Source organism: Crinia signifera, chromosome 3 (genome assembly GCF_055691185.1).
Source record: "Crinia signifera chromosome 3, ASM5569118v1, whole genome shotgun sequence".
Taxonomy (NCBI): Eukaryota; Metazoa; Chordata; class Amphibia; order Anura; family Myobatrachidae; genus Crinia; species Crinia signifera.
Window position 1 is genome coordinate 28,169,859 of NC_139219.1, and position 144,179 is coordinate 28,314,037.

Below are 144,179 nucleotides of genomic sequence, written 5' to 3' on the forward strand. Positions count from 1 at the left end.
TACGGCACAGATGGCGGCACCCCTGGACTGTTACGGCACACATGGCGTCAGGCATGGAATTATACGGCAGACAAATTCCTGCAGTAAAAATAAAAATGTGTATTCTTTTAATTATAAAAAAGAGCAGCACACCTTACTTAGCAACACCCCATGAATTATACAGCACTCTTGGCTCACCCCTGGACTACAGCGCATTTAACAGCCCTTGCAGTAAAAAAAAAAAAACACCTTAATTTTATTTTCATTAAAAAAAAGGGCATCTCCCCTGGTCTGATATGGGACACATGGGGCACCCCTGGAATTATACGGCACACATGCGGGCACCCCAGGACTGATACAGGACACATGGGGGCACCCCTGGACAAATACAGCACACATGTGGGCACCCCTGGATGGATACAGCACACATGTGGGCACCCCTGGACTGATAGTACTGGTAGCCAGTGGAAACAGCAGATTGGAATTATATACTGCAATAAATACTGGTAGCCAGTGGCAACAGACTGGAATTATATACTGCGATAAATACTGGTAGCCAGTGGCAACAGCAGACTAGAATTATATACTGCAATAAATAAAATACTGGTAGCCACTGCCAGTGGCAACAGCAAACTGGAATTATATACTGTGATAGGTACTGATAGCCAGGGGCAACAGCACACTGTAATTATATACTGCAATAGGTACTGGTAGGCACTAGCCAGTGGCAACAGCAGAGAGCAGACTGCAGCAGACACTAGGCAGTGCAGGGCAGGCAGTGGCACTAGCAGCACCAGTGGACTATCACACTGTGACTGACTATACAGGAGCAGACTCAGCAGAGGCCCCAGCACAAAGGAGAGACAGAACACAGCACCAGTCATCCTTGCAATGGTGATGTCTTGATCACTGAGCAGAGACACAGTACACAGCAGCACAGGCCCCAGCAGAGACCACACACAGCAGCAGCACACCCTTCCCTACCCTTCTCCGAGATTGGAGTGAAGATGGCGGCGCGAGGTTGCGGAATTTAAGGGTTCCTTGATCTCGCGAGAATCCGACGCCGGGCGATGACGTTTTGCCCGTGCGCCCGGATTCGAGTCAGGCGGGAAGCGCCGAGCGCTGCTCGTATCCGGGCCCGGATTGATGACGTCCGTGCTGGCTCGGATCTGAGGAATCCGAGCCCGTACATCTCTACTACTAACCCAAAAGCTGAAAAACCTAAAGTGAGCATCTAGAAAGCAATTAAGAAGTCAATCCAACAAGCGCACAGATCATAAAGACAATAAAACAAGAATTGTAAAATCGGATTATTGTGTAATCAAAATACTTTATACAACTGCATATACGGGATTACTGGGGATAGGAATGTTTTTTTGACAATCAACAAGAAAAAGTAATCCGCAAATGAGATCATATTTTAATGACCAGATCAGATGCTGCCATCTTGTGGACTTATTGTAAAACTGCAATTTCATAATAAATTCATTTTGAGGAGACTGATAACATTAAATACTGTACTGAAATTAGAATCAGTAACAACATATGGCTGTGAGGGGAACCTGAGACTTGTAGTTCCTTATGGAGAGTCTTTATTTTATTTCGCCTATACCCACGAGGTATCTGTCATTATATCTCCGCTAATGTACAGTTACCTGATGGGTCAGCAATCCCTTATTATATCATCAGGCTGTGTGTGTTCACAGATCTTCTCTAATAAAATCCCACATGTACGTACGTAAGTAAGTAAGTAAGTGTTTTTCGGGGGGCGTGGCCTATCGGGAAGGGGGCGCCCAGTTTTTCGCCGCTGTGGGGCATGCCAACAAGCTCTATGAGCTGCTGGCAAGCCACCAGCCCCCCTGCCTGCAAGAATAGACGCTGTGCGCATGCGCACAGCGTCTATTCACGGACTACAGGGGGGGACTCCCAACTGCCCCCCCCCCGCCGCCACGGGACACTGCCGGTGGCGGGAGGGACACGGGAATGTCCCAAAATATTGGGACGTTCGCAAGATAAGCGGGACAGTTGGGAGATATGGTTAGGCTCTGGGAGGGGAGGTTATGGTTAGGCTGCTGGAGGGCAGGCTAGGGAACCAGCGATGCCACCGCCAATCAGTGGAGGGGAGAGGAGGAGACCAGCAGCATACATCATCCATAGTAGCGCAGCACCTCCTCACCCCATCCCTCCCCGCCACCTGCTCGTCCCGTTGATCTCCGTCCGCCTGACAGCTCATCTCCACTCCCTCTTTGCGGCCAACGCTGCAGGCTGCGGAGGAGGGAGAGGACAGAGATGCTGTTCTGCTGCCGCAGAGGGGAAGGGGGGGAGTGAAACACACACACACACATAAGAGTAATATAACTTTGATACATATTACAATCAATCATACTATACTTACCTATGAATTCCAACGTTGGCCTGTCCCCTTCTCCAGTAGAAAATCCAATCAGTACCTGTGGAAGGAAATTATACTTACTGAGTCCTCCGGCATAAATCTCGTCCTCTTCGGTCCGTAGTAGCATCCACGGGGTGGGTGTGGATCAGTTGGTCACCAGCAAGTTGTTACAGTCATTAGGTCAACACCATTAGGTCGACATGCATTTAGGTCGACATGAGTCTAGGTCAACATGGGATCGGTGCCTCGCTATGCTCAGCGCTCTATTTTATTCTCAGACCACGCCCTAGCGGATGGTAGGGCATGAAATACCGCCTGTCGGCACATGTTGGCTCAAAAAAAATAGTGAAAAACCCCATGTCGACCTTTTGACCATCAACCTAATGACCCGGTCCACCTAATGCATGTCGACCTAGACTCATGTTGACTTTCCTGCATGTTGACCTAGACACATTTCAACCTAAATGTATGTTGACCTAACGGTGTCGACCTAATGAATGTCTAACAACTTGGTAACCCAAAGACCGTATCCCCACAGGGGTGTAAAATAACAAACCGTACACGTTCCCATGGAGTGTACGAATCGCAAATGGATGTTTACATCTGTGGCTCCTCCCCCAAACTGGGGGATTGGCTGTCCCCCAGCCAATCAGGAGTGGTGGAGATCCGCTCCTGGCTGGAGACTGCCAATCCCCCAGTTCAGGGGAGGAGGCACAAATGTAAACATATGCGATGCTGCCGCTTCGTACGTATTTGGCAGCGACATCTCTTATATATTTGGCTACATCTGTCACTCAAAGTGTGTCTGGAGCTGTAACGCTGGGTTGTGGACTTCCATCTTAATTTATGATTGTCATCACCTGTTTTAAACAGGGTAATTGATAAGAAAGGTGTTTAAGCACAGGTGATGGTAATCCATAAATTAAGAAGAATGTCCAGAAACAGAGCAATGTGTCCCTCCTGGAGAGGGTCATGTTGGGAGGTATGCACCTCCCTCCCTCCCCCCCCCCCCCCCCATTCACACGATTAAATGGCACAATGGCACATGCAAAACACTGACATGGCTATGGTCGACAATGAAAAAGGTTGACAAGATTTATTTTTCACTTTTTCAATGTTTTCATATTCATTCTCATGTGTCGACATGGACACCAATGAAGTGCCACACTTATGTCAACATTTACATGTGTTGACCTTTCTGTGTTGATTTTTTCTTATGGCAATTCGCGGCACCCCCCGCGACCCCCCTCCCGCGATTTGCAGCACACCCCCCGCAATTCGCGGCACCCCCGGTGACTCCCGCGATTCGCGGCCCCACCCCATGACACCCCCCCTCCTGCGATTCGCGGCACCCCGCGACCCCCCCTCCCACGATTCGCGCCAACCCCCCGGGCCCCCCCTCCCGCGGTTCACGGTGCCCCCCACGACCCCCCCACCGCGATTCCCCACCCCTGACCCCCCCTCCTGTCATTGCGGCAACCCCCCGCCCCCGCGACCCACCCTCCCGCGATTCACTGCAACCCCCCGCGCCCCCTCCTCCCACAATTCGCGGCACCCACACACCCCCCCCCGCGACCCCCCCTCCCGCAATTCATGGCATCCGCCCACGACCCCTCCTCCCGTGATTTGCGGACACCCCTCACCTCCTCCCTCCCCCCCACCCCCGCACGCGATTCACGGCAACCCCAGGATTAAATGGCACATGCAAAACACTGGCACGGCTATGGTCGACAATGAAAAAGGTTGCCATGAGTTTTTGAAGATTTATTTTTCTTTTTTTTAATGTTTTCATATTCATTCTCATGTGTCGACATGGACACCGATGAAGTGCCACACTTATGTCAACATTTACATGTGTTGAACTTTCTGTGTTAATTTTTTCTTGTGGCGATTCGCGGCACCCCCCGCGACCTCCCTCCCGCGATTTGCAACACACCCCCCGCAATTCGCGGCACCCCCGGTGACTCCCGCGATTCGCGGCCCCACCCCGTGACACCCCCCCTCCTGCGATTGCGGCACCCCGCGACCCACCCTCCCACGATTCGCGCCAACCCCCCGGGCCCCCCCTCCCGCTGTTCACGGTGCCCCCCACGACCCCCCTACCGCGATTCCCCACCCCTGACCCCCCTCCTGTCATTGCGGCAACCCCCCGTCCCCGCGACCCACCCTCCCGCGATTCATTGCAACCCCCCGCGCCCCTCCCACAATTCGCGGTACCCACACCCCCCCCCCCCCCCCGCGACCCCCCCCCCCTCCTGCAATTCACGGCATCCACCCACGGCAGCACCCCTAAGCCCCTCTTTAGTCCCCCGTATACTCACACACCCCTATCACTACCCAGCTTCCTGCTCTCCTGAACCGTAACTTCCACCACTGGGGAGTCGCTGACGCTGTTTTGCCCACATGCCCCTATCATGCCTCATAGCCCAGCCTCCTGCTCTCATGCACCCGAACTCCCACCCAGTAGGAGGAGACACTGACTAAGGGCCACCATCCTGTACTCCTGTACTGCCACGCTGGACCCTCACCCACTGGCAGAAGCTGCACAGTATCTCCCACCCTCCTCTTTAGTCCCCCTTATGCCCACACACCCCTATCACTACCCAGCCTCCTGTTTTCCTGTGTCGTGACCTCCGTCAGTGGGGAGCCGCTGACTCAAAAACACCCTACTATACTATTGCACACACACACCTAAACAACACGCACACACAGCCCCCCCCCACACCCACAAATGTCACTGTACCATCCACACTACCAATGTACATCTTACTCTGTAACCGCTTTTTAATTAAACAAAACAATACACACCCCCTTCCACATCATATGCTCTCTATTTAACACATTTCACCTATAACTTAAGTTGCAATACAGGCATCTTTCATACAATTCTAACCATCTTTTTCATATACAAATGTTCACAAATTAAGGGGGCGCAGCCCCTTACGACGTTGTGAAGAGCGCCCGTAGGGCGCGATGAATCACCTAGTTGGAAAATACAAATCTTGTAAATATGGGAGATTAGTAAATTTGCCCTATTTACGTGTCATATTTTCCCCGGGATACCGCCGATGCTGGTCGTATCCATTTGTACCCTCGATCAGCCGTATCCAGGATTCTTAGTAAATTTCCCCTATAAACTGTTGTCTCTGCTGCAACGGAACTGCCATGGGTCCAAGTGTTGCTCCTCACCGAGGTATCATAGTTTCTGTTTGTGTCTTTAGATATTTGTTGTCGTTCGTTAACATTTCTTTTGTGTTATGATTATGTGTTGGTATTTGATTTGGAATAGTAGAGGCTGTTTGAATGATCATTGTGAGGGTGTGTGTTCTGGGTACATGGTCTACATTTATATGAATGGGAATGTACATGGAAGTTGTGGTCAATGTTTGCATCCAAGGACCTGCAGTTGATGGTAACTGCTAAGAAATATCAGTGATGTTGTTCTTTCTTCTGTGTTTGCTAAATGTGATGAGCCGATGATTGCTTCTCTAGGGTTCTTATTCATTCTCGACGGCTTCTTCTTCTTGGTTTCGGGGACGTTTGTTTATAAAGTGTTTGTAATTTGTTCCTTATGTCTTCATTCTCTTTATTCTCTGTTCCTAATAATTCTATTGTGTTTATCGGTCACTTTTTAAATCATATTTTATTTCAGTTTCTAGATCTTCTTTTGTGGTTTTATGTTGTTGAAGAAGAAATCTCATTCGAGCTCTTAAGTAGTTTCCAAGCCAAGTTTACCGGGCCACCTCATCGTTTATACATTTCTGGCTCTTTCTGAAATCACAGACTCCTTGGGTCTGATTCAGGTCCCGACACAACTTGAAAATAACGATGGCCGGTTCTTTGCGCATATGCCGGATCCTGCATTGTTGGACACAATACGGCTGCAGATATCAAGTGGGTGAGGCCAGGATCTAGAGGTCTCCTGGCCTCCAGGTCAGAGCTGCAGCGGCCGGCTTGCATGACAACATAGCTGGCCAATGGTGTTGCAGGCATCCGATGTTGTGTCTACTTATACCAGATGCCTTCCGCGGCATTACCATAGCTGTGCGTCGCTGCTGCTTCCATGATGCCCCTCTAACATCATCTGAATCAAGCCCCTTGTTATTAGATTTCTTTGGATTCCTTGGGTGTTGCCAGGTCTCACAACTTTGCTGTTTCTTTGATTCAGTAGTTTTTAAATACTGTTTTATTGTGACTCAAAGTTTGTGTATACAAATATTTGTCTACTTTCCACAAGTCTGTTACATTAGAGTGTTACATTAGAGTGTTGTTTTTGGGGGCCATAGTTTGATTTCTATTACCTCAGTGGTAATAGAATTGTCAGGGCCTGTCCCGCTGTCGAACCCGCGGGCGGCAGTGTCCCGCGGTGTGGGGGGGCTGTTGGGAGTCCCCCCTGTCAGCTGCTAAGCAGCGGGTAATAAACGCTGTGCGCATGCGCACAGCGTCTATTCCCGCAGCCAGGGGGCTGGGGGCATGGCTAGAGGCTCACAGAGCCTCTGGGTCGGATGAGGGGAGTGAACACATAAAAAAAGGTTGATACACCTTAGGTCAGTGGTGGCCAAACCTGTCCTCAAGATCTACCAACAGTTCATGTTTTCCAGGCAACCTGTGGATCTATAGTAGGAATGAATGCAGCAGGTTTTAAAATGTGACAGTTAGTAATGACTACAGCTGTGCAGCAGCTAGGTGATCTGGGAAATGTGACAGTTAGTAATGACTACAGCTGTGCACCAGCTAGGTGATATGGGAAATGTGACAGTAATGACTACAGCTGTGCACCAGCTAGGTAACCTGGAAAACGTGGACCGTTGGTAGATCTCGAGGACCGGTTTGGCCACCCCTGCCTTAGGTCAACACGGTCAAAAGGTCAAAACAAGCAATAGGTTGACATGGGGAAGGTCAACATGAAAATGTCAACATTCCTTTTTCAACAACAAAAAACCAAAACAGGTGGTTTTTCATACTTTACCATCCAAGTGGACATAGAGTTAGATTATAATAGTGTGCTGACCGTAGCGTGGCATTGTGCCCGAAGCATGGCGAGGGGACGCAGTACACTTAGAAGGTGTCTATGTCGACCTACTTCGACACAGACAAAAATGTGAAAAACTCCTATCGACCTTTTTCATATCGACCTATATCTTGTGTCGACCTTTTGACCCTGTTGACCTTTTGACCCTGTTGACCTAAGGCGTGTCGACTGTGACAAGAAATCACATACAGTGAATATAAATGAATTCTGGGTCTTTATTTTGTAGCAGGGAAACAGCATACCAGGTTAACATCTCAGCAAACAAGGTTACAGCATGGCAGGGTTTCCCACAGGTTTCGTAATCAGGGTACACTACAAAGCACCTAATGTAATATTACAGCACCAGCTGCTTTCGTAAGCATTGGGAGCCATGACCTCCTGCCCTGGGCACACTTATAACAGGAAGCCACAGGTGTTGCTAATCAACCAAACCTTGATCACACTAGTTTAGGAAACCTGGACTGGATCAAATTGTCCTGCTGTTCCAAAACCTGGACTGGATCTTCCACCTTACCCTCATGTGGAAATATGCTGTCCCTGCCACACAACCTTTTCTGTTGACCTATGGCCTGTTGACCAATAGGGGTTGACCTATTGACTTATTACTTTCGACCCTATGTCCCATACTCGGGATGAGACTGAGTATTGTTGAAAGCAGTTAAAATAGTTTTATGTAATATGTAAATTAAAGACCCGTCAAAATGACTGCTTCTGCAATGTTCTTTAACTTTGAGCTGTGAAAGTTTTTACAATCCCTTTGAGCTGTGACAGGTTTTACTTTCACTTAGAGCTGTGACAGTTTTTAGCCCACAAACTCTCCACCCCAAGTTTGCAACAGATCAGTGTCCCTGCAAAAATTGCTTTAATTTTCTGTTATGATTTTTTAAGCACACAAAGGAGTAATTTGGTCCGAGTTAGGGCATCTATATTAGTATATGTATGAGTCTGGAGATGTAGAGATGGGGAGGTGTGCAGTATACATGCCGCAGGCGCTAGTACAGTAACCTTGACACTCCAGCTGTTGTTGATCTACAGATTGCTATTTGGCCATGATAAAACTGATGCAAGGCATGCTGGGATGTGTAGTTCAACAGCAGCTGGAATGTCAAGGTTAGCCATCACTGCACTAGTAAGACATTGTGCCTTGGTCAGAGGAGGATGCAGATATAGGAACTGTGCTAGTGTGACGCAATATGAGCAATGGCGTACCGGTTGTGTACGACTTTGCTATCACTTGATCCTGCTTCCGGCATCCATGGGCGTGTCCGGGTGGAGACCTGGGAGGTGGAGTAAAGTCCTCACTAAAAGTGGTGGCACTATGTGTATGTTATGATATCAACATGGGTGTGTTTCAGTATGCAACTGTGATCTCGTTCACAAGTCTTGTGAGGTCTGTTGCACGGTAGTGCACAACGGGAATGTTTAAAATGCCATGGAATTGCAGCTCCACATAAGCGTACACACTCCTCCCAAACTCTCTATGCACCTGTTACATCTGCCCCACCTGCAGCGCAGCATTGCTTTGTCCAGTTGTGGGCTTTTTTTGCTTTGATGACAATCCTGAACCAGGCCTTCAGTGTGGAACTGAACCTTTTCCATTAAATACTCCGAGCTCACAATAAAAGCACAGAGACAAAATTATAACAAATGCCTTTATTTAAGAAACTGGGGTAGAGGCACCAGCGTGATGCCTGTTGTGGGGTGTATACATTGTTCACACTGAAGTATGTACCAAGGAATATTCACAGCAAATAAACACACTTTCATATGAATCACCCTCCACATGGGATAAGGATATCGCCACCCTTCTGTACAGGCAGCGGGGTGTAACAATAACCATATAAGCAAAGCAAAAGTACACAACACCTCCCGCAAGTACACTACTCAATAAGCAAAAATATAAAAAAAAACATATATTCTGCCATGCGTTAGTATTAGTGTCCTGTGCAATAAAAAAAAAAAATTGAAATAAATATAAATTAAAACATTAAAAAAGTAAGAAAAAGTCAATAAGGCACTTTTTAATATATAAGTAAATATATATATAAATATATAGGCTATCCTATATGTAACATTGTAAACTTGGAATAATCTAAATGACGTAACATAGACAGTAAGGGGTAAATGTACTTAAGTGTGAGTTTGTAGCGGTGGGAGATAATGCCCAAAGCATCCAACCAGATTCTACTTGTCATTTATTTAGCACCTTCTAGAGGATAATAGCTCAAATCGGATTGGTTACAAGAGATACAAAGTGCTGGAACTCATATCGCCCAATCAGATGTTTGCTTATTTTTCCATTAGATTGTTGAAGTTGATGGGTTGTTATTGGTCACACTGAGTTCCGGCACTATCATGTCGCTATCAGAGGTGCATCTTATATAATGCCCCCAATTAATCCTGGCTTAGAACATTATTCAGGAGACATCTAGAACCGGCATGTCCAAACTGTGGCCCTCCAGCTGTTGTAAAATTACACATCCCAGCATGCTTTGTCATGGTTTTAGCATTCCCTAATAGCAAAACTGCGGCAAGTCATGATGGGACTTGTAGTGTCACAACAGCTGGAGGACCATTGTTTGGACATGTCTGTCCTAGAACCTTATATACCGATGTTTTGTGGATGACAAGTTGAAACAAAAACCTAAACAGGACACAAAAATAATTTTGCTGTAGACGATATTGTTGGGAGGGGAGTAATCCGTACAAGTAACCGGCATTACATTGGTCGCCAAGGGCGGTGGAACTTGTTTCTGTGCGCTAAACAGGAAAGTGCTGTATAAAAAAAGTTTTTTTTCCACTTGTTAAAGGAAGTACAGTGGAAAGTTGCCAGGTTTTCTTCTGTGTCATAAAATGATTCTACTTCTGCTTTTGAGGGTTAAATTACAGTTCACGTTAGGTATCCAAGTAGGCCCAAAGAAACATTGATCGCGGAAAACGCTATTTTCCCTGATGTTTCTCCAATTTTTTTGTATCCTGTGTATTTACCGCCGACATAGCTCCGCTCTAAAACGGGACCCGCTCTAAAACGGGACTGTTGCTGTCGATTTCACTTTGCCTGCCTGAGGCAGGTGAAACAAAACCCCTGATAAGGTGTGTCATTGGACACATATTGGTCGACGGTCCTGTATGATGTCGATACATTGTCACTGCGTAAGCGATCACAGTTTGTATACCCAGGCACACCCTAGGAACAGTAGCAAGACACCTGCATTTGAGTCCCATAACATGCCACGAACAGCCCCTAACTGGCACTGATTGTGCAGATAAGTCCTCAGTGTGACGTATACTCATGCACGGTGGCAGAAAAGCTTTCCAAGCTGTACATCGCGTACTTCGATGCATGCAGGTGGCTGGTTGCAATGGTCCTGCCTGTATTAATGGACTACTGCTGTTGCATTCTTTACCTGCAGGTGGCACTGTTGCTATGGAAATTGGATATTTCAGTGAATTAGCGTGAATATTATGGACAGTGAATTGCCCAAATCTACGCTGGTCAACAATTTTATTTTGTGGAGGAGCTGCAAGGACAAATCACCAGGAGATCACCCTGAATCGCCATTTCTAGACACGTCTTAAATTTTACAATATTCGAAATACATCATTGGATGTAATAAGCTGCGAATGCAGAAATCACCAGCAAACAGAACAGACAGGAGAAAAAAATGTAATGAATATATCATTATCACTGTGGACAGATTAATAAAAAAATAATAATGAAAGCGCCTTGAGTCCTACTGGAGAAAGAGCGCTATATAAATAAAATTAATATTAGAATTATTATAATATTTTTTTAAAGATTTGCAGAGAATTTGGGCTCTTTTTTTGCGATTTTGTCCTTTCAAACGTGAAGCGAGTCGATTACAATCTGAATTCTGACCAGACTCCCGGGTGCTAACTACGGGACAGTATCCGGATTACCTCTAGGTAGGGCGACAATAGGCACATCATATAGTCAAAATAGATATGATTAACAAGGTCAAAAGAGTCAACACAAGCAATAGGTCAACATAACAACAACCAGCAAAATAAAAGATTGGCGAAAGTTTTTCACAATTTTTTTTAAAAAAATTGTACTTTTTCATACTTTCTATCCACACGGATTCCGACTGACCTCAAGCATAGCCAGGAGACGCTGTGCACTAATTGATGGTCTACACCAGGCATGTCCAAACTATGGCCCTCCGGCTGTTGTGAAACTACAAGTCCCATCATGCCTTGCCACAGTTTTGCTATTAGGGAATGCTAAACCCGTGGCAAGTTTCACAACAGCTGGAGGGCCACAGTTTGGACATGCCTGGTCTACACGCTCAAGTGTCGACATTGATACAAAAAAAACATGAAAAAATTCATGTCGACCTTTCACGTAGTGTAATTTTGCTTATATTGACTTTTTTCCAGTGTCAACCTTGTGCATGTTGACCTTTTTGGTCGACCTATTGACACTGAACATAAAAATAGTTTTTTGATCTGTAACCGTCTGTTTGGAAATGGGTATGAACAGCGACACCTCTCCCCAGCTGCCTGGGTGCGGAGGGATTGGAAGGGTAACCCAAAAACCCAGCAATGGGTAGAAATGGAACAGTTTAGTAACTCCAGTGAATGGGTGAGGATATCCTGTAATCCTACATGGTCATGAATCAGTATGGAAAGGAGACATGAATCCTGATGGAAGCTTACATTTGCTACCATGAATGTTGATCCTGGCATTGCCACTAGGTGGCAGTCAAACACATTACTCTTGTTTTACAGATGTAGGGAAAAAAACATAGATTCCACCAGTAACGGGAGGGCACCCGCTGGGCCAGCTGGATCCGCCACTACCTTGTGGAAGTGGCCACCATTGCATCTGTCTGTTGGATTCTAATGCAGCGGCTGCCACTTAAACATCATATTATATCAGTTGCTGGATTTAGAACTTTTATAAATTATATTATAATTGTAAACTTACATTATATTCTCTCATTTCACTTCTCGGGAGATTTACCAAAGTGTGTATTACTAAATCTTTTCCGGGCGTCACATCCAAGCGTCTTTTTGCGCTAATGTGAATGACGACGCGGCAGCAGGTGCGAAATGGGTGACATTTGGGCAAACTGGGTAGTACATTTTTTTTCACACACTACAGACTGCATTTAACCCTGGCTGCACATTCCCAGATTGTAAGAGCGAATGCTGCAAGGTCCAGCGATGTACTACGCACTGGTGGGCTGCAGAGCTTACAGTCTACTGATGGTGTTGTAAAGGCAAAATGAGATTTATCCCACCACGATCTGTCGCAGGAATTTAAATCTATTTCTACAGCCTGGAGGGTACGTGAAGCTGAGGAAGGCACAGTGTTCCTAGACGTGTAGCTGGGGAGCAGGTTGCCAGCTCCTGAATTCACCATCAATAGCATTTCCCCTCATTCCACTTATGCCTTACACAACACACCCAAAGGGAGATCCAGCTCAGAGTGAGTACTTCTCACAGTGCGTATTCATGATGAAGCCTCTAGCCGTACATTAGGACACAGCGCCACCTACTGGCTGTGCAGAGCCTTATCGCGGGCTAATGGCGAATTAATGGGTCTCATTCACATGTACATTTTACTGGCTGCCTCCGCTGCGCACAGCAGATGCTCTCAGAACAAAGAAACAATAGATAAAATGATAAATTGTTGTAGCAAAGACAACACGTGAGGGGAAAACACAGAGCCGTCTGGGATAAGCCGCTTCCTATATACACAAAAAGCCACCAACAATTCTATATATGTCTTTAAAAAAAAAAAGTCTCTTTTTGTTCTGGCAAAGTCACTATTTACAGAATGTAAGCCCACGGTATCAATATAAAAATAGGTTTTCTGTAGCGGCGCTACGGCGAGAGTGCAGTAACCGCTTGCAGGGACAACGGTGACCTCTGGAAGGGATCTGTAGTGCATTTATGGTGGGTCGGTCAGGGCAGGGTGAAACCGTTAACGGTTGTCGTCCTCACTTGACATCTCTCTGAGGATGTCTATCAAGTTGTCAAGTCCATACAGGTAGCCGTCCTCGCGGTTCCCTTCTACCCACGCCGCTTTGTGGTTTAGGACTTCTCCTTCGGGCAGTGGGGTGGTTTTCCCAAAGTCAATCATCCACACTTTGGCTTGTTCCTTCTTGTCGTGGATAAAGAGCAAGGAGCTGCCAATCACCTACAGAGGGGACACAACACATATTAAATGGCCGAATAGGAAGAACTTTGCTTTAGTAGAGGGGTCAGGGAACTTTTTAACCTTTTACCCCAAAATATATTTAGATACGCCGACGTTACCCCCGTGATTTGAAAGGAAGAAAATCATATCATTGTAATACACACTGTACGCCCCTGAAATTGATGATATATCCTGCTAGTACGGTACACAGCCTGGCAGCCATTGATAATGATGATTACCATGTATGGCTGTGTGTGTGGTACAAAATGTGTACCACACACAGCCATCATCATCATCATCATCATCATCAATGGCTGCCAGGCTGTGTGTGGTATAGCCATTGATAATGTGATGTCCAGGTAACTATTAGTGTCAGTATTACAAGATGATATAGTGACAGCCTGTGCAATGTTTTCCCCTAGACTAGAGATGGGTATACCTAGACAGGAGCCTATAACCAGGCAAAGAAACAGACTGCGCGCTGCCGAGATGGCGCAGCAATTAGTTGACTCAACCGAAAAAGTGTGTGGACTTGGAGGCGGGGCCCGGGGCATCACGCAGGGAAGCGTGTTATACTGCAATGCGTCAGGTCCTTGTACACTACAGTACTGTAACACACACAGCCCGCACTGCACTGCTTCAGGTCCTTGTACGCTACAGTACTGTAACACACACAGCCCGCACTGCACTGCATCAGGTCCTTGTACACTACAGTACTGTAACACACGCAGCCCGCACTGCAATGCATCAGGTCCTTGTACACTACAGTACTGTAACACACACAGCCCACACTGCACTGCGTCAGGTCATTGTATACTACAGTACTGTAACACACACAGCCCACACTGCACTGCGTCAGGTCCTTGTACACTACAGTGCTGTAACACACACTCCGCACTGCACTGCGTCAGGTCCTTGTACACTACAGTACTGTAACACACACAGCCCACACTGCACTGCATCAGGTCCTTGTACACTACAGTACTGTAACACACAGCCCGCATTGCACTGCATCAGGTACTTGTATACTACAGTACTGTAACACACACAGCCCGCACTGCACTGCATCAGGTCCTTGTATATTACAGTACTGTAACACACACACAGCCCGCACTGCATCAGGTCCTTGTACACTACAGTACTGTAACACACACAGCCCACACTGCACTGCATCAGGTACTTGTATACTACAGTACTGTAACACGCACTGCGTCAGGTCCTTGTTCACTACAGTACTGTAACACACACAGCCCACACTGCACTGCATCAGGTCCTTGTACACTACAGTACTGTAACACACACCCCGCACTGCACTGCGTTAGGTCCTTCTACACTACAGTACTGTAACACACACAGCCGGGCATGCATACACAATCTATGTATATATATATATATATATATATATATATATATATATATATATATATATATATATATATATATATATATATATATATATATATATAGATTGTATATGCAATTCAATTCCTGGACGGTCTCACTGCCGAGACACAGCTGGGCATGTAAATAGATTCATATGCATGCCCGGCTTTGTCTCAGCAGTGCGACTGTCCATTACCCCCAGGAATTTCATTTTTACCCCATTTGGGGTAATTTACCCCTGTTCCCTGACCACTGCATTAGTACATACAAGTTTTTATGCGGGTACCAAAATACCATGAAAGTGGACGATTACTGTTCTGAGCCGAGAGGGGTAAATTTGCTAAAGCTTCTAAAACGGAAAAGAGTGACGTTGCCCACAACAACCAATTCGATTTTGCCTTTTTGTTTCTCAATTGAACCCCCCCTCTTTATTAGTTTATTATTAGACTAGATCAAAGTCCATCAAAATGACGGCTTCTGCATTGTACTTTCATTTTGAGCTGTGACAGTTTTCAGCCCCCAATCTCTGTCTTCACAGCTTCCTCTCTCCATATCCAGCAAGTTTTAAAACTACACTCCTCTATGAGGTGAAGTAGTTCTTGTGACCACTAGAGGCCACTTGACAGACCAACTTACTTAACAGAAAGTGACTGCAATTTTTGCAGGGACATAGTTCAAAGTGAAAGTTAAAACTGTCACAGCTCGAAGTGAAAATAAAAACTGTCACGACTCAAAGTGAAAGTACATTGCAGAAGCTGTCATTTTGATGACCTTTTAACTGGTTATCTTATTTAAAAAAAATATATTAACAATTATAAACAGATAATTGGATGTTTTGTTGTACAAAAAATGGGTCATGAAGGAGGATAAAGATATTTTGTTCTGACAGAGCGTAACATTTATCCACTTAGTGTATCAGCCCGACCTCCGGAGGGGGAGATTAGCGCGCCCTGACCGCATGTGTAATGAGCTTAGCAGCCAAACCAGAGAACACTTGGCTCCTGCGTCTGTATGTAAGTATAACCTACTAGAAACACAATAATTATGGCCTCGGGACCTGAACAAACAGATGAACCTTCCTGTGGCAAATCAATGATAACTGTCAGCATCGGAGACTGGAGCAGTGCACCTCGGGCTTCAATACGACCAAGTACAAAAAGCCCAACTTCAATGGTATGAGCAATGGGTACATTTACTAAGGTGAGAGTTTTTAGAACTGTGAGATGTTGCCTATAGCAACGAATCACATTCTAGCTATTATCTTCTAGAAGGTGCTAGATAAATGAGAAGTGGAATCTGATTGGTTGCTAAGAGCAACATCTCACACTTCTAAAAGCTCTCACCTTAGTAAATGTACCCCTTCTATCCTCCAAAGTATGGTCTTTTTGTGGATGCTACAATAGGGACCCATCGTGTGCACAGTTTCCCTGATTACTGAACCACCGCGTGCACGGGTTTTCTGACTAGTGATCCATCGTGTGCACGGTTTATCTGATTAGTGATCCATCGTGTGCACGGTTTATCTGACTAGTGATCCATCGTGTGCACGGTTTATCTGACTAGTGATCCATCGTGTGCACGGTTTATCTGATTAGTGATCCATCGTGTGTACGGTTTATCTGATTAGTGATCCATCGTGTGTATGGTTTCTCTTATTAGTGATCCATCGCGTGTACGGGTTCTCTGATAAGTGATCCATCCTGTGTACGGTGTATCTGATTAGTGATCCATTGTTTGTATGAGTTCTCAGATTAGTGATCCATCGTGCGTACAGTTTATCTGATTAGTGATCCCTCGTGTGCACGGGTTCTCTGATTAGTGATCCATCGTGTGTACGGTTTCGCTCATTAGTGATCCATCGTGTGCACTGTGTCTCTGACTAGTGATCCATTGTGCGTACAATTTATCTGATTAGTGATCCATTGTGTGTACGGTTTCTCTGATTAATAATCCGTCATATGTACAGTTTCTATGATTAGTGATTCATCACGTGTGTGGTTTTTATGATTAGTGACTCATTGTGTCTGTGGTTTCTGTGATTAGTGATCCATTGTGTGTATGGTTTCTCTGATTAGTGATCCATCGTGTGTATGGTTTCTCTGATTCGGGATCCATCCTGCATGCATTGTTCTGTGATTATTGATCCATCATACATACAGTTATCCATCGTATGTGTAGTTTCTGTGATTAGTGATCCAATACTGCGATGCATAATAGTAATGATGACAGTTGGGGAGAGCCAGTCCTCCGTTACATTCTGGTCTGGTTAGTGTGTGTATATTGATCTTCTGCCTTTTATTGGCCCAAATAATAGAGGATAAAAGGCCGTTAATTCGTGTGAAGTACCAGAACTGCTAAGTTTGATTGACAGGAGTGCGAAAATCTTGGTCTAATCCAGGAAAAATTCAAGTGCACGATGGGGCCCCAAAGGGATTTCCCCCGCACCCCTGGGGGCCAGTCTGACCCCGGGTGACTTCAGTTCTACAGAGAGCATGGAGCAAAAGCCAAGTCTCTCCCCATAGCTTTCCCATGACTTCCAAGCAAAGGGAATAATGCAGGATTTCCTTATTGCCTCCCATGCAGGCCTTGTACTCAGCAGGCCGTCCTTCCGGCTAATTTGTACAAACTTCAAAGGACCAAAGAATCTAAAATACAAGTCTATTTTCGGAGCGTTTCAGTCCACTCCCAATAACGCCATATATTTACAGCGGATGAGGCAAAGGGGCTGAGTTATAACTGCAGCTGCGACACGTACACCAGAGACTAATATGGCGGCCTGGATCCATGTGTGTACAGGTTCTCTGATTAGTGATCCATCGTGTGTACAGGTTCTCTGATTAGTGATCCATCGTATGTATGGTTTCTCTGATTAGTGATCCATCGTATGTACGGTTTATCTGATTAGTGATCCATCGTATGTATGGTTTCTCTGATTAGTGATCCATCGTGTGTTCGGTTTATCTGATTAGTGATCCATCGTATGTACGGTTTCTCTGATTAGTGATCCATCGTATGTACGGTTTATCTGATTAGTGATCCATCGTATGTACGGTTTATCTGATTAGTGATCCATCGTGTGTACGGTTTCTATGATTAGTGATCCATCGTGTGTATGGTTTCTCTGATTAGTGATCCATCGTATGTATGGATTCTCTGATTAGTGATCCATCGTGTGTTCGGTTTATATGATTAGTGACCCATCGTATGTATGGATTCTCTGATTAGTGATCCATCGTGTGTATGGTTTCTATGATTGGTAATCCATCATATGTACGGTTTCTCTGATTGGTGATCCATCGTATGTACGGTTTCTCTGATTGGTCATCCATCGTATGTATGGTTTTTCTGATTCCTGGTCCATCGTATGTACGGTTTCTCTGATTGGTAATCCATCATATGTACTGTTTCTCTGATTGGTAATCCATCGTATGTACGGTTTCTCTGATTGGTGGTCCATCGTATGTACGGTTTCTCTGATTGGTCATCCATCGTATGTATGGTTTTTCTGATTGGTAATCCATCGTATGTACGGTTTCTCTGATTGGTGGTCCATCGTATGTACGGTTTCTCTGATTCCTGGTCCATCGTATGTACGGTTTCTCTGATTGGTGGTCCATCGTATGTACGGTTTCTCTGATTCCTGGTCCATCGTATGTACGGTTTCTCTGATTGGTGGTCCATCGTATGTACGGTTTCTCTGATTGGTAATCCATCGTATGTACGGTTTCTCGTATTGGTCATCCATTGTATGTACGGTTTCTCTGATTGGTAATCCATCGTATGTACGGTTTCTCTGATTGGTCATCCATCGTATGTACGGTTTCTCTGATTGGTCATTCATCGTATGTACGGTTTCTCTGATTGGTCATCCATCGTATGTACGGTTTCTCTGATTCCTGGTCCATCGGATGTACGGTTTCTCTGATTGGTCATTCATCGTATGAACGGTTTCTCTGATTGGTAATCCATTGTATGTACGGTTTCTCTGATTGGTGATCCATCGTATGTACGGTTTCTCTGATTGGTAATCCATCGTATGTACGGTTTCTCTGATTGGTAATCCATCGTATGTACGGTTTCTCTGATTGGTAATCCATCGTATGTACGGTTTCTCTGATTGGTAATCCATCGTATGTACAGTTTCTCTGATTAGTGACCAAATATTTCTAAGCTGTTTGACTTCCTTGCTCTGTGCTCCCCTCCCCCTTACCATGGGGGTAATTCAGACCAGATCGCACGGTCACAAATTCTCAGCAGTCAAGGTTCAGTTAAGCCGCCGCCCTGCTAGAGTGAAATCCCACCTTGCAAAGTAATATGATCGCTGTGCAAATGGATGTGTCCGGCCACAAATCTATTTGCAGCTGAGCAAATATGTCCAAAATCCATCGTAACCAGCTCAACATCTCATGATTTGTACAGTGGGCTCCAGTCATTGCAGCCACCGCATAGCCCTGGACTTACTCAAAGGTGTGGTGGATAAAGGCATATAAGGCCTGGAGCTGACGTCACACACAATCTCCTATAACGCTCAGGCAAGCCTAGCGTGCTCCTGGACACGCCCTGTGGTTTCATAGGCACTCCCACTAAGTGGCCAGTTTCCACCCCCAGACGCCTACTTCCTGTCAATCACCTTGCGTACAGTATGGGAATAGAAAAGGTAGCAGGAGTTCATCACAGGACGTCCACGCAAATGCATACTACGGTCTAGTCTATTAATGTGGTTCGGTCAGGTCACAATTATCCTTCATACATACCTCCCAACTTGCAGTGGGACCTTCGTACGCAGCGCTCGTGCGAGGCCACACCCCGTATAGTGCAGATCTGCACTATATAGTCTTGGCTGCCCTCTCTATCTGGCTGCCGATTTGCACTCACACGGGATCACGCATCGGCAGCGCATCGGCCTCGCAAGCCCTAAAAAAAGCATGCGATATGGCTTCCGATGTTGACTATATCGTCAACATCGGAAGCCATATCGGCCCGTGTGTACACACCATAAGGGGAATACCGGCTCTAGATGACCCCTCTGAAAGTTCTCTGAAGGGACAAGAACCGGCCAGGGTCTTGGGAAAACTTCCCACATATTTAGAACACTGGGGAACATTCGTCTTGTGCATGAATGTAAATAAACATTCAGTCGTGGAGAGGATTTTAATTTTCATCAGCTTAAACAATATTTGTTATGCTTGTTGCTAAGCGATCAGCTTTAGGTTTTCCAGAATTTTAGTTACTGTATTTTTAATGTCACTGCATTCCTTAAAGGAGACATCGATGCGGTTTGTCAGGAACCCACTATTATAGGAAACGTGTTCAGGAGAATGACCCACCAACCATTGCCATAGGTCATGGGTCAAATTAAGTCTCTTCTCTAATCCCTGTATCCAATGGCTGCAACTAATGGGTTTCACTTAAATCTTCACAGATGTAGGTATTACACAAACCACCCCTCCCCGTGTTACTCCATGCCAAGCACTGGGTACATGACTCACCTCGTGGGCCATAAAGAAAGAGGACTTCTCCAGCGTCCCACGTATCTCTTCCAGACGGTTCAGGTACAACTGCTGCAAATACAAATTTCAAGAATAAATCATATAAAATGGCTGCAAAACGTCACAAATATAAAAAGGGAAACATAAAACAGTGTAATAGCCACTGTAATGATGCTCTTTCCCGCCAGAAAAGAAAAAGAACAGATTGATGGGGAACCGGTGACTGAGGGAGGGCGGGAAATCTAAAGAAAAGAGGCAGTTCCTATCTAATCATGGAAACAAAATGTCTTCAGATCCACCCTGACCACTCCCCTCTTAATCTGATTGGCTAAACTCCCTAACCTGTTAACGCTCCAACTCCTGTGTGAGGTACAAGCAAACTCCCGCTCCCTAGAAGTTTATATTCGCTTACACTTATCCAAACAGTCGCTCATCAAAACTAGAAAAGCGCCCCCTTAAGTCAAACTATGGCTGTCAACGCAGACCCTGGTGCATGGCAACAAATCGATGCAGTAAATAAACACAAATAATTGATTGATATAAAGGTCACAGGTTACCAGGTGATCTAGGATTAGTGTTAATTGCAATTTAATTACCCACATGGGCTTGTCATTTCAGACTTTAACACCCAGAGCTAATCAATGGGCGTTAAGGTCCGGAATCTTTGAGTTATTGAATTTAAAATGCGTTAACCCATCTATTCTGGGTTAAGTGCCTGTTTCTGTAGGTTTATGTGGTTGCAGATAACCCAATCACCGCAGATTTCTGTTAGAGCTTCCGGTGGGGAGCATGAAATCTGTGTTACATGCAGCCTGGTAATCGCACGGCTAATGAGTCCGGCCGCTAGAACCTGATTTAAGAGGTGGATAGACAGCACATTGGTCTGGACTAGAATGCAAAAAGCGCGATGGAAATGCAGACGCATGATTCAGTCCTACGCCATCGGACCTGCTGACTGCAAGCATTCGTCGTCATAATTATCTGATGTCCCAGCCTGGTCCATGATCTACATGGGACCAGAAGAGGCGCAAGCTTTAGTTATCCGATTGCCAGCAGTGTTTCCGGAGCTCTTTCTCGTGTTGCGTTCCAAACACAACATGTAGGACGTGATGCCTCAGTGACAAAAATGTGGTCAAACCTTCATAAATGCAGCTTTGAGAGGTTTGACTGCATTCCCCATATGCACAGAGCTTAGACCCGATAAGCAACCCCTATAGATGACATTCTGATAGCAGTCTCACCTCAACTATTCCTGGCAGGGATCTAATATGGTCTCTCCATGTCCCCTTAGCAGTCATACACCCAGAAGTCCCCACACCGCAAAGGACAGCCCTTACGGAGAGAGCTGCTTTTGGCCCTTATTCGGTAAAGCTGGTCTTTGCTCTTATCGGGAGAGCTTTCCTTTGCTCTTATCGGGAGTGCTGTCTTTTTGCTCTTATCGGTAGAGCTGTCCTTTGCCCTTATCGGGAGAGCTGTCCTTTGCCCTTATCGGGAGAGCTGCACTTTGCCCTTATGGGTAAAATTGTCTTTTGCTCTTATCAGGAGAACTGTTCTTTGGCCTTATCGGGAGAGCTGTCCTGTGGCCTTGTCTGGAGAGCTGTCCTGTGGCCTTATCGGGAGAGCTGTCCTGTCCTGTGGCCTTGTCTGGAGAGCTGTCCTGTGGCCTTATCTGGAGAGCTGTCCTGTGGCCTTATCGGGAGAGCTGTCCTGTCCTGTGGCCTTATCTGGAGAGCTGTCCTGTGGCCTTATCGGGAGAGCTGTCCTGTGGCCTTATCGAGAGAGCTGTCCTTTGGTCTTATTGGGGGAGCTCTCCTTTTGCCTTTATTGGGAGAGCTCCCTTTTGGCCTTATCGGAAGAGCTGTCCTGTGGCCTTATCGGGAGAGCTGTCCTGTCATGTGGCCTTGTCTGGAGAGCTGTCCTGTGGCCTTATCTGGAGAGCTGTACTGTGGCCTTATCGAGAGAGCTGTCCTTTGGTCTTATTGGGGGAGCTGTCCTTTTGCCTTTATTGGGAGAGCTCCCTTTTGGCCTTATCGGAAGAGCTGTCCTTTGATCTTATCGGAAGACCTGTCAAGTCACTTATATATGAGTGTACGCTCGGGAGGAAGTGGGCGGGCAGCTGACATGCAGTGATATCAGCTGCCCGCCCCCCACACCCGCGTCATCGGGGCATATGCATGAAATGCTGGGCATTCCCATATGTAAATGTCCCCACGCCCCCCACCCGCACACTTGGATGTGGGTGTGTGGCCGCAGGCACCCGGCGTATGCTCATACGCCCACCATCGGATCCTCTGCAAGGGCCTGAATCTTGCTTGCAAGTAAAGTAAACAAGAAAGTTAGTAATTTGTGTCTGGATAAAATCATGTTGCCATGCAAGGGAAGCAAATACATTTAGATTTTTCTGTGCAGGGTAAATACTGGCTGCTTTTGCATGCAGCCCACAGATGTTAGACAGTTGTTGATCTGATGTCATTGTTCTGTATCACCCCATCAGACTTACCAAGATGTTAGAATTTCCTTTTGTAAAATCTCTGAAGGCCTCAATCACCTGCTCCCGGGTTTTCGTCTTTTTAAAGTCTTTATTTACCGTCCCGTCTTCTTTCTGCAAAAAAGAAGAAAAGTAAAATACTTTAAAAATTCCATGACCCCATAGAAGCTTGTACCACTTGCTCATTTATCTGGTCCTGTGACATCATCACGTTTTATGTCATAAACGTCTAATCCCGCCATCGGTTTCGCCAATTCAGCCCTGTTTGTTCAGGTCCGAATTCGGCCTCGTCTCCGATGGTAGGGGTCTGTACATACGCATAGGCGATAATGCGCAAAAGCAAACCCCCTGCAGCGAATGCCTTTGGCGACATTTTCACGCGCTGGGGAGTTCGCTGGCTGCACGCTAGGCTCCGATTGAACACAGCCTGGCGAGCAGTTCTGAATTACCCTCTAAATCCAATAAGCACTGAACACGGACAGGGTGAAAACACCGGCATCCACGTCCCTTAAGAAAAGCAGCGTAACGTGTCATATTTAATGACACCCCCCCAAATGGTATTTATAGTCTGACCCCTGCATTGGTAAGCAATCTAGTTATATGGGGGGGCAAACCCACCACCCATATGTAAAATTCCCAAACTCTGCCACAAATTTACACCCACACCCACACGCCTCCCTCAATTAAACTAATTCCCCACAAAAGCCACAAACAGCCTCACCTCCAGCCAGAACATGACGCCAGGGACTACATTAGTTACCACAGAAAACTGATTAATGTAAATGATTGTTCTTGGCAGGCGCATGTAACCCAGGCATAATCTGCCGATTAGGAAACAGACCCAGCTAATCGCTAAAGGGCCCTACATACGCAGAGATGTGTGCCAGAGATACATAACAGGAGATTCAGCACAAGAGATTTCACTCTTGTGGCTCATTTCAGACAATGAGCCACATACAGAAAGATTTGTGTCAGAGATTCATAATGGGAGATTCAGCACGGGAGATTTCAAATCTGTCACGACTGTCACAGCCGCACATGCCATCAAACTGCACTATATATATATATATATATATATATATATATATATATAGTAGGCGAAAAAGCAGCGTCACTCCAAAGGGCTTCAATCAAGAGAATTTATTATAACATGTGGTCGACACGTCCAGGTCGACGTTTCAACAGCATTTTTATCAAGACAGCGTGTGACCAGATACATATACCACACGCTGTCTTGATAAAAATGCTGTTGCATTGAAACGTCGACCTGGACGTGTCGACCACATATTATAATAAATTCTCTTGATTGAAGCCCTTTGGAGTGATGCTGCTTTTTCGCCTACTACCTCAACTTTGCGGAAGGCACCCAAAGGCATATTACCACCCCCTTGATTGGTATATATATATACACATATATATACATATACATATATATATATACATATATATATATATACATATACATATATACACACATACATATATATACATATATACATATTTAGTTGGTGGTAGTCTCCCCCATAAAAAGTTTTAATCGTTGCTGGTATAGTGTGGCATCCCCCTCTCCCCTCAACCGTTGGTGGCACAGTTTAAAAAAAATAGTATATACTTACCAACTCCGGTGTCTTCCAGCGTCGCGTCCTCTCACTGCAGCTTCCATCTGACTGCAGAGGGCGGGCGCGGCACCCGGCAGGTCCAGGAAGCGTCTCTTCAGCTGGGCTCCGGCGGCGAGGCTTCTAGGTCGGCGGCAGCGGGGCTTCCAGGCGGCGGCAGCGGGGCTTCCAGGCGGCGGCAGCGGGGCTTCCAGGCGGCGGCAGCGAGGCTTCAAGGTCGGTGGCAGCGGAGCTTCAAGGTCGGTGGCAGCGGGGCTTCATCTGGGCAGCGTGCTCCGGCATGACAGTCGCTCAGATGGCCCTGCTCATCCCCGCGCCACACATGCGGGAGATGAGCAGGAGCTTCTGAGCAACTGTTATGAATTGACTGACCGGGCCATTCTGAATCTTGTGCAGATTCAGAACGGCGGGGGCGCGCATGTAAATCGCTGTGTGGGCTATATACACAGCGATTTACATGCATTTTCAGGCATTTTCTAAACGATTTAGTAAAATCGCTCAGAAAGTGCCTGAAAATTGTGCTGTGTGCGGGGCCCTTTAGCCTGTTGTGTTTCCGGGTGTCAGGCTGCGCAGGGTACACAGGAGATGGGGGACATACAGGAAAGGAAGAAGTAACTGAGGTATGCGGTCAATGGGGGGACACTGATGCCCCTTTCAGACCGCACATATTTACCGTTTTATTGCCGTTTTTTTACCATTTCAAAGGGTGCTGAGTGATTTTACCGTTTCCAAAAAAAACGTTTTTTGGAAACGGTAAATATGGAGGGTCCTACCCGTTTCAGACCAGTTTATTTGGTGCCTAGAACGGGTCTGAAACTGTATTCTCCCCCCCCCCCCCCCCTCAGCGCAGGGAAGGGAATGGTCGCGCTGGGGGCAGGGGGTCCCTGCAACTCCGGGGCACTGTGTCCTGCCCTGCCTGGGGTGAGAGCGGGGGCTGCTGCACTGCGCCGAGGAGGTGAGCGGGGACGGGCGGCTCTGGATTAGGTGCGGGCAGCTGTCTGCCCTGTCTCACCAGTTCCGGAGCGGGGCAGCAGCGGAGTGCGGGCAGCGGGAGCACAATGTGGATGTCCCGCTGCCTCTGCGGTGGGGTGGTGGTGGGAGAGACGGTGCTGAGAGACAGTCCGACATTGGCAGCAGCAGCAGCACAGTGTGTGCTGATGATGAGAGGGACAGAGAGCAGCCAGCGGTGCAGCTGATGGAGAGCGGGCAGGGGGGCGCATGGTGAGGTCATTCCCCCCATCACCTCACCATGCGCCCCCCTGCCCGCTCTCCATCAGCTGCACCGCTGGCTGCCTGCTCTCTGTCCCTCTCATCATCAGCACACCCTGCGCTGCTGCCTGTGTCTCAGCGCCGTCTCTCCGAGCATAGTAGGGGGGGGAGGCTTTACCGCTTTTCACTATAGCTTTCACACCGCAAACCTGCTTTAGACCAGGTATTTACATGCGGTGTGAAAGGGGTTAAACTTCTTCTGACCCGTTTCAAAAACCGTTTTAAATACCTGGTCTGAGCAGGTTTTGCGGTGTGAAAGCAGCATTATTAGGTCGACACTCAATAGGTCTACCACTATTGGTTGACAGGCCAAAGGTTGACACCTTAAAAAAGTTGACATGACTAAGGTCAACAATAACAAAAGATCGACACAATAGTTGACATGAAAAAGGTCGACATGCGGTTTTCCTTTTTTTATACAGTGTTCATGTTGATTTACGTCGACATAGACACCTAAAAATGTAACAAACTTATGTCGACCTTTTTTAAGTCAACCTTTTCTATGTCTACCTATTGCTTGTGTGGACAAGCCATGTTTACCTTTTGAAGCTGTTGACCTATGGCCTGTCAACCAATAGTGGTTGACCCTATGACCCACAACCATATTTCAGGTACACTTTGGTGTTATAGCGCCCCTTGCTGTTGATGACGCATAGTGCAGGGCGGTATTTTGTGAAGGATTCTGCTGATCGATTCAACAGGAACCAGTTCGGTGGCATAACTAGAAATTTTGTGCCCCCCCTGCTCAATGCCAAGGGTTACATGCTTATTGCCAGGGGTTACATGCTTATTGCTAGGGGTTTCATGCTCATTACCAGGGGTTACATGCTTATTGCTAGGGGTTTCATGCTCTTTGCCAGGTGTTATATTTATTAACGGTGTTTTTTTTGCTTATTACTAGTGGATTACATGTTCATTGCCAAGGGGTTACATGCTCATTGCCAAGGAATTACATACCCATTGCCAGGGAGTTATATGCTCATTGCCAGAGGCAATATATATAAATCGCTACTAGGAATCTGTAACTTCCATGAAACTGAATATACGCTACCCAGTAGGAACTCTAGCATCTGTCCAGTAGGACCTCTCCCATCTGTCTCCTCCAAGGCGGTGGACATTTTTGAAGGGACATTTTCAGCAGATTTCATACGGATGCCAGACCCATTGGAATCTGCAAAGACCATTCGCCCCTACAGCACCAGCACCACCAAGTCACCGCTTGGGCTGCAAAGCCATTGTCACACGACTGAACCGGTTATGAGTGGTGGCTGAATTAATTATCTCAGGCCACAAAGTGGTGACCATCAGTGTAACAAGGTGAACTGTGATGTTCGACACAACACAGCAGCCATTTTTGTTTTCAGGCTTTGAGCAATGTACTGTAGGTACTTAATTGTAAAATTAATTCAGGGAAAAGATGAAGGTAGGTAGTGGAGATATGCAAGTCTCCAAAGGCACTTTCATAGAAGCCCTGTACAGGAGCAGAGCTTCACCATCGAACTCCCTTTGGGTGAGTTTGCTAATCCGAATCACCCCCTAAATGCTAAATAATAAAAATCTTTTATTTTAATCTTTCACTTCTTCTTATCGCTGGCACAGCCGATTGTAAAGGTCACCAGTGGTTTTGTGGTTGGCGGTTACTTCCTGTCCATGCAACAAAAAATAAATATTTTTTTTCCACAGGGATCTCTAACACTTTAAAGTGCAATCAACAACCCACACCATAATATGTGATATTAATACATGCACGATACATACCCGATCCTGGCAGTGTGGATGCCAGCGGTAAGTACCCTAACCCTCTCCCCCTACCCCTGTAAGTACCCTAACCCTCTCCTCCTACTCCTGTAAGTACGCTAACCATCTCCACCTACCCCTGTAAGGACCCTAACCCTCTCCTCCTACCCCTGTAAGTACCCTAACCCTCTCCTCCTACCCCTGTAAGTACCCTAACCCTCTCCTCCTACCCCTGTAAGTACCCTAACCCTCTCCACCAACCCCTATTAGTACCCTAACCCTCTCCTTCTACCCCTGTAAGTACCCTAACCCTCTCCACCAACCCCTGTTAGTACCCTAACCCTCTCCTTCTACCCCTGTAAGTACCCTAAACCTCTCCTCCTACCCCTGTAAGTACCCTAACCCTCTCCACCTACCCCTGTTAGTACCCTAACCCTCTCCTCCTACCCCTGTTAGTACCCTAACCCTCTCCTCCTACCCCTGTAAGTACCCTAACCCTCTCCCCCTACCCCTGTAAGTACCCTAACCCTCTCCTCCTACCCCTGTAAGTACCCTAACCCTCTCCTCCTACCCCTGTAAGTACCCTAACCCATGTGACTCTTGCTCACTGCTGGCCTAATACCTTTTCACTGAGGAAACAATTGCACACAGCACAAATTTGATGTACTCATTCCATATCAACCATTATGATATTTCTGCTGATATATTCAGCTATAAACGTTCTGCAACACACGCAATGGGAAATGTCACCCTTCCCATGTTATACAATGCTGAGGATATGACTAGCAATACAGATGAAACGCGCCAAGTGGTGTTGTCCACATTCAAAAGCTCTGATTGGCCACAGATTGTTGTAAGTCCCATTACTGTATCTCCTGCACATCCATGTATATAACAAATGGAAAACATACTCTAAACCCAGCTTAAAACATATATAAAACATATATAAAACGAATATAGCAGAAACAGAGTGCGCCACTACTGTAAATCAGCACCACCACAAATTCTGTAATAATTACAGACACATATTACAATTTGGCAATTTAATACATAGTCACATAAAATGATTAAAAGATTTTTTCTTGTAATTTGTCGATTTCGTGAGACAGAAGTATCACCTTTGTTAGTTTCAAAGGACAGAAAACACCCAACGCGTTTCGTCAAGTGACTTCCTCAGGGGTAACAGTTCAATATGTAGGTTAAACACTGGATGCGCAAATTGCATATACTAGTGTCCAATTGAAGCGACAAAATAGGGGATCTTCTATGGATCCTACTGGGATGTGCAAATGAGCAGCATCAGATTTGAATAAAATATTCTAAAAACCAGATAATTCGGCAGAAGCACAGCGAGTAATGTTTTCCCAAGCACAACCGTGTCAGGCTTTAATTAATAAAATCAAGATATTACAATGTTGAAAGGAATCAGTAGCCTATCTATTGGGCGTTCCTGGCAAAGGCCTTGCTTAGGTGTATTGTAACCAGTGGCGGTTTTTACCTATGGGCTGCAGGACTGTAGCCCACCCAGGTATAATCCGCAACTGTGCTCAGCCTTAAACAGCCCATACACGCTGCGATGCGGGCTGTGCGTTATGTGCTTTGAGGTGCGCGCTCCCGCGGCACCTCATCGCACAGTACAAAAAGCATGTGCTTGCACATACTTTTTGTACTTAGTTTTCATCACATTGCATGAACAACGCATGCACAGGCAATGCAATGCAATGTGATCCGTGCTAGTTAAGCAGCAACGCACGCCCGTATCGGGACGTGTTTGGGCGGCATTAGAGCCAGATGCATTAAGCTTCAGAAAGTGAAAAAATGGAGGGTGATAAACAGCCAGCCAATCAGCTCCTATCTGTCACTTTTCAAACCCAGTCTGTAACATGGCAGGGAGGAGCTGATTGGCTGGCTGTTTATCCCTCTCCATTTTATAATTTTTTTAAGCTTGATACATCTGGCCCTTAGTGAAGCCAGATGCAGTCTGTGAGACTGCACTGGCTTCACTGTGACTGGCAGTGACTTCCTATTGGATGTCCGACCTGCCAGTCACCCAAGGCAATCCCATTGGGAGGTGTTCTCTGCTATAGGTAGAGAGCTGGCTTCCTGTAGGAAGCAACTCCCTGCCTTGCCGTGTAACTTAATTTGACTTATATGGCATGCAGCCGTTCAGTCTATAGAAGCCGGGCGTATGCGCAGTTTCATCACCGATACTGCACATGTGCTTGCCATGGAAACTGTAATCTACATTGTACTGGATCAAGAATGGGATCAGTGGTGAGCAGCAGCGGCAGAGGTAAGTAGCAGCACAGGCAGCAACAGTCCCCTGCTTTCATTCGTGCTGTAATCCTGGTCGTGCTGTCATCCTGGACCACAACAACATGGAGGACAGAGCTCAGAGCCACAGGGTGTCAAGGATGGCTCACAATGTCTATGTCAAAAGTCAATAGATTGTCACCACAAGCACTAGGCCGACATTGACAAAAGATCAACACAAGCAAAATGACGACATTGTCTGTAAAATGATCAGCACCCGAGCCAAAGGCCAAGCTAGGTTGATCTCAGAAAGCTTTTCCTGCTATTATACAGCTGTGGGCCCCCTATAGGTGGCAAAGCAGGATGGGCTCCCCCACACATGGCAGGCACCCCCTGGCGAGTGAATCCCCCCCCCCCCCTTTTCCCCCACAGGTCACAACTCTCACATAGAGTAACAATATAAAACATTTACAGACTTTGAACTCTGTGGCAATGACCCGGCTGATGAGGATCAGGTTTCTTCCCTGGCACGCAGCATTAAACGCAGGTATTTCTTTATTAAATCTCCATGTGTTTAGCTGCTGGCAGCGTGGACAGTATGCTCCATGTATGGGCTGTTCGCAGGCATCCCAGTAAATTCAATATATTTCTTATTTGCCAAAACCGTCTCTGTTATATCCGTGGAAATGCGAGAGAGACGTTAAAGTCCATTTTAGACTTGGTAACTCATTGTTCAGCAATGCATTCATTTAATGTGATCCGGTGTGAAAACAATTGTCAGCGGTTCTGCCTACGGCTCCGTGTTGGGGGTGGAGGACCACCGGGGGGGGGGGGGGGGCATGATGAGAACACTGTGCTGAGCTGCTGTAACCGGCCCCCCTCCTGTACATGCCCATCACGGATCGTGGTAGGGATCAGCTGCAGAACGTCTTAGGAAGGCGCCATCTGAGGGGCATAACTGGGTAATAGTAGTGGGTGTAATATCGTACAAGTCCATATCCATATTAAGTTCCTTGAATGAAACGCGTCCGACTTGCACACCACTCCGCAACGCAGCTGCGGTTTATAAGATGTACCCCACTATACCCATCTGGAACTCTGCATGATTTGCCTTCCATAGAATAAGGCCCAAGTCTCCGGGCAGCCGGCCTTCAAACATTGCGAACGGCAAGTGATGCTTCGTTTGCAGGGAGACACCCCCCCACCCCCCCCGCATGCACACAGTGCAAATGCGTGGTCTTTTGACAATTGCTCGGGCTGCAAATTCTCAGCCCAGCAATCTGATCTGAATTAGGCCCCAAAAGTAACGCTGCTAAGATACTTTGCTGGAAAGAACAACTTTGAGTAAAGACAAAGCACATCCTATGAGATCTATTGCTGCATACATCCTTCCTGAGACGCGTATGAGACAGCGCGGTGGAAATAGCATGGCGCAGTGACATAACAACATCCTAGGCGGCTTTTGTGATATAATAATAGCCACAGGAAAAAACGAGCAAACCAGTCACATTCCACAGGAGATGCAGAACAATACAGCGTCAGGCACGTCCCTATATACACACGACTGAAGGTTATACTAGAAATGACAGTCAATGAAATAAAATATAATCTGTCAATAGAATGTAAGATCGGCAGCGGGCTGAACGCGGAGCCGCGCGCCTCGCCGATGTTAATGAGCGAATCGTTACTGCGCATGCAAAAAAATCTCTAAAACTCCTGCGGAGCCGGCGCTACACTGAGCGTGTGCACAAAGGCGCTGGTGCAACTGAGAGCCGTCAAACAGGCGCGCAAAGTGTATTTTATGGGAGTGTCTCTGCGTGTCGGTGAAGTGGTTGCGAACTCAGACACTCCCCCGAGAGGTCACACTCAAGTCGGTAAATCTACACTTGCCGTAAGGTTGGTGTAAGATTTGTGCCGCAGAAGATCTCGGAAGGACGGACGCCAGGGAAGAAGCGCGTCTGAGTACAGCAGCAAATGGGTGAGCGCAGCCGTATGTGCGATCAGTACTTGCACTTTAACACACGAAGATGCACACCAGGGAAGGATTTTGTGGTGGCATCTGCATTAATGACAATAGCAGACGCTGCGGATCTATCCGTGTCCACCGCCGGACATTTTCTCAATGTTGTGTTTTGTGCTCACACTTTTTTGCCAGTGTGCGTCACCGCTGAGACACAATGTTTTATTTTTACACATTTTAAAGGTCATTATGGTTCCTCTTTTTAGTTATTTTGAGAACATCGGCCCTATAAAGTAATACAGGCCGCTCTGCAAATAGAAAAAAACAAGAACTAGATGTGGTGATTCAGAGGACAACGCAAGTGGCCGATGTTATATTTTTGCGTATATATCCAAAACTGTTTTTGAATCTGTAAGCGCCAGCTTACTGATTCTTAGAGCGCCCTCCCCACCGCTCCCCCGAATACACACAATTTATATACGATCTGCTGGGAAGTACCGCCGTGAAACTACACAAGTACCCTATATATGTACTATGTCTGGACTGTATATGTACTATGTCTGCACTATATCTGTACTATATCCTATATCCCTTATCAAAACTATGTATACAATTTAGACTATCTGCATATAGACTATATTACAATATATACAATTTAGACTATATAGTGCAGATCCGCACTATATAGTCTATGCAGCCAAGACTTTCTGGCTGCGATACGGGAGCGCGCATCGGGATCGCAAGGGTTAAAGCCTGTGCGATCTGCATGAGATCCAGGTGAGATTTTGACTATATAGTCAAAATCTCATGCACATTGTACAAGTGTGTACACACCATTGTTCTGATTGACTCGCAAGTCCATCAGACGCCACCCTCCGTCCGCAGTGCCGGCCAACACCCCCCCCCCCCCCCGCACAGCTGCGAATGGGTGATTTACATAATCATCCATTCGCAGGCGGGGAAAAATCATTCGATGGTCGCAGTTCAGAGTGACCTATATAGTCACTCTAAACTACGGGCGCCCTGTGCAAGGACATCCGGTGATGTCAGCTGCCCACCCCCTGCATGTCCATCACAGCCTCATTACCATGAGAACGCCCAGCGGAAGTCCGCCGTGGGTGCACTCACCCTACGTCTGCACATGCCCAGACGCGCAACATCGGTTCTCTGTGCGAATGCAATTAGAATAACCCACTATATCTCTGCTATATCTGTCCTATATCCCTTATCTATACTGTATCTTTACTATATCTGCATTATGTCTGTATTATATCTGTACTATGTCTGTACTATATCCCTTATCTATATTGTATCTTTACTATATCTGCGTTATGTCTGTACTATGTCTGTACTATATCTGTCCTATATCCCTTATCTATATATATAGTCTATGCAGCCAAGACTTTCTGGCTGAGATATGGGAGAGCGCATCTTGAACGCATCTGGATCACTTGGGATAAAACCCATACAATCTGCATGAGATCCAGATGAGATTTTGACTATATAGTCAAAATCTCATCTGGATCTCATGCAGATTGTACAAGTGTGTACACAGCATAAATTGTATCTGCATCATGTCTGTACTATATCTGCATCATGTCTGTACTATATCTGCATTATGTCTGCACTATATCTGCATTATGTCTGTACTATATCTGTACTATGTCTGTACTTTATCTGTACTATATCTGTATTATGTCTGTACTATATCTGCATTATGTCTGCACTATATCTGCATTATGTCTGTACTATGTCTGTACTATATCTGTACTATGTCTGTACTTTATCTGTACTATAACTTCATTTTGTCTGTACTATGTCTGTACTATGTCTGTACTATATCTGTACTATGTCTGTACTATATCTGTACTATATCTGTACTATGTCTGTACTATATCTGTACTATGTCTGTACTATATCTGTACTATGTCTGTACTATGTCTGTACTATGTCTGTACTATGTCTGTACTATGTCTGCACTATGTCTGTATAATATCACCTTGATAAACACTATAGAAGAGAACAGAGGGTTATTGGAAGGATCCCATCGCAGGGGAACATATGATCGTCCATATTATGACACCACCCGTAAACTGCATCTTATTCATGAAAGCCATCGTAATAAATGGGTACCTTTATGCCCTCGATTCTGAAGCCGAGCGTAGCGGTGGAGCTGATCGTCTCCCTCCACGTCATGTAACACGGTTTAGTGACTGCTCGCTGGCGGTTTTCCTCTTCTGTTGGGGCATCTGGGTCCACCTCGATCATTTTAGCATACATGTCCTTCCTGAGACTGGGCTTCTTCCTGGCTTTGGTAAGCTCTTCCTCCAAGTAAGTCCTGTATATAGCAACATATGGAGACATCAGCCAACACCTCCTGACAGTAATACGCAGATGGAGAATAAAAATCGTACTTGTAATGCCTATATGTTAACTCTCTCTGCACATGTTACATCTGCCCCATCTGCAGCGCAGCATGGTGTTGTCCATGGGGTGGGTTTACAAAAATCCATGTGTGTCTCTCTATATGATGTTAACTTTAAATTAATCTTCTTCTGTTTCTCTATACCTCATCATGTGACACTGGGCCTTATTCTAGTTGACTCTTAGAGGCAAATTCCTTCTCAAATGGACAAAACCATGTGAACTGCAGGTGGGGCAGATGTAACATGTGCAGAGAGAGTTAGATTTGGGTGGGGTTTTTCTTCAAAGTGAGATCTATATTGCAGTGTAAAAATAAAGCAGTCAGTATTTTCCTTGCACAGAAACAAAATAACTCACCCAAATCTAATTCTATCTGCACCTGTTAAATCTGCCCCCTGCAGTGCACATGGTTTTGTCCATCTGAGAACGAATTTGCCTCAGGGTGAACTAGAATAAGGCCCACTGTCTGTAGACAGTTAGTGTAGATACTATTGCAATGTTATTGATTTGCCGGAGAGAGGGGCGCGGTGCCCTGTGTCAGTGACCGTAACCAGTGCACCTAGTTAGGTTATCTGCAGGACATGGAGACTCTGCTGGAAGTCAGAGTCTTTCCGTCCCACACAATAGAAACCACCTCAGCTGATGTGAATGAAATCTAGACACCATATCCAGGTGTGCTAAGATCTCGCTAGCTGAGGACTGGTCCTGGTGGCGGGCTGTAGGAAGGACGGGGTGTGTGCCTTATTGTCTGTGCCCTTTGGGTAGTGTATTGTTGACAATGGAAAATCTAGATGATGTATTTAGCACACAACAATAGTGTAATTACACTGATGAGGAAGGAGTTTCCGTAGAGCAAACAGGAAGTGAGCCATGGGGGGGGGGGGGGAGCATCTAAGTCACAGCCGGCATTACAGCTGCAGGGCATCGGTCAAGGCCATAGGCTACTACTCCACCTTATAATGTATCTCTGGAAGGCTTGATACATCTCTCCCTTAGGGCCAGATGTACTAAGCTTCAAAAGTGATAAAATGGAGAGTGATAAACAACCAGCCAATCAGCTCCTGCCTGACATTTTTCAAACACAGTCTGTGACATGTCAGTTAGGATCTGATTGGCTGGCTGTTTATCACTCTCCATTTTATCACTTTTGAAGCTTAGTACATCTGGCACTATATGTGAGAAAAAGGGAGAGAAAGTGAAAAGGAGAGAAAGAGCGGGCGAAAGAAGAGAGAGGGGGAGAAAGAAGAGAGAAGGGGAGAGGACGGGGTAGAGAGAAAGGAGAGAGGGGATGGGGAGAGAAAAAGAGGGGGGATAGGGGGAGAGAAAGAGGTAGGAGAGGAGGGAGAGGCTGAGGAGAGAAATAAGAGAGGGGGAGAAGATGGGGAAAGAGAAAAAAGAGAGAGAGGAGAGGGGGGAGAAAGAAGGGAGAGGGGGAGAGGCTGGGGAGAGAGAGGAGAGAAAGGGAGAAGTGGAGAGGCTGGAGAGAGAGAGGGATATGCTGGGGAGAGAGGGTAGGGAGAAAGAATGGAGAGGCTGGGGGGAGAGAGAGAAGAGGCTGGGAGAGAGGAGAGGCTGGGGAGAGAGGGGAGAAAAAGAGAAGTGGAGAGGCTGGGGAGAGAGAGGGGGAGAAGCTCAAGAGAGAAGAAAGTGGGAAGAAAAAGAGAGGGGAAGGCTGAAGAGAGAGGGAAGAAAGAGAGGAGCGAGTGGGGGGAGAGGCTGATCAGAGAGAAAGAGGAGGGAAAAAATAGTTGGGGGGCTATGGAGAGAGAGATGAAAGAAAGAAGAGAGGGGGGTCGTGATGAGAAATAGAGGGGGAGAAGGGGGAGGCTGAAGAGAAAAAAAAGAGTGAAAGGCTGAGGAGAAAAAGGGGGATAGAGAGAGAGGGAGGCTGAGAAAAAGAAAGAAGGGGAGACAGAGAGTAAAGAAGAGGGAGAGAGAGAGATGTGAGAAAGAAGGGGTGTGAGAAAGTAAGAAGATAACTAGCTGACACAGAACAGTACACAGTGTGTGAGCGACACACAGACGATGTTCCTCCCCTGCACACATGACAGTATTAACACATGCTATGAGCCCGTTATTCTATCCCCGGGTGCCCGGAGGTTGCTGTGTATTTGATGCTGTGGTCAGGCAGTGCAGGGATGCAGATATCACACATACACAGCAGCTTCCTCATGTCTATATACTGTATGGTGCACACCCACGCTCTGACAAGTCTCTGACAGCTACATTAACCCTCCCTATGCTAGACAGCGCTATCCCAGCTGAACATACTCTGCACTGCTGTGAGGGAAGGATACTTTTTATTTTTTAGGGAATCCTGAAGTGACATTATGTTCTTTCAGAGCGCAGTAGGGATGTGTTCTTATACAGAGTGACACTACAAGTCTCAGCTAGCGTTATAGTTGTGTCCTTGTGAGTTTGTACACAGCACCACTTCCCTAGCTATGGACTGTGAAAGGCATTGCATCTGTTTTCAGCCATAATGTGTGCGTGTGCATAGTCCAACTTCTCCTTCAGCATTATAATGTCAACCTCTTAACTGTAGACAGCATAAATGTCGACGATATACTGTAAGTACAGATTGTGCTAATACATTATTGGTGCAGTCGCTATACAGCCCCAATTACATTGATTGTTTTTAAATGCAGGGTAAATACTGGCTGCTTTAGCATGTGGCCCACAAATGCTGGGCATCTCTATCATAGTATTGTGGCAGCTTTATTGTAGCATTAGTGGCGCATCTAGTGTTAGTGGCAGCTGTATCGCATTGTTGGTGGCGGCTCTATCGTAGTGTTGGTGGTGGCTCTATGGTAGTGTTGGTGCTATCGTAGTGTTGGTGGTGGCTCTTCCGTAGTGTTAGTGGTGGTGCTATCGTAGTGTTGGTGGTGGCTCTATGGTAGTGTTGGTGGTGGTGCTATCGTAGTGTTGGTGGTGGCTCTATGGTAGTGTTGGTGGTGGCTCTTCCGTAGTGTTAGTGGCGGCTCTATCGTAGTGTTGGTGGCGGCTCTATCGTAGTGTTGGTGGTGGCTCTATGGTAGTGTTGGTGCTATCGTTGTGTTGGTGGTGGCTCTTCCGTAGTGTTAGTGGTGGTGCTATGGTAGTGTTGGTGGTGGCTCTATGGTAGTGTTGGTGGTGGCTCTATGGTAGTGTTGATGGTGGCTCTATGGTAGTGTTGGTGGTGGCTCTTCCGTAGTGTTAGTGGCGGCTCTTCCGTAGTGTTAGTGGCGGCTCTATCGTAGTGTTGGTGGCGGCTCTATCGTAGTGTTGGTGGCGGCTCTATCGTAGTGTTGGTGGCGGCTCTATCGTAGTGTTGGTGGCGGCTCTATCATAGTGTTGGTGGTGGCTCTGTGGTAGTGTTGGTGGCGGTGCTATCGTAGTGTTAGTGGCAGCTCTTGCATAGTGTTGGTGGCAGCTCTATTGTAGTGTTGGTGGCGGCTCAAGCGTAGTGTTGGTGGTGCTCTATCATAGGATTAGTGGAAGCCCTATCGTAGTGTTGGCTCTATTGTAGCAATGGAGGCAGCTCTATCGTAGTGTTGGTGGTGGCTCTATTGTAGTGTTGGTGGCAGCTCTATCATAGTGTTGGTTTCTACCTCTATAATATGATCCCTGTCAGGCCACCAAAAGAGTTTTCCTTTGTAACATGTAACGTTAATCCCGCCCTGACCATTGCAGAGTGAGATGTGTAGATGTAAGCCCGTCTCACCTGACACCCATCTTGCAATCCATGACACAGGGACTCTCAAACTCCGAGAGCAGATCATCCATCTGGTTGTACCTCTCCCCGTCTTTCAGGATGTCCCCGTGGTAGGCAGGAACATACGGCCTCAGCACATCGCTCATCAGCTGGCTCAGGCATCGCTGCTCACAATCACAGTGCTTCTTCAGGATCTTACCATTGGCTGCAGACTTAAAACTACCTGAGAATCCAGGAAAGCAAAGTCATTCAGTTGGATGCTTCTCGTACATCACATTGTAGTGGCATATCTTTGTCTACACACTGTGGTGGCAGCCATTTTGTTGTAGCACAAGTTACACAACAACTTCGTATACAACTCTTAAACTGCATCCATAAGACCATTGGCCCCAGTGATGTCACTGATTTGAAATGGTGCCCCAGTGATGTCACTGATTTCAGGATCAGTTGACAAAATGGCCACCTCCACTGTGTGTAGAAAGCAGTAGCACAGTAATGTATTTGTATGTGGTACCTGCATGTCCTGCCAGCTGTACCCAGGGGTATTTTTTCTTGAAGGACATAACGAAGGGCGACCACTGTACCATGTTCTTGATCTTTCTCCATGATTTGCTCTGCAAAACAGAAGACAGGAAAGCATTAGGTTCTGCAGCAGTACTCAGGTGAGTAATCATAATAATGGTAAGTCCTCTCATTTCATCATAATGTCACTTTATTTCAGGGGACCCTGTCAGACAATAAAATTATTAGAGGACCCCAGCAAGTTGCCACAGAATGGCCGCCATGTGTGTGGTCAGTGAAGTGACCACTATTGTGACAGGGATGCAGTGCGTAGTGGGTGTTTACTTAATGAGTTTTAACCTGTTCCCCCCACCACAGACACATTAGCCTGGCGGTCAGCAACATGCTGAGGTGATCCGGACCACAGTTTGAGAACCGATGCTTTATTTAAACGTACGATAGTCATTTCAATTATTGGTCAAACATATATGGGGGGGTAATTCAGACACGATCGTACGGCCAGCATTTAGTTAAGCCGCCACCCCGCTAGAGTGAAACCCTGCCTTGATAATTAATGTGATCGCTGTGCCAATGGATGTGTACGCCTAAAAACCTATTCGCAGCCGAGCAAATATGTCCAAAACCCATCGTAACAGGCTCACCATCGGATGATTATTACACTGGGCACCAGTCATCGCAGGCTTAGAGTAACCAGAGACTTACTCGTCAGGGCGATGATACCCTCCCCTAATACCCTCCCCTGGTGCTGACGTCACACACCCACCCCTAATACAGCCATATCTGGCCTGGTGCTGACGTCACACACCCTCCCCTAATACAGGCATATCCGGCCTGGTGCTGACATCACACATCCTCCCCTCATACAGGCATATCCGGCCTGGTGCTGACATCACACACCCTCCCCTAATACAGGCATATCCGGCCTGGTGCTGACATCACACACCCTCCCCTAATACAGGCATATCCTGCCAGGGGCTGATGTGTCTGTCCCCCCAATGCAGGCATATCCGGCTTGGTGCTGACATACCCCCTATGTAGTGTACTTTGTGGGGGCTGTAAGAGTTTTTGCCAGACAGACAGGGGCAACATAACAGGGTAAACAATGTAAATCTGGCACTCATTCTAAATCTGATGTTCTAGTAACAAATCATAAAATAAACACTATCCACAAATTGCTTCCTGTGTCATTAACTATAATCATGATTAAAGAGCAAGTATTAGGCTCCTCATATAATTATAATCCCCAGCCGCACAGATGTTTACAGCACAGCTGGCACAAGGCATCTGACTGACGGGAGAGACAGCGAGGAACTGCGCACACCATTGCCGCCACTGACAATATTTATTATACCCGACCTCATAAGACAAACGCACGTTATTACCGCCGCACTTCTTACGTCACGCGAAGATCTTTCAGAGAAAAGCGAATACTGGGAGACTGAGAAACAAGGTCCCTAGTGTAAAAAATACCTAATAAAGAGTATATAACAAAAAAGTGACATCAATGAAACCACAAGTACCAAATAAAGAAATGCAGCAGTGTAACAGTCTGCCACTCGTAACAGCGAGCGGGGAAACAACAGAGATTAAAAGCTGATTCTTGGAGGAAAACACGCAGAGAATAATAGCGGTCTGAGGATGTAACTCAGCATGGAATGTGCCCCCCTGTGTGCAGAAAACGCCGGCTGGCTGGAACTCCGTGTGTTACATCACCTCTCACGTACAACACGATGTACACAGTGTACCCAGCACTAGGGTACATACAGCATTACACACAGGTTGGGTCTTCTACACACAGGGGTGTATGCAATGCTTTCTGCGAGCTGTGACAGAGAGCAGGGTTAATATTCAACTGACCCCCTGCACACGCTGTTTCCCCCCTGGTTTTTGGAGGGAGGGGGAAATGGTGTGTCCGCCCACTAAAACAGCGAGACTCGCGGCTAAATACAGGGGCTCCTTGCATTAGCCTCGAGCCTCGCTGTTTAGGGGAGGATTTCCCTGCAGCCTTGAATAGGGTGAGTGTCCAGGGCAAGGGTTAAACAGCAAGGATCGCTTTTTTTTCTGCGATGGTCGCCGTTTAACCCCCTCGTCGGCCGCATTGAATACACCCCACAATGTCAGATAATTAGGGGCTTATTTAGCAAACCCTTCTCGCTCAATCATTATGCGGAAAAAGGGTTCATATGTCATTTTGTCAGATATAAGTCATCGATGGTTTATGTCCGATGTTGAATACTTTTCTCATCGATGGGTTAGAACCAGATGCTTTTTTTTTTTTTTTTTCAAAGTGCCAGTACACTAAGCATAGCTCTGCCCTCCTGATTGGCCCTAGGGCCAGTTAGTCAAATAAAATGGATGACTATCGATAGGAAAATCTTGATGGTCATCCTGATGGTCATCCATCACATAGTTTGTAACTATCAATGGCTGGTTGCAGAATCGTCATCCATGGCGATTGCACCAATGGCCATCCCTAGATATAAGTATGGGACCTATGTACGTACCATGGGGCCTGATTCAGACCTGATAGCAAGGCTACAATTTTTGCAGATGCCAAAACCATGCTGCACTGCAGGTGGGGCAGATGTAACATGTGCAGAGAGATTTAGATTTGAGTGAGTTATTTTGTTTCTGTGCAGGGTAAATACTGTCTGAATTATTTTTACACTGCAATTTAGATTTCAGTTTGAACACATCTCACCCGAATCTAACTTTCTCTGCACATGGGACATCTGCCCCACCTGCAGTGCAGCATGGTTTTGTCCATCTGCAAAAATTTCAGCCTTACTAATAGGTCTGATTCATGCCCATAGGGCACATAGAGAGATGTATTATAGCATCACATATCTGATATCACTTCTTCCCAATAATGATGATTGAGACATCTACCCCATAGTACACATAGTGCGAGCTAAGCCAAAGCTTCTTCTGCTCATACATAACACCATAAAATAAGTATACTGCTACATGTTTTGTTAGGGACACATTGTCACTAAGGGCCAGATTCTCCAAGCTTCAAAAGTGATAAAATGGAGAGTGATAAACAGCCAGCAAATCAGCTCCTACCTTACATGTCACAGACTGTGTTTGAACAATGTCAGGCAGGAGCTGATTGGTTCGTTGTTTATTACTCTCCATTTTATCAGTTTTTAAGCTTAGTGCATCTGGCCCTTGGAGAGATAAAATGGAGGTGGTCAAAGCAACCAATCAGCTTCAAATTGTCATTAATGTAGCCCAGTCAATGAAGTGGCATAAGCTGGTTGGTTGCTATGGGAAACTATTGCATTTTATCTCTATCCAAGTGGAGTAGTCATCTTCTGTCTGTCACTGCATATGCTGGTCATACACTGACCCATGGTGTAACTATAAATCTGGCACCCGCTGCCAGAAGCCGATTGGTTACTAAGGGCAACCACTAGACTTTATCTTTCTCTTAGGGGAGATTTATGAAATTTCGGAGAGAGTTAAAGCGAAAAAGTTGCTCACTGCAATCAATCAGCTTCTAACTGTCATTTTTTTTGCACCACATGTAAAATGATAGTTAGAAACTGATTGGTTGGAATGGGAAGATTCTCAATTACAGCTCTTTCCAAGACTTCTCATGCAGAACTACAGGGGAGTCAATGTACAATGATTATCATACATGTCGGCTCTCCTGGCAGGTGCAGGAGGCTCCCGGTTCCCATATAGTCCCCCACACACCTGGATGCATATCTGTATATCCTAAATCCCACCCAGGTCCTAGAGAAGGGGGCAGGATGAAGTGATAATATCATTGTGTCTATGTAGAGAGGAGGCGGGGCAAGAATGATGGGAGTTGCTAATGTACGCAGGGGATCAGCACCAACCCCTGTATCTCTTCGAGCCTCTCCCGGAGGGGTGATTCAAAATATACGATTAGTATATGTGTGTGCTACACAAAGTATCCACTTTACATAATAGTTACAGTACATGTCCAATACTGCAATTACAGAAGGCGTGGACATTTAATCTGATAATCCCGCACAATGGCCGCGGCGGCTGAAATCCTCCAACGTTTTACGCCATTGTTGTCTTTGGGTGTTGTTTAAACATGTTGTTTTCCAGACGCACCTTCTGTTTCCAGGGCCGAGTGATTCCTGGAAGATGTGAATCTTCGTAGGGAAAATATCACTGAGAAAATACAATCAGACGTCTCAGCTGTGTCCTGATGTGATCCGGAGCAGATCGCTGATGTTTAACACCTTAGGGGACATACAAACGCGATCAATTGTAAGTAGGGTTGGCTGGTTTAAACCAATTTATACCCTTTCTCCGCCAAAGTCCCAGGCCTGACCCAGGAGTTGAAACACTGGGCCCGATTCATGCCCGTTCACTGTGCTGCGAATTCACAGCAAGAGCAATTATCGGATGACCCCGCATGAGCACGGTACACTGTGCATAAGCCAGGACTTACTCGGCCAGTGCAATGGAATCAGGCTGTTCGGTCCCGAAGCTGACAATCCTTGAAAATGCCTGAGCACCATAGTTGCCTCCCATTCTGCATTCTGCAGGAGACTCCCTGACATAGCAGCAATCTCTCTCCCTCATTAGTCTAGCAATCTCCCTCATGTCACCTAGCCCACATTACACTGTTACATCATAGTTGCCTCCCCTTCTGCATTCTGCAGGAGACTCCCTGACATAGCAGCAATCTCTCTCTCTCCCTCATTAGTCTAGCAATCTCCCTCATGTCACCTAGCCCACATTACACTGTTACACCATAGTTATCTCCCCTCCTGCATTCTGCAGGAGACTCCCTGAAATAGCAGCAATCTCCCTCTCTCCCTCAATAGTCTAGCAATCTCCCTCATGTCACCTAGCCCACATTACACTGTTACATCATAGTTGCCTCCCCTTCTGCATTCTGCAGGAGACTCCCTGACATAGCAGCAATCTCTCTCCCTCATTAGTCTAGCAATCTCCCTCATGTCACCTAGCCCACATCACACTGTTACATCAAAGTTGCCTCCCCTTCTGCATTCTGCAGGAGACTCCCTGACATAGCAGCAATCTCTCTCTCTCCCTCATTAGTCTAGCAATCTCCCTCATGTCACCTAGCCCACATTACACTGTTACACCATAGTTATCTCCCCTCCTGCATTCTGCAGGAGACTCCCTGAAATAGCAGCAATCTCCCTCTCTCCCTCAATAGTCTAGCAATCTCCCTCATGTCACCTAGCCCACATTACACTGTTACATTTTGGGGATAAAAGGAATGAGAGACAGATACATTTACATTGAATCATCAGCACCATTTCCCAGCACTTTACCAAGTGTAGTATCTCTTACTGACTGCTTTGGGGCTCATCTACATTTGGATATCAGTCATTTTAAAATATTCCCCTCAGATGTAGCAGTACACACCCACGCTTCTAGGTGCCAAGGTTAACAATCTCTTTTTACAATCTCTCCATATATAGAAATAGACACGCCCTCTGGGTGGGGCATGACACGCCCCCTCAATGGGGCACTTTGCACAATTCTATTACCAACTATAATCTCCCTGAAACTAGTTCTCAAAAGTAGGCAAGTATGCTGAGCACATCTACATTTTTCCTGGCACTCCCAGAAAACGGCCGGGTGACACCCTCCTGTCAATCAACTTGCATACAGCCAGCGATTAAATAAGAAGCTGGAGTTTATCGCAGGAAGGCCTCGCGCATGTGCCCTACTTCCTGAGCAGTAAATCGGGCGGCGTGCAAACTTACTGCCGTGCAACCAGGTCTGAAAAAAACAACAAAGTACTAATTGCGGAGTTTCTTCTGTGGTTCTATCTCCGAATGGGGCCATGCAATCTGTAACACACATGTAACGTCTTCATTTATATGCCGTCGGCTCGCCAGGACATATACTTAAGATGCCATAACAGTGGCTGCAATAAACTACACCCCATCTGTACAGAACCTTTCATGTGAAACATGAAAGCAATGTTGGTGTAACAAGTACCTTCCGAGCCTACACACGTGTCATACAATGTCACCCCCACCTCATGTGCGCACGGAGGGGACTGTATCTCTGTACCCTGCCAGCACAATGCTTCCTCATGCCATCACAGGGTACTGGATATAGAAGCTCGATGCCCACTCACATTATGCCGCATCCTGTACACCTCTGTTACTTGGCTTTGGCAATCCTCGGGATGCTGGTATCTAGGAATGTAAGACTGCCACATACAGACATGGATGCCGACACAGAGTGATGTCGGGTGGTTGGGGAGATTCCAAGATGTATATATGCGAGGACACCAGTGAATAAAGCACAGGAGATCTGGATTCACTATGTCGACTTTTGACAAAAGGTCGGCACACGCGAAATGTCGACATGTCAATGATCGGCACATAAAAGTGTTGACGTGCACTTTTCACAATTTTTCCCATTTTGAAAAAAATATTTTCATCAACGTGGACTGCGACTGGGAACGGTAAAATGTATTGTGGCGGGATGTGGGCGAGGAACCTGGCTTGATCGCCATGCAAAGGGAGGCGGTACAATAATTGGGGAACTTTTGCTTGTGTCAACCTTTCCTCCCTGTTGGTCTAGTGCATTTTGTCCTTTTGTTAATGTCGACCTAGTGCATGAGGAGCTTTTGGTGTCAACGTATTGTCTCTTGACCTAGACAATGAAATGTTGATGTTCACCATGTCAACAAGAACATAATAGTGACACGGACAATGTCGACAGTAAACATCAGTGTAAGGGTAAAGGTGGCCATACACACGCAGATTTATCTTCAGATCTGGCTGGTTGGAACAAAAACATGGTTATGGATGAGAGCAAGTGACAGTTGACCATTTGCTTGGAAATGCTGGAAAACTGACAAACTGTCACTCATCCATAACCATGTTTTTGTTCCAACCAGCCAGATCTGAAGATAAATCTTACTAGTGTATGGGCACCTTTAGGCTCTAATAGGGCTCAAACACTATATAAACACTACGTCGACATGCGCAATGTTGACATCATGACCATGATGACTTTCAGGACACATGAAGCAATGAGGCGCAGTCCTGGTGCATACTGAACTGATCAGTCTGGAGAAAGGGGGCGGGGCCAAATGTGGCGCTTTGCGTGATTTTGGCCACATCCCTTTCCAGGGACCCACAATTCTCAGCATCTCACCACGACGGCAGTGGGACATACTACAGCCCACCCTGAATCAGGCCCAGTCAGGTCATATGGCTCACAATGCAGTCATGTGAGCTGCTGTGACATCACCGGACCTTCCCCTGTGTATGAATCCATCACATTTATGCATGGCAAAAAGCTGTCAGTCACTCAGTGCCTGCTCTGTTAGATGGGTCCTTAACTTTCAACACAGAAAAAAGAAGGCAGGGTGGATTTGTACGCAATTAGTTTGTCCAGTAGGTGAGACAAATGTATTTAACAAGTAAAGTTTAGATAATTAACTGAACGGTGAATGGAAATGAAATGTCATAGTTTAATAAATCATCATTTTAATCTGCTGCAGAAACATGTGCGACGCGAGTCCCTGGCTTGTATTGTCATCTGCTGATATATTCTGGATTCTGTGTGTGATAACAGATGCGTTCTATCCCTGCCAGTACATGGGAGGAGACTCAATGTTCTCTGCCACCTGGATCCGCCACCTGGCCCCAGCCTTGCTCACTGGGTATAAATAATGGATGGTAGAAATTATTTATATCAGTATATTAATGAGAGGGCGGCAGCTAAATTAAGGTTTATTTAGCAGCTGCGTAATACATAAAAGAGACAGATTGCATCTAATATTACAGGGAAAATACATGAAATAGGTCAATTCTAACTCTGGGGAGCCCGGTAATGTACGGGGCGATGACTGACCGCATCCGGGGTTAGTTGCGCCATCTGGCCTGGGGTATACTCATGACAACAGATTGTACACTAATCTGAAAACAAGTGCACTGACAGTGTACAGAAGTTACATTCCAGGGGCCCATAGCAGTGGGGTAACACGGGGGCTGATTTCCATGGATAGTGCCAAATTTTAGGGTATGGGTTAAAACTGGACCGGACAGAACCCCGGAACGGACAGACTCCATTCATCCATTTCTGTCCGGTCCGAGGGGTGCCTGTCTGGGGGGGCTGTCTGTCACTCCTGTCACCAGGGAGAGGAGGGGGGGGGGAGAATAAAGCCTCCCTGTATGGTCCGGGCATGTAGCAAAAACGGGAAAAGTCAGGACCACACGGGGAGGCTGTAATCTCCCCATGTCCCTGGTGAAAACTATCATAGGGACACCCCCACACCCCCCCCCCCCCCCCCCCCCCCGACCAATCAATTTCCCGGAACGCCGGACCAGACATCAAACTCTGCATTCTGGAGCTTGTAGTGTCCGGTCCGGCGTTCCGGGGGTTTGTCCCGTTCCGGTTTTTACTAAGTCTGATCCTGACTATAAGTTTTTATAACATTGTCCAAACCCACAGTACAACTTCTCTTCCCTCACAGCCAATTCCCAGCCCAAGTCTCAGCCTGTATGTACCCACAGTATAACTTTATTTATTTATATTAGTTATATATGTTTGATGTTCCACGTGTTCTCAGTGCAAACAGTCCAGGTTTCAAGGATAACTGTACTTAAGCACAGGTGACTTAATTAGTACCTCGGTTACTTTGAATAAGTAACCGAGGTACAAGCTTGGATAGTCTAAATCATACACTGTTAGAATCCTTTCACACCAGCCTAAATTCCCAGGTTGGGCCCGGGAACAAGCAGCAACAAGCACCAGTGTGTAAGGGCCAAAATCTCTATGGAGCAGGGTTGTTCCCGATTCACACCTGGCTGGTGTGAAAGGGGTAGGGGTACTCACCCAGGTTGCCGGTCCTCTGTGCGTGCGGTCAGGCTGGGGATCCACGCAGGGGGCGGGCGCAGATGACAGGGCAGGTGGCGGGTGAAGATGACGCAGCTCTCTGGCACCCTCACTGCAGCCGGGGAGCTGTATCATCTGATTCCGCAGTCTGACCTGTCCTCTGCGCCCGCCGCCTGTGTGGATCACCGGCCTGCACCGAAGACCAGCAACCTGGAGTGAGTATTGTCTACTGTCCACAGCCTTTGCCGCCATCCCACCTCCTCCCTGCCTCCTTCCCACACCAGAAAATGCAGGGACTTTTCTGGAGCCAACCTGGGAATGCCCCAGCATGTTCCCTGGGCCGTATTCCCGGGTGGGTCCCTGCATTTTCTGGTGTTAAAGAGGTATCAGTGTGCTTTAAGGACTGAGGTTAGGATACACTGGCCTAGACCATCTATAGTGTTAATTCTCCATACCTGTACTTATTGTGTAGATGTGGACAACTGGACGGTGCTACGTCTCCTGTTTGTGTGCTGTACATAGCCACAGTTGCCTGCCCTCCTGCATTTTGCAGGAGACTCCCTGAAATAGTAACAATCTCCCCAACTCCCTGAATAGTCTACCAATCTCCCCAACATGTAGGCAAGAACGCAAACAGCTTCTTCGGTGGCTACTCTTGTTGAATGACATCCATATATGACTGTCATTTAGTATTTGTCCCTCAAAATAATTGCCATCTGGTGGTTAATGACACGGTAATCGTTTACAGAACAGTTTCCTTTTCTTCTCGCAAAGTTCCAATATTTTCCACCCCACAAGCCCCACTATCTATATACAGATCTGACATATACCCAGAACAAAGGACACGTGATCCGCAATCCTGTGGCAAACATGGCTTTGTACGGTTCTAAATTAATAAATGTCACAGCCATTGCCCCGAGAACAATCCCGCAGGACTCCGGCTGTTTACGCTGCCCTTTAAATAGCAGAATGGCTATTGAATTTTCCACCCCGCCAGTGCTTTCTTCACCTCTGAAAGGGTTTCCCCGAGCGACTATTCTGCGGGACTATGCTCACCGTGTGCAGGTGAAGAATGGAGGAAGAAGATAAGGACAACTTTGTTTTGCACACACACCCCCACCCCCACCCCACCCACCCACCCCCCCCCCCCCCCCCCCCCCCCCCCCCCCCATGCCTCTCTGTTTATTGTGAGAGCAAGCCTCAACAGGCAGATCAGGCTCAGCGGCTCTGCTGGAACAGCACGTAACAGGCAGAAAAGGAGATGTACAAATCAGATTTTAACCCCAATCAGCGCCTGACGTGTGTTTCCAAGCCGGAAGACATGACAGCGAAAAAGGGACACACCAAGCAAATTATCCCTGTTAATGACACGTCTGAGGATCTGAGATATGGAGCTCGGGTGTGGTATAGCTCACAGACAATGGGTCTAATTCAGACGGGATCGCATGGCTGTGATTTTGCGGGCCAGGTGATTATAGTTAGACTGCGCTTGCGTACAGCCCCTGGTACACATGCGTGAGGCCGTCCTGCAATGAAATCCTGCTGCTTCGTTTAATCGCTGGCCGTTTGTAAGGTGATTGACAGGAAGGCGGCGTTTGTGGGTGGTAACCAGAATTTTTCTGGGAGTGTCAGAGAAATCGCAGGCGTTTGAGGGGAAGTCATGTGACGTCAGCTCCGGCCCCGATCTGACTGATTCTATTGCACCCGCCAAGTAAGCCCTGGGCTACGTGCAGACGGCACACACTGGGGAATCCCATTGAGCGAATGGATTTGCTGCTATTACCAAGCATGCAATATTCCAGCAAGCCGTCCTAAGCAATTTGCAGGATTGCATGGGGCTGGATATTACTCTGGCGCGGCGATGTATACCTGATTGCAGGGGGACCCCACAAATAGTGTACCGCGTCCCCTCGCCCCGCTACCTCTGCACTCGTAGCTATCACTCATACCCGGGTGTGCGCGCTGCGCGAGCACAGAAGTGCGGAGATTGCCTGTTTGCGATTTTTGCGCTACTGCGTCCTTTATTGAATAACCCCCATATTCCCTACCCAATGTGTCATTGTTAGATACAGACTCTAGCGCAGTGTATCTAGCACTCACCTATCCAGCCGTTGTCTCCCATTGGACGGTTCCTGTTTATTATATATATTATGTACGCGGTAATACAGAGTTTGGGATCAAAGCAAAAAATAAAATAGCAAGTAAGTTTGTATCCAGGTAACACCATGCTGCACTGCAGGTGGGGCAGATGTAACATGTGCACCCAGGTAACACCATGCTGCGCTGCAGGTGGGGCAGATGAAACATGTGCACCCAGGTAACACCATGCTGCGCTGCAGGTGGGGCAGATGTAACATGTGCACCCAAGTAACACCATGCTGCACTGCAGGTGGTGCAGATGTAACATGTGGACCGAGTAACACCATGCTGCGCTGCAGGTGGGGCAGATGTAACATGTGGACCGAGTAACACCATGCTGTACTGCAGGTGGGGCAGATGTAACATGTGCACCCAGGTAACACCATGCTGCGCTACAGGTGGGGCTGATGTAACATGTGCACCCAGGTAACACCATGCTGCACTGCAGGTGGGGCTGATGTAACATGTGCACCCAGGTAACACCATGCTGCGCTGCAGGTGGGGCAGATGTAACATGTGCACCCAGGTAACACCATGCTGCACTGCAGGTGGGGCAGATGTAACATGTGGACCGAGTAACACCATGCTGCGCTGCAGGTGGGGCAGATGTAACATGTGCCCCCATGTAACACCATGCTGCACTGCAGGAGGGGCAGATGTAACATGCAGACCCGAGTAACACCATGCTGCACTGCAGGAGGGGCAGATGTAATGTGCACCTGGGTAACACCATGCTGCACATTATGGTGTGCATACTGCTAACGTCAGATATAGCGGAGTGATTTTGTGGTCGGACCATCGAATGATTTCTCTCCGCTTCGGCCACATGCGACGGGATTCTCATATACATGCCCTCACATGCTCGCAAGGGGATGCGGGTGACGCTGGCAGCGGGCGGCACTGACCTATTGCACTCGCAGCCTCGCAAGCGGTAATGAATTACCCCCAATGTACAATGATATATTTATTTCTGGAGAACGCTGCACCGGGTCATCCGGCAGAACAAGGACTGACTTCAGCACTGAGGCTGCTGCATGACATTTCCCCCACAATGATGGCGGAAGTGCTGGGAGCCATTGTCACCCTCTCTTCTGTCACCACAATGGCTGCCCCGTACACAGCACCAGGAGGGGAACTCCCACCGGTCAGCGTTGGCTTTGTGTCGGAGCCCCGGTATTATAAATAGCTGCAATGTTTGCCAGCAGCGTACAGAGCGCACTTGTTCAGCTGAGCGTCCGTTTACTTTTCCATCCTATGCTACATATGTCACCATATCCGTATTGATTGGGCTCAGAGATCGGATGGGCAGGGGCTGTACACTCCTCGCGCGGCATGTGCTCAGAGATGGGATGGGCAGGGGCTGTACACTCCTCGCGCGGCATGTGCTCAGAGATCGGATGGGCAGGGGCTGTACACTACTCGCGCAGCATGTGCTCACAGATCGGATGGGCAGGGGCTGTACACTCCTCGCCCAGCATGTGCTCAGAGATGGGATGGGCAGGGGCTGTACACTCCTCGCGCAGCATGTGCTCAGAGATTGGATGGGCAGGGGCTGTACACTCCTCGCGCAGCATGTGCTCAGAGATTGGATGGGCAGGGGCTGTACACTCCTCGCGCGGCATGTGCTCAGAGATCGGATGGGCAGGGGCTGTACACTCCTCCCGCAGCATGTGCTCAGAGATTGGATGGGCAGGGGCTGTACACTCCTTGCACGGCATGTGCTCAGAGATTGGATGGTCAGGGGCTGTACACTCCTCGCGCGGCATGTGCTCAGAGATTGGATGGGCAGGGGCTGTACACTCCTCGCGCAGCATGTGCTCAGAGATTGGATGGGCAGGGGCTGTACACTCCTCGCGCGGCATGTGCTCAGAGATCGGATGGGCGGGGGCTGTACACTCCTCCCGCAGCATGTGCTCAGAGATCGGATGGGCAGGGGCTGTACACTCCTCGCGCGGCATGTGCTCAGAGATCGGATGGGCAGGGGCTGTACACTACTCGCGCAGCATGTGCTCAGAGATCGGATGGGCAGGGGCTGTACACTACTCGCGCAGCATGTGCTCAGAGATTGGATGGGCAGGGGCTGTACACTCCTCGCGCAGCATGTGCTCAGAGATCGGATGGGCAGGGGCTGTACACTCCTCGCGCGGCATGTGCTCAGAGATCGGGTGGGCGGGGGCTGTACACTCCTCGCGCGGCATGTGCTCAGAGATCGGATGGGCAGGGGCTGTACACTCCTCGCGCAGCATGTGCTCAGAGATTGGATGGGCAGGGGCTGTACACTCCTCGCACGGCATGTGCTCAGAGATTGGATGGTCAGGGGCTGTACACTCCTCGCGCGGCATGTGCTCAGAGATTGGATGGGCAGGGGCTGTACACTCCTCGCGCAGCATGTGCTCAGAGATTGGATGGGCAGGGGCTGTACACTCCTCGCGCGGCATGTGCTCAGAGATTGGATGGGCAGGGGCTGTACACTCCTCACGCAGCATGTGCTCAGAGATTGGATGGGCAGGGGCTGTACACTCCTCGCGCAGCATGTGCTCAGAGATTGGATGGGCAGGGGCTGTACACTCCTCGCGCAGCATGTGCTCAGAGATTGGATGGGCAGGGGCTGTACACTCCTCGCGCAGCATGTGCTCAGAGATTGGATGGGCAGGGGCTGTACACTCCTCGCGCAGCATGTGCTCAGAGATCGGATGGGCAGGGGCTGTACACTCCTCGCTCGGCATGTGCTCAGAGATCGGATGGGCAGGGGCTGTACACTCCTCGCGCAGCATGTGCTCAGAGATTGGATGGGCAGGGGCTGTACACTCCTCGCGCAGCATGTGCTCAGAGATCGGATGGGCAGGGGCTGTACACTCCTCGCTTGGCATGTGCTCAGAGATTGGATGGGCAGGGGCTGTACACTCCTCGCGCAGCATGTGCTCAGAGATCGGATGGGCAGGGGCTGTACACTCCTCGCTCGGCATGTGCTCAGAGATCGGATGGGCAGGGGCTGTACACTCCTCGCGCGGCATGTGCTCAGAGATTGGATGGGCAGGGGCTGTACACTCCTCGCGCGGCATGTGCTCAGAGATCGGATGGGCAAGGGATGTACACTCCTCGCACGGCATGTGCTCAGAGATCGGATGGGCAGGGGCTGTACACTCCTCGCACGGCATGTGCTCAGAGATTGGATGGTCAGGGGCTGTACACTCCTCGCGCGGCATGTGCTCAGAGATCGGATGGGCAGGGGCTGTACACTCCTCCCGCAGCATGTGCTCAGAGATCGGATGGGCAGGGGCTGTACACTCCTCGCACGGCATGTGCTCAGAGATTGGATGGTCAGGGGCTGTACACTCCTCGCGCGGCATGTGCTCAGAGATTGGATGGGCAGGGGCTGTACACTCCTCGCGCAGCATGTGCTCAGAGATTGGATGGGCAGGGGCTGTACACTCCTCACGCGGCATGTGCTCAGAGATCGGATGGGCAGGGGCTGTACACTACTCGCGCAGCATGTGCTCAGAGATTGGATGGGCAGGGGCTGTACACTCCTCGCGCGGCATGTGCTCAGAGATGGGATGGGCGGGGGCTGTACACTCCTCGCGCGGCATGTGCTCAGAAATCGGATGGGCAGGGGCTGTACACTCCTCGCGCGGCATGTGCTCAGAAATCGGATGGGCAGGGGCTGTACACTCCTCGCGCGGCATGTGCTCAGAAATCGGATGGGCAGGGGCTGTACACTCCTCGCGCGGCATGTGCTCAGAGATTGGATGGGCAGGGGCTGTACACTCCTCACGCGGCATGTGCTCAGAAATCGGATGGGCAGGGGCTGTACACTCCTCGCGCGGCATGTGCTCAGAGATTGGATGGGCAGGGGCTGTACACTCCTCGCGCAGCATGTGCTCAGAGATTGGATGGGCAGGGACTGTACACTCCTCGCGCGGCATGTGCTCAGAAATCGGATGGGCAGGGGCTGTACACTCCTCGCGCGGCATGTGCTCAGAAATCGGATGGGCAGGGGCTGTACACTCCTCGCGCGGCATGTGCTCAGAAATCGGATGGGCAGGGGCTGTACACTCCTCGCGCAGCATGTGCTCAGAGATTGGATGGGCAGGGACTGTACACTCCTCGCGCGGCATGTGCTCAGAGATCGGATGGGCAGGGGCTGTACACTCCTCGTGCGGCATGTGCTCAGAGATTGGATGGGCAGGGGCTGTACACTCCTCGCGAGGCATGTGCTCAGAGATTGGATGGGCAGGGGCTGTACACTCCTCGCGCGGCATGTGCTCAGAGATTGGATGGGCAGGGGCTGTACACTCCTCCCGCGGCATGTGCTCAGAGATTGGATGGGAAGGGGCTGTACACTCCTCGCGCGGCATGTGCTCAGAGACTGGATGGTCAGGGGCTGTACACTCCTCGCGCGGCATGTGCTCAGAGATTGGATGGGCGGGGGCTGTACACTCCTCGCGCGGCATGTGCTCAGAGATCGGATGGTCAGGGGCTGTACACTCCTCGCGCGGCATGTGCTCAGAGATTGGATGGGCGGGGGCTGTACACTCCTCGCGCGGCATGTGCTCAGAGATTGGATGGGTGGGGGCTGTACACTCCTCGCGCGGCATGTGCTCAGAGATTGGATGGGTGGGGGCTGTACACTCCTCGCGCGGCATGTGCTCAGAGATTGGATGGGCGGGGGCTGTACACTCCTCGCGCGGCATGTGCTCAGAGATTGGATGGGCAGGGTCTCTACAACGCCGTTTTCCCCTACACACTCCGATATGCTGAATTATACCTGGGGCCAGATTCTCTAAGCTTCAAAAGTGATAAAATGGAGAGTGATAAACAGCCATCCAATCAGCTCCTGTCTGACATTTTTCAAACACAGTCTGTAACATTGCGCTCCCCCCGCTGTGCAGTCGGGATTCCGATGTCTGAGTAATGACTGTCGGAATCCCGACTGTCGGTGAATTATACCACACCCACTGCAGCGCTGTCATTCAGCATAAGCCATCAGCTGTCATAACCTGAGTTAAAGGTATTATATTAGATGTATCTTTAGTAAATGTATTTCACTTATCGGAAAGAACACAACCACCAGCACCGTGCGGTGAACGGACACTTTATTTTTACGGCTACTTATTTAAACAAGTGTTTTGCTACACAGAGGAAATGTTTAACAAGTGACAGATTTACTGACCACAGGTCCGGGGTTTCCATGTACAGGAACCCCGCTGCTAATATTTATTCTACCTGACTCTCCTATAACATGTAACACCTTTACGTCTTAGCGGACAGGCGACAGAAGTGTTTACTGTAGCACACTCCTGCGTGCGCGACATCACCTACACCGTATACATCACACTGTCATCTAGATGGAATAATAGATGTCAATGCTACACAGCCGTTATCGATGGGTAGACTGCAAGGAAATAGTAACGTATTCTAACGCAGGGGGTCATTCAGGCCGGATCGCTGCTGTGTGAATTCGCACAGCAGCCGAATGACTGCACATGTGTATGGATTGTAGCCCGCATGGGTGAGGCCAAACAGCGGCAAAATTTTGCATAGCCCCTTGTGCTTCCTGGGTGGCAGGATCACATACAATATATTGTATGTGTTCCTTTTGCATATGATATATCGTAGGCATTCCCCACTGCCAGGAGGCTGTCCGAGTCAGAGGTCAGACCGGCAGCCCGTCCGATTTCGACTTTGATGGGTGATGTCACACATGTGCGATTTGGCCACTTTTTTTACCAGATTTATCCGCCTCGTTCGTGGAAATTGGGTCAAAAAAAGTGGCCAAATCACACTAGGGTGTCTAGGTCGACCCCCAAGGGTCGACATGCACAAGGTCAGCGCTGGAAAAGATCAACACAAGCAAAAGGTAGACACATGAATATGTTGACACTTGAAAAACAGTTGGTAAAGTCTGAAAAAGTTCAAAACAAAATCCAAAATAACTCTTGTTGATGGTGACAACAATAGATGTGTCAACATCTTGCTTGTGTCAACCTTTTGAAAATGTCGACCATATGGTCGACCGATTGACCGTTGACCTAGACATTGTATGTCGGCAATTCGGATACCTCACCTGGGCCCTTATTCTGATCTCGGCGGTACGGCCCGCGTGCGGCCGTACCGCCGATGTTTTCACTCTGCACATGCGCAGAGGTCACTCTGCGCATGTGCAGGCGAAATCGCCGCACAAAAATTTTATACGCCGCAAAGGGGGCGTATAGGGGCGTGAGGGGCTTAATACCCTCATTTCCCTATGCATACGCCCCGCGTTTCATGGGCGTTCCCATGCAAACGCGGGGCGTATGCATGGTAATGAGGCTATGACGCCAGTGATGGGGGCGGAAAGCTGACATCGCCGGATGTCAGCTCTCCGCCCCCATACAAGCTTTCACACGGACGATTGTCCGTGTGGTCTAAGCTTGCGTGAGCTGGTGGAGCGTGCGGCCCTGCCTTCGATGGTCGTCGACCATCGAATGCAGGGGGCAGCTCCCACCATGGTGGAGGCGTACGCCCCACCATTTTCATGCGGATCGCCAGCCGTCCGCGTACGGACGGCCGTGGCGATCCGTCTTGTAGGCGGGGATTGGTTTGTGCGGCCGGAGCAACGTATGCGGCTCCGGCCGCACAGATCAGAATAAGGGCCCTGGTGAACATACCTGTGCAGTGCGGTACACATACGATAGCATTTCCATATCACAGCTACACCTGTTACACATTAGCAGCGCATTACACTGCGCCAAGCCCAGGACGTCTCCATCTATCCTCTGTCTGTCAAGATACAAATATCTTCATCATTTATTGTATTAAATGTATTTTCCATTGTGAATAATCTCTGCGCAGTATACACTAGAAAGCCGGCGTTTCCTTTATTGTATGTGGCCAACTTATATGTCAGCAGCCTGTTGGACGGAGAACAAGTACAATGACATATGTGGCATCCTGCACCATTATTCCTGAGCCTGGTCATATCTCATCGGAGACGTCAGCGAGTCCTCCAGATACAGGAACATGGACAGTATTACCAGGGGGGTTATAGAGTGGGGTGTCTGCGTCTCTGTCCATCATATGTCTGTCTGTCTATCTATCTATCTATCTATCTATCTATCTATCGTATGTCTGTCTATCTGTCTATCTACCTATCCATTGTATCTCTGTCTATCTATCTATACATTGTATGTATATCTATCTATCTATTTATCTATCTACCTATCCATCGTATGTTTGTCTGTCTATCTATCTATCTATCTAGCTTTGTATTCCGGCAGCACTCAGCAAAAAACACACAGACAGACACCGATAGACGCCAACGTTTCAATACCTTTATCGTATTTTTGTCTATCTATCTATCTATCTATCTACCTATCCATCGTATGTCTGTCTGTCTATCTCTCTATCTATCTATCTTTCCATCGTATGTCTGTCTATCTATCTCTCTATCTTTCCATCGTATGTCTGTCTATCTATCTCTCTATCTTTCCATCGTATGTATGTATCAAAAAATTTAAGAAATTAAAAAAACTCATGTCAACATTTTCATGCGTCGGTCATTGCCATATCAACCTTTCGACCTCATTGATCATACGGTGTCGCAATCCTCCTATTGGTGGCAGTGCAGTGGAGTGGTGGAGGAACACGAGCGTGCGCCTACCCTAAATGAGGGGGAGTATGCCCCCTAGTATGGTTGCGTGGCCTATGTCAGTGGTCCACCACGAGCCACGACTCGCAGCAGTTGGGGGCACGCAGGACCGTTCCAACAAAATGGGACGGTCCCGTGAAAATTGGAACAGTTGAAACACCGGGGTCCCACCCCAGAGAGCACCTGCCTGTCAGTCTGGGCATTAGAGTAATACCCATGCACAGACCCTCACCATCGCCAGCGGGTCCGAATTCAGACCTGCCCAGCGTATATGAATCAGCATATGTAATTTATGTAATTTACAGCAACCTACACTGAACTGAAGGAAATTGTGTAAGAAATAACGATATATATATATATATAATACTGCATGTTCCCTCCTGTAATATCGTCGCTGTCCCTTTATTCAGCAGAACCCGGTTACGAAGGAGAACACAGAGAGTCGCAGTGTATTTCTGTTTACTCTGCCGCTTGATGCTCGGGAGGAAGTGGTCTCACCCCAAGGGGAAACTCTCGCTGCAAACAGGAAAGTGGAACCCTTATATTTCCATTGTAGTGTTGCACACACCGGCAATTGCTGCACATTATCCGTCACTTCAGAGACAGGACATATATTTATTACTTATCATCAGTTATTTATATAGTGCACACATGTTCCGCAGCGCTTTACAGAGAATATATGAACATTCAGTTCCTGCCCCAAGAGCTTACAGTCTATAGAGGTTACACAGGCAACGCTGCGAATTTGGATTAAACGCCACCTGCCGCTCGCACAGCCGCCTGCCCCCCCTGCTCCTCGCATGGCTGCGAGTTCGCATAAACATCCATTCGCAACCTTGGGTGCGGGGAACAAATCATTCGATGGTTGCTGACCATCGAATGATTTGGAAGGTGCACGCAAATTTAAGGGGTTGGGATCATTTGGTCTACAGCATGATGGTCGACAGTCATTAGGTCAACACCATTAGGTCGACATGGCAAAAGGTCGACATGGTTCTAGGTCGGAAGGTCATTAGTTCGACAGGTCATTAGTTCGACCGTGTCTAGGTCGACAGTCAAAAGGTCGACATGGGGTTTTTCACAGGTTTTTTTTACCTAAATGTCAACACAGTCAACATGGACACAGTTTAAAGTGCACCGCATCCCCTCGGGCACGGTGCCACGCTGCGCTCGGCACACTATTTTATTCTCCCACCACGCCCCAGTGGATGGTAGGGCATGAAAAACCACCTGTCAGCACATGTCGCCTCAAAAAACAGTAAAAAAAAACCTTGTCGACCTTTTCACTGTCGACCTAGACACTGTTGAACTAATGACCTGTCGAACTAATGACCTTTCGACCTAGAACCATGTCGACCTTTTCCCATGTTGACCTAGACCAATGTAGACCTTTTGTCATGTCGACCTAATGGTGTTGACCTAATGACTGTCGACCATCATACTGTAGACCAAATGACCGCATCCCAATCTAAGACACTTTCTGGTGTTTGATATATGCCTGCTGCCTGACAGGGAAGAGGGCGGGCAGCTAATATCCGCTGACGTCAACTGCCCGTCCTCCCCACACGCCCGCATTAGCATGGGAATGCCCAGCGTTTTAAATGGGAACGACCCCCGTCCGCACAACTAGCAGTTCACCGTGCCGGCTCGCACCCACCCAGCATCTGCGCATACGCCGACGCGAAACATCGCTCCCCCATGCGATCACGCGGGGGAGCGATGTAACTAGAGTCCGGCCCTGAATTAGCTACCGCATGTACACGCACATACAGACATTATAGGGTTAAACTGTTGGGAGCAACCTGGAGGAAACCTACATAAGCACGGGGAGAACATACAAACTGCAAACAGACGACTCAGCAATAACCCATGGTCAGAATGCAGTGTGAACACGGATTAAAGAAGCCGGAACAAAGCTTGTTCTGTAACCCAGGTTGTGGTTTTACGGCCTGATTCAGTTTTGCTAACTGGTTCGGAAAATATTACGAAACCAGTTTTCAGACTACTGATGTTACTGACTGGATACAATATCGCTGCTACGCTGATCTAAGCACCTATGAGACTTTCCCATCTACATTTACAGAGCTGTATATTTCTAGCTGGGTTTTCCGTACGCTGTAATATCCGTTTGATATGAACATTCTTCTGATTTGTGCCAACTTTTAAAAAAAATTATTTTGTCATTTGTAAATATTTTTGCTTTGATTTCCTTTTTTTGCCAAATGTTTATTCTATTTATTTGTAAACATCACCAATAGTTTCCATAAGAAAAGTCCAAGATTCTGCGGCTGATTGGCTGAGCTGGGAACAAAGCAAAAAAAAACTATACATAAAACAACAGAAACTTTATTGTATCTGGACAAAGAATGTTGCGATGCGAAAGAGGGCAAAATACATTCATTATGATTGATGCATGTAAGATAAATACGGGCTGCTTTTGCATGCAGCCCATACATGTTGGTGAGGGTACCGGTTGTTAGGGCAACAGTGTCTAAGTCGACAGTCAGAAGATTGGCCGCTATTGGTCGACAGTCAAAAGGTTGACACTTTGAAAAGGTCGACATGCATTGCGTTGGCATGTAAAAAGGTCGCCATGAAAATGGTCGACAGGAGGGCTTTTGTGGGGCGGGGGCTATGTCAACATAGACACCACTCGCCATGCTTCGTTCATGGTGCCAAGCGCACTATTATTTTCTCCCTTTCACTTCCACTGGGATGGTAAAAACACATGTAGACCTTTTCATGTCGGCCTTTTGCACGTCAACCTTTTGACCACGTCAACCTAATTCATGTCAACCTTTTTCAGGTGTCAACATTTTTACTGGCGACCAAAAGTGGTCCACCTAATGGCCACATCCCACACTGGGAAGCTTTATTTTTTCACGCCAATTTAGATTTGTATTTGGACACGCCCCTCCCAAATCCAATCTGCACATTTGGCATCTGCCCACCTGCAGTGCAACATGGTTTCATCCAGGTGTAAAGTCATGTGCTTTTATTTTTAATGCTTTTCTTCTGACTAAACCAAACCATACATTAGGGCAACATCCACCCTCGTCCTCATCTACACCCCCCTGCAAATCACATGCAATATGGATGCGACTGATCGCCGCCATCGCATCAAAAGAGCCCAAACTGCATGTGATTCGTCCAAGTGCATGGGGACCTTTAATTTGGGGAGCAAAGGACAGTTCAGAGTCAAAGATGACACGCCTGTCAGGATTCCCTTCATTGGGATTCCAACGTCAGTATTCTGACCGCCGACATCCCCATCGACGGGCATCTGTATGTATGCCAATGAGACCCTGTTCGCTTACAGCTTAGCATCTCTTTGTTTGCGCTACGACGACGGGAGAGCCAACCGTTAGCAAGATACTGAAACTTGACTTGTGATATTATCCATACGCAGCACCGTCCCGGCCAGCAGTAATAATAATTACCATTGGCTGCATTCGTAAGGGGCTTTGTATTGTCCAAAACATAGGCTGCTAATTGTCCGGCTGTCAGGGAAACATTCAACAGGAAAGAAGCCTCATTAATTTGCCCCTCGCTCTGTATGACAAACACTCCTTTGTCTGGGCGCACAAAACACATTTCCTAAAAGAAGGGATGTAGGGGACGGTATCTGTCACTTCCAAGGATTACAACAAGACTGAAGCAATGGGAAGGAAACTGAAGAATTCCAACGTTTACGCAAATCCGCCCAGGTGATCCATCTCCCTGATACTTACAAAAATATTTAATAACTGTGGATATTATCAAAGGAATCGGATAAACTGAGGATGAAAAATATCTGTCTGTTCTTTTTTCCTAAGCAATTCAAGGCAAACATTTGCAAGTCTAATGGCAGCATGCATGGATGTTAAAAGGGCGAAGCATTCAAAATTATTTTACATAATTAAAGTGATGATGGTGCTTAATAAAGTTTATTGGAATAATTGTGTTACTAGAAATATCACTTCTGCCTGAAAGCGCCTGCTTAAGACTCAGAAACACACTGTTGTTAAGCTGGAAATATCGCTTCTAACTGAAAGCGTCTGCTAAAGACTCCAGCTGTGTACACACGGGGGGAGATATATTGCTCAGTGTCTCCTTTTCATCAGCGACCAGAGATGGAAAGGGAACCTCTGCCGGTGGTGTTCCTGCGACCAGCGATTAGAATGGGGCTGAAAACGGGAGCGCGCACCCATCGATTTATCGCCGGGGCACACTCCCATCACTGGCAATATGGTCGCCAGCGACCATATTTCCAGCGATTACAGCCCATATCGCTGCCGTGTGTACACGGCTTTAGAAACACACTGTTGTTAAGCTGGAAATATTGCTTCTGCCTGAAAGCACCTGCCTAATTCTTAGAAACACACTGGTGTTAAGCTGGGAAGATTACTTCTGCCTGAAAGCACAAAGCGCCTGCTTAGTACTCAGAAACAAACTGTTGAGCTGTAACTTTGTACAGTGTAGACACCCTCACATATCATATTTGCATAGCACCGTATGCACTTATTATACCAATGAAGGGGTTGCCGAGTGAACATGTCAATCAAGCTGAGCAGGGGCACTTTAAGAGAGGAAGGGGCTGGCGTGCAGGCTCTGATTGGACCTCCTCCTCTCTGACGGTGCAGTAGACACTGACATGTGCAACTCTCCAAGGACATGGCACTCACTTCTGCTGTACATGTGCACTGGGTTTGAAACATGACAGTTAGGAGCTGGTTGGCCAGTGATAAAGTACCAGCCACTATATCACTTCACAGAGCTTAATAAACCTGCCACTTTATCTCTCTCCACTTTATCACTTTTTGTAGCTTGGTACATCTGGCTCAGCATGTTTGACAAAATGCCAGTTGGGAGGTGATTGGTTGTTTCTTTTGTCTATATCTACTTTATCTCTCTCCAAGGCTTAGTAAATACATCACAATATACTCTTCGAATAGGGAGCTAAGTACCCTTTAAACATGCATCTGATCAAATTTTTCCCAGCGCTCCTACTACAAATCACTGTCTCCTTTTCAAAACCTCTCTGTAGGGTTAACAAATATGGCTGTCTCTCACAAACACTGAGATTTATATGGCAGAGGCATATTCCCATGGAACAGTCCCAGTCTGACTCTATTGCGCATGCGCAGATCTTTCGAAAAATGGAGTCGGAAAATGGAGCGGCAACAATTTTTCCAGCATGTGCAGTGTAGCCCCCCAGCCCCCATTATAAATAAGCCATTGCATGAAAGACAGAGCTCAGATGGGATTTCCAAAGCTTTTCTGCTCACTACTTTGTGTGGCATGTGACTGTGGTTGCCGTGGTAGTCACCTGACACAGTAAACCATACAGGACCATAAATCATTAAAAAACAAACAGGTAAAAAAATAAATCCGTATAGCCTGCCACAGAGATTTTGTCTGGAAACAGTAAACCCATTTTGCTGTGGTTGTTAGGACTGAGAGCACATGAGGCCAAACTTCGCCAGTGAAACGTGCTACAGTTTCCATCCAAATGCAAACTATGCAAATGTTATGCAGAGCGGGTAATTAAATATTCTGGCTTGAAAGTGAAAAAATAAAAAGTCGTGTCACTTGAGCAACGTTCACAAGCGCCTGTACTCAAGTCATGCATTTCCAGATGAAAGGTCGTAGGTTTCCGTGGAGCCTGTGACTGAGCACACACGACGCGTTTAGCTATGCAAACAGACAGGGCAACCTCACATTACAAGGGATGCCCTGTACAGGGAGTGCACAGTAATCTTGGCTCCCATTCACACTGCTCTCTCGCTGAGTAACTCCTGTCAGCCTAAATCATAATAAGCAGCAAAATATCCGCATGTCCCAGGCTCATTGTAGAATCGTTTCCAAAAACACACGCCGAGTATATACTCTGTCTTGCAAATGGGGAGGAGGTCCGGCACAATATTACTATCTAGTCTTTAGGCACGTCCAACAGAGGGGCGTAAGTTTATGTTTATGCAATTCTCAAAATTGGCCTCTTTGGTGGTATGGCCAGAATTTTTTTGGGCTGAGTTGCAGGAGTGGGCTGAAAGGGTGCGCCAGTGGTGCCTCTAGCAGTGGACCACTGGCACATCACCATCGCCCATGTGGTCAGTACAGATGGTGTAATGGTTAGCATTACTGCCCCACAGGTCATGGGTTCCATACCCACCATAGCTCTAACTGGGTGGAGTTTGTATATTGTCCCCGTACTTGCGTGGGTTTCCTATGGGTACTCCGGTTTCCTCCCACAAAATATACTGGTAGGTTAATTGGCTTCCAACAGATTAACCCTAGAATGTCTGTGTGTCTGCGTGTACATGTGTTAGGGAATATAGATTGTAAGCTCCACTGGGGCAGGGACTGATGTGAATGTTGTTGTTTTTTTAAGGGGTGTGATCACACCCCCTCCCATTGGCCACGCCCTCCATTGACCTTTCAGCGGCCCTGGTTGTTTTCAGAAAGTAATAAGCTTTCCAACAACATCAAAATGCATGAAAACAACAGAAATAGCATGGACCCTTATGACAGCACCCTTACGATGATAAGGTAGTGTGCAAACTGTGATTCAGGGGCCTATTGGGCCAAATTATAAAATTTTATTTTAATTAATTTTAATGGCTTAGTAATATTATGCCCAGTTTCCCTCCTCTGTCAGGAGGGGGATTCTGGGTACTTAGAACCCCCCACCCTCAGTGCTGCGGCCCCATCATCAACCACTCGTATCATGAAAGGATCATACACACAGACTTCATGCTTTATATCCAGCCCAACGGAATTTCACATCAGTTGGACACAGATGAAATGATTGCCACGTCAATGCTAATATTGATTGAGGGTCCAATGGGAAGATATTTTTTTTAAAAAAATATTAAAACTAGACGTATTTGTCGATGTAAAAAAAACCAACCCTAATAATGGCCGCTATAACACTGGTTATTACACGCCACGTCCAACTCGGTCTCATAAAAGTCAACTGAATAAACACATAAAACACATGCAAGAAGAGAAGCTGGCACAGAAGAATGGAAATAAAATGGTCCCGGAGTTTCTTTGTTGCAATCATCTGCTTGATTAAAAAAAAAACTGCAGGAAAACTTTGGGCATAAAATACAGCCTTCGAAATACAATAATGACACATTGTCACAAACAGTGTTTACAGCGTCGGCAGTAAATCTGGCGCCCGCTCAGCTGTCATCTGAATTCTGATCACAAAAACAGGTAACATTTCTACGTGCCCTCGCCCACGCATTCAGCCCTGTTACGCAATCATCCAAACTGTTCCGGGAATGCAAATAAATAATTCGCTTTAGTTTTAGATGGCGGTTAGAAGAAGCACAAGCATTTCCGACGCAATATTGGCTAAATCTACACAAACTTATAGGAGGACTCTGTCTTCTGTAGGTATCTCTTGTCTGTAGGTATGAGCCACACTCGGGGTCTGAGATGTACGCGATGTCGCCGGTCGGTGTACGCAGAGGTGCGACAATTTGCCACCACGCATGTCCCTAAGTGATGTAACTGTGCGATTATGGCAGACGGCCGACATGGCGGTGGTTGACGCATGGAAAAGGTTGACATGAGTTTTTCTTACAATTTTTTATTTTATTTTATTATTTTATTTACTTTTCCACACTTTACCATCCACATGGGAACAGTAAATTGTCCTGTCGGTGAGGGTACACTGTCAACACTGACACAAAAAAAAAACTGAAAAACTTGCAGCAAACTTTTTCATTTTAACATTTTGCGTGTGGACTTTCTGTCAATGCCAATCTTGGACATGTCAACCTTTTGTCAATGTCGGCCTTGTGTGCGTTGTTCTATTGACTGTCCACCCAATGATCTGGACTCAACTGAACATATGTTTGTAAATGCTACAGTACAAGACACCTTTTCCTATAGGATCACTCTGCATGGGAAACGGTCATTGACCTGTCGTCCTAAACCCACGTCGACCTAGAATCATGTCGACCTAAACCCATGTCGACCTCGACCCATGTCGACATAGCATGTCGACCTAATGACTTTCGACCAACTTGCTGTAGACCGAATGATCCACACCCTGCTGTATTATAGGTTTAATGAAACCTGAATAGTTACAAAAAGAGCAAACTTCCAATAACTGAATACAGGGAGCCGGTTCTGGGCCGTAGGGTTAGAAGTTGAATTGTACCGTCGGGGATTCGCTCCTGGCGCCTAAAAAGATCTGCGATAGTCTTAGCTGAAATGTGCTTTCCATTATATTGTTACTGCCGCGGGAAACTCAGTGAGGTCACTTTTATTGTGTTGTGTGTAAAAGAGAATTTCCATGTAAGTGACACAACTGCATAATACACAACGCCGTCCAATTTCTCAAGCCATTTCCGTAAATAGCATCGTACACTCGCGTTCCTCTTACAGCGAACCCTGCCACGGGTAACTAGCCAAGGCCAGGCGAATGGGCCCGAATCACACGATTCGCACAGCCGCGAATGCGCATGGCCATAGTTTAGATAAGACGTCACCCCGCTAGAGTGAAAGACGAATGAAGGTGCTCGCTGTGCTAGTGGAGGTGTATGGACGCACAACCATTCGCAGCCGTGCGCAAACCCATCGTAACAGGGTCACCATCAAATGATTTTGACACTGGGCACAACTTGTCGCAGGTACCTTAAAATGGCAATGCGCGCCTATAGGTTTTGGTCCGATCCATCTCAACGGACGTCTATGAGACCCTTGGATTTGAACTTGAGAATGATGATACAAGTTTCCTCCCCCCAACAAAACGTTCTCGCCTTCCATATACCACCGGGTGACTAGACCGGTAGGACAACTGTCATGCTAATCTGCCTGACTAATTACCTAATCTGTATATCTGGCAAAGCTTAGTCTTCCAGTGCCGGGGCGCTAAGCATCCCCAGTCCCAACGCCCTGGATAAGTAACAAGTGCTGACATTTAATAATCCAGCTGCAGATAAACCGTCCACCCAAATGATAAGCAGATGAGACGTGATAAATGCTGGAGCCTTTCCCAGGTGGCTGTTGGCAGAGGCAGGAGAATTATTTAGGAAGAACAGTTCTATCCACCCCCCCCCCCCCCCTCATCCCGGGGATCCCTTACGCCACAAAGCTTGCAGCCAGTGCCAGATTAAGCCTTTGGGGGTCCGGGGGACTTTAGACAGGCTCTTACACTTGTCATTACTGGCCGCAAACTGCATGGGAGAATATTACATTGTCAAAACACAGAGTAAAGGCAGTATAAACTTGGTCAGTGGGTAACTGCAGGAGATATATACATACATACCACTTGAAAAGCATGTGTTTGTCCCTCTGCACCTTACTCTGTAGGACTGTAAGAGACCACTGATTAAAAACCCTCCCATGACTAGGCTGCTGCTGCTGTCCTCCATGGACCTTAGAAGCATGTAATGAAATACACCAATCAGAGCTCAGCACAAACCTCTCAGCCTCTGCCCTCTTGTGCAAAGTGTCATGGGACTTAGTCAACTTCCAGTAATGCATTGCACACTTATGCAGTCAGTGTGCCTTGGCACCCCATGCTCAGCACCATTAATCATTGTCACATTAGCAGATAGGTGAAGCTGCAGCACTACCCCACTCCCATGGACAAAACATTTAGCTAAAAAATAAATACATTTTAAAACACATGCCAACCACAGGGGGCCCCTAGCTAGAGGGGGCCCAGGGGTACTGACCCCTTTTGCCCCTGCTTTAATCTGGCCCTGTTTGCAGCTCCTGATATTCTCCGCAACCCGGACTCTATGCAAACCTACTGGGCACCTCCACAAATCTCTGCACAAAGCACATCTCACGGCAAACAATGGAAAAATGCCGGAGGCACACGGGTTTCCCTAGATAAATAATCCGGCTGATCCGTGGCGCAACCAACAGCAGGAACCAGGAACACTTATATCACATCAGTATACTGCATAGGTATCCCCACCATGGCACCTCATATAGCTCCCAGTCTGAGAGGGGTATTTATCAATGAGAGATAAAGTGGAGAGATATAAACTACCGACCAATCAGCTCCTGACATTTTTCAATCACAGCCTGTAACATGGCAGTTAGAAGCGGATTGTTTACAGTATTGTGTCTTGGCGAGAGGTAAAGTGGTCACCAACCAGCCAGCTCGTAACTGTCATTTTAAACACCACCTGTAAAATGACAGTTAGAAACTGATTGGCTAGAACTTTATCTCTCTCTCCACTTTTCACCTTTTTAAGGCTTAGAGCATTTGGCCCACTGTACCAGCTGATCAGCACTTAACTGCCAAGTTACAGGCTGTTTTTTTAATGACAGTTAGGGGCTGGTTGTCTGGTACCTTTTATACAGAAGTGCATTTGGGTAACAATGTTCCATGCCCAAGGGACCTGGAGCTAGGGATGGCCATCGTTGTCAATGCCATCGATGGTTGCCATTGATGGCAATTCTGCAATTGTCCATCGATAGTGCTAAACTATGCAATGGATGACCATCGATATTTTTACATATCGATGGTCATCCATTGTGTTTAATTGATTAAACCAATGTGGGTCAATCAAAACATGGGGGCGGGGCTAGGCTCCGTGTCCCGGCACTTTAAAAAAAAAACACATTGTTTTGCTGTTCCATCGATGGAGGGAAACCATCTGATTATCCCCCATCAATGATGGCAAAAGTATTCGACATCGGCCATGAACCATCGATGATTTCAAATCATCGTCGATGGCCATCCCTACCTGGAGCCGCACCTGCGCTGTTATAGGATGAACGGATTGTCTGAGTGTTGCCAACCAACAGAAATCATTAGAAGCTTACTCACATTTGAATGTTTTTTCTCTCTGTTCGTATGGACGCTTTCCGCCTAATTCAGGACAGGCTCTCTCATCATATGATGTCATCCGCCTGACCCAAGGAGGCAGCGCCACGTCTGCGTTTGCTGGGGTCTGCCCAGCATTTCAATGGGCACGTCTATCATTTTTGTGGGCACGCCCATGAAATCATAGGCGTACCCCAGCAACCACCCCCTTGCCTGTCATTCATTTTGCGAACCCCCCAGCTGCTGCTATAGAGTCCCAGGAGCCCTGCTAACACCTGCAATAGGGGGCAGGATGGCTCTTGCCTGGTATTGCTCCACCTGTGCTGCAGCAAGCAATGGGGCACCTTCCACTGCTGAGAGATGGGACCCCACAGTGAACACTGATTCATGCTGCAGACCACTGACCCTGACCCATCGGCCAGGCCATTGTCAAATTTTGGAGGGGGGGGTACGAAATATCAACTTACTTCCGGGCAATAGGAATGAACTTATGCCTCTGCGTACAAAGACGCAGATCGAAATTGCACGTAGACACGTGCAGTTGCCGTGGTGACAATTATGGGTGGGGGTGTCTAAGAATTCGGTTGGCCATTTCCAGATGGAGATTCTGCACCTCCATAGCGCTGCGATAGCGATGGCGCAAAATATGGTGCGTCTTAATACACACGACAAAGGATTAGCGCCGCGACTTGTTGGCTTCTCAGTTAGCGCAGAGACGCATTAGTAACTGCATCAAAAGAAAAGAACTCAGAAAGTCTTCTCTGGCTTCCATCCTGCATTCTGCGCCTTCGCTGCGATACTCACCCAGCACAGAAAGTTTCTGCAAGGCTATAACCACATAAGACGTGAAGTTTTCCACTCTGTAGTAAGTGTGCCTCACCCACGCTCTGCCCACTGAGCACAGGCGGCTGCACTATAGTATGACGTAATGCCACAGAGAGAAAAACAGTGCGCACCTCATTGCAGACGCACTTAACCCTTTATTGTAAGAGGCTGACAACGAGCTTCTTTGTTATATCCTGCTTAATGTTAGCGCTAACCAGATGCAAAGGACTTCACGGAGGTCGGACAGACAGCAGGAGTGTTGTTCTGTTCTGTGCTGGGGAACTGGCTCGGGGAATGGCCTGCATTCTAATTAACCTGCTCCCCTTCTTGTGAGATGTTGCACTCTGGGAAGGTCTCACGTAGCCGACGCAAATAAGTGACACAGCAAATACTGTAGGTTGCCACGGCATAGACGCACAAGTCGGCTTGGCTGGTGCAAACATCAAAGGGTGTGGATCAATGGTTCAACAAAGTTTTGGTCGACAGGCATTATGTTGACAGCAAATGGTGGACAGGCATTAGGTTTGAGAAGTTCAAAAGGTTGACAGATGCAAGGTCGGTGGTGCTTAAGGTCAACAGGTTCCAAGGGGCGAAATTACAATAGTAGATGCAAAAAATGCTCGCCGCATTTTTTAAGCCTGGAACCCACTTAAAATTGGCCTCTTCGTGTTGATCTTGCCACTTTTATTTTCACCTCTTGCCCTCATTACATGAGGAGCCCAGCTGCCACCACATCCAATGTACAAACAATCATATTAATAATAATAATCCCCCATCGAATGGACCAGCGAGTGTGTAACTCGACAAAGCCCTTCGTTGATGGGACATGCACATGCGCAATTATGCGATTGCGCATCCACAGACCCCCAAATATGGGAACGGGGCCGAATTCGCCACGTTCCGAGTGATGCTGGATTAGAGCATATGTACCAAAAAAAAGAGATACTTCCCCTTTAAAATAGTAATGAATGTACTTCCTGGGACAGACAGGGCACACCGAGTGCAGTGACATTGCTCGGCCAGAGTCCAATGTATGTGGAAGTGTATTTTGTTTGGCAAGACTTTAAAAACCCCTTGCACTAAATTCATACAGAAAGAATTCTATACGTTTGGACAGAAATAGCCTTTTTCTATTTTTTTCCTGCAGTTTCACCTCAGAGGTCAAAACGCGTCACGTTCCTTGCACGGTCTGTTGTTTAAAAAACGCATCAGAAACTAACTGCAAAGGAATTGCTTTTAATATTTAGAGGGAGAACCTTCAAGTGCCTCATGTTGCTTGACACTGTATAGAGCAGAGGGCCTGATTCACAGACGGACGCAGCGGCATAGCCACTGCATAGTTTCCTATACTCCCCATCTTGCAGGAGGTTCCTGATTTTGGAATAAATCGCCTGCTGCCCTGAATCTCCTGGATTCTTCATATTTTGCCTGGGCTGCTAAGAAGTTTCTTTGCAAGGACAGTGGTTTGCTCTAATTGCTCTTATTTGCCTTAGCTGCTCAGGAATCGCTGCTGACAACTCTCATTATCCTTCCTTGTGGGAAAACCTAAGAGGAAGGAGAGACGGCACATGATCACACATGATCTCTGCTGGTGTGCACTCATCCATAGCCTGCTGCTGCTGCTTCTGCTGCTAGTGATTGACTTAGGTGAGAGTTTTGTTAGTAATCTTTCTGTTGTTTAAGTAGATTGTCTGGTGTCCATAATTATTTGGCTAATGCTATAAATGGGCCGCCCGTACACAAAGACATATTGGGTGAACACACCCCTGCCGATGCTCTACAGATATATCGCCCAGTAATAATTGTACTTAAATGTATGGACCAAAAATACACCTGAATTAATTATATACATGGAACAATAAATTGTGTATTTCCTAACTGCAACACGGTTTTACCATATACGACATAACTGCGATATAAACACACGCTCACATTTAATGACAACTTCCATGAGTCAGCAGCAAACGTCTAACACTTGTCAATTTCACTTTAAAAATAAAAACCTGAGTTTTCTGTTTATAAGCCCCAGAGCTCACAATCTGAACACCTCCCATACGTAGCATTAAGAGTCCATACCAGAGGGAAGAATCTAACATCACGTTCGGCTCTGTGACAAAGGCCAGGGGACTCGCAGACCAGTTTAATGCTCTGGGGTGATTTAGTATAAGCTTTTAATGTTTGCAGACTTCTCAGCTTGTCACTGCAGATCCCGCTCGCCTGGTTACCTACAGTGCTAATAATATATATAATTAGCTTATAATATATACAGTGCCTGACTCAAGGTGGCCATACACACGTAGATTTATCTTCAGATCTGTCTGGTTGGAACAAAAACACGGTTATGGATGAGAGCAAATGACAGTTGACCATTTGCTTGGAAATGCTGGAAAACTGACAAACTGTCACTCATCCATAACCATGTTTTTGTTCCGACCAGCCAGATCTGAAGATAAATCTTACTAGTGTATGGGCACCTTCAGAGCTGAAGGCAGTGTCCACGTGGGATGCAGAGGAGCGACATCATTGCCACTGCACCTGCGTCACAGCAGAACCGCGCACTGGCGGCGATTTATTAGTGATGGCGGAGGCAGTGGGGAGTTATTTGGAAAGTAACTGACAGGTAATGAGCAACCGTTGAGCAACTGAGGGTGTCTAGAAGCATGAAAGCGCGTCAGAATTGGCTTCTAGGTGTTCCTTTGTCAGACGCTGCGAATTCGTTCCCAGCTGGAGAGCCCGGGGAGCTGGAGCATACTGTGCCCCCGAATTAGCTGGCCCAGCCCATGCCCCCAAATGACAGCACTACAACAGAAAATACCATACAGAACTAGGGGCTGGACCAGACAGGGGCATACAGAACCAGGGGGGTTGGAACAGCCAATGCACCCAAATTTGAGAATTACAACAGACAGGAACATACAGAACCTGGAGGGCTGGACCAGACCCTGCACCCAAATTAGAGATCCATTGACATCAGTACTGGGTCCAGTGACATCACTACCGGGTCTAGTGACATCAGTACCAGGTCCAGTGACATCATTATCAGGCCCCACCCTGCAAGTGCTAGTCTTCCTGGCAGGTGCATCCTACAGGCAGAACGGGGGACACATTACCCATCGCACAGCCCCGGGGATCTGTCTACACCTGTGGTACGTCCTGTAAAATGCCCCTCCCCCCGCCGCCCGAATCCTGGCGCTACACTGCGAGCGGGTGTGTATGCATACACATCCGCTCGCATGCGCCCGCACAGAGGAATGATTATTCCACCAAATGATTTTGTCATTCGCCCATCCCCGAGCAGGCAGGGGGCACACTTGCATTTGCTGGGGTCCGCCCAGCATTTCTACGGGCGTGCCCACCATTTTTGTGGGCACGCCCATCAAGTGATATGCGGACCCCATCGACCGCCCCCTGCCTATCACTCAGGTTGCTAGTGATCGCTGTGGGGGTTTGTCCATGCACATAAATAAAGACGGGAGTTCTATTGAAGCTGGGATATTGCCTGATAGAAAGTGACCTAAGTAATATATTCATATATTTAATCTTACGGTTCACTTACCACCCTCGGCTTCTGCTCAATGGTCTGAAGAAACGGGGTGCTGTTCTCTGCCGATTTTTCAGGGTCACTGGACACATCGTCCTCCGACTCATCCCAAGAGGACGAGAAGCCAGTAGAAGAAGCAGAAGAAGATGATAATTTCCTAGGGAAAGTAGTTGGGCCGATTCCAGGGCTACTGCAGTCCACTGGATCTTCTCGCTCCTCCCCATGGTCAGTCACAATGACGGCAGGTATAGGTCCAGGAGAACATATCCCCGGCGAGCTGAGCTTGCAGGTGGCTTCCAACTGAGTAGAAACTTTGAATGTTTCCTCCATATTTGTTCCATTGCTAGTTCTAGAAAGGTCCTTCTCACCAGCAGTGACCACTGTCGGGATGCTAGCTGCCTCCGATGGAGATGAAGGAGATGAAGTCCCTTCATGGCTGGACAAAGATGCTCTATGCCCGGTGTCATGGCTAAAGCAAAACACAGTCTCCTCCCGTCTGGTGCGAAGCAGAGGTGAGGGGGACCTGCTGCCCAGGCGGGGGCTTCTGAGCCCAGGGGAGACTGGACTGCTCTGTGCTTGAATGTGAGCTTCAAAAAGTCCCACCACCTGATTGACCTGGACGTTCTGAAGCTCCCTCTGTATCTGAGAAATACGCCGCTTCTCTTCCGAGTCGCCAAGCCCCGTTCCACATCCAGGGCCGTGACCCTGCCCAAGCCCCAGCAAGTTCCCCGAACGCGAATCGATGACAGAAACGGCCTCTCCCACATTCCCACCGTACAGTCGTAGCGGGGAGGGACATCTGCCAACTCTTGGCATTCTCTGCGTATTCCCATCTCTGCCATTCCAACTTGGACTGCGACTTCTAGAGTTGGGTCTCTCTCCCGACTCTGGGAATACGAAGGCGCTGCTGCTCCTAGGACTTGATGGGCCGGGGCTGTGTAGCGGCAGCGTTGGCCGGACCAAGAGCGGACAGTACGTACTACGTCTCTCAGGCATGGGCATCACCGGTCTCTGGCTCGTCTTGGTCACACCGCTGTTATTCATCATCACCAAGCTGTTCAGGGCATAGCAATATACAGCCATAGTACTGTGCGGACGGGAGCTACGGACCCAGCTTGCGCTGTCCACACGGGGCTCACGTGAAGGTATCCCAATGACTTGCCAACATTGCTTGTAGAGCTGTGCGGAGACGGAATGAGCTGGGCTCCGGACCAAACCTCCATAAACAAATCAGCTGTAAATGAGAAAAGAGAGAGGCAAATGTAAATTACTAAGCTCTGGCATGAGGCTCTATCTGTTTTGACTATGCAAGAGGTCATAAAAAGCTACGGGAGCAGGAGTAGAAGAGCGGATCACGTGAGGAGTTGCATTTGCCTGTGTCTGTGTTGTAGACAAAATGTATGATGACAGAGGTACAGGAACGGGCTTGCAGAGCCATGCCAGAAATGTGAGCAGAATTCATGTCACAAGGAATGCGGATCATACTGTATAAGAACAAAGGCAATGTAAGAGATGGGACAGCTCAAGACAGCAGCTAACAAACGGGGATCCATCTACTGGGACACCGCTTGGCCCAGGGAATAGCAACTATAGGGAGAGCTGCTGCTATGGGGCCCAGAGCTGAGATGGGCCACCTTCCCTGTCACAGTTACATGTGTTATATACAGGGGTGTAGCTACCATAGGTGCAGGGAGTGCTGCTGCTATGGGGCCCAGAGCTGAGAGGGGCCACCTTCCCTGTCACAGTTACATGTGTTATATACAGGGGTGTAGCTACCATAGGTGCAGGGAGTGCAGCTGCTATGGAGCCCAGAGCTGAGAGGGGCCACCTTCCCTGTCACAGTTACATGTGTTATATACAGGGGTGTAGCTACCATAGGTGCAGGGAGTACAGCTGCTATGGTGCCCAGAGCTGAGAGGGGCCACCTTCCCTGTCACAGTAACATGTGTTATATACAGGGGTGTAGCTACCATAGGTGCAGGGGGTGCAGATGCTATGGAGCCCAGAGCTGAGAGGGGTCACCTTCCCTGCCACAGTTACATGTGTTATATACTGGGGTGTAACTACCATAGGTGCAGGGGGTGCAGCTGCTATGGGGCCCAGAGCTGAGAGGGGCCACCTTCCCTGTCACAGTAACATGTGTTATATACAGGGGTGTAGCTACCATAGGTGCAGGGGGTGCAGCTGCTATGGGTCCAGAGCTGAGAGGGGCCACCTTCCCTGTCACAGTAACATGTGTTATATACAGGGGTGTAGCTACCATAGGTGCAGGGGGTGCAGATGCTATGGGGCCCAGAGCTGAGAGGGGCCACCTTCCCTGTCACAGTTACATGTGTTATACACAAGGGACCTTATTCTGGTTGACTCGCAAGGCTGCAAAATTTGCAGCTTGCGAGTCCACCAGATGCCACTAATGTCAGCTGCCTACTCCCCGCACCCACGTCACCGGGGCATTCTCATGGGAACGCCCATGAAACGCTGAGCGTTCCCATATGTAAATGACCTGGTCCGCCGCCTACGCCCCTCCACGGCCACAGTAGCACAATTGGGTGCGTGCGCTCAGCGAACACACTGTTTGCTGTGGCCGCACGCACCTGGCATATGCACTGTTCTAATACAGTACCACAGTATTGCACTGTTCTAGTACAGTAACACAGTATTGCATTGTTTTGGAACAGTACCGCAGTATTGCACTGTTCTAGTACAGTACCGCAGTATTGCACTGTTCTAGTACAGTACCGCTGTATTGCAGTGTTCTAGTACAGTACCACAGTATTGCGTTGTTCTAGTACAGTACAGCAGTATTGCACTGTTCTAGTACAGTACCGTAATATTTCCCTGTTCTAGTACAGTAATGTTGTATTCCATTGTTCTAGTACAGTACAGCAGTATTGCACTGTTCTAGTACAGTACCGCAGTATTGCACTGTTCTAGTACAGTACCGCTGTATTGCAGTGTTCTAGTACAGTACCACAGTATTGCGTTGTTCTAGTACAGTACAGCAGTATTGCACTGTTCTAGTACAGTACCGTAATATTTCCCTGTTCTAGTACAGTAATGTTGTATTCCATTGTTCTAGTACAGTACAGCAGTATTGCACTGTTCTAGTACAGTACCGCAGTATTGCACAGTTCTAGTACAGTAACACAGTATTGCGTTGTTCCTGTACATCTGTTGCATAAAGGAATCTAATTAGTTCTGAAGTCACCTTTTCAGCACCCTTGTTTAGCATTTTATCCATCCATTAATAATACATTATTGTTACTGTTATAATGAAACAATGGGGATAGTTAATGAGAATATCAAGTGACTGGAAATTTTCAAGCACCTTTGTCCCCCTGAGCTGGAGAAATACAAAAGGCTCCCTCTATGGATTCTGCATCACTGAAATCCTCATTCTGCAGCTCTAACATGGGTGCAACAGGTTTGTCTGTAGGTGGGAAACCATCTCAATACTGAATGAAGGAATCTAAATGGCACATATCTGCTCAGCACTTATCCTACACAATATAAGGCTAAAGGTGCGTACACACAGCACAAATCGCTGGCAATATGGTCGCCTGGTGCGCGCTCCCGTTTTCAGCCCCTAATGGTCGCTGGTCGGAGGAGCACGCTCCACTGACCAGCGACTTCCCCCGCCTCTTCTCCCGGCAGTGTGTCATTTTCATCTGCGACCATCTCTGGTCGCTGATGAAATCGGGACACTGAGCAATATATTGACAGCGATCATATTGCTCCGTGTGTACACAGCTTAACACTGCTCCTCACCTATGGGGGGAATTCAAGTGTTTTGTGCCACGGTTGTTTCTAGACGTGGCTAGATGACCACATTGCTGACAAACCATATTTAATCTACAATACTGGGTACTTGTTTCCTAGCACGGCGCCCGTCGGGTCCCATCGCATACCATAAATTAAGGTTTGCGATGGGACCCGATCACACTCGACCGACCCGATTTTCGGGGTTTAAAGACGTTGTAATACAATTTTAAAATCGGTTGCATCGCATGCCATTACAATAGCATGTGATGCGAACCGACGCGACCGACCTGATTTTACAATGTAAAATGGCCCCCCCAGACCCTATTTTTAATTGTATACCCACCATGATGGTTAATTATTAGGTCAAATGCCCCCTATTGTTAACGCAACGCCACGACCAATGCCAACCCGCGTGGGGCGGCGGTACGCATCCTCCGACCTTTTCATACCGCCACTATCCACGTCGGCGTGGAGTTGAATTTATATAGTGTGGCGAGTGCAGCGAGCCACCTAGCCCGAAGCCCGATATAGAATCAGCACCACGCCGACATGGATAGTGGTGGTATGAAAAGGTCAGAGGACGCGTAACGCCGCCCCTCGCGGGCTCGCTGCACACGCCACACTTGGGGTTGGCGTTTAGCGTGGCGTCGCGCTAACAATAGGGGGCATTTGACCTAATAATTAACCATCATGGTGGATATACAATTAAAAATAGGGTCTGAGGGGAGGGGGGGCATTTCACATTGCAATCAGCCATCAGGGTGGCTGTACAATGTAAAATCGTGTCGAATCGATTTTTCACACCCGATGCCTTCCAATGTTAATTCGTTGGCGCCGTGCTAGGAAACAAGTACCCAATACTGCAACAGCAGAGTAATGAGGAACACAGGCCCATTATGTAAGACACGAGGAAGAGGACGTGATGTTACAATATCTGCCCATTACTCTTATTATCTGCTGGACCTCGCATTTCATGCCCCACTGCTGATTAGATTTGAATCAGGTTTGAATATAGGCTGCGAATTTGCGGCCGATTATCGATACATTGCAAATGCGTGATTGACAGGAATGAGGCTAATGGTTGCCCATAGCAACATCCCATCTGAAATATTGCATTCTCAATGCATTGCACCTCAACCAATACTACGACTTGTACGCACACACATCGCTTGCGGCATGCACAGTTAAAAAAACATCGACCATTAGTGCAGGCATCGGCATTGCGTCTCACAGCGCAATTCTATTTGGTTTATAATGATCCACAAGACCAATTAGGGGTCGATAAACTTGGATGGAGATAAAGGGGACTAAGTTAAAATACCAACCAATCAGCTGCCAAGTTACAGGCTGGGTTAAAAATGACAGTTAGGGGCTGATTATTTTGTACTTTAGGACAGATTTATTAAGCCTGGTGATGTGATAAAGCGGAAAGTGATAACACAGCAGCCAACCAGCTCCTAACTGTCAAGTCACAGGCTGAATTTGAAAAATTACAGTTAGGAGCTGCTGTGTTATAACTTTACCAGGTTTATTACATCCGCTCCTTTATCTCCATCGAAGGCTTAGTAAATACACCCCACAGTCATTTAAGTGGTGAATTATGAGGAAGGATCCTGAATTGGCGCCACCAGCAAATAATCTGAAGACATATCAATGAAGGTAATATCAATGCAGCGTACAAAGAGACGCAGTAAACCTGTACGGGTATTTGAATTGGCACATTTAGAACTCTGAAACAAATACTGGTCTTCTCCCATATCAGTCACAATGCCATCCTGTACACTTGGCATCTCACCCTTGGCAGAACCGGTTTACACGACAGGTGACGGTTCCACCGCAAGGCCTCAATGTTTGTGTTGCGGAGAGTTATCCCCGCGTTGCCCGCAGTCAGGATACACAAGGAATTCCCCAGCAGCTGGCACCGGTTTGATAAACAGTAAAAACACCACTACTACGAAGTTCCTTGTGAACCAAAATAGTCATGAAACCCCGACAGCAGATGAGGAAACCAGTTTATATTTCCGTATAATCGGGTGAGTTTGTGCTGGGTAATCCTGTTGCACCATGCACTGTACAGAGCCGCAGGGGGACTCGTCAGCTGCGGCCCATCGGGCGTATTACCCAGAGCCTTCAATCCATTTCACGCCCCTTTACAGAAAGAGGTTGCGGTTTTTAGAGGATGGAAATAGTCCCCAGGGCACAATGCACCACGTACACAGACTTCACAATCACCGTGCCATAAGCAGAGCACTGACAGATTGCAGGATAGGGATCACTGATCCCTACACTAAATGGTTTGCCTGGAGTTAAAAGTCGGCATTTTGACCATAATGGCATAATTAATGTCGACATTTTGAACGTGTTGGTATTTTGACTGTCTGGCAATGGTTGTCGGTATTTTGACCGCCGGTAATTTGACTACAGTATACAGGGCGTGCAGGGGGCCTGCATGGGGCTGACACATGGGGACGGCCGGCATTTCCTGGGTGTGCCCACAAAAATGGTGGGAGCGTCCAGAAAAACGCTGGGCGTCCCCATGCAAACACAGTCTTCGTGAAGCCTGCACGGGGCGGATGGCTGACGTCCGATGATGTCAGCACCCTCCCCCCCCCCCTCGTACATTTCCGAGCCAAAAAGACTGCTGCTTAGCGAACCAAGCTGAATCAGGCACAAATAGAGGGGAGGTAGGCGCAAATATTGGCTCGGGGTGTCGAGTTTGTTGGCTAAAAACTGTCACTGCTCAAAGAGTAAGTAAAAAACAATCACAGCTCAAAGTGGAAATACTTTGCAGAAGCTGTCATTTTGATGGGCCTTTAATTAGTGCATACATATTTATTGTATTTTCTTGATTAAACTGTATCTTGTCCTGTCATCAGATGGGAGTATTGTTATGTAATGATGAGCATTGCTTAATGAATGCATTATAGATGAGGAATCCTGAGCGAAGTAAGTTCTCCCATGTTAGTGCACCACGCACACACACACACACACACACACACATATACACGCCCACACACACACATGCACACACTGAACTGTTCTACGGCAAACACAAGAAGGGTTAATTCTAAGTAGTACTTTTGTCACACGCTCCAAACGTAACTCTTCTCTTGCCAGTCCTAGTGACAATGTCCTACCTTCCCTTTACAACTACAGATCCCCGGCTACACACCTGTGTACAATCCGTGTAACATAGCAACATGTCAGTCATCATGTTCCATGTAGCTAAACACTGACGTTGTACCCCTGCTTCTGGGTCTCTTATACTGTGGCGGACATTTGTCACACCATTGTGTATTTCTGCACACCACATCACTGCTTCATGTATTATACAGATGTCCACAAACATGACAGATTAACCATCCACCTACCTCACCCAGCACAAAGACCCGCGGAAACATTCCCGAACAATTCTGTTCTGCGGTTGCAGGTAGTTTTTCTGAATGTCAGGAAAGTTTATTGACATTATCCATGACCATAACTAACGTAGTTAAACTCTTATCTGCAATTACTATCCCCCATTCATGTCATATAGGCTAAATGGATTTAAAAGTATATATAATACTATATTGCAGGTGGCACTCACCAGTTTTCCAATCATAATAAACAGTTGAATCCAAAGTTTCAGACAAATAGTACATCTTTCATCATCTGTGATATACAGACAGTAATTGGGCTTACCTTATGGTGGGGTAACCATAATTATTTATGTTTTCATATTAAATAAACATTATAACTGTATATCCCTGATGAAAGTTTTATTAAACCGTCTGAAACGTTGAAAACATTTACAGTATTCTGAACTGTTTACTATGACTGAACAATCGGGGGTGCCGCCAGCACTTGTCTGGTGCTTAGGAAGAGCACGGGTACTAGTGATTGCTCTAGCTATGTACGGTATATGTATGTATATAAATATATATATATACTATAATAATGTGCAACAATGTACTCATAGTACCAACGTTTCAACATGCCACTGTCTTTTTTTCAAGGTGAGTAACCAAGTAACTTGGGTGAAGGCACCCAAGGAAGATGCTATACAATTAGGAGGAGTGCCGATCCGCTACAATAGCCATATATATATAGTTAATTCAAAAGAGACGCATATTACTGGACAGCGTATTTCCAGTAATACGACTAGCACAAGGTCTGCCGCGATGGCTAATGCCTCTGGTTTACGCGTATACGTCACTTACCACTATGCTGCAAACATTTATCTGCCAGTAGCCTCACTCGATATTGCCAGGTAAACTACAAAAAAAGTCAATACAACAGAAACAAACGGCTTTAACACAAAAGCGTAATCTGTTCCCAAGTGACGTAGAAACAACCAATCACTGTAATGATCACAAACCACCAATAACATCGTTTTGTTAGCCCCAACGACCACCATAATCACGATTCGCTATGTGAACTTGCTACTGACCTACCGCGTTTCTCAGACACTTTTACGCCATTCCTCCGATCTGCATGTGTTCACATTTGCGCAAAACCACCTTCATTGGACTGGACCTACATACCGGCGCTCTCATCCCCATCAGCCCTTTCTGCCCCTCCGGTTGCACGTTTGAAAGTGTTCGATGTCAGGGCATGCGCGGTGCAATTTCACGTGACGCTGCACCAGTTGGTGTAGCATTTATTCAACCTGCATCGTGTCAGTAAAAACTGCCGGGCTCCCTATAACCTCCTGCATTGAAATAAACGCTACACCCCAGATTTTAGCTACTCTATCTTCCCCCAACATTATGTCTCCTCTATTTCCATGAAAATCATCTTGTTCTTAGAATAATCCCAACCTCTTCCATTGTGTAAAGTTACATAACAGTGCCAGATTGAAAGCAGCCCCGTGTCTGTTCCAGCAACGCGATGAGGAATTACAGTGCCACATTGATGCTCCCCTTACCCGCAGGGGATGCTGTCCCTTACCCATGCTAGAAGATAACCCAAGATGGAGAAATCAGGCTCCTGTTACCATGTACCCCACAGGCAGCTATCACTGCAGCATGCAGGGCTCTGTCCACCCGGTGCCCAGGATGGAGCCAGCACTTACCTGGGTGATAGGTGTCCTCAGCCAGGACAGTGCTGGGGCTCCTTCCCAGCACCTAGTCCCCCACGTCAACAGCCAGTGGCACAGTCCCTGCGCTCAGAGTCCCTCTCTTCCCCCAGGCTGGTGGTCCATGGCTGTGCACAGTGCTGCCTGCTCTGTGTACAATGTAGCACAATGCAGAATGTAGCACAGGAAGGAAGTTGAGAAGTTTGTCTGGGGCTGAACGTGCTTCCTTGTACTGGGGCTGGTCAGGAGGGAACTGAAGAAGTTTCCATTGTCAGAGGCTGCACCCAGGCAGCGCACACACATACAGCAGCAGCCGCCTGTTTCCACTGCCTGAGCCTGTGTGACAGACAGAGGAGTCTCCTAGCATTTCCTATCCAATCACTAAATTACAGCAGGAAGGGGGGGGGGGGGGGGGGGGGGGAGGAAGGAGGGGGGGGATGCAAGATTCCAGCCTGGGGCTGCTGCTAGCGGGATCTTTGACCCGGGGCTGGGGTATTTTCCTGGGGTTGCCAAGCTGTGCAATCTCATTTTATTTTTTATTTTTACAGTGAAAATTTACTGACGGCTGTCACTTTTTATTTTTTACTGACACGTCGTTATTTCTTGCAAGGAGTCGGTACAAGGAAGCGGGTCCTACATATTGTCCAAATGACTCCTGTCACAGCCTCATTGTGACAATTACCCCCTGTGTATGGTAGATGTGCATACAGTATTATATTTATTTATATAGCGCACACACATTCTGCAGCGCTGTACAGAGAATATTTGGCCATTCGCATCAGTCTCTGCCCCAGTGGAGCTTACAATCTATATGCCCTACCACATGTACACGCACACACATTCATGGTAGGGTTATTTTTTTTTTGTCGGGACCCAAATGACGTACCAGTATATTTTGGATTTTGGGAGGAAATCAGAGAACCCAGAGGAAACCCACGCAAGTACGGGGAGAATATACAAACTCCACACAGTTAGGGCCACGGTGGGAATATAACCCATGACCTCACAACGTGAGGCAGTAATGCTACCCATTAAACCCATACTTACCTACCCTCTCAGATTGGCCGGTAGGGTCCTGAAAATTAAGTCCCCCTCCCGGCCCCCTGGTGGGGGGGGGGGAAGCCTCCCACATTTAGTGGGGCCCTACCCCCTCCCTCTGCCGGTCAAATACCAGCTTTCATGGCTTATTTGAGTGTCGGCGGGGCAAAAAATGATGTAAATCGTGTCATTTAGTACCACCCCCTCCTCGAAGAGCATTTATAGGATTGGGGCGGGGCTTAATAACAGAAAGCTGCTACTCCCGGAGAGTAGACTTTTATGGCGGCAAGTATGATAATACCAACCAGCTCCTAACTGCTATGTTACATCAGCTGTTTACTTTATCTCTTTCCACTTTATCACTTCCCATAGCTTAGCTCATCTGTCTTGTTTAGGGGTCTGTTTAATAAACATAAAATTATTTTATACGGAAAAAGTCGTTCTCTTGTCTCTGCCGTATTTATTTACCTAACTTGTTAAAAGACCGTCAAAATGACAGCTTCTGCAATGTACTTTCACTTTGAGCTGTGACAGTTTTTACTTTCACTTTACTTTCACTTTGAGTAGCAACAGTTTTTAGCCCACCAACTCTCCACCCCACCCCCCAGTCCCTATCTGCTCCTAACTCCAACTTCTGTCTCCACAGCTCCCTCTCTCCATATCCAGCAAGTTTGAAAAAGATCAGTGTCCCTGCAAAAATGACTTTCACTTTCTGTTATGGCATCTTTTAGCACACAAAGAAGTAATTTGGTCCATCGAGTGGTCTCTATTGGTCAGTGGTGGTACTTCACCTATAGATATTCTCCTTTCATATCTTGCCTCCCCCATTAGATTAACATGGGGTGTTATAGAAACTGGTCTTCATAGTAGAAATAAGATGTTGCCGACGTTTGAAGGGCTGAGGGATACATTTACTAAGATGGAAGTTCTGTTGAAGATGGGCAGTTGCCCTTAGCAACCATTAGATTCCTTTTCTAGAATATAATAGATAATAGCCCTCAAGTCTGTATGGTCGTAGAGAGGACCTCATTATACAGGGGGTTAATTATAGCTTTGTGTATTACTATGAGGTAAGGTAACAGCAGGTGAGCGGAGCTTCTGGGCTGGGAGAGCCAGCTCGCAGCCAACATAATACAGCCCAGTGGTATCCTTCCACCGGAAATAATCCTGCAGTGTCCTCTGTGTTTGAACGACGAATGATTACTCCTCAAATCATAGATAAATGTAAGCCTGGACTTACTTTTATCTTTCCCGTTCTTGTGCGAATTCGGTCAGGTACTGACGTCATGTGATGTCATCCTCCTGCCCCAAGCAGGCAGGGATGCGCAGGTGTCCATGGGTGCATCCACCATTTTTGCGGGCGCAGAAATAAAACGCTGGGCAGTCCCCAGCAATCGCTCCCTGCCTGGGAATCATTTTGCACATGCCCAGGGCTGCCGGGGGAGGGCGGGGTTTAGGTACTATTTACCCGGGCCCGGGCTTGCTGGAGGGGCCTGGCAGGGGCCCTTGTCCAACTCCCCTTCCCCCTCCATCCCTCCTGGGCAGCAGCAGCACACCCCTACAGCATGTGCTGTGCTGACAGTAGGCTCATCATGAGTGTCTCAATGACAGTGTGAGAGCTCATGCTGAGCCTGCTGTCAGCACAGCACATGCTGTAGGTAGGTGTGTGCTGCTGCTGAGGGGGGGACACAATAACACCCCCTTGACTTTAGAGTGTTTTTTTCACCATCTCTAAACATTTTGGGGGCGTGGCCTAATCACAGGAGGTGGCCACGCCTCCTGCGATTAGGCTACAACTCCAAAAATGTTACCAGGGCTCAGCATACCACATAACATGTGCAGACAGAGTTACATTTTTGTTTCTGTGCAGGGAAAATACTGACTGCTTTATTTTTACACTGCAATATAGATCTCCCTTTGAAGTAAAACCCTGCCCAAATCTAATTCTCTCTGCACAAGTTACATCTGCCCCACCTGCAGTGCACATGGTTTTGTCCATTTGAGAAGGAATTTGCCTTTGCGAGTGAACCAGAATAATCCCCACAGTATTGGTTAGATACAGTATTGGTTGGATACAGTATTGGTCGGCTACAGTACTGCTGGATACAGTGCAGATTAGATATAAAGCGGAATAGAGTTGGATACAATGGCGGCAAAAAATGTCATCTTCTGATCGCCAACCTTTATCAGAAGCTAAACCTCTAGCGCAGTGCATTCACATAGCAAGGGCTGCCGAGACATAGGGTATACCTGGGTACTGAGGGCATGGTTTTTGGAGGGTGCAGTGGTAAGTGCCATCACAGAGCATTTCCCTATGGTGTGCGCTGCCGCGAAGCAATAAGGGCCATGGTCGCAGCATTGTGAGTGGCGTGATTATGCTCCAATGGTACCTATATACTAGGCCTGGGCACTTGTACTCTCAGCATTCTATATTGCCCAGTCATCCACTAGTTACCTACCTAGTGCCTTTTGGGTTTTAGTGGGGACCAGATTCTCATAATCAAGGTATAGAATTATACACAGCATATAGAAATCCTGTTATAGCATAGTTAATAAACTGTATTATGCAATGGAAATGCATTTGAAATGCAGAGGCTCTGCAGCACACCCTAGTGGCCATTCATGTTGCTGCATTATTATTTTCAATCTATCATCTTTTGGACACTGTGGGGAAATGTACACATACGCCTATTTTAGGCATATTTGTAGGCAGTCGTATGCAAATACGGCTGCCTATATGTATTTTCAGCATTTACTGTGCAAAAAATACGTCAATTCGTATTCACGGCACTCTACGAAAACAAATGTATACACCATCGGAGGAATACGATTAGGAATCACCAATGGTGATTCCTAATTTACTAAGCGGCTGTATGCAATAAAGTGGGATATGGATGCTAATTGCTGGTCAAATACGGCTGGAAAATACAACTAATTTTCTAGGCATATTTGGAAGAACCCTGCACGGATCTCAGTGTAAAAACATAAAAAATATAAATCATTTTAAAAAATGGCGTGGGGTCCCCCCCCATGACCGTAACCAGCCCCAGGCTCAAAGATGTAGGGTTGGCTGAATGAGCCGTATTCTTTATTCTTCTTAAATTCCCCCCTATGGCTGAAATGTAATAGGATGAGAGATTCAGAAAGTGAGAAATTTGGTAAGAAATCTCCAATATAATTTTTTTAAAGCAGCAATCGTTTACACTTTAAAATCAAACTGGTTTTGCAGTGTAAATGATTGCCGCTTTAAACAAAACTGGAGATTTCTTACCAAACCTCTCACTTTCTGAATCTCTCATCCTACTACATTTCACCGTATTTCTTGGCACCTGTAACACATTTTACTTGCCAAGGACTCATTGAGGCCTTTCCTTCTTCATTATATTTTTCTTTTTCTTTCCATGGCTGTTTTCTGTACGTACTATTGGAAATGCCCTGACAGGAATGGATTCTCCTCCGCACCGCCAGTCCCTGAGGTAATTTCTCCCTGTGTCTGTGAGTTACGGATACTTGTTAACTTCAGAAACATTGGGAAACAACTCTGAAAACTTGTTGTAACTTATAACGTACTCATATTTCTCCCAGAACATTCCTTTATCTCATACATCTCTGTTCTCTCTGTCCCCGGGGGGAGATTATAGTGTGTTCCGTGCAGGTAATTACTAGGAGGTTGGAATTAAATTGGGCATACATCACTGAAAAAGAAACTTAGGGGTGATTCAGAGCTGCATGTAGTGGCCAAATTTGCTCAAATGGACACTTTTTGGGGGTTTGCGCATTCATTTGACGCCTTTAACGAGTATTACACTCCAGGAGGGGCGGCCAGGGGACAGACGCAGGGGACCACTCAGCGTTTCATGAGCGTGCCTACAAAAATGGGTGGCACTCCACAGGTGTGGTAAACTAAGTCGACATAAATAGTGTCAACACAGCTGAAATGTTGCCATAATGGACTGTTGAGAAACAGACTCTGGTGGTCTGGTGGTGACTTAGCTGTTCCCAGTCCCAGCTGTTCCCAGTTCCCAGCAATGTCTTTGGTGGCAGGTTCTGGGTTATGGCGGACATTATCAATGTCGACAATGGGTGATGACATTATGTGTGTCGTCATTTTGACTGTCAGCCTTATGCCTGCATCTTGATTAATGTGCATTGCAGACTGGAGTCAGCAGCTAACCCTCCATTGTTGTGAGCGCTCTTTGCTGCTTCACAGCTACAGGGGTAGTCTCCTAAATTTTGGGGGATTCACTCTGACCTCTGAAAGAGTAGACAGTAATCTCATCTAGGGATGGTCATCGGTGTGTACACTATCGATAGTTGGCATCGATGCTAAATCTGCAGGTGGCCATCGATGGTCATCAACTATGCAATGATCATCTCTATTCTTTCAGTGAATGACTGGTGGGCCAATCACAGCCTGGGGGAGGGGCTTTGCCGGTGTGTACCTTGAAAAATCAAATAACATTTGTTTATTTTGTACAATGGTCTCTGCAGATTTCAATGGGTCTGGCCTTCCAAAAATGTCCCCCACCTTGGAGGAGACAGATGCTAGAGGTCCTATTGGACAGATAGATAGATGCTAGAGGTCCTACTGGGTAGCGTATATTGCTACAGTACCTAGAAGTTACAGATTACCGGTATATATTGCCCCAGGCAATGAGCATGTAACCCCCAGGCAATGGGAATGTAACTCCGTGGCAATGATCATGTACCCCAACCAATAAACCACTGATGATCAATAAGAAATTCCTGGCTATGAACATGTAAACCCTGGCAACAAGCATGTAACCGCTGGCAACGAGCATAAAACCTTTGGCAATGAGCATGTAACTCCTGACAATAAGCATGAAACCTTTGGCAATGAGCATTTAACACCTGTCATTGAGCTTGGAGCCTCTGGCAACGAGCATTTAGGTTACAAATGAATGTATAATAATTGTATTGGGGTGGGGGGTGTTGCCAGGAAAGATTTTTGCTGGGGGGGCACAACATTTCTATTTACACCACTGTAGTGTATAACTTTCTACACTCTGCTCTGAAGTATCGCTGTTGTGAAGGAAAGAGACCTATCAGAATTCTGTGTGACAGCCTCTTATGTTTTTATGGCAGTGTGTCCATGATTACCCTGTAGATGTCGACCTCTGAGGCTGTGTATGTATTGTGCTGGAAGTGCTCCTGTATGTCTTATTATGCAGCACTTACCTGAGCGCCGGTGTTTGCCCTCCTTTGTTTGCACACTTGTTTCTGTGGTTTGTGTACTGTACACATATGGTTCGTGCTGTACTAACAAAACAACAGGAGGTGGAAAAACACACACAGCGTGTTGTGCGCTCACATTGTGTATCACTGGCAGGAGCTGGCTGTCATGGATACTCACATGGCGAGGAAGAGACAGCAGCGATGTGCTAAGAGAACTCTTATAGGTTACAGCAAACATTTCATATGCACATCTAAATGTCCCCATACACTATGAGATTTATCTGACCTGTAAAATTGCATCTGATTTCCCTTGAACTTCAATGGTGAAAAGATCGGCCACGATTGGTTGACAGTCAAACGGTCAACACGTGAAAATGGTCGACACAAGCAAAAGTCGAGAAGGCGACACAAGCAAAAGGTGGACATGGAACAGGTCGACATAGGAAAAGGTTGACATGAGTATTGTATGTTTTTGATGTCTGTGTCGACATAGGTTGACATGGGCACCGTGTAAGTGAAGTGCGTCCCCTCGCATGCCGAGCGCCTTTGCCATTCCCAATCCACGTGGACGGTAACGTATAAAAAAGGCATTTTTTGACCTTTGTTGACGATGTTGACCTTTGACTATGTCGATCATATGTATGTTGACCATATGGTGTCAACAATATCGGATGGTGGATCTACCTGGTTTAGGTCGACATTACTATGGTTGACCACTAGTGGTCGACAGCGTCTACTTAGATGTCTATACTTGATCGTATGCATTTACATAGACCGTGACGCACGATCGACACAGTGTCCACTGGCACCCCTCTGACATTCAACTCCCGAAAATCGGGTGCACTCCCGGCCCTTGGAAAGGAGGGCAAGCCTCCCGCATCCTTCAAATCTTTGCAGATCAGGGCCAGTGCTGACGTGAGATGCCTTCCCTGTAAATAGGGATGGCCATCGACCATCGATGATTCTAAATCATCGATGGTTCATGGCCGATGTCGAATACTTTCGCCATCGATGTGTGAGAACCAGATGGTTTCCCTCCATGATCGATGGAAAAGCAAAACGATGTTTTGCTATTTTTTTTATAAAGTGCCAGGACACGGAGCATAGCTCCACCCCCGACACCCGCGAGGCTCCGCCCCCTGTGTTTTGATTGGCCCACAGGCCAATCAATCAAATACAATGGATGACAATCAATATGTAAAAATATCGATGGTCATCCAGTGCATAGTTAAGAACTATCGATGGCCAGTTGCAGAATTGCCATCGATTGCAACCATCGATGGCAATGGCAACGATGGCCATCTCTAACCAAAAATGTCGGGGTCTCTCCTCCAAACGCCAGCTGCCTGTCAATCAGCCAGGAAAAAAAAGCAGTCACTGGCTATCTTCTCACAGGGGGCTTGGGCATGCGTACTATGTACCGTGCACATGAGCGTTCATTCAATAACGGGAAGGGCTGAATTAGGCCCACAGTTCAGGGAGTGTCACGCGATGTCTTCTTCTTACTCGGATACATTGTAATCACATCCCAAATACTCGGCGAGCTGAGATGAATGTGCTTCCATCAGTCTAACACGAAGGGTTAATGCTGCTGTAATAAGCGGAGCCAAGTTACACTGAATGGAGACTAATTTAATCCGACCCATCCAAATTAGGAATGATTGTGCTGAGTGCTTGTTATTACCCCACGCTCTGGCTGTACATATGCGCTGACATCGCGTGTGGCTGCTTCACCTGCGGAGATTTGCTTTGTTTGAAAATAACAACAAAAGCGAGGGATATGTACGGACTCGTCTCAGATAATGACTGCCCTAGCTGCCGGAGACATGTGCGGATGTGAGCCTGGCTCACGCCTGGGGCGCCGAGTGCAGAAAGTTTTACCTTTAAAAGAAAAGAGGATCTTGCAGCAGCCGCTGTAGACAGCTCCACGCTGTACCTCCCGGACAGGACCCGTCCTGGTACATACCCGTATGGAGAGCTCAGCGGTAACTTCCAGCCATTGTGTCCATTGTAATATACACCAATCAGCATGCTGACAGCCAATCACTGTCTGGCTGTAGGCTGGGAGGAAGGGAAAGAATTCTGCACTCTGGTTGGTGGATAGCTTCAGCCATCCACCAATCAGCATGATGACAGCCATGCACTGTCTGGCTGTAGGCTGAGAGGAAGGGAAAGAATGCTGCACTCTGGTTGGTGGATAGCTGCAGCCATCCACCAATCAGCATGCTGACAGCCATTCAATGTCTGACTGCAGGTAGGCTGGGAGGCAGGTAGGTAGAGAATGCTGCACTCTGATTGGTGGATGGCTCCGGCCATCCACCAATCAGCATGATGAGATGACAGTCATTCACTGTCTGGCTGCAGGCAGGCTGGGAGGCAGGTAGAGATTGCTGCACACTGATTGGTGGATAGCTCCAGCCATCCACCAATCAGCATGATGAGATGACAGTCATTCACTGTCTGGCTGCAGGCAGGCTGGGAGGCAGGTAGAGATTGCTGCACACTGATTGGTGGATAGCTGCAGCCATCCACCAATCAGCATGATGACATGTCTATCTGTTAAGATGGCCCTAAATATGACATATGGCTTTGATAGCAGATATAGAACAATATAAACATCCTGCCATGGACTAGGCTACAAAGGAGTCAGTGGGACAATGCAATAAGGGGGAGGGGGGGTAGCGTACTTTCAGGACATAGGGCCTTATTCTGATCGGTGCGGCCAAACGTGCGTACGTTCACTATTAACGTACGCTATCCGTACGCGGCCGTTGGGGTTAAGTCCACCCACAACTCAGCCGCATACGTACGGCCAGAAACAACGTCAAAGGGGAGTGGCGTACAATTGAGCGTACGCCAACGTACACGGACGGGCCAGCCCTTACACTCCGACAACTGGCGTACAACAGAGCGTACGCCGCCGTTTACGGACGTCTCTCGGCCGTCTTCCCACCGACTTCTTGCGGAGATCTGAGCGTACGCCAGCTTGCACGGACGGGTCCCTATTGTTTTCAATGGAAAACTCAGCTTATGTCAGCGCTCGTGAGAGTGAGCGTACGTCCGTGTACGCTGGCATACCCTTCACATATATGGACCTGCAAATCTTGCCTTTCAACTAGAATTCTGACAATTGATTAATTAATCTATTTGTTATTCAATTATTGTTTTCTATTAACTCAATTGTCTACCTTAATAAAGACCCTAATAAAACAACATTTTAACCCTCATTACATGTATATTTGTTATGTTCTAATGTGGCATTTTAATCACTATCTATGTGTCCCCATATTGCTGTTACTTTTAAATCAAGTTATGTTGGTGTTTCTGTATATGTACTAAATTATGTCCATAATTAGTTTGTCCAAAATGTGTAACATGTATACCTACCCTGATGTTATGTGTGATGTTTTAATCGAAAAACATTAAACATTCATGCATTTTCACTATGTGTTATTTTACTCAAAAACACACACATTTACACATCAATCATTACCCCTCACCTCAAATTACTAATATAACTTACATTACACATCTGTATGTACCTACCCTTACAAGCCCTCTAACATATTTATTATTAAAAACACAGGCAATTTATAACACAATATAAACTTTTATTTATAACAAACATAATAAGGGGGGGGGGATAAAAATAAATTAAATGCGGGCCTCCAGTAGGCCAAAAAGAAGTTGCAAATAAAAAAGGGTCAGGAAGATCTCCCGAATAAGGGCTGCCACCTCCTCCTGCTGCTGTTCAGTGTCTGTAGTGAAGGGATAAAAAAAAAAATTAATATATAACATACACAAATGTTTGTTGTATTTGTACATAATAAAAAGTTGTGAGTTATGTGTGAAGGCCACATACATTTTTAAACTACATTGAAGATGGGTCTGCTGTAAACACAGTACTAAAAAAAAATATGTTAACACACACATACTGTACATAGTAAATAACATTAATTAAATTACTCCTTCTTGGATGAATGTATGCTGTATCCCAATTGGTACTTTGGTTTTGGGGGACTCTCCTCTAACCTCACAATTAGGCTGTGCTATTTAAGGGTTATGACATTGTTGTGGCTTAAGCACTCCTTACTATTTTAAATTTAGGACATTGCTGTACAAATTATAGGCCTACAGCTATGTTTGTAAAGCATGCATCCGCATGGCCTCACACACTATTAACAAAACAATCTCTACATTTATGTTGCACATCATGCTGGGAACTGGAGTTACCCAACACCTGGAGCCAGATAACTACCACACCACTAATGTTGGATATCTCATTGGATGTACTGTTATGTCAATTATTCAAGGGGTGAGGCATGGCCACACTCAAAAAAACCACCAAGGGGACCCTTGTTCCTGGAGAAGGACAGGACACACCTCATGGTCGCCCTGCAGTGATATGTTTCAACTAATGTTGATGTTGGATACACATATGTGGTTGTTGTGATTGTTTATGTGTAGAAATGTGTAGGTAAACATTAGACACATTATTTACTTACGGCTACTTGAGCCATCCTGGTCGCCGCTGGTTGGGTGTGCGGTGGTTGGGGGGGTCAGGAGCAAGGGGGATGGGATTGGAATTTGGATGCTGGTAGTGGGTGTGAGTGGAGATTGGAGAGGTTTGGGGGTGGGTGGTGGAGAGGTGTAGGGGGGTTGGAAATGGGGTGGGGAGGGGGTGGGGGTAGGGGTGTGGGTGGGTGTAGGGGTGTGGGTGGGGGTAGGGGAGGGGGTGGGGGTGGGGGTTGGGGAGGGGGTGGGGGAGGGGGTGGGGTTGGGGAGGGGGTGGGGGTGGGGGAGGGGGTGGGGGTTGGGGAGGGGGTGGGGGTTGGGGAGGGGGTGGGGGAAGGGGATGGGGAAATTGTGTGGGCCCCAGCTTGACCCATTGTCTCCTCCTCCTCTTCCTCCTCCTCTTCTTCCTCCTCCTCTTCCTCCTCCTCTTCTTCCTCCTCCTCTTCCTCCTCCTCTTCCTCCTCCTCTTCCTCCTCCTCTTCCGGCTGCTCCTGGGCTGCCTGGTCCCGGGCTGCCTGCTCCCGGGCTTCTATGCGGGCTCTTGCCCGTGCTGAAATGTTCATGTTGATGGCATAGAAATCGAAGATTGGGTTTCATAAAAAAGGGGGAAAGAAAAATTCACATTAGTCATGCTCATAACCTTCCAAATTATCATTGCTGTTATATTTCAGACATTTATCATGCAAACTAATTGATATGCTACACCCAAAAACTGAGCAACTACTTAAACCCCCCCCTATACACCCATATACACCCCCTATACACCCCATATACACCCCATATACACCCATATACACCCCATATACACCCATATACACCCCATATACACCCCATATACACCCCATATACACCCCATATACACCCATATACACCCCCTATACACCCCATATACACCCCATATAAACCCCCTATACACCCCATATACACCCCATATACACCCCCTATACACCCCATATACACCCCCTATACACCCCATATACACCCACATACTCAGGAACATATTTATAAAAAGTACAGAAAACATTTGCAAAAAAACGCAGACATACTAGTAATAAAAACTTACATCGGGCAATATGGCGGCGAAGTGTGCAAAGCAACACTGGCTGCCGCCGGCGCAGGTCAGACCAGCGCCGCTCAACTTGCCCCAGGCTTCTGCGGACGCCGGTCGTGGAGTATATTAGGCGGCGGGCAGCAGTATACGCCCGCCGCTTGTCCATATTTGAGACATATGGGCCCCTGGGCCCCAGGTGATGGTCCATGACCTCAACCAAGGCCAACAGCTCCTGGGTCGAAAACGGCCTAGCCCTGGTTGAAGTCATAGTGGCAATGGCGCAGTTAATAATTGCAGGTACATATATCACTTTTGGTGCTTGCTGATTGGTCTAAAAAATTGTTTGTTTGGTATTAACTTTATTAATCCTTCTTACATTAACAAACTGGATGCGAATAGAAACTTACGCGGACCGTTCCGATATACACATGTGGCATCCCAGAATTGGGGTACCACCTTTTGTGCCACAGAATCGTTGGTGGCCAGGGCTGCCTTAAAATGCACAGGATTTCAGGGGGTTGCTAGGCAACCAACCTGCAGCAGCAAAGAGGACAGGAGGGACTTTAGGACCTTGCAAGGTGCTGGGAGAAGCAGGAAGTTAGAGACCTGCCTGTTGCTGGGCAGATTTGAGTGTAACAAGTTTGCTGTGTGCAGTCAGAGGAGCCAGGAAGGCAGTCTGCAGTGTGTGCCCAGAGAGTAAGGAGTGAGCAGTGCGCAAGACATTGGAGAGGGAGAGCCCCTGCTGTGTAATGAGTAAGCAGGAGGACTGAGCAGAGCTGAGAGAGAGATCCCAAGCGGAGCAGCACGTGGGGAGTGTTCTGCAGTGACCAGCGTCTGCAGGGAGAAGGTGCCCAGACTGACAGTAGGGACCAGATAGAGAGGACCCCAGCATTGTTTGGCAGCATAAGGGCAGGAGGGCCTGTGCCTCACAGCAGTAACAGGAACAGCAGGGAGCCAGCAGAGTGTTGCAGCACATGGAGTCGTGACTGGCAGGAGTCACCAACAGGAGCTGGCAACAGAGCCTCAGGTACCCTGACACTGCCCCACTCACACTTGCCACCCACCATTACCCCAGGAACTGTCATGCTATGCCCGCACTGACAAGCCCTTGCCCCTGTTTCAATTAGGGCCTGTACTTCCCAAGTCCTAGTCCTGTAATCACAGCCTGAAGGCTGACTGGGCCATTTATTGGAAACCTTTTATTTGAGTCACACGCAGTATTGGACACCCTTTGCCTTGGATTACAAATTCTGCATTACAGTAGTTGCTACTTCAATTACGGTGCACCTAGGCCTAACAGGTACCTTGTGCTATTGTAGAACTGCGCAGTTCAGGGACTTATTATTTTCAGCCTGGACACTTATTGTTAATTATGCAAGGTATAAATGGCTGCATACTATTGTCAATCATTTGAAAGCTATTGCATTTCTTTTTGATGGTTTGAATTGTTTACACTGTAATCATATTGCATAGTGATCTGGGTAACGCAGTATACCGTGCGAATTGCGGCCTGCAGGCATTACAGGTGGCCCCATCGCGCACGGTATTCTCTTTATAGAACATTATTATTCTTTTGTCATTCATTGCACTTGTTGTGTGAATTCGTTCATTCTTTGGCGTGTAGTATATTGTGTGAGGTGCGGCCTATGGTGCCACAGTGGCCTCATTGCGCACAATATCATATAGGTGGAACATTCTTAGATCTGTATTCATAAACTGCCGATTATCATTCTTGTTATTGCATTGTTTAGTTATTTTCGTAGCGGTGATCTACAGTCCTTTTTGCTACCAAAAATAAATCCTTTTGATTACCGTCCTCACGCGTGGTGACCATTCTGTGTAGTTGTGTTGGGGTATTGTCTTCCCGTGGTGCCTTTGTCCCTCCGCCCTCTGAATTGCAGGCGAGTGAAGCAGTCCGGTAGCAACCAAGCAGTGCCGAGAGGAGAACAGGAACATCAGGTAATGGTCACACACCTGCACGCAGTCTGACAACATCACACTTGGCGTCCGCGAACAGGATTCAGCGATGTCAGACTCAGACCAAGCAGAAGCTCCCACATTGACCAGAAGGAGGAGACGACTTCCTGCATCACCTGGAGAAGGAAATCCAGTGTCAATGACGGCGGCACCAATCACCATGCCATACTATTATGGTGCGCCCTGGGTACCGACTTATTCGGGAAACAACACCCCGGGGACGCAAACGCTGAAAGAATTCAAAAACCGGATACTCTCCATGACACAGCTGTACCGGCTCAGCAACGAACAAGCGATTGAAATACTGGTGGGGCAACTGAGAGGCCCAGCACTACGTGAAGTAAGAACGTGGGAGGCCGACGAAAAGGAAACGGTGGAGCAAATTTTTGAAAAGCTGCAAGAGATCTTTGAATCAAAGACAATAGCAGATTTGAAGAGCCGCCTGTACTCGAGAAAACAGCGACCGAATGAACCACTGCGGGAGTATGCACTAAGCTTACAGGAAGCCATGAAGGCCATACAGTTGAGAGAAAAGAAACCAAAGGAACAAGTGGATGAAACACTAACCAACCTGTTCATCGAAGGAGCGCAGGAGGAGGCAGTCAAGTCCCAATTGCGCATGTGGAGACGACAACAACCTGACAGCACCTTCGCCAAATTTAAGGAAACTGTCCTACAAATCCTGGGCCTGAACCAGAGTGGTCGGGATGAAGATGAGGACTCAGCGGAAGGGGAAGCCTGCCACCAGGCCTCAAAAGGGCAAATTGCAGACACCCTATGCCTGAGCAGAGCAGTCACCCAACAGACACAAGCCCCCATGGAACCGGGCCCACTGGAAGTGCTAACCTGCCAGATGTCTGAATTAACGTGTAATATGACGCGCATGGCGCAAAAGTTGGAAGACCTAGACAAAAATCAAGGCAGAAACCGACGCAGAAAATGGCGTCAAGACCGTGACACAAGGAACCATCCGTGGCGGGAGGTGACCCGAGAATCGAACCGACGACCCACCAACAAGTATGATCTACAAGGCCGACCAATTTGCAGAAGGTGCCACGAGAGTGGGCACATTGTGAGGTACTGCCCAAACGCCACCTCCAGACAAGAGGATCCCGAGGCAAGAGACAGACTTTCAAGAGAAGTCCCAAAAACAATAATTCAGAACCAAGTCCAAGTGAATGTGCCATCCGACGCTGTGGATTGGCGAATCAGAACAAGAAAGTTAACAGGCCAAGTGATGTGGTTTGACGTAGCACGTGGCTATGGTATTATCCGAAGGACAGATAATGGGAGAACCGTATATGTCCACTATACAGGCATCCAGAAGACCCATCGGAATGAATGCTTCCGGACCCTAGCAAATGGAGAGTGGGTCGAATTTGAAATGGCAAGTGGAAGGAGAGGCGTCAAGGCCATTAACGTGACAGGCCCCGGTGGTGCTGCGGTAAGAGGCAACAGAGACACAGGCCAGAGAGAACGCAGACGCTTCACGCATCACTGTGATAACCCACACAGCCACCGGCCATATGGTCAGCAGAACCAAAGGGAAAGAAGACTACAGGAAGGTCTTGGCGAGACTGACAGGCCTAACACGAATTCTCCGCGACCTGGGCAGATGCCCAGACCACCAGAACCTAAAGTCCCCAGGAAGAGGGAATGGCTGGAAACGAGCCAGAGACCAGTTGTGATGACTCAGAGCGAAGCAGAGCAGCAATGCATGGAAGGTGTGGTTAGTCCACAACATTCTCCAGAGCAGAAGCGTGCCACTACACAAGGAATGGAAGACGCATATGACGGAGAAGCCAACCCTCGACTAACAGACGTTGGAGCGACCAACCGAGGAAGTGGCAGTGAAACCGTGCATCACGTGGCAGCGGAAGAAAGGATGAACCGCATGGAACCGAAGGGCTCAGAACCCATTATGCCACCGTCTAAACCCAATGTCCCTACAGAGAACCCAAAGGAAGTCGAGAAGGCCGAAGCCCAGTCTAAGGAAGAGAGGCCTGGAAGTGAGTATGAGTACACAACGATTTCGAGTGAAAAATTCCTATTCTTGATGCAACAGGCCATCAACAGGTCCAAGAAAAGGCAGAGGGAGGAAGCACGTGCTCAATGCCGACCGCATGCAGTGATTTAAGGTGCAGTCGAAGAATACTGTTGAAGAATGGGAGAGAAGACTTGCCTGAGGCGGAGGAGCAGGGAACCCGGGGGGGACATGCCTCTGCACAACCCAGGCCCCATAGTTGACAGGCTTTTACCAGGCTTAGGTAACCCGCCCTGAATGTAATTGTAAAAAATGTATTGATGTAATGCAGAAATTTGAAAATGTTTACAGTTTATAGGTGACGTTAATTGTTAATGCTTTGTTCTTTAACAAGAGACTGTACCAGGACTTTAGTTGTCTCCGACATAATGCCCGCGGACTGGCATTCTTCCAGCGGGGAAGCATGTGGCATCCCAGAATTGGGGTACCACCTTTTGTGCCACAGAATCGTTGGTGGCCAGGGCTGCCTTAAAATGCACAGGATTTCAGGGGGTTGCTAGGCAACCAACCTGCAGCAGCAAAGAGGACAGGAGGGACTTTAGGACCTTGCAAGGTGCTGGGAGAAGCAGGAAGTTAGAGACCTGCCTGTTGCTGGGCAGATTTGAGTGTAACAAGTTTGCTGTGTGCAGTCAGAGGAGCCAGGAAGGCAGTCTGCAGTGTGTGCCCAGAGAGTAAGGAGTGAGCAGTGCGCAAGACATTGGAGAGGGAGAGCCCCTGCTGTGTAATGAGTAAGCAGGAGGACTGAGCAGAGCTGAGAGAGAGATCCCAAGCGGAGCAGCACGTGGGGAGTGTTCTGCAGTGACCAGCGTCTGCAGGGAGAAGGTGCCCAGACTGACAGTAGGGACCAGATAGAGAGGACCCCAGCATTGTTTGGCAGCATAAGGGCAGGAGGGCCTGTGCCTCACAGCAGTAACAGGAACAGCAGGGAGCCAGCAGAGTGTTGCAGCACATGGAGTCGTGACTGGCAGGAGTCACCAACAGGAGCTGGCAACAGAGCCTCAGGTACCCTGACACTGCCCCACTCACACTTGCCACCCACCATTACCCCAGGAACTGTCATGCTATGCCCGCACTGACAAGCCCTTGCCCCTGTTTCAATTAGGGCCTGTACTTCCCAAGTCCTAGTCCTGTAATCACAGCCTGAAGGCTGACTGGGCCATTTATTGGAAACCTTTTATTTGAGTCACACGCAGTATTGGACACCCTTTGCCTTGGATTACAAATTCTGCATTACAGTAGTTGCTACTTCAATTACGGTGCACCTAGGCCTAACAGGTACCTTGTGCTATTGTAGAACTGCGCAGTTCAGGGACTTATTATTTTCAGCCTGGACACTTATTGTTAATTATGCAAGGTATAAATGGCTGCATACTATTGTCAATCATTTGAAAGCTATTGCATTTCTTTTTGATGGTTTGAATTGTTTACACTGTAATCATATTGCATAGTGATCTGGGTAACGCAGTATACCGTGCGAATTGCGGCCTGCAGGCATTACAGGTGGCCCCATCGCGCACGGTATTCTCTTTATAGAACATTATTATTCTTTTGTCATTCATTGCACTTGTTGTGTGAATTCGTTCATTCTTTGGCGTGTAGTATATTGTGTGAGGTGCGGCCTATGGTGCCACAGTGGCCTCATTGCGCACAATATCATATAGGTGGAACATTCTTAGATCTGTATTCATAAACTGCCGATTATCATTCTTGTTATTGCATTGTTTAGTTATTTTCGTAGCGGTGATCTACAGTCCTTTTTGCTACCAAAAATAAATCCTTTTGATTACCGTCCTCACGCGTGGTGACCATTCTGTGTAGTTGTGTTGGGGTATTGTCTTCCCGTGGTGCCTTTGTCCCTCCGCCCTCTGAATTGCAGGCGAGTGAAGCAGTCCGGTAGCAACCAAGCAGTGCCGAGAGGAGAACAGGAACATCAGGTAATGGTCACACACCTGCACGCAGTCTGACAACATCACACACAGACCAAAACCAACAGCATGCATTCAATGTATAGAGAGGAACTGTATATACAGTGTGCGGAAAATAATACACGCAACCGTCTACTTATAAATACGCTGCTTAAAGGGGGCACAATACACCGTTTTCCATGGAGAGACGTACTGTATATACAGTGTGCGGAAAATAATACACGCAACCGTCTACTTATAAATACGCTGCTTAAAGGGGGCACAATACACCGTTTTCCATGGAGAGATGTACTGTATATACAGTGTGCGGAAAATAATACACGCAACCGTCTACTTATAAATACGCTGCTTATAAACACAATGCAACATGTTGGTGTATGACAATTTCATACTCATTACATATGCAAGGAAAGCATTATAACGTGATGTTTTGAAATGTGACTCACAAAGCATACACGAACTCCAACAGATACCAGCTGACAACACTCATCATTGGAATGACAGGTGCACACATTTCACGATGTAGCACACAATGCTCCACAACCTGTGTATGTGCATATACAGGTGATTGATCAGGTGCGTTGAGACCTGCGTAATTTAAGCGGCAATTATCGGCGGGAAATATCGGCGTAAATTAGCAAATACATTGCGGGGAAAAATATACGCCCCCTTGTTCATGGCGGGAGATTAACATATAAATATTCAGTCAGATGCAGGCCACAATTGCTGCAAACATGTCTAGTTCAGACGATTCCGCAGCTGAGGACGCTCTCCAGAGAGCAAGAGCAGAATCCTTGCTTGAAAGGTTGAGGCAGAGGGAGCAGGAGAGGACAAGGAGGACCCAAGACCAAGCGGGCCCCTCAGTAACAGGCCCTGTTCAACCTCCACCAGCTCCACAAGGGCCAAGCAACCAGCCAGAACAAGAGGTTGCATCTCTCCAAACAGGTGTGACCCAGCAGGTGCATGGTGAGAGAACTGGGGCCACCAGAAAACAAGCTGCAACATCGAGGGTGAGGACTGAGCAGGATACCACCACCAGAAAGAGAAACCCTGCATTTGTAGAGGCCGAATTGTGAATTCTAGTGCCCAGGGCACGCGAATGGATAGAATTGGCACCCAGGAAGCCGGGTGCCAGTGCAAGGAGAAACCTTTGGGACAAGATCACAGAGGAAGTGAACCAGGTGTCACCAGTGGTCAGAGATTGGCTAGCGGTGAAGAAAAGGTTAGTGTGTTTGTCAGGGCTATTTTTCAGCAGCCTCCAGCAGGAACTGAGGCCCTTATTCTAGTTCACTCAGACAAAATATTTCTTAGATGGACAAAACCATGTGCACTGCAGGTGAGGCAGGTGTTACTTGTGCAGAAATAATCAGATTTGGGTGGGCTTTTACATCTGCCTCACCTGCAGTGCACATGGTTTTGTCCATCTAAGAAATATTTGGCCAGAAAGAGTGAACTAGAATAAGGGCCTCAGTTCCTGCTGGAGCCTGCTGAAAAATAGCCCTGGTGTTTGTCCCCCTGATAATGTCATATGTGTGTACATATGTTACATGTATGTTTTGAGAATAATAGAAAGGTGTGTTTGTAGATAGTGCTACACTTCAATGTCACATGTGAACACAACCATGTCTAATAACCCACATTGATATATGAAACATGCACCATTGGTGTGATGTGAGGTTATGGGCACAGTTCTGCTCATGTTAAGTATGTGATGGGACAAGAGAAAGTGTGTTTTTGAAAGAGTTGTTGTAACATGTTCCATATGATTCTACTGAAACAAGAATGAGCAAACTGTGCACATGTAGCTGGTGAGAAACTACACATCCCAGTATGCCATCACATAGTTAAATTACTCCATAATAACCACATTGTCAAGCTATGGTGGAATGTGTAGTTTCACAACAGGTGGAGGTGCATAATTTGGCCATGGATGATGTCATTTCTGCATAGTGATGTATGTATGTGCATTTAGTGGCCTAATGAATGAGATGAGACACTGAAATGCCTCCTAATGCAGACATTAATGTGTGTGTGGGACACATATGGCTAAAAAACATAAGATCACCCACACTAGGAAATGTCACGTAGCTAGGGGTACCACCTAGTCCCTTTAATTCCGGACACATATTAATTACACAGGTTCTGTGGCTGGCTGACTTCAAGACTCCACTTCACCTAATTTTAAACTGCCACAGAACCTGTGTAATTAACATGTGTCCGGAATTAAAGGGACTAGGTGGTAACCCTACACGTAGCACAGTGGTGCACATATCTCATGGTGATATTTGTATTTTTAAACTTGTAGGTGGACTGACTTCAAAACGGCAATGAAGAGGAAGATGACTGACCGGTACAACCACAGCATGTCCACCGGGAGAGGGACTATGCCCGATCATTTGGAGTATACCCCCCTGGAGCAGGACGCCTTGGACGTCATTGATGTGGCCGAGGTCAGGGGGATCTCCAATATGGACAGTGAGCTCCCGGCGGAGGTCTTTGATGCTGCTTTTGATGGTAAGTCACAGTAATGCATTGTATTTTGAAAGATATTTTTTAGTGCGTATGTGATGGTGACATTGTTTTCAATTATTATCCTAGCAGAAGCAGAAACCCAGGATGTACCGGCAGCATCTTCCTCTGCAGAGCCACAGGTGGAGCAAGTGGTCCAGCCTCCACCAAGAAGACACCCCCAGCCCCAGCCACAGGAGACATGGGATGAGAGTGTGTTGGTGATGCTGGAGAGGATCGAGCAGCAAGGGGTGGATGCTGCGATCCGTCAACAGCAGGTGGCGGAATTTCTGGCGGAGTGGAAGGCCACAAACAGGCTGCAGTGTGAGGCCTTGAACCGCATTAATGACACTCTGGCGGCTGGCATGCAAAGCATTGGCCAACACCTCAGCCGCCAGAATGAACTTCTTGCGGAGCAGCTGACCACCGCCAGGTCCCTAAGGGACAATCCCCCATCTGCTGGCCCACCCCAAGCTGCTCCCCAACCTTCCACCTCTGCTGACCCTCCTGTGTCCACTAGGGGAAGACGCCGCAAGCCAGCTGAGCCAAAGGCCCCTGTCCCTAAGGCCCCATCTAAAAGGGGGAAAAAAGGGCCAAAATAATGAGACCTGGTTCACTTCCTCTGTGGTTGGACCCCAAATGTTTAAATTGCACTGGACATCCACTTCCTGAGTTGGCCATCTATCCATTTGCGTGCCATGGGCATTAAAGTTCGTATTTTGACCTCTACAAATGCAGGATAAATTTTTGGTGGTGTGTATCTTGCTTAGTATTCACCCTGGTTGTTGCAGTACGTATTCTGGTGTCCCCATTTCTTTCACCATTGCATTTGCAGGGTAACACATGTTTGGAGATATGCAACCTCTTGTTCTGGCTGTTTTTTTATTTTTGTGTCTATTTTATTTGTTTATTTGATTTCTGACATTAAAGTGTGAAATAAGCTGTGATGCTGAACAGCAAATAAATTTATTTTACCAATTAAATCAAAATTGTGGTATGTGTAATTTCTTGTGTGAAACAAATACTAGATTTATGTGTACTTACTGACCAGGGTATTTTTGAACATTTGTTGAAGTGTGGTCGAAGTTTCCCATGTGTAACCCTCTCCATGGCCATTCCCATGTTCCTATCCAACTTTTTTCTGCTAATTAGTTTGTGTCAGCACATGTGCAGAGCAACTTAATAGGTGAGAAAGCAGTTTGTGTGCAGGTGAGGTAGCTCCTACAGTAGTAGGTAAAAGCAGGTCCAGAACAATGCTTTCCTCATGGAGTGGGTGAGGCAGACAAACAAGGGTGAAAAGGTAAATTTGTGTAGGAATGCATATGTGTCCTCCCTAAAAAAAGATGTGTGAATGGGCCAAACATGATAAAATTGCTTGTGAACAAACATGTATAAGTTTTTAAATATATATGATTTTACAGTATCATAAGCAGATGTAGGAATCCTTTGTTAGAGAGATGTGAGTGCAATAATGTGATTGGTGGCATCTTACATCCAGAGTGTAGTCAAATCCAATTCATAGCAGATGAGATAGTGGTACAGTTCTGTATTTTGGGTACTATACAAAGATTGTGTGCTAAATAGTGGGCATGGGCTTAAAACATTGCTGAAACATCCTTTGTAGGTGTTAGATGTGGTTTATGTTATTGTATCCTAAATACAAAACCTATGTTTGTATTAGAGTGAACACGTTGACACATGTCGACTTGTGTAGATTGAGTGTGCTACTGTGTAAAGTCTATGAAAGCACGTAGTGAATGTGTCTAACTGTTTAGCAAATACCTACCTTAGCATATATAAGCAGGTCTTAAAAAGATTCTTACCTTAAATGAAACAAACCTTTAAATGTCGAGAAGTATAGAAAGATAAGCTTCCAATGTGTTTGAGTGCTGTGTGTAGCTTGCAGGTAGTGAAATCATGGTTTGGACTTAATAGACTGCAGCATTGCTTATTACATTCAGGTGTATGTGTTTGAGTAGGAATCAGCGTTAATTAGCAAACTCAGGCGCACGCTGGCATGCGGTATCTGTAGGGGTGATCTGAGCTGGTGGTTGGCGGCCGCCTGTCTGGTGTCCGAAATGAACGGTGCTTTAGGCGATCGTGCGGTAGTAGCACCGCTCATTTTTGGTGCACACCCCCGTGTACGCCCATATTTATGCCCATTTTCACTCATTATTTCGGCCGCTCCCCTCAACACGCCCCTATGCCGCCCCCAATACCCGTACACTCGCGTACAGGTTTTTTCGCACGTAGAGACCCGTCTGTAAGCGTTGATGAGTGGTCGCGCCTGCGCATTAGCGAATCTGCGCATGCGCAGATCATGAAAAACCCCGGAACGTACGCGTACGGCCCGGCCGCACCAACCAGAATAAGGCCCATAATCAGGTCAGATTAGGGAACTAATAATCCAGGCAAACTCTTACTTATGATTTTAGGGTTCTCTAAACAGCGAAGCACATGGCAATGACAGGTCTACACTAAAAGGTATAATAACCAGCACAGGACGCTTGGATGTCTTCCATAGAACGAATGCTGAGCGTCCACACTATTGTTTATGTGAGAATCGCTGGCACTACGGATCGTTTATACCAATGAAAGTGGTCAATATATAACAATTTCACTTATGACTTCTCCCTTCTGTTAGTAAGATCATGTGTGTGTGTGTGTGTGTATATATATATATATATATATATATATATATATATATATATATATATATATATATATATATATCAGGGTTGCCGACCCTCCCGGAATTTGCGGGAGTCTCCCGAAAATCGGGTCCTTCCTCCCGGCCCCCGGAAGGGTGGGCAACCCTCCCGGAATCAGGGGGACCCCCACTCTGCCCCCCGATCGCGGCATTTATATGCCGCAATCCGCGGGTCTCAGGGGAGGGGGCGGAGCTAAAACGGCACAATCGTGACGTTTTAGCCCCGCCCCCTCAATGGATAACTGTTATTTCGGCTATTTGTTGTAATAGGGGCGGGGCTTAATGACGTCACAGTTAAGCCCCGCGCCCAAAACGCGTAATGCAAGATTCCTCTCCGGCCTTCTCCCGGAGAGGATTTTTTGAAAGTCGGCAACCCTGATATATATATATATACTTGGAAGGGCCGGGCACAACCACCGAATGTCTGCTACTCGTCGGGTGCCCTCGTCCAAAAGGGTATGTAGACGTTCTTGCAGTAACGCGGCACTCCAGACAATTTTCAACATGCAATAAAGGTTTATTGAAGCATCTCAACAACGTTTCAATACGACAGTATTATCATCAGGCTCAATAATACAAAGACACCAACATTCTTATATACCCCCTAGTGGATATTGCGTCATGTAGACGGTGATAGGCACCGCCTCTAGACCCAGCTGTGTGAATCAAGTAAGTCCACCCTGAGTGGCTGCACACCTCCACGTATGCCGACACCCAGCGTGTCCTCCCATCATCATGCACCTTAAATCAACATATGTGTATATAAAGCAATATATCAAAAAGACAACAATAAATTACATGATATAAATGCATTTATAAAAAATTTAAACAACAAATGATCATAAAAAAACAGACCAAAAATGATCATTTGTTGTTTAAATTTTTTATAAATGCATTTATATCATGTAATTTATTGTTGTCTTTTTGATATATTGCTTTATATACACATATGTTGATTTAAGGTGCATGATGATGGGAGGACACGCTGGGTGTCGGCATACGTGGAGGTGTGCAGCCACTCAGGGTGGACTTACTTGATTCACACAGCTGGGTCTAGAGGGTAGGCTTAGGGTGCTAAGAAGAATACAGACACAGTAGTGAATCGGGGATCTGAGGGCACCTAGACTTTCCCAGCTGCGTTGCAAAGGGTGCCGGATGGCTCCCCGACAGTCGGGATTCCGACAGTCATTCCTCCGACGTCGGAATCCCGACTGCTCCCTCGTGGGGGTCCACGACCCCATAGAGGGAGAATAAAAAGAATGGCAGCTCGCCACCGCGCCCGCAAGGGGCTTCATTGCGCTCCCCACGCTGTGCAGTCGGGATTCCGACGTCTGACTAATGACTGTCGGAATCCAGACTGTCGAGCTAATATACCACACCCGTTGCAAAGTCAGGACATCTTCCACTTAGCACTTGGAAGGGGGTTTAGCGCTAGTGATGCTTTTATTGTAGCTTGTTCATTCAAGTTGGACAATAACTCCAGGCCAAGGATGCAACGTGAGTGGATATGGATGGTGTAGTGGCTGTCCTGAAAGTGAGGCTATGTCTCAGCCCTGTTTGTATCTCTGTCTGTCAGTGAGGCTGTCTCAGCACTGTGTGTGTCTGTCTGTTCTGTCCTGTCAGTGAGTTTGTGTCTCAGACCTGCTTGTGTCTCTGTCTGTTCTGTCAGTGAGTCTGCCCTGCTTGTTTCTCTGTCTGTTCTATCAGAGAGGCTGTGTCTCAGCCATGCTTGTGTCTCTGTGTGTTCTGTCAGTGAGGCTGTGTCTCAGCCATTCTTGTGTCTCTTGTTTTTTTTTTAATCTGTGCAGAATTAAAGAGATAATTATTAGATTCATTGAACAACCAACATTAGTTATAATCTTATGAATACATTATATTTATCTCATGGCTGGTGGTGCCTCCAGGACAAGTTCAGAAAACTTAAACTGGGAAGGGGGACCTTGCTATAAGAAACAAGTAAAATACTGAGTATGTCTCTTCTAGATCACCCTCTTTTGTATTAATTAATTATTAAAATATAACTTTTATTTGTATTCCTTAAAATAAAGGGAAGAACATTGAATACGGAAGTAGGGAAAGAATGGTCTCCATCACTGCTTTATTTGACAATTAACTGTATCAAATTATTATACAGCATTCATTTCCAGTTCCTAAAAATACAGAGGCCCATGTGTTGCAATATGGGTCATACTGTAATGGTTCTTTATGCTAGTACCACTTATTCATGGTTTCGCTTGTAGCCATAATCCACAGACTTTCTCTGAGCAACAATCTTTCTTCAATGTTTTTTTAGGGGCCAATGCCTTATTCTGTAGCATTTTGTAAATGTTTTTGTTGAAGTTTGTAATTGTTTTTTTTTGGGGGGGGGGGGGGGCTGTTCATTTTTTTGTTATTTTTCTGCTAATTTTTTGGGTAGAAGTCACACCAGGAACCGAAGCACTCAGTTAAGGTCCATACATACTGGTCAATTTTGCCCAGCATACACACTGAGCGGTTTTTGGCCCTTCTGAGCAATTTTCCCAGGGGTGGACAACTTTCAATAGTAGAACGCTATGGAAAGCCGTGCACCCAATTGCTCATCTGCTGGTAATACCAGCAGATGAGCGGAGTGGCCAGCGATGACATGGGAGCATGCATCAGCGTTCATTGGTCACGCTGCCCTATACACACTGGGCGGCTTTTGAGCTGAAAGCAGCTCAGACAAGAAAACTGAGCAACTTTCAGCTCAATATTGCCCAGTGTGTATGGGGCTTTAAGCATTCCAGACCATTTGTCCATAAAATCCATCTAGTGGAAGGCCCAGAACACACTCCTCTGGACAATTTTCTAACTGACATACACCAACTTGACATTGGACAGAGGTCCTGGCCACTCCAATATGCATCCCAGACCATTTGCCACCCCATCCAGCGAAAGGCCCTCAACATGCTTCCCATGCCCATGGTGTGCCGGCATACACCTGTCTGTGGTCGGCTCCCGGATCTGACTACATGTCCTCTAACCCCTCTATGTTATTCAACTTTGCCATATCTTGCTTCCCTGACCCACTTTGTGAAGTGGCGGGCCCCTTTTTGGGGCCCTTGGGGTCGTGATTGGGGGTCTTAGTGGCCGTGAGCCTAATCTGGACCCTACCCCGTGTCAGTTTCATCCAAATCGGTCCAACAGTGTCCGAATGCATAGCGGAGTAACAGACAAAGAACAGATGACAAATATGTAAGAGAACAATCATTCGGAGTTCCCTGTAGATCCAGCATTTTCCCCTGGATGCATCATAATAAGTCTGAGGCCCCCACTCCCCATGAGACTCCAGTCCTGCTCTCGGTGTTGCTGACGGTGTAGAAGTAGTGACAGTACGGAGCTTGGAGATGGATTACGTTTGCGGTATTCTTACCATGGTTTGGTTCTGTTCTGTGGCAGGGAATCAAGTTGTGATTGACACTGACACCTGTCATAAGTGCAAGGGTCTAAGGAGAAGGAAACCCCTACCAACATAGAGACAGGGCAACACAAAGACTGCAGTCACCTGTAAGATGCACATCAGTGCCCTCCGACAAATCGGCTAACGCCTACAGCACTGTTCAAGCAAGTAGCAGCCCACCTACGTAATCCCGCCTCAGTGATAGGACCTAGTACCTGAAAATGAGGAAGCATATTAATTGGGCCCGGATTTAGTGCTTACCCCACCTTATTGGCAAGGGGGCATAATCATACTTCCCAGAGAAGAGGTGCTGCCAAAAGTGGCCTATAGACTAGAAGAGTTGACCCCGCCCCATCATGACAAAATGCCTTGATTCAGGATTGAAACAGGTCTAAATGATGTGATTTTAGCTCTGCCCCTTACAATGGAACCACAATTACCCATATGATCTCCATATCCTGCCCATTTCATTAGGTAGTGGCTTGGTTGTGGGACATCTGACTCCTCTTCCAGGGATGCAGGGGACTACCCAAACAATTGTTAGTCTTCCTCAACTTCCTCTGTCTGCAGGGCAATCTGAATGAATAGACTAGCCGCATGCTGATTGGTGGATGGCTGCAGCTATCCACCTATCAGAGTGCAGCATTCTCTGCCTGTCTCCTAAACTGCAGCTACACAGGGTATGGCTATCAGCATGTTGATTGGTGGATGGCTAGAGCTATCCACCAATCAGAGATCAGCATTTTCTACCAGCCTACCAACCTGCAGCCAAACAGTGAATGGCTATCGGCCCGCTGACTGCGGTTGGCTGAAGCTATCCAACCATTTAGAGTGCTGACAGACATTCACTGTATGGAATCAAGTAGGGATGATGCATGAGGGGCACGTTAGGATTAAAAAAAAAATGATGGGTGCGTAGCTTTGCCCAGGGCCTACGCAGCTGTTAAGGCAGCCCTGTCTGTCTGATCGTATTTATGTGTGAGTTGTCTCCCCTTACCGGTAGAGCCTGGTCATATCGCTACCTTATATAACTGGGAACAATGATTTCTCCTGACTGTTTGCACTCAGCCCTCCATATGGTGTAATTCCTGCTAATGATCCTGAATTGTTCCCCTAATAGGTCAGCTCCTCTCTAAGCTTCTCTGTGTTCTAAGCTCAGATCCCACCAAGAATGTCCTGTAAACCTAAATCCTTCCTCCCCACACCAATTACCGAGCCAACGCTGTGTTTTGTGGTTCCTGCCATCCTCTGTGGCATACATTAGTAAAACTGTGGGGGAATTGTATCAAAGAAAGAGATAAAATGGAGAGAGATACAGGGGTATATGTACCAAGCCGTGGAGAGAGATAAAGTGGAGGGGATAAAGTACCAGCCAATCATCTCCTAACTGCCCGTGTTTGAAAAATTGCAGGAGCTGATTGGCTGGTACTTTGGGCCCTATTCAGATCTGACTGCTGCTGTACGAATGCACACAGCGGCTGATTATCGGTACACTGCACATGCATACGGTCCGTGGTACGCATACGCAACACCTGCTAGCGGAGAAATCCTGCTACTTTTTTCCTTCGTTAGCCGTTCGCCAGGTGATTGGCAGGAAGTAGGCATCTGGGGGCGGTAACCGGCTGCTTAGTGGGAGTGATAAGAAAAATGTAGGCGTGACGGGAAAAACGCTAGCTGTGCTTAGGAAAAAATGTGAAAACCCCATGTCGACCTAATGCTTGTGTCGACCTAATGACCATGTTGACCTAACCTATGTGGACCTAAAGTCATTCCTTCCTGCCTGTCGACCTAAATGCATGTCAACCTAATGGTGTCAACCTAATGACTGTCGACTGGTGACCTAATGATCCATACCTGGAGCTGATTGGCCGGTACTTTATCATGTTTCAGGGCTTAGTACATCTGGCCAGAGGGCACAGTGATACCACATGAACCGCTTGATGTAATACGTCACAGAAGGATGGACTTAGGATCTGCTAAAGCTGATTGCGCTGTGAGAGGCCTATTCATGGGAATTTAAATGGCTTTGTGAAAAATATTTTAGCCAGAAGAACAAGTTACATAAATGCGGGGGCTCTGTGTGCACCAACCACATTTCAGCTTTTAAGCTTAATTGTGCTCTCAGGGGGGAGACATTTCAGGGGCTGTGCTAGAGTATGAGATATTAGGGGGAAACTTACTAAGAAAGAGAAAAATGGGGCAACCACCGCCGCTACAGGCCATATACCTCCTCCCACAGTATTCTCCACCGCCGCAGGCCACAGCCTCCTCACGCAGGGCACAGTCTTCTCTGCCACTGCTGACCACAACCTCCTCTGTACCCACCAGCAGCCACTGCCTCCTCTGTACCCACGGCCAGCCACAGCCTCCTTTGCACCGCTGCCAGCCACAGCCTCCTCCAGCAGGCCACAGTCTTCTTGTGGCTCATTCTGTGTCATACTTGCCTACTTTTGAAAAGCAAAATGAGGGAGATTTTAGATGCTAGCAAAATGCACCAAGCGCAGCGTCGCGCACCATTGAAGGGGTGTGTCATCAACCAAAAGGCGTGTCTAGTGACTTGAACTAAGGAGATGCAAATATCAAATTTACTTTTTAAATGCATGAACAAACTATACATTTTCTTGATGTATCAATCACTAAACAGGCTAACACTTTGCAGACGTCCGTGTATACAAAACCGACAGATTGCAATATATTATTGTCTGCATCTAGCTTCCTTCCCACACCCCTCAAAAATGGTCTCCCCTTTTCTCAATTCCTCCCGGTCCATAGTATATGCAATGATCCATCTGATGAACTGCTACAAAAGAATAGGATGAAAAATTTATTTTTACAGAGGGGATACCCTAATAAAATGTCGCATTACAAAATGTGATTACTGCCCCCCTCCCCAGGGAGGACCATGCACATATACCCCCCATACCCACAGTCACCGCCCAGCATTACACCTCATATATACACACCTGGGCACACCTTCTACATTCTCATGCCTGGCACATATACCCCCATACCCACAGTCACCACCCAGCATTACACCTCATACAGACACACCTGGGCAGACCTTATACATCCTCATGCCTGGCACATATACCCCCATACCCACAGTCACTTCCCAGCATTACACCTCATACATGCACACCTGGGTACACCTTATACATCCTCATGCCTAGCACATATACCCCCCATACCCACAGTCACCGCCCAGCATTACACCTCATACATACACACCTGGGCACACCTTATACAGCCTCATGCCTGGCACATATACCCCCATACCCACAGTCCCCGCCCAGCATTACACCTCATATATACACACCTGGGCACACCTTATACAGCCTCATGTCCGGCACATATACCCCCATACCCACAGTCACCGCCCAGCATTACACCTCATACATACACACCTGGGCACACCTTATATATCCTCATACCTGGCACATATACCCCCCATACCCATAGTCACCGCCCAGCATTACACCTCATACATACACACCTGGGCACACCTACATTCTCATACCTGGCACATATACCCCCCATACCCATAGTCACCGCCCAGCATTACACCTCATACATACACACCTTATACATCCTCATACCTGGCACATATACCCCCATACCCACAGTCACCGCCCAGCATTACACCACATACATACACCTGGGCACACCTTATACAGCCTCATGTCCGGCACATATACCCCACATACTCACAGTCACCGCCCAGCATTACACCTCATACATACACACCTGGGCACACCTTATACATCCTCATACCTGGCACATATACCCCCCATACCCACAGTCACCGACCAGCATTACACCTCATACATACACACCTGGGCACACCTTATACATCCTCATGCCTGGCACATATACCCCCATACCCACAGTCACCGACCAGCATTACACCTCATACATACACACCTGGGCACACCTTATACATCCTCATATCTGGCACATATACCCCCCATACCCACAGTCACCACCCAGCATTACACCTTATACATCCTCATACCTGGCACATATACCCCTCATACCCAGTCACAACCCAGCATTACACCTCATACATACACACCTGGGCACACCTTATACACCCTCATACCTGGCACATATACCCCCCATACCCACAGTCACCACCCAGCATTACACCTCATAGATACACACCTGGGCACACCTTATACATCCTCATACCTGGCACATATACCCCCCATACCCAGTCACCACCCAGCATTACACCTCATACACACACACCTGGGCCCACCTTATACATCCTCATACCTGGCACATATACCCCCCATACCCACAGTCACCACCCAGCATTACACCTCATATATACACACCTGGGCACACCTTATACACCCTCATGCCTGGCACATATACCCCCCATACCCACAGTCACCACCCAGCATTACACCTCATATATACACACCTGGGCACACCTTATACAGCCTCATGTCCGGCACATATACCCCCATACCCACAGTCACCTCCCAGCATTACACCTCATACATACACACCTGGGCACACCTTATACATCCTCATGCCTGGCACATATACCCCCATACCCACAGTCACCTCCCAGCATTACACCTCATACATACACACCTGGGCACACCTTATACATCCTCATGCCTGGCACATATACCCCCCATACCCACAGTCACCGACCAGCATTACACCTCATACATACACACCTGGGCACACCTTATACATCCTCATGCCTGGCACATATACCCCCATACCCACAGTCACCGACCAGCATTACACCTCATGCATACACACCTGGGCACACCTTATACATCCTCATGCCTGGCACATATACCCCCATACCCACAGTCACCACCCAGCATTACACCTCATACATACACACCTGGGCACACCTTATACATCCTCATGCCTGGCACATATACCCCCCATACCCACAGTCACTGCCCAGCATTACACCTCATACATACACACCTGTGCACACCTTATACATCCTCATGCCTGGCACATATACCCCCATACCCACAGTCACCGACCAGCATTACACCTCATGCATACACACCTTATACATCCTCATGCCTGGCACATATACCCCCATACCCACAGTCACCACCCAGCATTACACCTCATACATACACACCTTATACATCCTCATACCTGGCACATATACCCCCATACCCACAGTCACCTCCCAGCATTACACCACATACATACACACCTGGGCACACCTTATACATCCTCATACCTGGCACATATACCCCCATACCCACAGTCACCACCCAGCATTACACCTCATACATACACACCTAGGCACAGCTTATACATCCTCATGCCTGGCACATATACCCTAAATACCCACAGTCACCTCCCAGCATTACACCTCATACATACACACCTGGGCACACCTTATACATCCTCATACCTGGCACATATACCCCCCCATACCCACAGTCACCACCCAGCATTACACCTCATACATACACACCTGGGCACACCTTATACATCCTCATATCTGGCACATATACCCCCCATACCCACAGTCACCACCCAGCATTACACCTTATACATCCTCATACCTGGCACATATACCCCCCATACCTAGTCACCACCCAGCATTACACCTCATACATACACACCTGGGCACACCTTATACATCCTCATATCTGGCACATATACCCCCCATACCCACAGTCACCACCCAGCATTACACCTTATACATCCTCATACCTGGCACATATACCCCCCATACCCACAGTCACCTCCCAGCATTACACCACATACATACACACCTGGGCACACCTTATACATCCTCATACCTGGCACATATACCCCCCATACCCACAGTCACCACCCAGCATTACACCTCATACATACACACCTAGGCACAGCTTATACATCCTCATGCCTGGCACATATACCCTAAATACCCACAGTCACCTCCCAGCATTACACCTCATACATACACACCTGGGCACACCTTATACATCCTCATACCTGGCACATATACCCTAAATACCCACAGTCACCTCCCAGCATTACACCTCATACATACACACCTGGGCACACCTTATACATCCTCATATCTGGCACATATACCCCCATACCCACAGTCACCACCCAGCATTACACCTTATACATCCTCATACCTGGCACATATACCCCCCATACCTAGTCACCACCCAGCATTACACCTCATACATACACACCTGGGCACACCTTATACATCCTCATATCTGGCACATATACCCCCCATACCCACAGTCACCACCCAGCATTACACCTTATACATCCTCATACCTGGCACATATACCCCCCATACCTAGTCACCACCCAGCATTACACCTCATACATACACACCTGGGCACACCTTATACATCCTCATACCTGGCACATATACCCCCCCATACCCACAGTCACCACCCAGCATTACACCTCATATATACACACCTGGGCACACCTTATACATCCTCATGCCTGGCACATATACCCCCCATCAAAAAAAAAAGCAGGCTTAGTGGGTGGGGGGAGAGAGGTTGCAGACTGTTATACTTACCGCTGGTCGCTGCTCCCGGCTCCCGCTGTCACTCACAGTCCCGCTGCCACGTACAGTTGCTGCTCCTCTCTGTCCACGCTGCCCTCCTACTCCGTGCGCTTCCCGACTTCCGCTCACTCTGCTGCTGCTGCCGGATACCCACACAGCCCCGCGCGGTACCCGGCATGCTCAATGACACTAGGGCCCCGCCCCCGAGACATGACGCTCGAGCATGCGCAGTGCATTTCGGGGGGGGGGGATGGAACAAAAACCGGGAGGAACGGATGGACTTGCTGGAGAGCGGGAGGAGGAGTGAAAAATCGGGAGACTCTCGCTAAATGCGGGAGGGTAGGCAAGTATACATAATATATCACATGCAGCTTCAACCCATATTACACCATTACATATACACAGCACATTGCACAAAACACTATAGTATATTACATGCAGATGCCCCCATATTACACATATTTACATATACACAGCACCCCCTCCCCCATATTACACCCTGCACAGTACACACAGCACATTGTACAAAACACCATAGTATATCACATGCAGCTTCCCCCCATATTACACCCATTTACATGTACACAGCACCCCCCCATATTACACCCTGTGCACAAAGCATAATGTACACAACACCATAATACATTACACACAGCTAGTACATGCAGCACATTGCACACAACATATTAAATTATACATAGCAGCAGCCCCATATTACACCCAGCACACACACATAACACACCAGCCCCCATTACCTCAGTGCTCACAGCACTCACCTGGCTGTGTTGTTGCTCATGTCAGGGACTTGCAGGGAACCAGCCAGCATGTGGTGAGGGAGGGAGGCGGAGAGGCAGGAAGAGCTGGTCTGTGTAACACGGAGCTGAGTGTGGGGGGGGCCCAGCCTCAGGGAAGCCCCGACTGCAGTGCCAGATGACCTGATGCACAGACTTCCGTTCTGTACGCACAGGAGCTGGTCACCGCTACCCATAACACCGCGGTGGCCGGCTGTGACTCCCCCACACAGGCCCCGCCCCCCGCCAGTACGGACGCGCGCATGCGCAGTCCGAATTTCCAGAAAATAATCCCAGAAACCGGGAGGTATGAGGGGCTTTGCGGGGCAGCGGGAGGGTCAAGCAAAAAGCGGGACCCTCCCGCTGAATGCGGGAGGGTTGGCAAGTATGTTCTGTGTGGCACAATGTGCCTTTTGGCTCATGGCGTGTGGCATAATGAGAATTTTGGCTCATACCGTGTGGCATAATGGGCATTTTGGCTCATTTCGTGTGGCATAATGTGAATTTTGGCTCATACCATGTGGCATAATGTGTAAGGGGCACTAGTACGGGTTGATATAAGACAGGGATAGCCAAACCGGTCCTCGAGATCTACCAACAGTCCACATTTTCCAAATCACCTACCTAGTGCACAACTGTAGTAATTACTGACACATAACTGTCACAAACCTGCTGCATTCATTCCTACTACAGATCCACAGGTTGCCTGAAAAACATGAATTGTTGGTAGATCTTGCGGACAGGTTTGACCATCCCTGGTGTAAGAGGTCCTACTATTACGGTGCATAATGTGTATAAGGAGTATATGGTGTGGTACACTAAAATTAAAAAGAGGCTCCCTTTTCCAACTACAGATTTGTTTTCCATACCCCTACTTCAAAATTTCCATTTTGACCACTGCCCCAAACCCAATATAGCCAAAGGGAACTAATCGTCTTTCCGCAATCTAGAGTCTCTTCTTCTCCCGGCCTCTCTATCTACTGTCAACACCACCACCATCTTCTATGTTCCCCAACTCTGCTGCACTGGAGTCATTCTTGACTCTTCCCTCTCCCCCGTCCCCCACATTCAATCTCTTGCCCTATCCTGTCCCTTCTTTTCCCAGGATGTCACCACAACCATTGTCCACTCATTGATCACCTCTCGCCTAGACTACCGTAACCTAATCCTCACAAGACTGTCCTTCTACCCTCTCGCTCCTTTCCAATCTGTACTCAGTGCTGCAGCTGGCTTCCCTGGCTCCTCTTCCACTATAGAATGCTCCTCAAACTCCTTACCGCCATGAACAAGGCACTCTTCTCCTACCACTCAGGTAGGCCAATGACTGCTACCTTTTCCTCTCTCTGGTAACCACATCTCACTCCAAGATTACTCCTGTGGCGCTCCTACCATTTGCATGATCTTCCTCATTCCATCAGATTATGCGCCAGCGGGCAGGGCACTGAAAACCCATATCCATATCCATCACTTAACCATGTCACATGTAGTCTACCTCCTTCACTTAATCTACGCTAGATTCCCGCACCCAGCTCCCATTACACTGGCTCACTGCTAATCCAGGCTATTGTTCATCCTTGGTTCCACCGAGAGGTTCACAAGAGTTTGACTCAGGATTGACACTTGTCATGGACACCTGTCATGAAGTAATAGCAGCTGTCGGCCCGAAGCTTCTGTACCCATTAATTTTGGGGTGCAATTTCCCAGGCTGTGTTGAAATGGCTATCTGAAGAGTCAACCAAATGACGCTGCCCTCACTAATATACAGTCACGTCTTTGAGGTGAACGAGGTCACTAAAACCACTACTGTATAGAGTGTTGGGAAACAAATGGACATAGATGGAACAGCTGTTGGTCCCTCTCGTACCTGTACCATTGGTTCATTGGTCATGCACTCTGCTCATACTTACCCATGGGTTACCGACTGCAAAGAGGAGAAAACCCGTGAGAGGGTACTTCTGTGCTTCTGTTAGCCGGGGGTAACCGCTGAAGTAAAAATATTCTGTCAAAGTTGCTCCATTTGCCAGAGTACCTGTCCAAAGCCTCACCTTAGGGTCATTGGGGCACCTTTCGAACGGATTGCTATGGATCAGGAAGGGCCTCTGGACAAGTCAAAGAAGGGCAAGAGAGAGAAGGGTCGGCTCTCAACCACATGGTTCTGGCCCAGGTTTTAAGACCTTCCCAGCCATTATTGGGAATATTGCACTAGCCAGGATTTAAACCCTGCTGAGCCGGCTGATCGGGACACTGATGCCAACAAGTGGACACATTTCTTTGGCTGGGTATTGTTGTGCCAGGGACTTGGACTGCCAGTGCCCGGAGGCAATGGGACACCATGGGTACAAAGCACAGATTGGAAAGTTTTTTTTTTTGTTGTTTCTTTATTTGCTGCCTGTATGCCATTAAATACTCTGCATACTTCCTGCTGTGTCCTGATTTGACGTTGACCCTCAAACGTTGGTATGCTATTTTTGCACTAATATACGTTTTGGAAAATTCCCAGAGTGCCGCTGTCTGCTTCTTTGCCTACTCCTGCAGAACTGTTCCGGAAGGCACCTGGGTCCCTGACCAGCTGGGGGAGTGTCAGGTCAACACACACCTTGCTATCTCTTATATATTTGGCTACATCTGTCACTCAAAGTGTGTCTGGAGCTGTAACGCTGGGTTGTGGACTTCCATCTTAATTTATGATTGTCATCACCTGTTTTAAACAGGGTAATTGATAAGAAAGGTGTTTAAGCACAGGTGACGGTAATCCATAAATTAAGAAGAATGTCCAGAAACAGAGCAATGTGTCCCTCCTGGAGAGGGTCATGTTGGGAGGTATGCACCTCCCTCCCTCCCCCCCCCCCCCCCCCCCCCCATTCACGGCATCCCCACGATTAAATGGCACATGCAAAACACTGACATGGCTATGGTCGACAATGAAAAAGGTTGACAAGATTTATTTTTCACTTTTTCAATGTTTTCATATTCATTCTCATGTGTCGACATGGACACCAATGAAGTGCCACACTTATGTCAACATTTACATGTGTTGACCTTTCTGTGTTGATTTTTTCTTATGGCAATTCGCGGCACCCCCCGCGACCCCCCTCCCGCGATTTGCAGCACACCCCCCCCCGCAATTCGCGGCACCCCCGGTGACTCCCGCGATTCGCGGCCCCACCCCGTGACACCCCCCCTCCTGCGATTCGCGGCACCCCACGACCCCCCCTCCCACGATTCGCGCCAACCCCCCGGGCCCCCCCTCCCGCGGTTCACGGTGCCCCCCACGACCCCCCGTACCGCGATTCCCCACCCCTGACCCCCCCTCCTGTCATTGCGGCAACCCCCCGCCCCCGCGACCCACCCTCCCACGATTCACTGCAACCCCACGCGCCCCCTCCTCCCACAATTCGCGGCACCCACACCCCCCCCCCGCGACCCCCCCTCCTGCAATTCACGGCATCCACCCATGACCCCTCCTCCCGTGATTTGCGGACACCCCTCACCTCCCCCCCCCACCCCCGCGCGCGTTTCACGGCAACCCCAGGATTAAATGGCACATGCAAAACACTGGCACGGCTATGGTCGACAATGAAAAAGGTTGCCATGAGTTTTTGAAGATTTATTTTTCTTTTTTTTAATGTTTTCATATTCATTCTCATGTGTCGACATGGACACCGATGAAGTGCCACACTTATGTCAACATTTACATGTGTTGAACTTTCTGTGTTGATTTTTTCTTGTGGCGATTCGCGGCACCCCCCCTCCCGCGATTTGCAGCACACCCCCCGCAATTCGCGGCACCCCCGGTGACTCCCGCGATTCGCGGCCCCACCCCGTGACACCCCCCCCTCCTGCGATTGCGGCACCCCGCGACCCCCCCTCCCACGATTCGCGCCAACCCCCCGGGTCCCCCCTCCCGCTGTTCACGGTGCCCCCCACGACCCCCCTACCGCGATTCCCCACCCCTGACCCCCCCTCCTGTCATTGCGGCAACCCCCCGCGACCCACCCTCCCGCGATTCACTGCAACTCCCCGCGCCCCTCCCACAATTCACGGTACCCACACACACCCCCCCCCCCGCGACCCCCCCCCCTCCCGCAATTCACGGCATCCACCCACGGCAGCACCCCTAAGCCCCTCTTTAGTCCCCCGTATACTCACACACCCCTATCACTACCCAGCTTCCTGCTCTCCTGAACCGTAACTTCCACCACTGGGGAGTCGCTGACGCTGTTTTGCCCACATGCCCCTATCATGCCTCATAGCCCAGCCTCCTGCTCTCATGCACCCGAACTCCCACCCAGTAGGAGGAGACACTGACTAAGGGCCACCATCCTGTACTCCTGTACTGCCACGCTGGACCCTCACCCACTGGCAGAAGCTGCACAGTATCTACCACCCTCCTCTTTAGTCCCCCTTATGCCCACACACCCCTATCACTACCCAGCCTCCTGTTTTCCTGTGTCGTGACCTCCGCCAGTGGGGAGCCGCTGACTCAGAAACACCCTACTATACTATTGCACACACACACCTAAACAACACGCACACACAGCCCCCCCCCACACACCCACAAATGTCACTGTACCATCCACACTATCAATGTACATCTTACTCTGTAACCGCTTTTTCATTAAACAAAACAATACACACCCCCTTCCAAATCATATGCTCTCTATTTAACACATTTCACCTATAACTCAAGTTGCAATACAGGCCATCTTTCATACAATTCTAACCATGTTTTTCATATACAAATGTTCACAAATTAAGGGGGCGCAGCCCCTTACGACGGTGTGAAGAGCGCCCGTAGGGCGCGATGAATCACCTAGTATATATATATATATATACAGTGGTCGAAGTGGAAATTTTGAAGTGGGGGTATGGAAATTTTGAAGTGGGGGTATGGAAAAGTAAAGAGTGAATATAGTGCGCACCTTCGGACACCCCCCCGTCCATCAACGTCCCCTGCCAGACTGCCCCGTTGTACAGGGGTATTACAAAAGCACAATATGCGCTGCTGAGTGATCAGAGAGCATCCTGAGGGGGAAAAAAAAGTTTTTTTTTTATCTTCAGATTAAAGTGGCGGTATGGCATACCCCCGTATACCGCCCCACTTCGACCACTGTATATATATCTATATATATATATATATATATATATATATACATATAGTATTTGATAGGAACCCCTGATAGGACTGTAGACTGTAATTGTTTTTAACCTCTGATAGAGAACAGAAGCAGTGCAAACAGATGGCCAATGACAGTGCCAGATGGCATACTGAAGGAAGAGACTATTTATAAAATAACAATTCAAGCAAAGGATTGCCTGGTCTCTTGGATCACACGGTAATGCTGGGTGTACATCTCAGTGTCATCGCTGTATATGTTATGTTGGCCACGCTCCTGAATGATGTGACTGCCGACCGACCATCCTGACCCTTTACCCAGCGATACAGAACACACGATATCTTCCATACGCGCTAAACAATCATCATTCTTGAGCTGCTACTAACATACTTGTCTACCCTTGTAGAATTGCTGGGAGGCTCCTGAATATCGGTTGGCCCTCCCGTCCCCCTGAGAAGATAGCCAAGTTTCCCACATTCTCCCTGGAGAACCTACTTAATCCTAGGAGACAAATGCTGGAATTCTCAGCTTTATAAAGAAGGGACAGGGCTAAAATAAGATGAATCCCTCATTTCAGTTCCGTCCCCTCCCTGAAGACCCAAAAATGGTGCCGTTTGTATGGCAAGGGGACGGGGTATCATCAGGTCACCTCATCCCGCACCTCTGACTTTCTGCCAAAAGTAGACAAGGATGGCCCCTAGTCCTGTCCCTGTACATTATAAACAACATGCCTTTGAGGTATATCGCATCTGCCGGGTAGCACAACTGATGCACCATATCTGTACTGCATGGCTTTGAAAGATGAATTGGGTGCTGTACACACTTTAAGATGGTCGGGTCGCAATATTATTGATTGTCTCTTGATACCATACTGTATATCGCTTAGAGTGTGGCCAGCATTAGAGAATGTGGGATGGCTGCATTAGCAGAGGACATGTACCATACTTGCTTAGACTCACCAAATGGGCAGGAGGCTCCTGAATCTTGGATGGCACTCCCATCCATCTGGAGTATTTGTGTGGAAGTCCCCTCAGTTGACCACGTCCACCGAGTTAGACGATGAGGCTGACAAGTATGACATAAACAAATGTCAAGATGTTGGTGGACTATTTACCGAGAGTCACATTGGGTCTTCTTATCTGTGCTGGTGTGCACTCATTCATAGCTGCTGCTGTTAGCTGCAAGGATAAGAATTTTTGCTAGTTATCTTTCCATAGTTAAACACATTTTTAATTAGAGTATCTGGTGTCCATACTGATTTGGCTAATGGTATAATGGTGAAAACAGCACATGGGCAGCACGGATGGTGTAATGGTTAGCATTACTGCCTCACAACACTGAGGTCATGGGTTTGATTCCCACTATTGCCCTAACTGTGTGGACTTTGTATATTCTCCCTGTGGTTACGTGCCTTTCCTCCAAAAATATGCTGGTAGGATAATTGGCTTCCTACAAAATTAACCCTAGAATGAATGTGTGTGTGTGTGTACATGTGGTAGGGAATATAGATTGTAAGCTCCACTGGGGCAGGGACCGATGTGACGGTTCAAATATTCTCTGTAAAATGCTGCGGAATATGTGTGGGCTATACAAATAACAGGTAATGAATAATAATAAATAAGCATACGGTAAATCTTGGAGACAGTCCAATGTTCACAATAAAATAACAGTTAATACATCAAAAACATGCTTATACATAGGCGAATCTAGGGGGTGGTCCTGGGTTGCACCGGACCACCCATTAGACTGCCCGGTGTCTTAAACTTGAATAATTTTTTAATTGCTGCAGCAGCGCTGCCTAAACGTTTTTTTTCATAAGTGTAATCAAACATGGCCACCGTAACAGGACAGGGAGGGCTGCGCGCATGCCCGATTGCACGCAGCTCCTCCCATGGTCCTTTGCGGAGCGTGAGCAGTGCACCCTGGGTGGTGCTCTGCTCACGTGTCCTCCTCCGTCGCAGCAGCAGCCAGCAGCAGCAGCCAGCAGCACGCCGTCCTCCTCCTCTACGTGCAGCGCAGCCAGCCCAGCAAATCAGGGATCACGCGGTGGCGGCGGGGGTCTCGGAGACTGACTCTTTCTTATTCTTCAAACAGAGTAGGGTAGGAATTGGCTGGCTGGTGGCTGGTGTGGTGATGTCTGTGTTTGGACTTAAAAAGAATTATGGCCTGCCTGGAATACCTGTGATTTTCTACCTCCTGCCCTGCCCTAGTGCCCTGTCAGGCATGATTCGTGCCTGAGGAATTGGCTGCCTGGTGGCTGGTGGTTGGGCATGCCCTCATAGCAGTTAGAAAATCAGGGAGTGATTTGCCCCTATTAAGCCACACCCCCTTGAAATTAGACCATGCCCCTGCGTGCACGAAAAAGGGAGCGTGGTCTAATTTCAAGGGGGTGTGACTTAATAGGGGCAAATCATTCACCGGCACGCGAACCATATGTTCTAGGACCACTCATTACCATATTTCTAGATTCACCTATGTACTTATATGCTTATGGATGAATTCACACAGGGTCAAATTGCATTTGCAATTGATTGCATGGGCATCACATTAATCATGTATACTGTGCTGAGTGAGAAGAAAAGAAATACCACAACAAATATATATATATATACTTGCAAACAATAAACCTCATATTGCAGACAGCGATGACTTGCAAAACTTCCCGACATATATTGATTGGCTGGTGCTTTATCTTTCTCCACTTTATCACACTCCAAGCCTTAGTACATCTCCCCCGCAATGTACATGCTTAGATGTTTTGTCGGATTTCTTACGAGGAGATATCTGTAGGAATTATAGGGCCAAAAATAGCTTTTGGGGGAAAAACACCCCATACATCAGTGATACGTGAGCTATGGCAAACATTCCGCATGTCATCGCGTACAACAAGAGAATTTCCTGTTTCCACTCCCAAGTCCTGCTGTTTATTTGAGAAGTTCACAGCATTCCAAGTGTGTGAGAGACAAGAAATTGATCCGTCATCCTTGCCTCAGAGTTCTCTAGTGCGTCCTCATCGGGACATTTTTAGGAGAAGGAAAAAAGTTTTACCAGCTGTGTTAATATTTTCATTAAGTAACATTATACTGAACCAGGAACAGAGAAACTGCAATTGTAATGCTAGGACAAATACCTGTGAGCACATTACTATCCTCAGATACCCTACAAGTAAATGTGCTTTCAGCAAATAGTAATGGTTGTGTTTTCATTTCTGAGGTGAGCTGAAAAAGACAGATTTTTAGCTCTAAGGGGTTCTAATTCAGATCAGAATGTCCAAAGCCAGAATGCAGTCTGTTAAGCTGCAGAGACATCACTGACCCTGCTTCTGTGTTTGCATTGTCCATTCCAAATGCCCTGCTTCAAATTCATCACCAGGGGTGGGCTCCAAGCAAGATTTGTGTGAATATTAGGATTTTGATAAATATTCACCAAAATTTGCTAAAATCATGTAGTTAAATGCTACAAGCTGTCTCTTAACTGAATGTTATTGTCAAGAGTCATCAGCCACAATAACATTACGGGATGAATTTATTAAGATGGGAGTTATGTTGAAGTTGTTCTTGTTATTTATTTAGCACATTCTCGAAGATAATAGATATAATTTGATTGGTTGCTACGGACAACATTCCATCTTCAACAGAACTGTTGAGTTGATTAGACAGCTGGTGCATGTTGTTTACTTGTCTCTATAAAAAGATCTGCAAATGCCCAAGCCTGTCACTGTGTTTTTGGAGCATCACAATTCTGCACTGCTGTACAGTACATGGCCCAGGAGAAAATGATACCTTATCATTTTGATAACTGTTTTACTTCTATTGTCTGTATCATGTTATGTTCAATAAAACCTTCTCTATTTGGAGTCAATGTGTGGCCTAACCTCCTTGCTCACTTCCACGACACCCCTACCAACTTGTAGGCACCTGCCACTAAAAGTAATGTTTAAAGTAAACAGGATAGACAATTTTACTACATTTAATTGGTCCTGGATACAGAACTATTTAGGCTAATATCTACTGTATGTTTCATTTTTCATAGGTTACATAGGTTATTCCAAATTGTGAGGAAAACAAATGACATATTAAATAGATCACCTCCCACTATTTGCTTTTTCTAGGCTGAATTTCACTTTAAGCCTTTATTCAGAGCTGATCGCAGTACAAATTTGTTTGGAAAAAAACATGTGCACTGCAGGTGGGGCAGATGTAACATGTGCAGAGAGAGTTAGATTTGTGTGAGTTATTTTGTTTCTGTGCAGGGTAAATACTGGCTGCATTATTTTTACACTGCAATTTAGATTTCAGTTTCAACACACCCTACACAAGTGTAACTGTCTCTGCACATGTTACATCTGCCCCACCTGCAGTGCACATGGTTTTGCCCATTTTCCAAACAAATTTGGGTACTTGTGAGTTATCCGGGCGTCCGATTTTTTGATTGTATGCCTTAAGTTAAGGCATACAATCAGATGCGATGCGATGCGATATCGCATCGCATGCGACCATCGGATGCGATGACCCGATTTTTCCATAGGAATCAATGTTAAAATGATTCCTATGGAAAAAGGGGTCCTTTTCATACCCCTACTATCCAAGTGGGCATGGAGTTGGATATAAACCTGTGGCGAGCGTAGCGAGCCACCGAGCCCGAAGCGTGGCGAGCGAAGCGAGCCCCGCGAGGGGACGGTATTCCGTGTCCCCTCGCGGGGCTCGCTACGCTCGCCACGCTTCGGGCTCGGTGGCTCGCTACGCTCGCCACAGGTTTATATCCAACTCCATGCCCACTTGGATAGTAGGGGTATGAAAAGGACCCTTTTTCCCATTGAATTCCATGTTAAAATGGACTCAGTCCATTTTAACATTGATTCCTATGGAAAAATCGGGTCATCGCATCGCATCGCATCGCATCCGATGGTCGCATGCGATGCGATGTCCCGATCCGACCCGATTTAAAAATCGGACGCCCGGATAACTCACAAGTACCCAAATTTGTATTGTAATCAGATCTGAATAAGGGCCTTAGAGTTATACAGCGTGCACACTGATTAGACAGCTGGTCCATGTTGTTTACTTGGCTCTAGAAAAAGGTCTTCAAATGCCCAAGCCTGTCACTGTGTTTTTGGAGCATCACAATTCTGCACTGCTGTACAGTACATAGCCCAGGATAGAATGATACCTTATCATTTTGATGGCTGTTTTACTTCTATCATCTTTATCGTGTTATGTTCAATACAACCTTCTCTGGTTTGGAGTCAATGTGTGGACTAACCTCATTGCCAGTGGCGTAACTATAGACCCGCAGCCCCCGCTATGGCGGGGAGGCGCTGAGTAACTGTGGGCACCGGTCTGCGGGGCTATGTTACTATGCATCTGTGTGTGGCCGGGACATGTGGGCAGCGCCACCCCCCCTCCCCCTAGCCAGGGCCGGCGCTACCCACTCAGCAGCTCCTGCAAAGCAGGGAGGTGCCATGCTGAAAAGGCGATTTCTCCCTCCCTGCTCTGCTAAAGCTGCCTCAGCCCTCACTGTTACTGCCTCCTGCACGCCGCTCGCAGCGCCTGTCTGACAGCGGGTGGCAGTATGGAGAAGCTGAGCAGCTCCCTGCACCGCGCACACACTGTCCTCCTCCTGCGACCTGCCCCCTCTTAGTCACAGACACTTGCGATGAGGCATGTAGCGCTGTCTGTGAATGCCTGGATGACATGTCATGTCCAGATCCGCCCCCTACCCATTGCTCCCTGCGCCTGTCAGCTGTCAATCAAATGACGAACAGGCAGCAGCGCCGCCTCCCCTTCCTTCCCTCTTCTCAGTGTGCTGTGCCAGTGCCACTGCCAGTCTTCTACACTCCGCCCCCTCTATCTCCTCCCCTCTTCTTCCATCTCCTCCTTCTCTCCCCTCCTTTCCCCCTCAATCACGAGAGGGTTGTAATGGCGTCCTCAGCGTCCTGCCTACGCAGATAGAAGGGGAGGGACTGCACAACAGCAAAAGAACAGTGAGTCTTTTATTATACATATTTATAACACATATTTTAATAATTGCAGATTTTTTCTATATTAATTTAGATACTTTTTAAATAATGGGCTGGGTTATGTGCCTAAAGGTGGCCATACATGCTGCAATAGCAGCATGCGATGCGATGTGCGCTCCCGCAGGCATCGCACTGTACAAAAAGTATGTGCTGCACATACTTTTTGTACTGCTTTTGCATGCATGCCGTGCAATGCGATCTAGCCCATAACATATGCAATTCTCGCAGCGTGTATGGGCACCTTTAGTGCCTGCAACATTTTGCGGACACAGCACTGAGATGGTGTATGCATACATGTACATGCACCTGAGATCCTCCGTAGGATCGCATGTTGCATACGCTCCCACAATCGGGCTGCAGCTTGTCGCAATGGCAATGTGAAAGGGCGCAAATTTTATGGTTTGCAGGAGGGCGCCGGACACCCTAGCACCGGCCCTGCCCCTAGCCCTCCCATCTGCCCGCCCACGTAAAGTTAAACACCCCCCCTTATCCCTCCTCATGCCGCGGCATTTCTCAGTGCAGATCTCCTCCTGGCACCGCACCGTCTCCTCCTGACCTGCAGAGCTAATGAAAACCGCCCCTCACAAAATGGCTACCCCCATACAGGTGGCGGCCTCTTCTAGCATCCATAAAAACTGTCTGCTATTAGGGGGCAGCCATTTTGTGATGGTCATTTTTCATTAGCACTGCAGGTCAGGAGGAGACAGTCCGGAGCCAGGAGGAGATCTGCGCTGTAGGACCCTGAATGTGTCGGCGGCATGCGGAGGGGTAAGGGGAGTGTTTAACTTTACTTGGGTGGGCGGCACTGCCTATAACGGCGGGGGGGCGCAAATATCCTAGTTACGCCACTGCTCATTGCTCACATTCATGACACACCTACCAACTTGTAGGCACCTGCCACTAAAACTAATGTTTAAAGTAAACAGCATACACAATTTTACTTACTTTAATCAGTCCTGGACACAGAACTATTTAGGCTAAGATATATGTTATATGTATTATTTTTGGTTAGGCAGAAGTTGCACAGTATATAGGTTATTCCAAATTTTGAGGACAGTAAATGCCATATTAAATAGATCACCTCCCACTATTTGGCTTTTTCTAGGCTGAATATCACTTTTGCAGTTACACGGCGCACACAGTAATTGTGCCAGAGGAAATAACACCCTGTTCTTTCGTTTGTCTTCCGTCGTGTATGAGATAATAGTACATGTGACAATTGAAGTTTTAATAGGACAGAGATGAGAGAAGGGAACCTGTTTCCCCAGCCTCCTTTGAAAAGAATCTCCAGCAGTTTTAATTCCACCGTGGAGCCGCTAATCAATAGTAAGAAACCGCATCCGGCAGAACTGTGAAGCTGCGATCACACATTACCTCTGCTGTGATTTAACATGCCCCAATTCAAAGGATGTTACTCTTTAAATGTCTAAACTTTTACAGAACACTTTTAAACATTTTCCTCTGGCCTAAGGAACCGACATACAGAAGGAAATAAGGGATCAATGTATTATTTAATATTTCCACCATATTTATGAAAACACTCATTTTTAGAGGATACCCAGAAACTTTAAATATCACCCCGATGTATGGAGGAGGGACCGCAGCAGACATTTCCCATATAGGCTGAGGTCACTCCATTTCTGACAGATTCCCACTACAGGAGGGAAGAGGCCGATTAGGCAGTCACTTTATTCCGAGCACATCGCAGTTGCGGGTTCCATTCGGTTTGTATAATCACACACAGTAGTTCTGGAAGAACAATCAGTCAACCGCTACCCCGTAGTACCTGCACGTTGTCAGGGCATTCTTCCCTCCGGTTGCTGCTGCTGGGTTCTGTTATGCCTGACTCCATTAAAGATGTCCTTCCCAAAATGGCCGCTGCTCAGGGGCGGATCCAGAAAAAAATGACAGGGGGGAGGCACCATACAATATCATACCCGCCAACTGTACCGATTTAGCCGGTACAGTACCTGTTTTTAACGGTCTGTACCGGCTAAATCGGAGTGTACCGATTGTACCGGTTTTTGAAGGTGGCTCCTCCTTTTCCACATGATCGTGCACGGCGCAAAATAATAATTCATTCTACTCTGGCCCCTCTTCGGCAGGTTAGGTCTCTCTCCGGCACCCTCTCCGTTTCCAGTGGTGCATTGCGGCGGGTCCCGGCAGCGTGCATCGCATCATGACGTCACGCAGCCCGCGGACCCTCCTGCAGTGGAGAGAGATGCCGAAGGCAGATGCACTGGAAGCATACATGTTGGGAGGTGAGGGAGCACTTTAATTTGTATATATATGTGAGAGGAGTGTTTATCTCTTATATATTTGGCTACATCTGTCACTCAAAGTGTGTCTGAAGCTGTAACGCTGGGTGGAGCCTGACTGACTCACATGACAGAGAACCAGCCCAGTGAGCCCACAGACAGTGCCAGACACCCTCTGCCTCTCCATGTTACACAGCAAAGACACAGCTACTCACCAGACACACCAGGTGAGAGCCCCACACCTCCATACCTCCCAACATGACCCTCTCCAGGAGGGACAGAATGCTCTGTTTGTGGACTTCCATCTTAATTTATGATTGTCATCACCTGTCATTTTAAACAGGGTAATTGATAAGAAAGGTGTTTAAGCACAGGTGATGGTAATCCATAAATTAAGAAGAAAGTCCAGAAACAGAGCAATGTGTCCCTCCTGGAGAGGGTAATGTTGGGTATGCACCTCCCCCCCCCCTCCCCCATTCACGGCATCCCCACGATTAAATGGCACATGCAAAACACTGACATGGCTATGGTCGACAATGAAAAAGGTTGACAAGATTTATTTTTCACTTTTTCAATGTTTTCATATTCATTCTCATGTGTCGACATGGACACCAATGAAGTGCCACACTTATGTCAACATTTACATGTGTTGACCTTTCTGTGTTGATTTTTTCTTGTGGCGATTCGCGGCACCCCCCGCGACCCCCCTCCTGCGATTTGCAGCACACCCCCTGCAATTCGCGGCACCCCCGGTGACTCCCGCGATTTGCGGCCCCACCCCGTGACACCCCCCCCTCCTGCAATTCGCGGAACCCCGTGACCCCCCCTCCCACGATTCGCGCCAACCCCCCGGGCCCCCGCTCCCGCGGTTCACGGTGCCCCCCACGACCCCCCCTACCGCGATTCCCCACCCGACCCCCCTCCTGTCATTGCGGCAACCCCCCTGCCCCCGCGACCCACCCTCCCGCAATTCACTGCAACCCCCCCGCGCCACCCCATCCCACGATTCGCGGCACCCACACCCCCCGCGACCCCCCTCCCGCAATTCACGGCATCCACCCACGACCCCTCCTCCCGTGATGCGTGGACACCCCTCACCTCCTCCCTCCCCCCCCACCCCCGCGCGTGATTCACGGCAACCCCAGGATTAAATGGCACATGCAAAACACTGGCACGGCTATGGTCGACAATGAAAAAGGTTGACATGAGTTTTTGAAGATTTATTTTTCTTTTTTTTAATGTTTTCATATTCATTCTCATGTGTCGACATGGACACCGATGAAGTGCCACACTTATATCAACATTTACATGTGTTGAACTTTCTGTGTTGATTTTTTCTTGTAGCAATTTTTTTCAAGTGACAACTATGAACTATGTGCACCTCAACCTACACATCATCAACCAATTCTTTGTATAATATATAACACCTGTTCTGTTTTACTGTAGGTGTTTTAAGTCAGACCTTTTACTGCTACTATTACTGTTTATGTAAATGCATCTGAATGACAGCAACATCCTACCATCCTTCTACAAGAATATATAACCAACTAGGTGATTCATTGCGCCCCGTGCCCCCCCCCTCCCGCAATTCACGGGACCCCCCGCGCACCCCCCCTCCCGCAATTCGCAACCCCCCCTCGCGCAATTCACGCCCCCTCCCACGCTTTGCGGACCCCGCCCTCTCCCGCGATTCGCCGTCACCTGCGCCCCTCCCTCCCTTGATTCACGGCACCCCCCGCCGCCCCTCCTGCAATTCACGGCACCCCTAAGCCCCTCTTTAGTCCCCGTATACTCACACACCCCTATCACTACCCAGCTTCCTGCTCTCCTGAGCCGTAACTTCCACCACTGGGGAGTCGCTGACGCTGTTTTGCCCACCATCCTGTACTCCTGTACTGCCACGCTGGACCCTCTCCCACTGGCAGAAGCTGCACAGTATCTCCCACCCTCCTCTTTAGTCCCCCTTATGCCCACACACCCCTATCACTACCCAGCCTCTTGTTTTCCTGTGTCGTGACCTCCGCCAGTGGGGAGCCGCTGACTCAGAACACCCTACTATACTATTGCACACACACACCTAAACAACATGCACTCACAGCCCCCCCCACACCCACAAATGTCACTGTACCATTCACACTATCAATGTACATCTTACTCTGTAACCGCTTTTTAATTAAACAAAACAATACAATACACACCCCCTTCCACATCATATGCTCTCTATTTAACACATTTCACCTATAACTCAAGTTGCAATACAGGCCATCTTTCATACAATTCTAACCATCTTTCTCATATACAAATGTTCACAAATTAAGGGGGAGCAGCCCCTTACGACGGTGTGAAGAGCGCCCGTAGGGCGCGATAAATCACCTGGTATATATATATATATATATATATGCAGGGTATTTGGGCGGCACTCTACGGTTTTTACAGAGAAATCAAACACCTGAACGTACCTGTGTCCAGGTGTTTGATTTCTCTGTAAAAACCGTAGAGTGCCGCCCAAATACCCTGCATATCGTTGGTGGAGATTTGTCCCTACCTGGGAAGGCACCAGGGTGAGTTATATTGTTTCATGTGGAGTGCCGACCCGACGACAGATATATATATATATATATATATATATATATATATATATATATGGAACAGAATGATCAGAGTGCGCTCCAACTGTACCACCTAATGTTAATAAATATAATATAACTCATGATTCCTGTATTAAAAAAGGCTTTTTTAATAAAGAAAATACCTTTTTGAACTAAGTGTACGTTTCATTGCTGAAAATCTGAAATCTTCTATGGAAAATCACTGATTGTATAATCATGAGTTATATTTATTAACGTTAGGTGGTACAGTTGGAGCGCACTCTGATCATTCTGTTCCATTGTTCTTTACCAGTGTCCTTCACTAACAGGAGGGACACTTCAGAGTTGCAGCTTGGTATTTTACTCCACTAGCGCAACTCCTGAACCACCCTCTGTACTATTGATATATATATAATATATATATATATATATTATATATAGCTGTCCAAGAATGCCGGCACTCCAATACTAATGAAGCAATATACTCCGGTGCAAGAAAACAAATATGCACAGTCCAAAGTCCTACTGGATAGGACAATAACGGCACTCAGAGAATTTTCAACGTAAAAAAGTGTATTAGTATACAGACAGTGAGTGAAACAACGCGTAATGTTTCGGGGGACAAGGGGTTTGTCCCCCAAAACGTTACCCGTTGTTTCACTCACTGTCTGTATACTAATACACTTTTTTACGTTGAAAATTCTCTGAGTGCCGTTATTGTACTATCCAGTAAGACTTTGGACTGTGCATATATATCTCTTATATATGTAGCTAGATCCGTCACTCAAAGCAGTGTGGGTAACGGTGGGCGGGGTTCCACGGGTGATTGACAGGCCCGTCCACCATTAGCCACACTGCGAAACCTGGCCACTTCCGTTCTACACACCACCCCCCTTGCCCTCCGTCCTACACACCAGCTCCCACATATCCGCCACCTCCTCGGCCACCACTCCCCATGCCCGCCCATACATGCCCAAACCCCGCCCCACGGCTACACACCGCGCCCCCCACACACACACATCATCCGTCCGGCACACAACCTCCCACACTACCCACCCCCTCCAAGCCCAGCACTCCCCATGGCCGCCCATACACGGGCAGCCCCAAGGCTACACACCGCGCTATCCCCCCTCCCCCCCCCCACAGCCTCTCGATCATACACGGTCAGCCCCACGCCCCTTGCTGACATCATGCCACTCAGCCCAGGCTCTACGCCCCGTTCACGTCCAAGGGACGTCCCCCCACACCCGCACGGATCAGCAGCCTGCCCTGCCTCACCAGACACACAAACAGCAGCAAACACCGGGAGATGCTGCCTGCCGCCCCCACCTGACACAGACACTCCCCTAACCACCGTCACCCGCCGCCTGTTTAGTTCTCAGTGAGCGGTGCGCCACAGCAGACCACACACTTTGCAGGACACAGATGACATGCCCGCGAGCGCACCAGGGACAGCACAAACCACACCACTCTACTTTCCCAGACTGCCTGCGCCACACCACAACTCTACCCCACCCATCTGTAAGTACTACCCACCACCCCATACCAATACACCACCAACTAATCTCCAAGCACAGCTCCCTTCCATTTCACACCAGTACCTGCTGCGTGGCACCCAGCACCCCATACCAAACACTCTTAGGCCACTACATCTCTTCAAACACACCTCACTCACATACATTTCTACTTCTAATGGGGCGAAGCCCCTCACGACGGTGTGAAGAGCGCCCGGAGGGCGCGATGAATCACCTAGTATATATATATATTATATATATATATATAATGCCCAGTATGCATTCTGAAAGGGTGTGTGGCCCCCTTTACCAATGGACACGCCACCTTTGCCATTGGTCACGCCCCCTTTCCGAATGTGTACCGATTTCCAACCTTCATTTGTTGGAGGGTATGCAATCTATCAGTCCAAATAGTAAGATGTCACTCAGAGTATGAAACACAATAATACAGAGACCGTTTCAAGTAGCCAGGTCTTGATAAAAGAAATACAAGGGGTAACTCCCTGAAACAGTCTCCGTATTATTGTGTTTTACTATTTGGACTTACATATGATTATTTGGATGGGCACCAGAGGCAGCTGCACAGTGGAGTACCGGACTCTCTGGATCAATATATATATATACTTTTTTCCATGTCTACCTTATACATGTGTCCACATTCTGACTGTTGACCAAGACAGCATCTGACTTTGTGACTGCGGCCACCAGACGCTCATTTGTTCTTGTCTCAAGATAAAGTGTTTGAATATGTAACGGTGTAATCCAGCGCTACGTCTGCGGACACGTGGAAGGCAGGACACAGGAGTTTCTGGGAATCAGGATGTTTAAAGACATTTTGTAAATGTTTTTAAAGCCTTTCATTTATGTAACAGAGACGTTCAATCACCGAGACACAATTTACCTGGAAGATTTGCAAAATGGGACGGTTCCAATAATACAATGTGCACAGGGCCCTCTCCCGTCATCTGTCTTGTTACCAGGGTTGCCGGCTCATATGCAATCTCTGCTCCTGTAGGAAATAGCTTCAGGCCAGGGGCAGGGTCCTCAAGATGTAAGAGATCAAAGTACAGGCCCCACATGGGGCAATTTTTCCCTCATTTCTAAGTCATCTGTCTAGATCACTTTGAAAGTAAGTACACCAGCGGTCTGATTCTGACCTGATTGTACGGGTCCAAATTCGGCCCCGTCTCCGATGGTTTGGGGTGTGCGAATATGCATGCATGAAACCCCTCCCCCCCCGGAGCGAAGGTTCGGCAAGGTTTTCACAAATTGAGTGACAGGCACGAGGCGGTCCATGAGTTCAAACAACGGTGGACGCGCCCATGGAAACACTGGGTGTACCCCTGCCTGATTGGTCGGCAATCGTCCGTCAGAAGTATAGCTGTACTTTTATTTATGAACAGAGGATAAATCATTCGATGAGCAAATCTACACAGCCTGGTGAGCAGGACTACATTACTGCCATGGTGTGCATGGGTGGATTCAGGGGGGGGGGGGGGGGGGGGGGTGCACCCGGGCACGTGCCCCCCCTGTCATGTCGCCTGGCAAAGCTGTAAAGTTTTCCCCATAGGATAATATTGGACTCCCACTCGGTTCCGATGGCTGCCAGTTCCCCCCCTGGCATCACAGAAGCTTGTGGTTGATCTCTTTCAATTCCAAATCGCTGCGCCTTCAATATGATACCAGGCTGGTCCATATCGGTCAATCGGTTCCAGAGATATTGTGGGTAAACCTATTTTTTTATTTTTGAAATTTAATTTCATGGCTGTTCATGTTATTTGAGGGCAGATTACTCTAGAACCAAACGTTCCAGTTTCATGGGACCAAAATCATTCAAAGCCCACTCAAAAGTTCTTCAATATGATACTTGTCTCATGTAAATGGGTCAGTTGGTTCCGAAGATATAGCCGGTTAAATGAGATAACTGGTTAAACAGGGGGAGGGGTGGTTTTCTCTCCCCCTCACACCAGAAAATGCAGAGACTAGGCTGGTGTAAAAGGGGCCAACCCGGGAATGCATTTTCTGGTGTGAAAGGGGTATTATTTCAAATAGCCAGGACCTGCAGTGCTCTGAATACAGCCAGGCTCTGTCATTGGCTGTCACTTCTGCCTGGCGGTGGCTGTCCCCCATTTACCATGAGCATGTATTCCCCGTTGGCAATGAGCATGTAATCCCACATGGCAATGAGCATGGAACCTCTGTCAGTGAGCAAGGAACCCTTGACAATGAGCATGTAGATAAGCAGCACTTATGTAGCATAATTTTTAATAGGCGTTATGGTGTTTGGCATAATACGTAATGGACATAATGGCGTGTAACTTAACGTGCAATGGACATTATGGTGTAAATATGTAATGCGCGCCTTTGGCGCACAATGTCCCTGTTTATGGAGCGTATTGTGAATTTTGGCTTAATCTGTGTGGCATTATGTGAATTCTGGCTCAATCCGTGTGGCATTATGTGAATTTTGGCTCAATCCATGTCATTATGTGAATTTTGGCACAATCCATGTGGCATTATGTGAATTTTGGCACAATCCATGTGGCATTATGTGAATTTTGGCACAATCCATGTGGCATTATGTGAAGTTTGGCACAATCCATGTGGCATTATGTGAAGTTTGGCACAATCCATGTGGCATTGTCACGCTAGCAGTAGCCCCAGCTGGAGTGTAACGGAGGCTAGGTGCCTTGATGTTAGATTTTTGCATAGACGACAGAAGGGAGGGATGCAATTGGATAAAAGAAAACCAGTTTTAATAAAGATACTGCGATATAGAAGATGAACTGTGGCACAAAGGTAATACTGAAGATATGAAATAACCAGAGTCAATGATATATAAAACTTATTGTAAAGTTCGTAGTGGATGGATAACGAGGTTGAAAACTGAAGATGACTTGAAGTGTAGATTTGAAGAATAAACATAAACTTGAATAGTTGATTTGAAGGATTTACTTGAAGAGATGATTGAATTGAAGATTGAATGATTGAATGAAAGATTGGATGATTGAATGGTTGAACGATTGGATGATTGGATGAATGGACGATTGGATGGTTGATAGGGTGAATCCGGGAAGTATTGTAGCCGGCCTGAGTAGCTGTGACCAGGGAGAGTTGCAGTGGAAGTAACCGTCAGGTTAAGGAAAGGGTGATCCCCTTTGGGGGGCTAACCTTGTCCGGACCGTAGAGGCGGCAGCGGGGTTCTGCAGGAGGATGGTCTTCACAGCAGGCGAGCAGGAGTGGATTCAGTCTGGAGATAGCTGACAGGCAGCAGCGCTTTCAGCAGGAGTGGGAGTCAGATGCCTAGGGAAAGGACATCATTGTACTGACTGCCTGTTTGGCCCAGCTGGTCAGTATTTAAAAGGAGAGCTGCACTGTAATTGGCTGAAGGTAATTGGTAGTGCAGCCTGGTTGGAGAAACCAACAAGATGGCCGCCGCCAGGGAAGGCGACAGGTTTCAGAACCAGGAAGTGTGTGCAGTACACTCCAGGCAGCGTGTCTAGCAAGGCCCAGGCAGAGTTCACAGCATCATGGCGCCTCAGTGTGGGAGGCATGGGTGGCAGACATGGTGGTCGTGACAGGCAGTATGTGAATTTTGGCACAATCCATGTGTCATTATGTGAATTTTGGCACAATTCATGTGGCATTATGTGAATTTTGGCTCAATCCATGTGGCATTATGTGAATTTTGTCTCAATCCATTTGGCATCATGTGTAAGGGGCAATTATAATGGGGTCTAGTATTTTGTTGCATAATGTGTAGACGTAGACACGTCCCCTTTTGAGTGACCACACCCCCTTTTCTGGAGCACGCCTTCGGCATGCGCATAAATACATCCTTTACTTTTGTCACCAAGGTGGGCCTGTGTACTTTAAACGCAGCCACCCTCTCTCTGCTCTCCTCTCTCTCGCTGCTCTCTTAGCATGTACACTGGCACCACTAACACCCAGGGACGGATTTGTGCCTAGGCCTGTGAGGCACCAGTCTCAGGGCGGCACCAATTAAGGGCGGCAGGCAGGCTGACATTCTGTTAAATGGCACAGCGGTTGGCAGCGTCGAGTGACGAGCGCCGCCGCCGCAGACATGAATTATCATATGTCGGCGGCAGCGCCGCTCGTCACCCGCCACTGCCCACCCACTCTGCACATTACATCACCGCTTAGTGGCTGGGTCCGACGGTCCCCCTGCGCGGTCGGAAATGGCTCAGGCTCATTGCTGCCGGCTCCCGCCCATTGGCTACTCTACACATACACAGTCTATTGGCTGCTGTGTATCCAGCAGCTGAGCTGAGCGGCGCGCAGATCCTCCCTGCGCTCAGTCACTCACAGTGTGTGAGCCAGAGAGACACTGACGGAGACACTGTGCTAATAAGTGCCTCCCTCCCTCCGGGTCCTCCGTACAGTGAGCAGTCCAGAGTGTTTAAAAAATATTAAGGTGGGCTACAGTTACATTTTTATGAAATATATAAATAACAATGTATATACATATATGATTACATTAAAATAGGGGGAGGTGGGGGGAACAAAAATGTTGTGCCTGACCCCTAAATTCGCCCCTGCTAACACCCCCCATCCATAGGCGACGATTCCGGGGGTGCTCCGGGGCCTGAGCACCCACGGAAAATGTTAAGCACCCACCAGCGCTGACAGAGTCTGTGGGGAGCGCCGGGTCTGACAGGCAGCCGCGGCTCGTGGAAGGCTCTGCACATGTTCTTAGTGCTATGCTGGCTTCAGTCAAACACTACACTTCCCAGACTGCTCGGTGAGCACTCGTAGTGGGCTCATGACATCACCTGGAGGCGCCCCCTCCCCCGGCAGCCCGGCTTTTGCACCCCGTTGACTTGCTGTTCCTTTTGAAGTACTGCACACTATATAGGTAAGCACGGTTTGATATTTTCTTTATTGTCATCCTGATGAAAAGATCTTAAAACGTTTAAAACGTTGATGGATTTTACATTAAAACAGTTTTTGCAATATCAAGTCCAGTGACTGGCGCTTGGGTTTCTTTTGGTACAAATGTCACCATGGATTTCTATTTGAATTAAGGAAGGCACCTATATGTGTGTGTGTGTGTGTGTGTGTGTGTGTGTGTGTGTGTGTGTGTGTATATATATATATTTATATATACACATGTCTGTATTACGGAGGCCACGCCCACTTTTCTGAATAGGCCATGCCCCTTCCCTATATTTCATGAGCACCCACCAGCAAAAACATAAATCGGTACCTATGCCCTATCCCCATCCCAAACCCTCTCCTATCCATGGTACCCCCGGTCATTTTCTCCTGGATCCACCCCTGGGGCAGATGTAACATGTGCAGAGAGATTTAGATTTGGGTGAGTTACTTTGTTTCTGTGCAGGGAAAATACTGATGGCTTTATAGCATACTTACCTACTTTCTGGCTGCCCTTTCCGGGAGAGGGCAGCCAGCTCAGGGGGGGTGGGGCTGTGGGGAGTGAAAAGGGGTGGGGCGGAGCCGCACTTGTGGCTACTTTGATTGTGGGGCGTGGCCAGAGCGCGTGTCATTTTAGCCACACCCACCGCCATGCAATGGCATTTAAAGGGCTGGCTAAAACGGCGCGATTAGCATAATTTAACCCCCGGAACCCCCTGCAGAGGGGGGGTGGTCGGGAACCGGGCGGCTTTGCGGGAGGGTTGCCCTTCTTTCTGGGGGCCGGGAGGGGGACCCATTCAGGGAAGGGCCATTCCGGGAGAGCAGGCAACCCTGCTTTATAGGGAAAATACTTTTTGCTTCATTCTCACTTTAAAGTAGCCCCACCCAAATCTAACTCTCTCTGCACAAGTTGCATCTGAACCCCCCCCCCCCCCCCCCCCGCAGTGCACATGGTTTTGTACAGTTGAGAAGGAATTGCCTTTGTGAGTGAACCAGAATAGGGGTCCAAGAACAGAATTTTGAAGTGCACCAACAGGTAGCGTACAAAGGGAACAGAAGGCTCAGAAGACGAGTCCAGACCAGTGATGGCTAACCTTGACATTCCAGCTGTTGTTGAACTACACGTCCCAGCATGACCTGCATCAGTTTTACAATTTGGCCATGCTAAAAATTGATGCAGGGCATGCTGGGATGTGTAGTTCAAAAACAGCTGGAGTGTCAAGGTTAGCCATTACTGGTCCAGACCCTTTCTATCAGGCAGAATCACCATGTGGGTAATTAGTATCGGGAGGTTTATCTGTGTCCCCAACTCCCCGTATAGCAGCAGTTGCTTCTTTTAATAAACTGGTTACTATGGTTTAATAGAATTTGTTATGATGAATAGATTTATGTAGATAAAGGCGCAAAGCCTTAAATATAGTCTCAAATTAGATCATTGTTGCTAGGTGCAGCTGTAATATTTTCACTGCATTTAATTACTCTCAGCCGGTTGCACAGAGGCTGCTGCGAGAATCCCAGAGAAATGCGCAGAGATCATTAGATCGCAGTTATGGATCTCTGTGATCATTTTCCAAAGTTTAAAGGCCCCGTAGAACTTTCCTTACTCCCACTTATCACACCACTATATAGCATTTCAAAAACAATTGTGTGCATCTCAGTAAAGTGATCAGGAGTGTAAAAACAATTCAAACAGGATGCAGTCTAGATATGACATATTATTTATTGGGGGGTTGTACCTGCGCACTGAATCTCAGGGCTAGCTGCCGCACTTACGGATGACCAATCCGCTAGGTTTAAATGTAGAATACGTTTTTGTTCAGTGCTGCGCTCTACCCTTTTTATGGTTGTAGATAGGAAATGGAATAATGAAATAATGAACAGATAGTGGGTATTAATTAAAATGGAATAAATTTTACTGTTTGCAAATAATACAAATGATAAGTGTTTGTGAACACTGTTAGTAATCAATAGATTAAAATGAATCAATCAAAGAAAAACAAAATCAAAACCAAATCAAAGGCAATCTTGTAAAATCCACTCCCCGTGGTGTACAGATTGTATAACCCTGCGTGCTCTCTGCACAAACAAAAACGAAAATGTCATTGAAGTGTTGAACACTCAATTGTAGCATGCATGCATATTTAATGATGGTGTTTAAAGTGAGCCGAGCCAGTCCTGGCTTGACTCTATGTCCATGAATAGGTGTCTAAGTGTGTCACACAACGGCGTCCCGTTAAATGACAAATGGGGTTTCAGTCCTGCAACAGGGAGATCTTCAGGTACCTCTTTGCATTGGTGGCCAGTGGCGGTTGGTTTTCGGGGGAAAGTACTCGCCTGCTGGTGCGGGTTACCCGGACTTTGGAGACTCGTAGTGGGACCGCTCGCACTCGGGGCTGTGTGTTAACACCGCTCCCTGTGCTGCGGTGCGCCTACTGCTGATTTCGGTACTTGTTTCCTAGCACGGCCACAACGATCATGATCGTGGGCATCGTGAGGAAAAATGCCTGCGATTTCCCCATAGGGAACAATGTTAAATGCCTCAATTTAGCCGCGATGCCCCCGATTTCCCATAGGAAACAATGTTAAATGGGTCAATTTACCCAAATCATCATAGGGAACAATGTTAAATGGGCCATAAACCCCCCAAAACACCCCTGAACAGTGAAATGTCCCCCCAAAAGTATTTTACGCCACCCCACGATCAACGCGAAACCGAAGTGTGGCGAGCGGCGGCGGTACACGTCCTCCGACCTTTTCATACCCCCACTATCCACGTCGGCGTGGAGTTGAGAATAGAATAGTGTGGCGAGCGCAGCGAGCCACCGAGCCCGAAGCGTGGCGAGCGCAGCGAGCCCCGCGGATACCTGTGAAGCCCGCGAAGGGACGCGTTTACCTGTGAAGGTATCCGCGTCCCCTCGCGGGGCTCAGTGGCTCGCTACGCTCGCCACACTATTCTATTCTCAACTCCACGCCAACGTGGATAGTGGGGGTATGAAAAGGTCGGAGGACGCGTACCGCCACCCCTCGCGGGCTCGCTGCGCTCGCCACGCTTCGGGTTCGCGTTGATCGTGGGGTGGCGTAAAGTACTTTTGGGGGGACATTTCACTGTTCTGGGGTGTTTTTGGGGCTTTCTGTCCCATTTACCATTGTTCCCTATGATGATTTGGTGAAATTGAGGTATTTAACATTGTTCCCTATGAGAAATCGGGGGCATCGCGGGTACATTGAGCCATTTAACATTGTTTCCTATGGGGAAATCGTGGGCATCGCGTCTGGACCATTTAAGGCTTTTTTAGCCGCATACGACGCGACCGACGCGATTTTGACTATTTTCAATGCATTTCAATGGGAAAATCGGGGGCATCGCATCGGTCGCGTCGTATACCACTAAAAATGACACACGATGCCCGCGATTGTGGCCGTGCTAGGAAACAAGTACCCTGATTTCTCCCTGTCTAGGAGGTTTGCAGTGCACCGCTACGGATACCAGATCGGTCCGCAGCTGTGTCTGTTTCACCTCTCTATGGGCTTCCTACACTGGTGGGCTTTCCTCTCCCCGTATTCACCTCAGGTGACGGCAGCCTCGGTCCCACGATGTAACTGACGTGTTCAGTCTGGCGCGTGCACACGCCCGCTGTCAGCGTCTCTGCTTGGAATGTCCTGTTGTCTCTCTCTGTTTGCGGTGTCGGCTTGGATGTTTTTGGGTCAGTAGTTACACACTGCTACTACACACACGTCAGTTACATCGTGATATGACATATGTTCTTCTTTGGAAATTGTGAGAAGGGTGTGTGTTATGTTATGTCGACATTCAGGATGTCAACATCAGGATGCCGACATGATCATAATGTTGACAGTCGGCATGTCAACATAACATTTCTGTACTGTTAGAACCCTTCTAAAGGCAACCTAAGCCTAACCCATGCATGGCCAAACTGTGGCCCTCCATCTGTTGTGAAACTACACATCCCAGCATGCCTTGCCATAGTTTAAGCATTCCCTAATAGGAAAACTGTGGCAAGGCATGGTGGGACTTGTATTTTCTCCACAGCTGGAGGGCCATGGTTTGGACACGCCTGCTCTAACCCTAATCTGACCCTAACTCTGACCACAACAATGACCCTATCCTCAAACTAACCCTAACCACAGCCTAACCATGACCCTAACCACAGCCTAACCATGATCCTAACTGCAGCCTTCCTGGACCTAACCGAGCCTGACCCTAACCACAGCCTAACCATGACCCTAACCATAGCCTAACCCTAACTGCAGCCTAACCCTCACCGAAGCCTAACTATGACCCTAACTGCAGCCTTACTGGACCTAACCACAGCCTGACCCTAACAATGACCCTAACCTCATACTAACCCTAACTGCAGCCTAACCATGACCCTAACTGCAGCTTTCCTGGCCCTAACCACAGCCGAACCCTAACCATGACTCTAACCGCAGCCTGACCCTAACCACAGCCTAACCATGACCCTTTCTGCAGACTTTCTTGACCAAAATACACATTAAACCCAGCATGACCCTAACCCTACCCTAATAACATCCTAATGCTAACCTTAACCCTGACCACAGCTTATCAGGCCCTAACCGCAGCCTAGCTTTACCCAAACTGCAAGGGTCAGGCTGCGGGGAGAGGGTTAGGCTGAAGAGAGCCAAGGTTTAGGAGAGCAAGGGGAGTGTTTTATATAAATATATATATTTCTATATGAGACAGATATCACATATACTGGATACAAGAAGTCTTTAGCGTACTTCCCACACCCCAAGCCTATTGCTCAGCCACTAAATGGCTTTGGGAACCCTAACCCTCTGCTCTGAATAGACATTTAACAGGAAACTACAGGTGTTGTTAATTAGCCAAACCATGATTCAGATTAGGAAAACCTGGACTGGATCTCATCAGTCCTGCTGCTGCTCTAAACCCTGATCCTGATGTTCCACATTTACTTCATGTGGAGTTACGCTGTCCCTACCACAATATATATGAGTCTGAAAACACCAAAATGAAACCATAAACATTTACGTCCTTCTAGTTTTTGGAGTATAATATGTTTCCGCATTGCCGGCTCCATATCTGTACCGGCTCTCTGCAGAACTTAAAGAAGTGACATTGAACAAGGAACCAATCAGATTCTGTTGAACAATTTCTAGGATGCAATACGGAAATGATAGACAGAATCTAATTGGTTGCCATGGGCAACATCATCTATTTTAATTTTTAGAAACTTTAGTAAATGTACCCGTGTAGGGGTTTGTATGGTGAACAATCCTAGCAGAGCGCACCTCCTCTATGTTCTCCTTACCGCTGCGCTTATGACGAATTAGATGAAGAGATGAAACGCAATCTGCTTGTGTTCCAATAAGCCAGGGATGGGGAACCTTCGGCCCTCCAGCTGTTGTTGAAATACACATCCCAGCATGCCCTGCTAAAGATTTAGCACGGCCAAATAGCAAAACTGGCGCAGAGCATGCTGGGTTCTCAACAACAGCTGGAGGGCCGAAGGTTACCCATCCCTGCAATAAGCGCTCAAACAGTGGTGTAACAATAGCCCCACAGACCCCGTGGTCACAGGGAGGCGCTGATTAGGTGTGGGCGCCAGCGGTCTGCAGGGCTATCGAAGCTTTGCACTGCCCTGCTGCCTCACCCCGCTGGTGCTAGTGCTGCTTGCCGTTGCCGCCGCCGGGTGTGTGGCCGGGATCCGCATATCTACTAATCTGCAGTCCCTCTTAGCTGGCTCCTGCAGTGCTAATGGGAAAAAAAACCTCACACAAAATGTCCGCCCCCTTAACAACAGACACTTGGGGCGGACATTTTACGTGAGTTATTTTTTTCATTAGCACTGCAGGAGCCAGCCAGGACCGGAGACTAGTAGATCTGCGGGTCCCGGCCACCCATCTGGCGGCAGCGGCAACGGCAAGCGGGGTAAGGGGGTTGGGGAGGGGCTTAATTTTATAATTTTTACTGGGGGGGGGGGGCGCTATTGTTATAGTTACGGCACTGGCTCAAACTATAAAATGTTGTTGACTTTTCCAATCCTGGCCTATAGATCAGGTCTCACGTCTGGGAGAGTTGCCGGTGTTCCGTGTATATTGTACACTTGATTTGTCTGTGTATGCAAATAACATCATTGACTTCTCATGTAAACTTCCTAAAGCGTTATCTCACACTCAAAACTGACAGAGAGTTCATACTGTACAGCAACTATAGGAGCCAATTCTGGTCCACGCTTAGTGAAGGAATTCTATGCATGTGCAAACCCGACTGCTAATGGTCTCAGCAATTTACAATGTTGCCGGGCCGTTCACAGTCGAAGTCTGCCGGAGCTGGACGGCTGAGGTCGCATGACGTCAGCCGCCCGCCCTGCCTACATCCCGGCTCCCAGAAAATATAAGTCAGTCTCCACGGACTTTAATTTGCGAAGGGAGGAGAAATCATTGGATGGTCGGCGACCATCGAATAATTTCTCCGGCTTTGGGCACATGTGAGGGGATGTCTCTTCATAACACATCTCCTCGCATGGTTGCTAGAGGAAACGGCGGTGTGGGGGGGGGGGTGTATTCGGCGGGGCGGCATCACAAGGACTCAATAAACTGCGAGCTTTGCAACTTACTAAGTCAACCCCCATAGTCTCTTCTGCAGAATCTGCAAGGGGAACTACACCAAATATGTAGGATCTGTTTGTGCATTTTTTCCAACCAATCACATATACAGATGCAGCCCTCTCTTCTTTGCCCGGAACGTCCCCGCCAGCGAGAGCGTCCGAGAGGGACTCCATCAGACTTCAGGGAAATGGGCAGGGTTGGGGGGGGGGGGGTGCAGGAATCGGCTTGCATCTGCAGCCCCCTTCCGACAGCTGGCGGGGGCTGGTGATAGAAACGCCAGCCCCTGCAAAGATAAGACTGGCTCCATCTGTAAGTACAGGTGGCGCAGGATCCTGCATACAGTAATTCCGTTTCATCGCTACATGCAACCAGATATGTAACTGGGCTGTAGTAATGGTAATGGCAGGATGTAGCAAAGGGTCCGATTCAGGTTGACTCGCACAGCTTCATTTTCGCAGCATGGGCGACAATCGAATGGCCACGCATGAATATGTTCCGCGGTATGCACGT

The 144,179-nt window shown here is 47.6% G+C and overlaps 1 protein-coding gene across 1 annotated transcript; it reads right to left on the reverse strand.

The window, feature by feature from the left end:
- Positions 1-9,041: 9,041 nt before the first annotated feature.
- Positions 9,042-81,310, reverse strand: ITPKB (inositol-trisphosphate 3-kinase B). Its single transcript, XM_083175532.1, has 8 exons — positions 80,967-81,310; positions 72,167-73,385; positions 38,400-38,499; positions 37,895-38,108; positions 33,901-34,105; positions 22,945-23,046; positions 20,445-20,516; positions 9,042-13,572 (listed from the first exon to the last, which is right to left on the reverse strand). The coding sequence occupies exons 2-8, from the start codon at positions 73,232-73,234 to the stop codon at positions 13,357-13,359; spliced, it is 1,977 nt and encodes a 658-aa protein (XP_083031658.1). The 5' UTR covers positions 73,235-73,385; positions 80,967-81,310; the 3' UTR covers positions 9,042-13,356.
- Positions 81,311-144,179: the final 62,869 nt, after the last annotated feature.

What these genes read in the sequence shown, in the direction of transcription:
- ITPKB (XM_083175532.1), bottom strand. Translation starts at nt 73,234, where the DNA reads ATGGCTGTATATTGCTATGCCCTGAACAGCTTGGTGATGATGAATAAC. An exon ending in AAGGAAATTCTAACATCTTG is followed by an intron (nt 20,517 to 22,944) that starts GTAAGTCTGATG and finishes TTGTATTTGCAG; the next exon opens with CAGTTGTACCTGAACCGTCT. An exon ending in CTTTCTTTATGGCCCACGAG is followed by an intron (nt 13,573 to 20,444) that starts GTGAGTCATGTA and finishes TCCCCTCTGTAG; the next exon opens with GTGATTGGCAGCTCCTTGCT.